Source organism: Marmota marmota, unplaced genomic scaffold, assembly GCF_001458135.2.
Source record: "Marmota marmota marmota unplaced genomic scaffold, marMar, whole genome shotgun sequence".
In the NCBI taxonomy this organism is placed as follows: Eukaryota; Metazoa; Chordata; class Mammalia; order Rodentia; family Sciuridae; genus Marmota; species Marmota marmota.
The window spans coordinates 13,634,566-13,778,744 of NW_026000093.1; the positions used below are offsets into that span (position 1 = coordinate 13,634,566).

Consider the following 144,179-nt stretch of genomic DNA (forward strand, 5'->3'; position numbering starts at 1 on the left):
ATTTTATATCCTGCTACTTTGCTGAATTCATTTACTAGAAGTTTTCTGGTGGAGCTTTTTGGGTCTTCTAGGTATAAATCATATCATCATCAAATAGTGCCAATTTAAGTTCTTCTTTTCCTATCTGTATCCCTTTAATTTCTTTCGTCTAATTGCTCTGGCCAGTGTTTCAAGAACTATGTTGAATAGAAGTGGTGAAAGAGGGCATCCTTGTCTTGTTCCAGTTTTTAGAGGGAATGCCTTTAATTTTTCTTCATTTAGAATGATGTTGGCCTGGGGCTTAGTGTAGATAGCCTTTATGATGTTGAGATATGTTCCTGTTACCTCTGTTTTTTCTAGTGTTTTGAACATGAAAGGGTGCTGTATTTTGTCAAATGCTTTTTCTGCATCTATTGAGATGATCATATGAGTCTTATATTTGAGTCTATTGATGTGATGAATTACATTTATTGATTTCCATATGTTGAACCACCCTTGCATCCCTGGGATGAATCCCTCTTGATCATGGTGCACCATCATTTTGATATGTTTTTGTATTCAATTTGCCAGAATTTTATTGAGAATTTTTGCATCTATGTTCATTAGAGATATTGGCCTGCAGTTTTCTTTTCTTTTTTTTTTTTTTGATGTGTCTTTGCCTGGTTTGGGGATCAGGGTGATATTGGCCTCACAGAATGAATTTGGAAGTGCTGTCTCTTTCTCTATTTGCTGAAATAAATTGTAGAGTATTGGTATTAGTTCTTCTTTAAAGGTGCAGAACTCAGCTGTGTATCCATCCGGTTCTGGGCTTTTCTTGGTTGGTAAGCTTCTGATGGCATCTTCTATTTCATCACTTGATATTGGTCTGTTTAAATTGTCTATATCTTCCTGATTCAATCTGGGCAAATCATATGACTTAAGAAATTTGTGGATGCCTTCAATATCTTCTATTTTATTGGAGTATAAGTTTCCAAAATAATTTCTTTTCAAAAAATATTTTCTTTGTTGTTGATAGACCTTAATTTATTTACTTATATGTGGTGCTGAGAATTGAATGCAGTGCCTCACACATGTCAGGCAAGTGTGCTACCACTGAACCCCAACCCGAGCCCTTAAGATTGCTTTGATTATTCAGAATCCTTTGTGATTCTATATGAATTTATGGATTTCTTTTTCTATTTCTGTAAAAATGTCATAGAATTTTGATAGAGATTACACTGAATCTGTAGATTGCTTTGGACAGTATAAATATTTTAATGAGGTGAATTCTTCCAACATGTGAAAATGGGATATTATTCCACTTATTTGTGTCTTCTTCAATTTCTTTTATCAATGTGCTACAGTTTTCAGTGTACAGCTACTTCATCTTCTCCGTTAAATTTATTCCTAATATTTTACTTTGTTCGAAGCTGTCCTAAATAGAATTATCTTCTTGATTTCTTTTTCAGGTGGTTCATTATAAATGTACAAACTTGCTACTGATTTTTGTATGTTGATTTTATATTCTATATCTTTACTGAATTTGTTTATTAGTTCTAATAATTTTGTAGTTGGCATCTTTAGGGTTTTCTTTATATAAGATCATACCATCTGTGAACAGGGACAATTTAACTTCCTTCATTCCAATTTGGAGGCCTTTTATTTTAGAGTAATTTAAGATGGTCATAATTTTTTGCAAGTAATTTATTAATCTTGTGAATTGTACTAACAAACTTCCTAATAATGAATCCTTGCAATTCTGGGGTAAAGCTTGCTTTTTAAATGTTGTATATTCAATAACTATATTGCTGATTTCATTTTCCCCTATTTCACGTAAGAATGTTTATAATTATGTTCCTTACTGAGAACCTTACTGAGAATGACTTATAGTTGTGAATGAGCATATATATATGTATATGTACATGTGCAATTTTTATCTAATTATGGTGTCAATCATAGGCTAGATTAGCAGGATGGTTGAGAGGTTTCTTGTTTATGCTCTAAAATGATATGAATATCATAAATTAGTCTATTTCTCAAAGAATTTGTAGAACTCATCTCCAATCTATTGGCCTTAAAGCCTTTTTTATTAGGGCATTTTCATTTTACTCAATAGTTACTTATTTGTGTGGGTTTCTACCATTTTTGAATTAATTTTTATAATTTTTTTTACTTAAAAATTATCTCCTTAAGATTTTCAGATTTGTCTCTACAAAATTTTACATAGTAATTTATCTCTAAGAATTTTTTAATTTCCTCCTTGATGTCTTCTATAACCCATTGATCATTCAGTAACCTATTGTTCATTCTCCAATTGATGTATGCTTTTTCCTTCCTTCTTTTATCGTTGATTTTCAGTTTCATTCCATTATGATCAGATAAGATGCATGGTATTATCTCTACTCCTTTATATTGTCTAAGAGTTGCCCTGTGACATAATATATGATCTATTTTTGAGAAGGATCCATGTGCTGCTGAGAAAAAAGTGTAACTGCTTGATGTTGGGTGGTATACTCTATATATGTCAATTAGGTCTAGGTTATTAATAGTGTTATTGAGTTCTATAGTTTCCTTATTCAACTTTTGTTTGGAAGATCTGTCCAGTGGCGAGAGAGGTGTGTTGAAGTCTCCCATGATTATGGTATGGTGGTCTATTAGACTCTTGAACTTGAGAAGAGTTTGTTTGACGAACATAGCTGCACCATTGTTTGGGGCATAAATATTTATGATTGTTATGTCTTGTTGGTGTATGGTTCCCTTAAGCAGTATGTAGTGTCCCTCTTTATCCCTTTTGATTAACTTTGGCTTGAAATCTATTTTATTTGATATGAGTATGGACACTCCTGCTTGTTTCCGAAGTCCATATGAGTGATATGATTTTTCCCAACCTTTCACCTTCAGCCTATGTATGTCTTTTCCTATCAAATGCGTCTCCTGTAGGCAGCATATTGTTGGGTCTTGTTTTGTGATCCATTCTACTAGCCTGTGTCTCTTAATTGGTGAGTTTAAGCCATTAACATTTAGGGTTATTATTGAGATATGGGTTGTTCTTCCAGCCATATTTGTTTATTTCTGTTACTAAACATGGTTTGTTTTCCTCTTTGATTATTTCCCCCCCCTTTACTGTCCTACCTCCCACTGTTGGTTTTCATTGTTATTTTCCATTTCCTCTTCCTGTAATGCTTTGGCGAGGATGTTTTGAAGAGATGGTTTTCTAGCTGCGAATTCTTTAAACTTTTGTTTATCGTGGAAGGTTTTAATTTCATCTTCCATCCTGAAGCTTAATTTCGCTGGATACACAATTCTTGGTTGGAACCCATTTTCTTTCAGTGTTTGAAATATGTTATTCCAGGATCTTCTAGCTTTCAGAGTCTGTGTTGAAAGATCAGCTGTTATCCTGATTGGCTTACCCCTAAATGTAATCTGCTTCCTTTCTCTTGTAGCTTTTAAAATTCTCTCCTTATTCTGTATGTTGGGCATCTTCATTATAATGTGTCTAGGTGTGGATCTCTTATGATTTTGCACATTCGGCGTCCTGTAGGCTTCTAGGATTTGGGATTCTGTCTCATTCTTCAAGTCTGGGAAGTTTTCTCGTATTATTTCATTGAATAGACTGCTCATTCCTTTGGTTTGGAGCTCTGTACCTTCCTGTATCCCAATGACTCTTAAGTTTGGTCTCTTAATGTTATCCCATATTTCTTGGATGTTCTGCTCATGGTTTCTTAACAGTCTTGCTGAGCTGTCTATGTTCTTTTCCAGTTGAAATACTTTGTCTTCATTGTCTGATGTTCTATCTTCTAAGTGTTCTACTCTGCTGGTAGTATTCTCCATTGAGTTTTTAAGTTGGTTTATTGCTTCCTGCATTTCTAGGATTTCTGTTTGTTTGTTTTTTATAACCTCTATCTCCCTGTATAGTTGATCCTTTGCTTCCTGGATTTGTTTGCGTAATTCATTGTCGAAGTGATCTTTCATTGTCTGATTTTGCTGTTTAATGTCTTCCTTGATACTCCAGATCATCTGAAGCATGTATATCCTGAATTCTTTATCTGACATTCCATCTGCTGCAGCTGTTACCTCTTCTAAAGTTGCGTTGACCTGCATTGCTTGTGGTCCTTTCTTTCCTTGTCTTTTCATACTGCTTGCGTATCTTTCCTGCAGGCGCGGGCGGCGGCTCTGCTCTCTCCTTATTCCAATTGGGGTGTCGTGGCTACCACGCCGGCAGGTCACTGGGCCTGTTCTGGGCGCTGGCGGCGGCTCTGTTCTGCCCCTACTCCAATTGGGGTGACGAGTGTACCACGCCGGCAGGCCACCGGGCCTGATCCGCCGGTCGGTTGCAGGTTTGCCTACCCTGCAGGCGCGGGCGGCGGCTCTACTCTGCCCCTACTCCAAATGGGGTGACGTGTCTGTCGTACCGGCAGGCCACTGGGCCTGTCCCGCTGGTCGGTCGCAGATCTGCCCACCTTTCGGGCACGGGTGGAGGCTCTGCTCTGCCCCTACTCCAATTGGGGTGTCGTGACTACCCCGCCTGCAGGACGCTGGGCCTGTTCCTGGCACGGGCGGCGACTCTGCTCTGCCCCTACTCCAATTAGGGTGGTGTGTGTACCACGCCGGCAGGCTCCTGGGCCTGATCCGCCGGTCTGTTGCAGGTCTGCCTACCTTGGAGGCGCGGGCGGCGGATCTGCCCTGCCCCTCCTACCACGCCTGCGGACCCCTGGGCCTGATCTGCAGGTTGGTCACAGGTCTGCTCACCCTGCGGGCACGGGTGGCGGTTCCGCTCCGCCCCCACTCCAATTGGGGTCACGTGACCACCACACCGGCAGGGCCTGATCCGGGCGTGGGAGAAGGATCTGCTCTGCCCCTACTCCAGTTGGGGTGACGTGTGTACCACACTGGCAGGCCACTGGGCCTGACCCGCCAGGCTGTCACAGGTCTGTTTACCTTGCAAGCGCGAACGGCGGCTCTGCCCTGCCCCTCCTACCACGCCCATGTACCACTGGGTCGCGGGTCTGCCCACCTTGCGGGTGCGGGTGGCGGCTCCGCTCCGCCCCCTCTCCAATTGGGGTCACGCGGTCACCACGCTGGCGAGCCGCTGGGCCTGCTCCGGGCGCTGGTGGCGGCCCGGCTCCTCCCCTCTGGCTCGACGACAAATTGAGGAGACTCGGGTGTCTGTGCCTCACCCCCCCTACCAGGAGACCAACTGTTTCTGTCGCCGCTGGTATTGATGAAGTTCTCTCCTCCGCCGCTTTCTGATGACATCAGATCTCTGCCATGTTGGTATCCTATGCGAATGGCAGCATTTCGTTCCCCTTGCCGGGCAACCAAAGCAACGGGTGAGTCCTGACCGGCCCTCAGCAGGACCCGGACCGAGAAGCAGTTTCCGCGGGCTCCTAGCCCCGGGCCAGGGAAGTTCCGGGAGCCGGAACTCGGCCGCTCCGTGCTCGGTGTAAGCTCCTATAAGAGTAGGCTCCAAGAAGCAGTCCCCGCGGGCTCAGTTCCGGGAGCCGGAATTCGGCCGCTTAGTGCTTGGTGTATGCTCTGATAGGAGCAGGGTCCAAGAAGCAGCCTCCGCAGGCTTCCTAGCCCTGGGCCAGGGCGGTTCCGGGAGCCGGAACTCGGCCGCCCCGCGCTCGGTGCTCGCTCCGATAAGCGCAGGCACTAGGAAGCACCCAGGCACTGAGCCCGAGCAATCTGTCTGCAAGCCACAGGCGAATGGCAGCCTGAAATTACCTGTTCTATGGCTGAATGAGCTGCGGTCAGTCGAAAACAGGGATGGTGACGTCAGCTTTCCAACATGGTGGCTGCTGGCCTCCTCTGTGGTCTGACCGGTGTGGAGAACCGAGATGGACCGCTTCCTTCCCCCGTCTGGAACCCAGAATTCAGCCCTGAGTACGGTGCTTGCACGGCTGGCAGAAACTGCAGCGCTGTATCCCTGCGTCGTTATCTCCTCGTTTCCCAGCGCGCACTGCAGACTCTAGCCGCGGGGCGATTTGCTGAATAAGCAGTGTTACCCTCCGTGCGACAAACCTCTCGCGTTTGAGTCCCCGTAGCTGATCCTCGTGCGATGGAAATCCTTCCTCCAGGTTCCGGAGCACCCCACTATTGCTGGAAATTCCTAACAAGATATCCTTTAGCCGTCCTGACTTGTCATACTCCCACACAGTGAAGCAGCACACGGGGGCAATGCACTCCCCTCGCCGCCATCTTCCCCCCATAGTAATTTCTTATAATTCTAACATCTTCCTACATATCTCCGTTTGTTATTGTTATGGTTAGGTACAAAGTGTCCCCTAAAATCTCATGTTTGAGATAATGTAAGAACTTTTATAGGTAAAAATATTAGATCATGAGAGTTATAAACTAATCAATGGATTAATCCCCTGATAGGGATTACCTGAGTGATAAAATTGTCAGTTAGGATATGGCTGGAGGAGGTGGGCCATTGAGGGTATGCCTTTGGGGTTTATATTTTGTCCCTGGGGAGTGGAGCTCACTCTCTGCTTCCTGGTGATAATGTCCTCAGCTGCTTTTCTTCTTCACCCCCTTCTACCATGATATTCTGCTTTGCTTTGGGCTCAATTGGACTTGACTGTCTATGGGCTGAGAACTTTAAAACTGTGAGCACCAAATAAACTTTTCCTCCTCTAAAATTGGTCTTGTAAGAATTTTTGGTCACAATGGTAAAAAAGCTGACTGATAGTTATTATATTCTATTTTAAATTTTAATATTTTAATTTACCACTTTTCTTTTTTTGTCATTGAAACTGACAAAAGTTTATGTATTTCATTTGCCTTTTGAAAGAACAGGCTTTTGGTTTTCTTGATCATGTTTACTCTTCTGTTTTTCATTCCATTATTTTTCCCTGTTATGCTTCTTTATTCCTTCTTTATACTTCTATTGATATTCATCTTGTTGTGTTCCTAGTTAGTGAGTTTTATTTTCTAATATATAATAGTTTTAAAAAGCAAAATGTATTCTCTTTTGTGATGCATAAGGTGATTTTTATTCTTATGTTGATCTTGTTAGTTGTGTTATTCAAGTAGTCTTCAATCATACTTTTGTATGCATGGTTTTACAACTTATGAGAGAGCATTTTAGTTCTCTATGAAAGCACTTTTGTTTTTTGTTTTCTCAAGTATTTCCGTAAATATTTAAGTGTAAAGTTGGCAAGAGTTGTGAGAGAATCTATTTATTAGCCAGATGTTATTAAAAAGTCCATTTGGTGAGATACTTTAAAATATTTTAATTAGTACATTATTGTTACACATAATAATGGGGTTCGTTTTGACATACTTGTATGGAATATAATTTGTTCCATTTCAATCCCCATCACTTCCACTTTCTCTTTTCTCTCTCAGTCCTCTCCTTTACTAGCTTCTATTTATTTGCTGCTTTTTAAAAAAATTGGTGCTTTATGGACATACATAAAGGTAGAATTCACTGTGGTATATTCTTGGTTTTATTTCTTGAGCTTTAGGGGTCTTTTTAAGGAACTTGGTGCCTGTGCCAGTATGTTGGAGTGTTGACCTTATGTTTTTTCTAGTAAGTTGCAAAGTTTCTGGTCTAATTCCTAGGTCTTTGATATGCTTCAAGTTTACTTTTATGCAGGGTAAGAGATAAGGATCTAGTTTCATTCTCCTATATCTGGATATCCAATTTTTCCAGCACTATTTTATTAAAAAATTGATATTTTCTTGAACATATGCTTTTGGTTGAGTATCAGATGACTATATCTCTGTGAGTTTTTCTCTGTGTCTTCTTTTCTATTTCATTGATCTTCATGTATGTTTCAATGTCAATACCATAGTGCTTTTGTTACTGTAGCTCTGTAGTATAATTCAATATCAGTATAATTTTGATTCCTCTAGTATTGCTCTTCTTGCTCAGGCTTGCCTTGGCTATTTGGGGTCTTTTATCCTTCCATATGTATTTTAGGACTGTTTTTTTTTTTAGTTCCGTGAAGAATGTCACTGGTATTTTAAAGAGAATTGGATTAGATCTGTATATTGCTTTTGATAACATGGACATAAACAAGACTGATAAACCCCTTGTTAAACTAGCCAAAAGAAAGTGAGAGAAGACCTAAGTCAACAAAATTAGAGATGAAAAAGGAGATATTATCATAGACATTTCTGAAATACAGAGGATCACTAGGAACTGTTTTGGAAATTCATACTCCAATAAACTGGAAAAATTTAGAAGATATTGACAGATTTCTAGGCACATATAACCTACCCAAATTGAACCAAGAGGCTATAGAAAACAGACAGATTTGTATCAAGGAATAAGATTGAAGCAGCCATTAAAAGTCTTCCAACATAAAAAGCCCAGGACCAGCTATATTGTCAGCTGAGTTCTATCAGACCAGTAAAGAAGGACTAATGTCTATCCTCCGATTATTCCACGAGACAGAAAGGGAGGGAATGCTGTCAAATTTGTTCTATGAAGCCAGTACCAGACTTGGTACCAAATCCAGACAAAGACACATCAAAGAAAGAAAACTACAGACCGATATCCTTAATAAAATGTTAGTTTTTAAAATAAACTATAAATTAATATTAAATAATAAAATATTAATTAATAAATACTAGGAAGCCACATTTAAAAACAAGAATATTGTACAAGTGTATTTCATCCTAGGGATGCAAGTTTGATTCAATGTATGCAAACCAATAAGTATAATTAATACTTAAATAGAATTAAAAACAAGAATTACACGATCATCTCAATAGGTGCAGAAAAAGCCTTTGACCAAATCCGGTACTCTTCCATATTAAAAATGCTGGAGGCACTAACGAACCTACCTCAGCATTATAGAGGCTATATACAACAGTCCCAAAGCCAGCATCATACTGAACAGAGAAAAACCCCAAAGCATATTCTCAAAAATCAGGAAGTAGATAAGGGATATCCATTGTTATCACTCCTATTCAATATAGTTATTGAAACTCTAGCTAAAGCATGCAAGAGAAGAAAATTAAAGGATACAAATAGAAAAAGAAGAAGTCAAATATTTGTTTGCTGATGACATGATCCTATATGTAGAAGATCCAAAATACTATATCAGAAGACTTCTAGAGCTAATAAACAAATAGAGCAAATAGCTGGGTACAAGATCAACACACAAAAATCAATAGCTTTCCTATACTCCAATAATTAATATACTGAGAAAGAAATCAGGAAAAACATTCCATTCATAATAATCTAAACAAATAAACAACAACAAAAATAAATCTAACCAAGGAAGTGAAAGACCTCTATAAAACCAGAACACCGGAGAAAGAAATTAAGATTTCTGAAGATGAAAATACCTCCTTGTATAGGCAGAATTAATATTGTCAAATTGCCATACTACCACATGCAAGATACCATTTTAGTAAATCTATAGACATTGCTATTTTACCTAGGAGTGGTTTCTGCTAAACCTTGCCAATTCTTTCGTTTTAATGAATCATATCAGTGTCGTATTAATAACTTTATCTCTACCTTGGCATCCCACCATGCAGTTATGACAACTTGTAATTTTTGTCTTTTTACCTTTCCTTAATTACATATTTTTGGGGTACAAATTTTTTATTCTTTTAATTATCTGAATCTAAAGACCCAGAGCATTGTGCTAAAAAATATTCTTTCTATTTTCTCTTTACTCTGTCTTATGACCACACCTGAGAGCACTGATGAAAGGTGATTTTCTTTTTCTCCTCTCTCTCTTCCCTTTTCTTCCCTTCATATTTATTTGTTTGTTTTAGTATTATGGGAGCTTAATTATTAAACAATAGTTGCTTTTTCCAATCTTGCAAGATAGATGGTGAAAAGGCTGAGAAGCTGGACACTAAGGAGAAGAAACCTGGAGCCAGGAAGGCTAATGCTGTTGGCATGGTTAGAAAGGGTGACCCTAAGGCTAAGAAACCCCAAGTGGGAAGCCCCACTGCAACCAAAATCCTTTCCTGGTTAGAGAAATTGGCAGATACTCCTGATCCTCTATCTATTCCCCAAAGCCCAAGTATAAGGGGAAGTAATCAGCTGCTAAATCCAAGGTTGGAAAGAAGAAAAATGAGAAGGTTCTTGCTGCTGTCATAAAACTAACCGGTAGTGACAAGAATGGTGGTACCCGATCAAACTAAAAAGTTTCTTCAAAGCAAAAGAAACAATCTGTGAAGTGAACAGAGAGCCTACATCCTGGGAGCAAACTTTTACCCCTCACACATCAGATAGAGCACTAATCTCTAGGGTATGTAAAGAACTCAAAAAGATAAGCACCAAAAAACAAAACAAAACAAAACAAAACAAAAACAACAACAACAACAACAACAACAAAAAACCCACAAATAACACAATCAACAAATGGGCCAAAGATCTGAATAGACACTTCTCAGAAGGGGATATACAATCAGTCAACAAATATATGAAAAAAGGCTCAGCATCTCTAGCAATTAGAGAAGTGCAAATCAAAACTACTCTAAGATATCATATCACTCCAGTCAGAATGGCAGCTATTATAAAGACAAACAACAATAAGTGTTGGTGAGGATTTGGGGGAAAAGGTACACTCTTACACTGCTGATGGGACTGCAAATTGGTGCAGCCAATATGGAAAGCAGTATGGAGATTCCTTGGAAATCTGGGAATGGAACCACCATTTGACCCAGCTATCCTTCTCTTCGGTTTATACCCAAAGGACTTAAAAACAGCATACTACAGGGACACAGCCATATCAATGTTTATAGCAGCACAATTCACGATAGCTAAACTGTGGAGCCAACCTAGATGCCCTTCAATAGATGAATGGATTAAAGAAATGTGGCATATATACACAATGGAATTTTACTCAGCAATAAAAGAGAATAAAATCATGGCATTTGCAGGTAAATGGATGGCGTTGGAGAAGATAATGCTAAGTGAAGTTAGCCAATCCCAAAAAACAAATGCCAAATGTTTACTCTGATATAAGGAGGCTGACTCATAGTGGGGTAGGGACGGGGAGCATGCGAAGAATAGATGAATTCTAGATAGGGCAGAGGGGTGGGAGGGAAAGGGAGGGGGTAGGGGATTAGCAAGGATGGTGGAATGTGATGGACATCATTATCCAAAGTACATGTATGAAGACACAAATTAGGTGTCAACATACTTTATATACAGAGTTATGAAAAATTGTGGTATATATGTGTGATAAGAATCATAATGCATTCTGCTGTCATTTTTTAAAAATCAATAAAAAAAAAGAATGGTGGTACCCAGTGAGTAAACTTTGCAAAATGCCTAGATGCTATCCTATTGAAGATGTGCCATGGAAGCTATTGAGCCATGGCAAAACCCCCCTCAGTCTGCATGTGAGAAAACTGAGAGCCAGCATCACTGCTGGGACTAGCATCACTTCTGGGATCATCCTCAGTGGGCCCACAGAGGCAAGAGGGTGGTTTTCCTGAAGCAGTCTTGCAGGGACTTGCTACTTGTGGCTGGACCTCTTTCCCTCAATCAAGTTCCTCTGTGTAGAACATGAAATTTGTTATCATTACTTCCACAAAGATTGATAACAGCAATGTGAGAATCCCAAACCACCTTACAAATGTTTACTTCACGAAGGAGCTGCAGAAGCCAGACATGAGGAAGGTGAGATCTTTGACCCAGAGAAAGAAATATGAGATTACAGGGCAGTGCAAGGTTGGTCAGAAAGCAGTGGACTCACAAATTTTACCCCAAATCAAGAGCTACTCCTCAGCTCTGGGGCAACATGTGATTGATTTTCTCTAACAAATGGAATTTATCCTCACAAATTCGTGCTCTACATTTCTTACCAAGAACTTAATTAAATAACTAATACATTTAGGTCAACATATCTTATTAACTTTTATTGACTTGAGTGCTATATTTTGAGGCTTTCAGTTTTGTTAATTTTTATGTTTTATTGTTTCCACATAAGAATTCATGATACAATCATAATAGTTCAAATAAAGTATACATACTCACTATTATTTTTAGATAATGAGGAACTACAGTTTGCTACAGCATGTATTATCAGCATTTCCCTAATTAATATTTGGTGACTATTTTATTGAAATTAGTGTGTGACAGGCTCTCCTATTTTATGAAGTTTTTGCATAAAAATTGCTTCATATTTCTCAAATTAATGTAAATTCATATTCTCATGGATATAAAATGAATATTGACTATAAAATAGAAACCTGGATAGGGTTTTAACCTGAAGTTTAACCTGCTTTCCTTACATTCTCTTCTACTTGAAAATTTACAGTCAGGATAGAACTCAGTTTTGAAGGACCAAAATCTTACAATTTTGATATTTATTGTTAAGAAAAAGAATATTAAATGAAAAATACAAAATTAGATACTGAATTATTTAAGAAACCATAGCAAAATATAGATTTTTTTTAAAAAAGGCTGCTAAACCCAACAAATATTGCAAAATTAAATGCTTAATGTTTGTTTTTGTATTTTTCCCTCTACATTTTGGCTATAAATATGCTACCATCTCTTCCTATGTCAATTTTGTAGTATTTTCTACCATAATAATAAAAAGATTAATTCAGCCCTCTCTTTATCATGGTTGATCAAAATGTTAATATTACTAATAGTTTAGAAAAGCTTCTTTCAGCTTCCTGAAAGAATCATTATTGTGATACAACCATGAGCTGTCACAGATGTGCTCTTTCTTCATAGCTCAGCTTTGTGCAATGCACTGTAAACTCAGGCATTTTGTGTGGTTTTAAGGAAATTGGATATGCCTGGGAGAGGGGAATATGTTGTTTGAATCCAGAATTACTACTTACTAGATGTTCTTAACTTTGGGTATTTAACCTGTGTCAGATAAATATTAGACTGTCAAATGCTTCCAAGCCAGTATTTTTTAAATTAACTTAAAGAAAGTTTAAATTTCATAATAGTCTGATCTATAGTTTCAAGAGTTATCTTGTTTAATACCCTTAATATTACGAGATGAGAATGTTGAGATTTAAAGGCATATGAGATCTTACCTAAAGTGACACTGCATGTGGACTGTGGGCTGTGTGCTGAAGGGACATCTGTGTTAACAGTATTTATATCATGAACGTTACTGGAGGCAGTGGCAATAGTTATAAGATCATTATGTAACTCACTGTGGTATTGGGGATTGAACCCAGGACCTTGTGCTTCAATCCCTAGGGACTTGTGCATACCAGGCAAGTGCTCTATCACTAAGCTACATTCCCAACCCCCTGCCTACATTTTTTAAAATTTTATTTTGAAACAGGGCCTAGGCTGGCCTCAAACTCCCAATCCTGCCTCAGTCTTCTGAATATTTAGAGTTATAGGCATGTGCCATCATCCAGCAAAAGCAAATATCTTTTTAAAAACAACCCCCGCCCATTTTGTCAATCCTTTATACTTGGCCCAACTTCTTTTTATGAGTTTAACCAGTTTCCTTGAAAAGTTATTTCTCTGTTTAGACTTTAAAATCCCTAATAAGACCCGCACAGGACAACTATTCCTAGTTCTCTTAGATTGACTCTCTTTGTGCACAACAGAGCACTCAGGGGCTGAGCTGACCTCTCAAAGACCAGTTCCATTAAGGCTACTGAGCACAAGAAAGTACCTTTGTGACTGATCATGATGCAACTATCTTTTAATATAGCAGCATCCTCATAATAGACCTTCCATAACCAATTGTGAAGGAAAATAAGTTTGAAAGTAGGAATACAGTAGAATAAATTATACCCCAAAGCAATGATGAGTGTTCTGTTACCTAAAATAATATTAAATACTAACAGAATAAAAAGTGAGAGGGAAGAAAGAAATAGAAAAGTTGGCAGAACAATATATATATATATATATATTTGGTACCAGGGTGCTTAACCACTGAGTCACATCCTCGGTCCTTTATATTTTTTGAGACAGAGTCTCACTAAGTCACTTAGGGCCTTGCTAAGTTGCTGAAGCTGGCTTTGAACTTGTGACCCTCCTACCTCAGCCTTCCGAGTTGCTTGGGTTATAGGTGTGTGCCACCATGCCCCACTGTTCCAACTTTTTAAAGTTTTCTATCATTTTTCAAAAAATAAGCACACTAAGATATCTTTGCTGTCAGTTGTATATTACAGTAGAATGAGCCAAGACTTTGGAGTAAGATAGAACCGGTTCTGTTCCAACTCACTGTGATATTGGACAAGGTATTATAACTATGAGAAGTCTTAGTTTTCTCATCAGTAAAGAGGGGATAATTGCAAGCTTGGAGGGTTGTTGCTGTTATCATGGAAAATCTGCAAAATGCTGAGTATGCTCTTTGGTACCCTCCTTGTACTCAATGTTAACTATGTTATCATTCACACTAATTGGGAAGGCTTCATTTTTATTAAAAAAATAAACTACAAGACACATACACACACACACACACTCACACACACACAGACCTATTAGTGCATTATTGTAGTTGCAATGTAGAAAGAGAACAAAGAAATCCATTGGTATTTCTGGTAGAATAAAAAGCATATGGGGCTGAGAAGGCAAAGATACAATTAAAATTGTATTGAGCAGGTATTTATGTATAACCTGGTGTGATGGTTAATTTTATATATCAACTTGGCTAGGCCCACAGTTGATTTGGTCAAACATCAATCTGGATATTACTGTGAAAGTACTTTTTGGGTGAAATTAACATTTAAATCGGTAGAATTTAAGTTAAGCAGATCACCCTCCATAATGTGGGTGAGTCTTGTTCAATTAGTTGAAGAATTGAACAATGAAATCCCTAAAGGAAGAGGAGTCCCAGCCTCCAGACTGCCTGTGAACTCTGGCTGCAATATCAGCTCTTCCTTGGATCTGCAGTCTGCTTCCCTGCCTTGCAGATTTTAGACTTGCCAGTCCCCACAATTCTGTGAACCATTCCATAAATAAATGCTTGCCTCTTCTTTCTATCTCTCCATCCTATTGATTCTGTTTCTCTGAAGAACCCTGAATAATAATATTGATTAATACCAGTGAATGATAAATATTAATTTCTAGTGATCCTTCAAGTTTATATAGGACATCCAATTGATTGGGGCCCTGCCTGATTTTGGCTTACTTCTCTTCTTTTTAAGATTTTCAGGGTTTCTTTTTTTTTGCGGGGGGGCAGATTCTTAATATCTTTGTTCAACATTTGCTCTTTACATTATGGATGATCGACAAAAGCCAGAAAATATCAAAGACTGGGCAATTTATAATCATTTAAAAATATGTTTATATATTTTATTATACAAACCATCTGGGATGGTTAAAAGAGTGATAATAAAACAGCACCAAGAGTTTATTGATTTTGTTCTGGGCTAATCGTGTCACAGAGGTTATCTCAGGTAAGCCTCACAGTGACCCATGACATGGGTACTCTAATTACACCTAGTGTACAGAGGTGCACATGAGCAACACACTCAGCAAGTGCTAGGTTAGAACTTGAACCTGGTCAACTAATTCAAAAGAAGGCTGTGTCGGTTTCCTCCCGTAGAGATGTGTCTTTTTCATTTTTTTCCCCAAGGTGGGCAAGACACATCTCAGAGCCATTTATGGCATGGGTCTCTGTGCTGGTGTCATTTTTCTGGAACTGAGCTAGAATTCTGGAACTCAATTAGAACAGAGATCAAATGACTTGGCTGCAGAACCAGTCCCTTGCACCTCCTGAGTTAAAAATTCTCATTTATGACTATTAATATTGAAAGGGTTGAAATGTATCTTTATATCAGTCATCAATTTTCCCTTGCCTTCATGGAGTTGTTGCAGAACAACTCTGGGGAAAGTTCAAGGCAACTGAAGCAGTCAGGAGAAGAAGCAGAGGATCAGGGAACTTAGGAAATGTAGGACTCCTAGAGAGCTTCTTATCCTTTGCCTCGTTTCACAGATAAGGAAACTGAGGCATGATGTTAAATCACCCAAACACAGGACCATACACTGGAACATGTAAAATTTAATGTGCACATAGAATCATTTGGAATCTTGTTAAAGCAGATTCTGATTTTGTGGGATTTGATTTGGGCCCAGAAGTCTAAATGTCTAATAAGCTCCCAAGTAAAGATGCTGCTGCTGATCCAGGGGCTACACTGTGAGTAGGAAGGAGAGAGATGTATTGTGACAGGGAAGCTAATAGAAGAGGAAGGAGCAAATTGCATTTTACTAGGTCCCATAATAAGTGGAAATGACATTTACAGTGTTTATTAATACACAGATGATCTCTTAAAGTACTAATTTATTGATAATGACATGATTTGCTAGTGTTTGAAATCATATCATCATCAATTAAAACTGAGAATGACACTGAAATTTTTTCATGGGGATTAAGAATTTTACAGGCTAAACAATATACTGATTTTTAATGTGTGTAAAGTTAAGCAGAATGAATATGATTCAATGAATATGATTATACTGGTACATAATTGGAAAGCTACAATTTAATAGTTGCCTGTGTGGAAAAGACCTAGAGGCATTAGTTACTAGTAAGTTTATTGAGTCAATAACATAAAATACAGTTTCATTAACAGAAGTATAGGGTATGGGGAAAAGAAAGTTTTAGTTTCCTTCCACATTGCCCAAGTTGTGACATATCTGGAAGCTATGCTCAGTGCAGGGTATGTCACAAAAAGGATATTAGAGACGTGGAATGCCTTGGGTACTTGGTGACAGACATGATAGGATCATGAATTTGAGGAATGGTTAAAAAAATTGTGCATTTAACCTGAAGATTAAAGTGACATACAGAACAATGAAAGGACTGACCCAGATATTTGAAGGTATATCATATGTGTGATAAGATCAGGCTCATTCTATGAGACCCTTGAGTATGATTAGGGTCAGTAGAAGTGGACACCAGAGACAAATTCCTGCATACCCTAAAGGCACTTGTGGAGAGATGAAAGAAGAGAACTGGGAGTTGAATTCCAGCTATATGACCTTGGGTACTCTTAGTCTCAGGCCCCCTCCCCATTTGGAAAATGGAAAAAAAGAATTTTTTCTTTCTGATCATTATACAAAGTTTAAGAGATGAAATGTGAAAACACATAGCCAAGTGTGATAGTGCTGATTCAATCACTTTTTAAAATATCATTAACCAGAGAAGTCTAGCCACAGGTAACCCAGAAAGAAGTAAGTTACCCCTCTCTGGAGGCATACAAGTCAAACACAATTGACCACTTGGGAATTAGGGATGAGAACCTTGCACAGATTTTTCTGCCAGCCAGGAAGTGTTATGCACCTTGAATATGATTGATGGGTTCCTTTCCAATTTTAAGAGTCTGGGCAGATTGGTATCACCACTGTCTTTTCCTGGCTATTAAATATGCAAGTGGAAAAATTGCTTCATTCAATTGTAATGTTATTCACCTCTCAGTCCAAGATAGGGAGGCAGAAATGGACTTTAAGCTTGTCATTGCTGGCTGCCACATAGAACGATCTTCCTTTGAATTATAAAATGGTACCATTTCCATTTTATGATGATATTAAGTACATATTTTCTTCAAAAATGGTGCCATACAGAGTAGTCTCCTATTTAGTATGATTTGAAAAGAGCAAAGGAAGATTTAATTTTTACCTAATCATTTTTCCCATTGGTCCTGATACACATCTTTTAGTTCCTCTATTATTGTCATTTCTTTGTATAGAGCTATCAAAATGTGAATGTGATCTAGGATGACTAACCTCAAGCCATTATCTGTCATTAATATCTTGGCCAGACTTAGTCTGGGCATTGTGTCTTATTGTGATGCTCATGAAAATGCACTTTTCCGTTCTCCTGCTGTAAGAGTGTATTGTTGACACCCCCAGCTGCTAGCCTTCTGGATTCTCTACCAACTGTGTATTCAATTCCATTTTTGTGTGCCATTCTAATCAATGATTAACCATAGTGGACTAATGTAGGTGAATTCATAAATGATGTGGGATTCCTCCAACAGGTGATTTTATTGAGGACTCTCCAATCCGCCTGACCCTTCCTAGACACTTGCAGTAGTCCTGGACTCTTCCTCCCAAGCATTCCACCTGCACTGTGATCTGAAGGCTCTGCCTGCCTCCTCCTGCTCCCTCCTCTTTATTTTTCACAGGCATTTTCCCCAACCAGTCTCTGTACATCTAACTTTTGGGGGACCCAAATTAACATGAGTGGTGCCAGAAGTGGACTGAGAAAGCAAGTGGTAACTTGAGGTTGTGATGTGGGCTTACTCACAGCTCTAAAGCCAAAGGGGAAACCATCCTGAGTGATATTTAGGGATAGGAGGTCCGTGGCACAGGGTGAAGACCCAAATGCTAAACTTTTCACCTATGGAGACCTGAAAAAGTGTTCCTGTGAGGCAGCTCCACTTAAAGGAGCAATGATTAGGTGTTTTATAATTATGGGGCAAGAGAGAGGTATTGATAAGGGCAATAGGGTTGACTGGTTATACTTATTTGTAATAATGTCTCTTGCAGATAATGAGATGGGGGCTTTCTGATAAGAAACTGAGGACCTTGACAAGCAGTTAAAGGCTAAATGTAAAATGTAAGTGAGACACAGCTGAGCAGAATCTAACTATTAGTTAGATAATTATTTAGAAATGCAGAGCATGTCTGTTATGCTAAGGTCAGAACACTGGTGGGAAAACATGGAACCCTGGAATATGGGTGAGAGCCATCTGAATGAATGTCTCTGAAGATGCTCCAAACCCTCTCAGTCTGGCAAGGAGGCCCACTCTTTCTGAGTATGAGCCAGTGGTTAGCCTGATAGAAGATGTTGCTGAAGTCTTGTTCCCACTGCCTCACCTGGCTTCCAGGTGGGTGGATACTAGGTTAAATTCCAGCATTATCTGACTGGGGACCTACTGGGTCTGATTAGGGAGAAGGGATATTGTACACTGAAGGATTTTCAGAATTCACTAGAATGTACCTGCCAATTGAAAGAGTATCCCCTGGAAGTAGATTTTTGAGGGTGCTTCATCAATGGAACTTGAATGTATGATTAGAATTACAAGAATTCGTTTTTATTGGGGACATTTCCTGGGATATGAGGTTAAAAAACCTGGCAAACCCTCCACAGGTTGAGGTGAATTTATTGCTAAGGTAGCACATAGAAACCTGGAAAAAGTGATGGCCCTTGCTGAGGAAAGTAGAGATGTTGTGTTTCTTTGGCAGACAATAGAGGAAGGAATAGAAAGGTGCAGGCAAGTGGGTGTGCCAGAGGGGATATATTATGTGAAGATTGACCAGAGGATTATGTTAGATGAGAGGAACACAGCATTTACCTCTCTGCAAGAGAAACAACAGCATCATTAAGACATTTGTTGGTAGTGCTCCTCTGCAGGTCAGGGATGATGGTAGAGGAGATAATTAAAGAACTAGATCTCACATCTCCTGCACAAGGAATATAGGCTGATAACACCAGATGCTCCCCCTCAGAATTTACCACCACATTCACCATGAGGTCACCTTCCCCCACGAATGGCATGGACAGCCATTCATAGGTACAAAGGGAAAATACTGGCAGATTGAAGACAAGGAGGTCTTGGATGGAGTATTGTGAATGATGTGCAGTAAGGCCTCTGTGTCCTTGTGTTCTGCATCCAGGAGTTCAACTAACTGTGGGTTGAAAATATTCAGAAAAAATTTGCATCTGTGATGAATATGTACAGACATTTTTCTTGTTATTATTCCCTAAATAATACAGTATAAAACCCTTTTATGAGATTTTCACATTGTGTTAGATATTATAAGTAATCTAGAGAGAATTTAAAGTACATGAGAGAAAATGTGTAAATTATATGCAAATACCATGCTATTTTATATAAGGGATTTTATCATCTGCAGATTGGATATTTGCAAGGGTTCCTGGAATCAGTTCTCCTTGATACTCAGAAATAATAGTATTTATGTGGGAAGATCTTTGTATCACATATTAGCTCCTACTAGAAAGCATTCACCACAGAAGAGGAACTGAATAACCAAGCAGACAAGATGGTGCAGCCAGTTGAAGTTAGTGGTCTTTGTCATCAGCTTCCAGACCTGGCAGAAAGAGACATGAATGGAGAGGCCAAGGTGGCAGTGAGGGAGGTTTAGTTTGGGGAGTTACTCCTGCCTGAGTATCCGAACTGCTAGCAACATAGACCAGAACTGAACAGATGGTATGTTAATATTCTTTGAGGGGACTTCATTGCTCTTATGATAGGTTAACCACATTGAGCCTGATCTACCTTGAAGGGCCAGCAGTTTATCACAGGAATGAGCACCTATTTTGGACAAGGGTTTGTCTTTTCCTCGGCAGACCTCTAGCCAACACCATTGCTGAAGGCTCACAGAATGCTTGATCCATAGGCAAAAGATCCCACACAGTACAATGCCCGATCAGAGAGTCACTTGGGTGAGGGGTTTGCCATGATCATGGATCATTCAAATCCAGAAGTCAGCTTCATAAAACACTGGAATGACTTCCTAAAGGCATAGCTGAAACAGCTCAGGTGACATTCAGAAAGAAGTGCCATCCTTCAGGCTGTAGCAGTGTACACATTAAATCAGAGACATATATATGCTGCTGTGTCCCATAAAGGAAGAATACAGGGTCTGGGAACCCCCAGAGAGGAGTGCTTCTACTTATCATCACTCCCAGTGACACCCAAGGGATTCTGTGATTCCCATTATCACAATTCAAAGTGCTAGTCTTCAGTGCAGATGCACTCTTACAAGACGGTCCCAGCAGGTCCCATTGAACTATAAACTGTGATCATCACCAAGACACTTTGGATTCCTCATGTACAAAGATTAGCCATGGGAAAGAAGGGTCCCTATTGTGGTGGAAGTAATTTCCCCTGAGCCACAGGAGGAGGAAGGGCTGCTCTTACATGATGGGGGCAAGGTGGAATACATACAGAATCTGGAACCCTGGAGATCCATTTGGAAGCTTCCTGATACTCCGTTGTCCCATTTTGACTTTGACTGCAATACTACTCTAAGAAGAATATAATCACCAATGCCTCAGATGCCTCAGGAATGAAGGTTTGCATGAAATTGTTGAAGTTGAGGGGACCAGTGCGTGGATGGAGAAAGAGGAGGAAGAGGATGAGAACCAGACAGGATCCCAAGACTACTGTCTGCAGCACTGGCAATGATGACTCCTATTCCTAACCTTTCTCATCCCAATTTCCCCTCAGGAAGAGACCTATGAGATCCATAAAGGACCTGCTTCCTGAATCTGTGTAGAGAAGTAGATTGTGCTATGTGATGGGGTGACCATGGGGGCCAAGAAAATGCAAAACTCAGATCTCACATCTTCTGCACAAGGAATATAGGCTGATAACACCAGATGCTCCCCCTCTGAATTTACCACCACATTCACCATGAGGTCACCTTCCCCCACCTGAGATCTAAGCATGTCCTCCTGAGAGATGTGAAACTCCAACAACAGTAGACTTTGGTTCAGGATTACCCATCAGTCATCAGCAAGCTGAACTTTTCTAGGACCAAGGCTCTTCCTCCCTTTTCCCTCTCCTTCACTGGATTCAGCTGCATGTTCATCTGAAGTCTCTTCCTACTTGTTCCTTTTCTCTCTCCTCTCTGTGAGTTTCCTTGCTAAATTTATCTTGAGTGTGTAATCCTGTCTCAGTATCTGCTTCACAGAGGATCCACACTCAACTCATACCATATGAAATGATTGACTTTTGACTCAGTCCTGGATTCAAATCTTATTTCTTCCCTTTATTAACTATAAGACCTTCTGTCATACAACTTTCTCTTATTTTCCCCACCAAGGAAAATATTTCTTACTCTTAAAATTACAGTGAATATTGAATGAATTCACACTTGAGGAATACCTATCACATGCTTCCTATATCAGCAGGTTCACAATACATCCCCATCTAGCTAGAGTTGGGTCAGAGGCAGCTACAGTGGGTACTGTATCTCTATGTGAGCTCCAGATGCCTTCTCTTAATTGACTGAAATCCAAAATCCATCTTCATCATTGTTCTTTAGCAGGGCAGCAAGGTAGTGGGACACTGTACTATTGAATTTTGGTAAGAGATTGCAAGGAAGTAAAAGAGGAAGAAATCCTAGCCTTTCTTATATGACAAGCTTGTCTCCCTTGCTGAGCCTCCCCTTAAAGACTTGATAACCTGGAAATTAAGATGCTAGGAATCAAGGAAGGGAAGGGTGGGGCACAGAAGTGAGAACAAACTTGATAGTTTTCTTAAGGACAGTCCCCTGTTCTGTGTAATTTTTAGTGTAAAGTTTTTCTTTCTTTCTTTCTTTTTAAAGAACCTTAAAGGCAACAACAAGATAGAAAAGAAGCCCCCACCCATGGTGTGGAAAAGTGGTCCTGTCTGTCTGAGCAGCACTGGCTACGTCTGATTCTTCTCCTCAGCATCCGCTTTTGTCTGAGGGCTCTTGAGTGTCTCACAAAGGAGCTGCACATCTGATTCATGCTCTGAAGAGTATGAATGGCCATGACTAATGGCTGGGGAACTTTCTGAAGAGCCTTGAACGTTTAATCATCAGGAACAATTTAGTCAACTTCAACTGAAGTTTTCTTAAGCTTCACATACATCAAAATTTGCTTGAGAATATGAAGTAAAAGTTTTCTATGCTGCTCACACGGTGACTGACTCCTTGTTGATGTGGGGTCACTATTAGTACCATCTGGGCCAGTCTGCAGAAGAGTCAGTCTTTGTGAACTTTCTTTGTGTGGTTGGGGACAGGGGACAGAGGAGGGAAGGAATTGAATTAGAACTTTAGTTGTTCTCTATGACCTGGGGCCTTTAAAGTTAAGTCCATATGGGGCTTTGAGTCCCTACTCTCACTAGGTCATGTGAGGAATAAACTAAACGTGAGAACATACTTGCAGAGCAGAGAAAGTGCCTGGCATTTAAGTGCTCAATAAATGCTTACTTCATTGATAATAAGAGCAACATCATTTTTTCATATTGCCCCTCCTCCTCCCTGTAACATACTCCCTTCTTCTACCCATCAACTTAACGTTACTTGTCCTTTCACTCCCTCCTCGAAGTTGCTCAGTCCATACCACACTGAGTTGTTCTTTGTTTAGTGCTGTCGGAACTTATCTCTTCACCTTCACTGGGCACAGACAATATTTTGCTTTGTGTTATGCTTTAGGCATCTATCTTATCTTGATTTAGGAGAAAGTTTAAGATAGGGGTAGTGGCTAGATTATAGGATGAGGAGCTGTAATGATTGGATTTCATTATTTATTAGCTATGTGAGCAAGTAATTTAGCCTTTGTAAGCCTCAGTTTCCTCATCTGTAAAGTGGGAAACGGCAACTTAACCTTTAATGTTTGCTGAGGAGTTAGAGATGAATATTATATTAGTTTGTTTTCCATTATACCAAAGTAGCTAAGACTGGATAGTTTATAAAGAAAATGGGTTTGTTTAGCTCATAATTTGGGGGGTTGAAATTAAAGATTGGGTATCCCCATTGATTTGGCTTCTGCTGAGAACCTAATGACAGATGGTATCAGGGTGGAAGTGCATGCAAGAGGGAGAGATGACACTAGATCACACTGTGGGATAGAAAAACCAGAGAGAGTGGGATGGGGAAATTGTTGCTGTTATATAATAAGCTCTCCCGTGGGAACACCTGGGGTCTGCTGAGAACTATGTTAATCCCTTTTGAGGGCAATTTTCCCAATGACCTAATGGCTTCCCCCTGGGCCCCACATCTTAAAAGTCCCACTACCTCTTAACATAGCCACAGTGGGGATAGAGTATCCCCTTGGGATACACACTCAAACCATATCCCAATTATAGCAAATATACAAAACATCTGTACATAGGAAGGAAATTATTCCATTATTAATCTAATGTTTGATTTCCCTTTAAATCTGTCAGAAAATGCAGCAGAAACACACAGTATTCACTTCATACATATTTGAAATAAAATTTAATTGTTTTTGCAACCATTTTTGCAACCATTTTAAAAGTATGTTATGAAACTGGTATTTATCATACTTCCCTGGGCATAAGAATCCCTCGGGAAATCTGATTTGGCAGGTGTGGAGTAGGGCATTTTAACATGCACCTCAGGGAATTCTGATATTCACACCATTTGGGAAAACAGTTATAAAATAAACTTAAATGATGCTTTAAACCTTCAACAATTCTGTGTAAGTATCTGTTTCATAAGAAGAATGAACTTATAGTGGTCTTTAATAATTGGCACACAGCTGCCCAATCAATTTTGATGAAGGTATCACTATGGAGAGGTGGGTGTGATGGATAACTTGCATCCCCCTCTAGCTACAGTTGGGTCAGAGGCAGCTACAGTGGGTACTGTGTCTCTATGTGAGCTCCAGATGCCTTCTCTTAATTGACTGAAATCCAAAATTTCAATTTATTTCAAAGATGCCTAATGTGGTAATTAAAAGCCTAGTTACATCTTATATCCTGAATCAAGATCCCAGGGTTGTATCACAACAGGCAAGAGGTTCAAGGAAATCATTATGTTGCTCTGATAATTGCCAACTTCAACAAAGGAGAGAATGCCCATAGACTCCAGGGCCTTGAAAAGCTAAAACATGGCCCCAATGTCAGGCAGTGTTATTGATGAAGAGTTTGTCTTTTATGATCCTGGGATCCTCAGAATGGAGGTTCTTTCATTTGGCATTGATTTCCTTTTAATTTATCAGTCCATCGTGAAATGGTTTTAATGAGGCATGGGACTGGGCTGAGACCAAGATGAAAAGTAGATCAAGACCAACAGAGGAAGAACTCAGGAGCAGTTTCCATTCTGCAAGGATGACCTTGAAGGATATTTCCAAGTGGAAGCATTTGCAGTTTTAATAGCAGACTCAATCTATTTAGGCTCAATCTATTTCTGAGCAAAAGAAATTATCTTTAATGACATCCAGTATACCTAAATTTTCACATAGATTCAAAACTAGTAGGCAATGCCTGGATTATTTCAGAGAGTATAACTCAAGAGAAGTTCAGAAAAGCAAGTAGTACTCTATCTGCTCAACACTTAAAATCAAGTTCAGAAATCTAACAGGTCAGTTGTCTGACTCTTCGATTAGGAACTGAAACAAAACCCAGAAGAGAAAAAATCTGTGTTTTTGAGTTGCATATATAACCTCATAGTACGCACTACTTGACATCAGTCATTAATGAAAATATTGCCTCATCTCAAGGCTGGGGAGGTAGCTCAGTGGCAGAGTGCTTGCCTAGCATGTGTGAGGCCTGGGTTTGATCCCCATTACTAAAGGGAAAAAACAAAAACAAAAAGCAGTGACAAAAATATTCCTTCATCTCTAAGTCTTAGAATAATTGGTGTTTTCTCCAACAGATGCCTTTATGTTACCTGGAAAAACAACAAGTCTTCCCCCATCCCAGTGAACAAATATTTGAGAACCAAAAAACAACCTCAAATTTGTTCATGGTTTTACTTTTTAAGAAGTGTTTTGAAATATTGATGGCATTGATGTCATTCTTTAGTGGGTGTACATATGAGATTTGATTGTTACTGAAGTGTATGCTAAGAAAGGTCATACAAGTGTGAATGGAGGTGAGTTGAGACATAACGTGGAAGTTAAGACTTTGTGTTGTGGGGACTCAAGTTGGGAGCAAGTTCTATGATGTGTCATATTTCCAGACTGGTATAGAGATTGAGACTCTTGGATAATGAGTTCAACTTGCAGACTGCCCAGTCCTTCACATTTCATGGTAGCATTCATAAAATAAAAGAAATTTATTTTTCTGTAAAAAAATTTTGAAAAGAAATGTAATCCGGTGATACCAATAGAAGTAATGAGAAAGTTGAGGACAAAGAGAGTTATAGTTCTTAATAGAAAATACAAGTTTGGGGTAAATCAAGCAGCAAAATGTGAAATTCGGCAGTGACCTGGTTCTCTGAACATAAACAATTCACCATATACTCTCCACAGAAAGAAGAAAAAAAGGACTTAAAAAGTTTCAGCTGTTGTCTCAGCTAGCATGAAAATTGCTCATCAAGTGAGAGATAAAATTTTAGTGGGAACTGAAAAGACAATTTGTAGTGTAATGATATGCACAAGAAGCCTATGCCTGTACAGAAAATTGATTTGGGTAAAATGCAGAAATTTCCATAATTAAGATCTTGGGGATTTGTGGAAAACTAGATACTTATCTTTCAAATGGATTAGGTTTCTGAAGAAATTTATATCAATTTATCTCTATCATATATGTATGTTCTGTCACGTACGTATCTATGTAACTAGCTACATATCTAGATATCTATTATCTGATTGTTATCCATCTATCATATATATGTATGTATATTTGTATGTATCTATCATCTATTCATCAATTTAATCATTCTTTAAAAAATAAGGGTGATGTGTGTTAGACATTGTTCCAGGAGGAGGGATAGAAATGCCATGGGCTATAGACTCTAATAGAGGAGGTCTAAGATGCATCATCATGCAAAACACTCATGGAATAAGGACAGACCTGGTTCAGAATTGGAAAGAACATAATCCTATTGTTTACCTCTTCGTATCCACTTCCCACTCACTCTGTTTTTCCTCAGTAAGCAATTTGATAGGTAGGCCCATTCATCCACTAAATCTTATCTACTCCTTGATTTATTTTCTGCCCAGTGTTTTTCAAATAATCCATAATTATTGTTCCTACAAATTACACATCACAGGAAAGCTGGTCAATATATGGGAGTAAAAATGATAGTATTTTTCTGTGCCTTCTATGTGTGACTGGTGATTCGAGAATAAGTATTAACAAACAACTGTTTCCAGTTGCTGAATGTGTTTTTCATGTAAATGGGAGAACCAATAATGCATGTTGGCAGCTAAGTGGCTTCGGAAGGAGGACTTGGAATCTGGGACTGGATTAGCTTTTTATCTTACAGTCTGAAAATAAACTTATTGCCTTACCTTCTTTAGCTCCTTTTCCTACACTAGTAATGATAGCAAACACTAATTATGGCACAATTATTAAAGGGCCTTTCCTATATTAATGTATTTATTAGTTTCAACTACCACAGGAGGTAAATGCTATTATTATTCCGACTTTATAGATGAGGAAAGGTGACCCCAAAAGATTAAGTAATTGTTCACAGTCACATATCTAGTAAACTGTAGAACCTGAATTCCAAACCACAAGATCTCCACATTTTCCCCAGTTACTGACCACACTGCCTCTCATACCAAAGGCATCCAGATGAGAGAAATGTCTCTTGGCTGTCAAATTCTTAGTTGCATGGGATAGGAGACTCAGGCCATTTTCCTTCATCAGACTTCCTATTGACTGTCCTTCTTGTTACCTGAATGACTGTTGGGAGAAAGGGAAAATAGTATTAAGCTTTAGAGCACATTTCAGTGGAAAGTTGGAGAATTCTGAAAAACATTTCCAAGATGCTCTAATTATAGACCTGGCTCCATGTCCGTTGGATGCAGTAAAGATAACAGAGTTAATAAAAGGTCCATAAAGGAAGGCATATGTGTTCTATTTAGGAATCTGTCTCCCTCATTCTGCAACCAGTAGGTAATGAATTGCTGCCTGGTGAGTTTGGCTGTTAGGGGTTTCAGTCTCTCCATTCCTCACAGATGGGTACTAGGTACAGAGTATGATGGAGGGGCCAAGAAAGTCCAGGACTGATGCCAGGCCACTCCTTCCCTGACTTGGCATCTTTTTTTTTTTTTTAAAGAAGGCATGATTTTTTAAAATTTATTTTTCGGTTGTAGTTGGACACAATACCTTTATTCATTTATTTATTTTTATGTGGTGTTGAGGAGCGAACCCAGGGCCTCACACGTGCCAGGCGAGCAGTCTACCACTGAGCCACAACCTCAGCCCCTGACTGGGCATCTTGAAGTGCTGTTCACTCTCTCCTTTTGAAGCAGTAATAAAGTATATCAGAAACAAAAAGCAAAGTCCTCATCTTAGCTCACAGAAAGGGTGAGCCAGCTCTGTGTAGTCTTGACCTTTTCTCCTTTGTGCAAAACATTTTTTGAAACTATTTTAAGTTGTTGAAGGAAGAGTCTACATGAAGAAAAGGTTAAAGCAGTCATGAATGGGCTGGGGGCACAAAAGTCAAGGTGAATGAACTAAGGTTCCAGGGGTGTTTCTGACCTATTTCTGCCCATTTTTGCAATGCAACACCCTCACCCTTGTAGTGGATGGATGGCAGTTAGAGACATCCATGAGAGGTGTCCCTTTGAGTCTGGAATTTGTTTCTCTGACATCTGCACAGGTGGCCACACTGGGGAGAGGAGAAAAGGAGCATGCCCTGACATACCATATATGTCTGCTTTGTCATCCTCTTTCTTTTCCTCAGGGACCTCAAATGGTACATTTTCACCGGGGAGAAAATTTAATCCAAAATGTGGTTGTGTTTTTGTCTCAGCTAGGCTGCATCTAGGTGTGTATATAACCACTGAGATTCATAAGGCAGGGTCAATACTGAATTTCACATTCCATTGCTTGACTTACCCCAAACTTCTGCTTTCTGGTTAAGAACAGTAACTGTCTCTGGCTTTATCTTTTTTTCTTTGTTTCTATCAATCAGCAAGGGAGCCTAATTTCTCCTTTTATCTTTGTTTTAATTGCCCTCATTTTTCTAATTAGGAAAGTTTCTTTGGGGATATCTTAATATTGGGCTGAACTAAAATGAAAAAGACATTTGTTTACATGCCTTAATCCTCCATTAGATTCTGCTGTCCCCAAGAGTTCAGTGACACAGATTAGTGCTCAAGAAATGTCCACTAAGTAAGTGAATGAACATTTAGGACACTTTCCTCCACTGAAAACCACACCCATCACATCCATTCTTCTCAATAACTGCAGTAAACTTCTTAATTCTTGGTGCCATCTCCCTAAGCCTGAAGCCCATGTTTTACCACACACAAACTCTGACACTCAGAGCAGGTTTCCTAACCTCTTCATGCCTTAGTGTACTCATTTTTACAAGTGGTCTTAATGAGAGAACATAATGTGGCTGTTGGAAAAGTTAAATGGGACAATCCATGTGAAATCCTTACAGCATTACTTAGCTTATTATAAATGTTCAATACCTGTTATCTTTTGTTTCTGGCTGAATGCTCATGATTTCTATGGATAACCAACTGAGTTTTTCTTTTCTGTTGAAGGACACTCTGATGCTCAGCATACTTTTAGAGCAGAGGTGACTCCTCTGTCACTTGTGTATGTAGACTGAGTCACTTGGTCTTCAGGCTGCTGTGTTTGAAACTGATAGCTCTTGTTCCACTTACTATTGAGGAAATGACAAACCACTCCAAACTCAGAAGCATGAAATCATAACCACTGTATTATGCTCCCACATTCTATGGGACAGGAATTGAGGCGGGGAAAAGCAGGGATGGATTGTCTGTTGTACAATGCCTGGGTCCTCATCTGGGGAGACTTGGTTGGCTGGGACTGGAATTGTACTTTTATTTGGTCCCTGGACTGATGTACACATGTTCCTTAAATTATAATAGAGTTATGTGCCCAATAAACCTATTGTAAGTTGAAAAATACCATAAGTAAAAAATTCATTTAATACATCTAACCTACAAACATCCTAGCTTAGCAAGACAGTATGCTGTGGAATACCATTATTTCCCTCGTGATTGCAGACTGACTGGAATCTGTGACTGGCTGCTACTGTCTGGCATCTCCAGAGGGTACTGTACTACATATCACTACCTTGGGAAAAGATCCAAATTCAAAATTTAAAGCACAGTCTTTACTAATGCATATCACTTTCATACCATCAGGAAGTTGAAGCCTTGTAAGCTGAACCATTGCAATTTGGCAACCATCTGGGTCAGCTTTTTTAGGGCTACTATAACAATGTACTACAGACTGAATGGCTTATACACTAGAGATGTATTCTCTCACAGTTCTAGAGGCCAAATATCCAAAATCAAAGTGTCTGCAGGTCCATGGCCCTCCAAAGCCTCTAAGATAGAAGACTTTCTTGCCTCTTCTAGTTCTTGGTAGACCCAGGCATTCCTTGGTTGGTGGATACTGTCTGTGTCTTCATTTAATATGTTTTTTTTTAATAAGGACACTTAAAGATCCACTTACAGCAATATGACCACATCTTAACTAATTACATTGGCAATGACTATTTCCAAATGAGACTGGAAAAAGATATTTTTGAGGAGAAAAGAATTTTATATGAGCTGAAAATAGACAACATGACTGGAATGATTACAAGTTGCCAGGAGGCAGGAAGCTGCTGTCAGGTGAGAATGCTGGAATCCCACAGCTATGAGAATCAGAGCCATGGCATAAGCTGAGTTGTTGCTGTTTGATTTTAGGGAACAAACTGCCAAAATATTGTGGAGAGATGATGTGAATGTCAAATCATCTCCTCCTCCTCCTCCTCCTCCTCCTCCTCCTCCTCCTTTTTGGTATAGATTCCTATATATNACACCTTTCTAAAGCAGGATTCCCAGGGTTGGCCCCTCTCACAACTGTATTGGTCATGAGGGTAAAACTGGAAACACAGAATTGCCAACTCATTTAATTGTGCCCCAATCTGTGGTGCTGTGAGTGGCACACAGCATTATCTATGACTTTATGCATCTCCATCACTGTCAAATGTAAATCCTGTCTGGCAAAACTCTGAGTATCTATAGTTCAGAATATATGAAAGTCTTCTCTTTGACTCACTGAAGGCATCTTCTGAGAATAAACAATACCAGGAAAGAGAATTTACCTAGGTAAATTCTCTTTCCTGGTATTGTTTATTCTCAGAAGATGCCTTCAGTGAGTCAAAGAGAAGACTTTCATATATTCTGAACTATAGATACTCAGAGTTTTGCCAGACAGGATTTACATTTGACAGTGATGGAGATGCATAAAGTCATAGATAATGCTGTGTGCCACTCACAGCACCACAGATTGGGGCACAATTAAATGAGTTGGCAATTCTGTGTTTCCAGTTTTACCCTCATGACCAATACAGTTGTGAGAGGGGCCAACCCTGGGAATCCTGCTTTAGAAAGGTGTTAGATTTCAGAAAAACAAGATTTTCTATTTGCTTATACATATATTCTCACATATGTCTTCTATTACCTAGTTTATTCAATAAATATTTCTTAAATACTTGCTGGAGACTCTTGGATAAAGCTGATAAATGAGCTTTTTTTTAAAGCTCCTCCTCTATGCTAAGCAATCAATATTATCTCAACTGCACTCAAAATATTGTTGTAGGGTTTTTATTTTCTTTTTTGTGATAATGGTAATTGAACTCAAGGTACTCTACCACTGAGCTACATCCCCAACCCTTTTTATTTTTTATTTTATTTATTACTTAGGGTCTTCCTAAGTTGCCGAGGTGGGCTTAGAACTTGAGATTTTCCTGTTTCTGCCTTCCACATAGCTAGGATTACAGGCATGCACAACTGAGCCTGGCATTAAGTTTCTTTCTTACAGACTGTGAAATCATGGCTTAGAGAAGTTGTTGAGTTGTCCTGCATACACAGTAGATACAGAACTGTGACTCGACCCAGGATCATCTGACTTGGGATTCTGTATAGTTTTGATTTTATCTGCTTACTCTGATAGTTTCCCGTTAAAGATTGAAATTGTTGACAAGAAAAAAATGTGTGGTTATTTTAGTAAAAATAACCCACCAAACCCCAAATCTTTGACATGGTCATGATTCTAATTTAACTGTACTCAATATATAAATAGTGGTAGTTTGATATAATGAATGATAGATTCAAGGCTAAAGTCCACCTAGAAATGCATTACACATCATTTTGACAACAGATTTACCTTAACTGTTGAGTCCAGAATAATTTTCATATTATTTGTTGTTTACTGGGCTCATAGCAGTTTAAACAAGTAGTAGTCTGGATAGCAGAGAAAAGTCTGCCTGGGACCACTGGTGGTCATTACCCTAAGGATTCAAATGTAGGAATGAGAAAACAAGCATAACTGTTGTGGAAAAAAAGCAGAAAGCACATACCAATTATCCCACAGAAAAATTAAGTTCTTTGAGAGTCACATAGTCTTAAGAATGAGATGGAATCATTACCCTAGATAGATGTATGATTGCATGAATGGGGGTCTCTACACCGTGTACAACCAGACAATTGAAATGTCATACTCCATTTGTGTGTGATGAATTGAAATTAATTCTGCTGTCATGTACAACTAAGGAGAGGGGGAAAAAAAGAAAAAAAACATCACAGCTTGAAGGATAAACTTTGGAATCTGAGAAGTTGGTCCAGAACTAGGCTCTGCCTGTCATATACAAACTATATGCTACTGGGAAGTGAGTTAAACCTGAGCTAAACTTAGTTTGCTTCTCTGACAAATAGGAATGTAATAATACTTCCCTCATAGGATCATTGGGCAGGATAAATGCCCCCAGCACAGTATGAGGCACATGGAAAACATATAATAAGTGACAGCTATTGTTATAATTACTAAATGTAATGTATGATGATATGCAAAACAATAACATAGACTCACAACATTTTCACCCAGCAAATTTAATTTATATCCATCAGGCTAAGAACTTTTCTGAATTAAACATCTGATTCAATATATACTGGTTGACTTCTACAGTTCATTTTAATTCTAAGCTCTTTTAGGGGTTGAGTGCTAATTCTAACCAAGATTCAGGTGTCATGTTATTCTCAATTAGGTGGAGCATTTGTGAATAGATTAAAACATAACTAAGAAAGAAGACCATAGATTTAACACACTTAATCTCTGCTCCTGCTCAAAATCTCCAACTAAAGGAATTTAAAATATATGAAGTTATAGAACAAGAGGAAAGGAGAGTTGATGGAAGAGAAAAACAAAATTTTGAAAGCTAGAGGGGTAACAGCATACTTATCAGATGGGGGTCAGTTGAAAGCAGAATTTCTGCATTATAGAAAAACCAATAATAAGGATTGAAAGAAAAGCAAGTTAATTTTGACATGGAACCTTGGAAATACTTACAATAGGAAATGGACACATGAGTCATGACATTGGTTAAAATGTCTGCTTAGCCTTTGCAGTGTTTCTATGGTTTTGATATGGTTAGAGTACATCCCCCAGTGATTTAAGAATATCCCATTTAAGGACTTCTTATGGGGAGCCAAGTTTCTAACAGTTGAATCTTAAGTAGCTCCTGTGGGATCCCTATATTCTTTTAAAAAATATTTATTTATTTATTTAGTTAGTTATTTTTAGGTGTAGATGGACACAACACAATGCCTTTATTTTTATGTGGTGCTAAGGATTGAACCTGGGTCCTGCCCATGCTAGGTGAGCACTCATACTGCTGAGCCACAATCCCAGTCCCGGGATCCCTAAATTCTTAGAAGAGGCTTATTATAAAAAGTGCAAGCCTGGCTCTACCATTCTTTCTGGGTTCCTATTCCACAATGTTATCTTTTCTTCATACATATGCTCCTGCCATGATGTAATGAAGCCAAGAGGGCCCACACCAGAGCCTAGCCAATGTCAGTGTCATGTCCTTGAACCTCCAAAACTGTGAGCTAAATAAGCTACTTTTCTTAGAAGGTTAGCCTGCTTTGGATATTTTCCTATAGTAACAAAAAAAAAATGAAAAAATATAGATGTATACTTTTTCCCCTAAAGATTTTTACTCATAATGGATGTAGCTGGAGAATATCATGCTAAGTGAAATAAGCCAAACCCAAAAAACCAAAGGCCAAATGTTTTCCCTGATAAGCAGATGCTGATTCATAATGTGAGGGGAGGGGTAGGGAAGGATGAAAGAACTTTGGATTGGGCAGAGGGGAGTGAGAGGAGGGGAGGGGGCTTGGGAATGGGAAGGACAGTAGAATGAGACAGACATTATTATCCTATATACATGTATGATTATACTACTGTTGTGACTCTGCACCACCATGTATAGCCAGAGGAATGAGAAGTTGTGCTCCATTTGTGTACAATGTGTCAAAATTCATTCTACTGTCACATATAACAAACTAGAACAAATTAATTTTTCTGTTGTGTTCACAGCCCTTTTTACTTCTCTTTATCTTTACTCCAAGGCATGGACATAGTACCTTCTTTTTTCTCTAATGCTTACTAACACAACAACATGAGGTGATGGTATTTAACAAATTTTACTCTTGAGAAAAGCAAAACCTAAAATAAGACATCACATATTACTATCCCTAGATTCTGTCATCCTGTTCCTTTGAAGGTGACCTCTCCTAGTTCTTTCTCCTCTAGCCCTTGCCTCCTGCCACTGAAACAAGGGCCTGCTGTCCTCCCTGTTTGGAAATCTCTTTTATCTTGTCCTCCCCAAATTAACAGTCAAAATAAGTAAAAACCTGTTGACAACATAAAAATTAACAACAACATTGATGCACCTTGCCCACTATGAAGACAGAACTTGTCCTTGTTGGAGTAATGAACATTCCCCATGGGAAGCATCTACAGTTGGAACACTCCTTCTATTCAGGGCTTCTGCAAGGCGAGTAAGTAGGTGTTTCTAGATATGCATTACTGAAAAAGACTCACCAAAACCAACAGTCAAGAATATGTTGAAGGACCTACCCACAAGGATATATATTCTAAATTCTACCCAAAGAGCAGATGCTTCTAACAACTCCCTAAAATAGGTTTCCTTTTCAACTTCAGATATATATAAAGAATGATACACAATCTCTGAGCAACAGAAATTTTGGAGCCTTATCTCTGAAATATCATTTGGTTTCCCTTTTACACTTCCTTTCTGATTTCCCTAGACAGTATCTGTTGCTCCCTTTTTGGTGTTCCTATTCTTGTATGTTTAAACAAACAGCAATAAGATTATAGCCCTTATCACAGTGTTCTATTGTTGCTCCTTAATGGTATTGTCGATCCGGATGGGCTGTGTGCTATCTGAGGGCAAATAGTATTGTATTCATCTTTATATTCCTGGCACATAGTAGGCATGCAGTAATGCTGCTGTTGAATTGAATCAGCTGTGGCAAAAGAACAAAATGCTTCTCCTCAGCCAGCATTTGTTTTCCAGGATCTAATCCAACACACTTCCAATTCAAAAATATGATTTAAAAGATAAACGGAGAGTGAATATTCACCACAACACCTTGTCTTTAAAGGTGGAAGCAAAATCAACCCACCTTCCCAAGAAGGATACTTTGTTCTGTATCTTCTTGAAGCAATGAAATGTGTGCTATGTTTAGAAGAGACCCTAAGAAAATAAATAAAAATTCAACTCTACTAATTCAGCCACAAGCAAGGAAGGGAATGACGAAAGATATCATTATCATCTGATATTTTTAGAAGTTCTTTGGTGACAGGTCAGGTTTTTGAGAATCGGAAAATGATAAAAATAATCTTGTTATTCCACAAAGGAGGCTCTATATATATCAGGGCGATTTTGAGCACTGGCTGAGAATGTTGAGAAAATATTTTTAAGTGTTAGTGAAAATGATAGGCTTTGGGGGCAGCCTTACTTTATAAAAGATTTAACTTTGTGGCTGTGGAGAGATTTTAGTGAGGTGGGTGTCATAGAGAAGCAGCAATAAGTGGATGTAGGTTTTTGTTTCCCATTTTTCAAAATAAAGGTCCACATGGAAGAATTCTTGTAAGAGAGGTAGAAAACTGAAAGTTACTTTTGAAGCCTTCAGAGGTGCCTAGAGAATCCGCCTTGTCCCTATCAAATGACCATGCCATCCGGATCTTACAGGATCATGGGCTTTTCTTACCCTTAGAATGCAGAATTCTGTAGAACTCTTTTGCATCTTCCATTAGTAGGCATGGTTAAGTGGTCCCTACAGCTATGCGGGGGGCTTTAGATTTCAGTCAAAAATGACCCTCTGTTTATTTGACATGTTTGCTTCTTTATATACTCGGCTGTCTGACTCTCTTAATTGTTTAGGATTAGTCATAAGTTAAATAGGACAGGGAAAATGTTATAAATAGTTTCTTACATATCCATTCAAGAAATTTAGGCTAAATTTATATATCCAATCCACTAAAAGGAGGAAGCCCATGTATTTATTTAAAATATTGCAGTTTCTTTCTCACTTAAAATAGGAGTCTAATCTGAAAATTGATTATAAAAGATCTGTATGAAAGTTGCTATTTTTTAATACTTATTTTGTTATCCTTTTATTTCTTGCTGTAAGTCTGAATTTGAGCCTTTAAAAGTATTCCCTTTATGTCTATGTTTAGTATTTTTTAAAAAACATGAGTTAAAAATATGAGTCTACACATCGAAGAAACTATGCACCTCTGGGTCTTTGGAGTAAGGAGGTGATTTCTGTCAATATTGAGTTTATTTTACTGGATAGTATAATTTTGAACAGGTGGACTTTACTGCAACCAGGGAGTCTTGATTATAAAACTGAAGTGATATTAAAATGTAAAACTGAGAAATATGTAGGTATGTAGGAAAGATTTTTCCACACTTCAACAGAAGAGCACCATTAATCGTAGGACTTCTAGGTGGCCTACATTTCTTGCAGCATGCCATACAGGTCTGGCACTGAATATGAATAGCCTTGGGTGTTTACTTGACTGCCTTCTTGAGGAGATTTGAGGATTTCTGGGTCATTTGCTCCAAAGTGGCCACCACATCAGTCTACCTGCCACAGGGCCCACATGTTCTTCCATCTGCCAAGTGCTTAGATTTTAGCATTGAAGATTTCCTGTAAAATGGAAATGTGTTATTGGGTGAGATAGTACAACAATACATACCAGCTGGTGTTATTTATCATCGAGTTATCTCCTAAGTGTGACTTGGAGAGGAGGAGAAAAGAAGAAGAAACCTGAAGAGGCAATGTCATTCTGGCCCAGCTGGGGGAAGGGCCATGGAGTCTACCATGTCTGAACAGCTAGCACTGGGGAGTGAAAGGATGACACTTAGAAAAAGAAGGATGGAGAACCAGATGGAACCAGAGGGACCAACCAAGGTTTCCATGAGCCTGCAATTTCTAATCTGACAGAGCCACTTTTAATAACTAATATTTTCAAACAGAAATTTATATAACTTTGTCCAGTTTCTCAAGGAGTTTCTGCAAGTTAAGAACTCATTTTATTAATAGGAAACACCTTTAGAAATTCTACAGCCCCCTATAGTACCAAACATGAGTTTGATGTAGGTAACTTGCATAAGCCAGCAATCCCAGGGAGGATTTGGGAAATTTTCTTTGGCAGGCATGAATGGCATCCCATCTAGAATGTTTCCTGAGTTTCCCGCTCCTGATGATCACTTATGCTGGAAACATCTTCTCACTGCAGTATGAATGATAAATGCAGGAGTAAACCATGACTTGGGACTTGCAAAAGATATCAAGAGTGAAGATGGATTCAACATGAGGAAAAGTGTCGCAGCTGGGGGGCCAAATGGTTACACTCTTTGGTTGCTGTACACTACATTGGTACCAATCACATTGAGTCTTTTTAGGTCTTTTGATGAGCTCTCAAAACCTTGGTGAGTGCACTGTCTGACCATTGATATTTGGGAGCCCACATGGAGGAGCCCACAATTTGCCAGCCTGCATCAAATTAAAAGGAGCTAGGCTGTAACCTCAGGGCAATGCATTTACATAGACATCTCACTTGAGGCTTAACTCTTGGGAATGTCATTTTTCTTACTTTTCCCTTTCTTCCCTAAAAGTGGTATAATATGGCAGCAGAGAAAGGACTGATGCACCCATATGTTCAATCACATTGTAGCAATTTAAAGCTCGTGCCATTCAGGACATTAATTTAGTCTCATTGAATCTCATCTTGGAAATGCAGATGATTACATTAATTGCTTCATAGAGCTGTTGAGAAGATAAAATAAGGTCAGGAGTGAAATTTGACATTTATTAAAATAATGTTTGTGAGGTTCCTAGTGACATGGACAGGCTTCTGATCAGATAGCTTGGATATATACCAGACTTTCTGAAGGGAAAAATTACAGGGTTCCTCCAGAGTGGACTAAGCTTCAGGAGAACTTTCTATGGATTTTAGATATGAAGGAAGCCTTAAAAATCATCTTCTCCAGTCACCATATTTTAGAGTGTTTTTTTGTTTGCTTGTGTGTATTCAGAATTTAATTTTTATCAAAGAAATGCTACTATTGTTTGTAGTTTTAAAGTCAAATGTTTATAATGAAAAGCAACTGTCTCTTACCTCATAGCACCTCAAATTTCACTCCCTAGAAGACAGCATCTTGATGAATTCAATTTTATGTATTATGTAGTAATTTCTACTCTGAGTACTTAATTCATTACATCTTCCATTCTTTCTACCCATCTTTCCAGTATAGTCACCACTACTTTTAGTTTCTTCATGGGATAATTTTGTAACTTAAAAAAACTATGATCTTATTTTAAAATTTATCATTAGGTCATAATCCTGATTCCATGCTTTGATAGATAGACCATTACCACTTACCTTTCCCTCCACTCCTCCTCAGCTTCTATCATTTGGATTTTTCTCTCTATGTTGTTAAAGTTGATGACATTTACATTCTATTTTATGATCATAATTGTCTCATGACATATTTGTAGGTTATATGTGAAAGCTTAAAATCAATAATCAGTGTTTACCTAAGAGTTGTTAAGTAAATACAGTTTACTGAGAGCCGAATGAAGGACGATGACTAACTACATTGCCTCTCTTGTACAGCATTTTTTTTCTTCCATGAATTTCTAATTGCTTTTTCTTATTCGTCATAACTTTGCTTTATCATTTTCTCATTTCAAAACTTTAAAATTGTAATAGGAATTCATCTGTGTTTCTTTTTTTCCAAGAACTATCCATTATTCTCTTTTGATCTATATTAATTAACTGATATATTTGTGTTTATTTGTTTGTTCTCCTGGTACTTATTTATTTTGCTTTTCTGTATCAAATATCATGTTTCCTGGATCATAAGGCTTCTGGGTTTTTTTAAAAATTTTTTTTCTCTTTTTTTGATGAGCTGGAGCACATCCTCCAATAATTTCCTGAAAACGGGGTTGCCCCTAGGTATGTGGGGCCTCAGGTAAATAATTTTATAAGGCCTCTTTCTACATAAATAATTTGATTAAAAAAGTATACAAGGGGCTGGGGATGTAGCTCAATGGTAGAGTGCCTGCCTAGCATGGATGAGGCCTTGGGTTTGGTTCCCAATACTGAAAAAAAATTACAAAACTCATAGGTCCATGTTGGGGTATGGTGCTCAGAGTACTGAAAAGAGATGAAGTAATAATATTTATTATTCAGGGAGTGTATGTGTAGATTCTTCATAATGTCCAAGCACCATCTCTTTGTTCTTTTATTATTCAGGGTACCTTTCTTGACTAATTTCATATATTCTATCATGAGAAAAAAGTAATGTATTTTTCCTGTGTGTGATGTGTTTGAGAGTGCTATGGCTTAGGTGTGGTTTGAATGTCCCCAAAGGTCCACTTTGATTAAAAGTTTGGTCCTCAGTGTGTGCTGTTGGGAAGTGGTCATAAGTTTGGGAGGTGGGCCTAGTGAGAGGTCCTTAGGCCACTAGAGATGTGAAGTATTTCTTGTATGACCCCTTTGGAAGTTCTAGTGATAGGTTTGTTATAAAAGGAGAAATCCTGGCTTTGCTCATTCTCTTTTGGAGATATGACTGCTTGTTCCTACACACACTCCTGCTATGATGTTCCCAATCTCAAACTTTAAATCTCCAAAACTGTGAGCCAAATAAATCTTTTCTCTTTATAAGTTAGTTTCATTACTATAAAAAACTGACTAATATAGAGAGCCACATAATATCTCCATGTCAATGCCAATGTGACAGCTCAATCTCACATGATCCTGTGAAAGACATTCAGAATTGGGTAGCAGGAGGAATCCACTTGTTAGAAACCCTCCTGGAACCAGGGCCTGGTCAAAGACCTAAAGACAACCATGTGGCATGAACTCCTGGGGACATTTGGTCAACCTCATGTACAGGGTTGGTCTTCTCCAGCCTAATGGGGCTAATGACGAGGGATCTAATGCTGATTGAAGTTCTTAGCTTTTACAAGTATCTTTCTGATTTCTCTCTTTCTTGCTAAAGCTTCTGAGTATTTTCTCTTTATTTCTGATGTACTAAAATTTTACAATGATGGTCTAGAGGTGTATGCCTATACACGTTGATACACATTTGTAAATTTGTTAACTCATTGCCTTGGTCGCTTAGTTGTCTTCTTAATTTGGAGAGTCATGTCCTTTGACATGTACTTTGTTGATAATAATAACATTTTACTACTTTTTATAGAAATATTTGTGAATTTTTAAAAGTTAAATTGTGTCCGTAAGTTATTTCTGTTCCTTCCAGCGTTACATATTTATCTTGGGTTCTCTCTTTTGCGTTGTAGATTCTCCTCAAAATCTGGGGTCTTTGATTGTTCCAGTATACATAAGGACCAGACAATTAGCTGATCTAAAGGTACGTGTATGGGTATGTGTTTGTGCATGGGGTTGGGTATGAGGGATTGGGAATGGTGGTGCTTGTAGCCTGGCATTTCCTTTTAATGTGACATAGGAGAGTGGGCAACAATTCTGGGGAACCATATTTGCCAGACTTGAAGTTTTTTCCTGCAGTCACTCTATTTCTTTGGAAAATATCCTCTTATTAACTTGTATTGTGGGTGTATATATTAGTTTACTTGACTGTCAAAATAAAATATTACAGACTTGGTGGCTTAAATAACAGAAAATTATTTTCTCACATTTCTGGAGGTTGAAAGTCAAAGATCAAGTTAACAGCAGGGTTTGTTTCTTCTGGGCCTCTCTCCTTGGCTTAGAGATGGCCATCCCATACCCTTGCTATGTCCTCAAATGGTCTTTTCTTAGTATACATGTATCTCTTGTGTCTTTGTACGTCCTACTCTCTACTTGTGGTAAAGATACATGGAATATTGGACTAAAGCCAATTATAATGGCTTCATTTTAACTTAATAACCTCTTTAAAGGCCTTTTATCTCTGAGTAGAGTCTCATTCTGAGGTGCTGGGCTTAAGCCTTCAGCATATGGATTTTAAGAAGACAAATTCAGCCCATAACAGATATATGGATATCTTTCAGTCTGCAAATAGGAGAGGGTCTGAAAGTGGGAGATCACTGATAAAGCTAGAATGAGATCTTTACTTTGATATTATTGACATTTTGAGCTTCATAATGCTTGAAGGGTAGTCCTGTGCATTGTAGGAAGTTTGCAGCAGCCCTGGCTTCTAACCTTCATGTTTTAAGTACATCTTCCCAGCTGTGATAGCCAAAGATATATCCCCTGAGGGTGTAGCAAAATTGCTCCCAGTGGAGAGTCAGTCCGTGGCTTTCTTCAATCCTTTATTATAACTGGTATTCTAGAATCTCAAGTCTTTCCAGGGTTTAATATGCCTGTATTTCTTTCCTTGTTACTAAAGCCAATGGTTTCTTAAAACCTGTTTGATTAGTTACCACCACATCCTGTGTCTTCCATTGCCTAGAAATTTATTGATGTCTTGCATCCACAATGGGTTTTCATGGTTACTTTAACCTTTTTTTTCTTTTGTCTGTGCATTTCTGTGTGGTTGATATACACACGCATGTGTACTGGATGCACTAAAATTTAGTTTTCTCAAAAAAGGAATAAAGAGAAATATACTGGAATAATCTACGAAGTGTTTCCTCTAAGTACAGCGCACATGCATCCACTTTTTCTGATTTCCATCCTTTGTGCCCACAGAGCACTCTGAGGTTTCTTGTAACACCTTGACAATGGGGATTTGACCCCAACCACTCTCATCCTATTTGGGCTGACAGCACTGGCAGCCTGCTGCCTGGAGGACTCCTGCTGCCCATCAAAGATAGCTCTGAGGATGTTTCAAAATCTATATGCATGTCAAGTTAGTAGGAGAGAGTTGCATTTTTTGAAAAATGCAACTCCCATTTCAAACTGTTCTCCTGTTCACTGGTCCCTGTTCACTGTCTCCATTTCTATTCTCAACCCAATGCTAGATGGCATTTCTCAAATCCATTAAATCTAGACTGGCAAGGGTCACTGTGCTGATTATAAAGCTAGTCGGTCAATCTCAAACCACCTTTCTAGCCTGTGCTGTGGGATCCTGGGACCCGGAGTTTCCATGCTGTTTCTCCATTATCACCTGGTTTCCACTGGGTTTTGCTATTAGAAGACACTTCAGAGAAACTGGAAAGAAGCGGGAGGTGAGAAGGGGTTTCTGTGTCTTGTTGGCTTCCCGTTCCTGTTAGCATGACTAACATCAATTCTTACTTCACCGCCAATCCTATGCTTCTACCAGTACCCCAGAACTACCCTCATGCCCCCTTTCTCAGAGCTCCTACTCAGCTGGGCACACCTTCCAAGCTTGAGAGGCATCAGCTCCAGTGGAGAAAGTTTCCATCCCCTGAGCCCCAACTCCTTGAGGCCTCTTCTTTGAGCTCAAAGAATCCTCTTGGAAGCATCCTACCCTAGAGACTGGAGCCCAACTCCATGGGGGCCTTTCCTCTGAGGGTCTGGGTTCAGGTAACTCCAATGTTTTCTCTGTGTTCCCCTGGCCCTAGAGGAGGTGGTTGCTTCCTTGGTGCTTTCTTAATGTTCCCTTTTACTTTTTCAGTCCTCTAATTCTCTGTTAAAATAACGAATGCAGTTTTTTTTTTGTTGTTGTTGTTGTTATTGTTGTTAACTGGATCCTGACAGAGCCACCAAAAGTTACCATGTTGTTAAATTCATTAGCTGTCATCTGTTAATCCTTATATCATGACACTTCTGTGTAGCATTTTGCTTTTCTTATCACTCTCCCATGGCTTCATTCTTTCTCAGTTTTCCTTCTAGTTCCTGAACTACCCCTGCTCATTATCCCCAATAATGACCTTTTTCTCCAGCCACCCCTTAAATACAGGCTTTCCCCAGCCTCCCTCCTTCCCTAGTCCTTCTCTCCTCTAATCTGATACTGCCCAGATCCTTCAGAGCCATGGCTTCAATTGCTTGCTAAGAATTCCAGCTTTCTATCCTTTCCAGACTGATCTCTGGAACCCACATTCCCCCCATACAACTACAGCTTTGATACTACCACACTTCACTCTCAGTATTTTCCAGGTAAATCTTATCATCCTCCCACTTCAAACTGTTCTCCTGCATTCACTATCTGCCTCATCGCCTAAGACAAAGTAATGAATTAGACAGTCTTCTCTGCCTCATTTCCTATCTTTTCTAGTTCTTAATATTTCTTGGAGTGCTGGCTTCTGTCTCCACCCTTTGCTATTGTTCAGATAATGAGAACTAACACAAAGCACTTAACTGTGCTCTGGAAGCCATGCTAAAGGCTTTACAAACATTTATGGCAATAACTATGAGGTAGGTCCTATTCTTTCATTTCATGAAGAAATGGAAACTCGGGGAAGTTACATGACCTGCTCAGTTTCATCCCTAATAACTCATAGATCTGAGATTTGAATCTGGGAAGGCAGGCTGTTAATCCTGCTGTTTAGTAGCTCCTCAAGCACCTTGGGCTGACCCTAGCTTGCCTGAATTGTTTTGAAGATTTCTGACAGGTGTATCTGTTTTATCATCTCCAGCATTGTGCCTCCCACACAGTAGGTACCCAAAAGGGCTTACTGTCAGCATCACTTTTTTTTGGGGGGGGGGAGAAAAAGGAAAAGGAAGGTTTATTACTTTGCTAGAAAAGTAGAAACACAGAGACTCCTGCCCCAAAAGCTGTGGTTCTGCCCATCTGCAGGAACCAGGGGCTTTTAAAGAGATGACTCAAAGGCTACATCCCATGTGTTCTCTGCCTGGAGTTGTAATTTGCTTGTTAATTTGGGAGATAGTCCTCTCTGAGATCTTCTGGTACCATCCCCAAAGTCTGGATTATTTTGTTCCTATGGTGGGTGTGTAGTCAGGGACAGATAACTCTGCCTAGGATGAGGAAGAAAAGTAATCCTGTTTCCCCTGAGATTAGGGAGGAGCAGAAAGAGGAAGAGAAAGAAACATGTCCATTTTAAAAATCAGTTGCAGTCTCTATTTGTGTATAATTGAAATGCATTCTGCTGTTATGTAGAACAAAAAAAAAAATCAGTTGCAGTGGCAGAGTAGCAAGGGTTATATTCAAAGCATATAGTGGACCAGTTACATTTCCCCACTGTCAATTTTTACATTCCATTTTTATTTAAAAATGGGTGATGACATCTCCAAACTGCTTCCTGCTTGAAAGGGGGAAAAATTGGGGGAAATAACCCAAAGTCCTTTTTCTCTATCAGGTGGGGCATGAACAGTTAAGGGCATTCATCATCAGAGCTGTCCAGAGGTCCAATTGTAGGCAGTATTTTCCTTGCTGATAGGTAGACAGATGTGAGCAGTGGGAATGTTTAGTTAAGGGGTAATTCTATAAACTGGGCCTACCATGCTAACCCCGACAGGCTTTCTTTTAAAAAGCCCTGCCTGGCTTAAGTCAATAGGATACCCTACATTCCTCAGCAAATAACATGTTATCTGTAGCATAAATGCAGGCCAGAAGAAAGGCAGTAAGAACACGAGTTATCCTGAAGCTGGACCTTTGGGATCTTAACACAGACAAAATTCCAGAATTCAGGGAGAAATGATAGTTAGAATGGTCAGTGTGAGACAAAGTGACCTAGAGTTGCTCTGGATCTTTACCATACATGATGGGGACTTGAAAGTCTGATGCAATCCTGCAGTCAGTCAAAAGTCAAGAGGTGAGGGGCTGGGGCTGTAGGTCAGCGGTAGAGTGCTCGCCTGGCACATGTGAGGTGCTGGGTTTGATCCTCAGGACCACATAAAAATAAATAAATAAAATAAAGAAATTATGTCCAACTACAACTAAAAAATATGTATTAAAAAAAGTCAAGAGGTGAATCTGGGCAGGACTCTCTCAAAACTCCAAAAATCTGGAGGGCAGGAGGGGCATGCTGTCCTTCTCCTCTTTGAAGATACACATTCTCATTCTTAAGTATCCTCCTTACCCCTTTTCTTATGCCTTCTAATAAATTCATGTCCACCACTCTGAGCAACATGTCTAAAATCTTACCAATGTGATCATAAGAACAAGTAACCAGGGACCACAAGGGCTACCTTGACTCTGTAGCAGGCCCTTACTCTGTGACATTATCTACCTAATAGTCCAACCAGTTTGAATGTGTTTCTAAAATACAAATCTTGCCTTGTTATTTCCCTGCTTAAAGCCTCCCACTGAAACAGAACCTTGTTCTGCATTTCTATTCCATCAGAGCTGTACTGCACCAACCTCTCTAGCTTTACCTCTGAGGATTTTCCTCTTTGCAGATCTTCATATGCTACAGGAAACCAATTAGAGTTCCTGAAATACCAAGCATATTCTCACAGCTTTGCATCTTTCCATCTGAGGCGCCCTCTCTGGAATGACCATCCATCTCCTGCTCTTGCCAACTCCTGTTCTTCCAGTCTTATCTTGGGCATTATCTCCACTGTGGTGCTCTGCTCAAACCCTTGCTCCTTTTCTCTGTCAAAGGTATTCTTCCTTCTCTGTGCCCACATGCAGAATGATTACCCACATACAGAATGATTACCCACATACTGAAAATTTTCCTTTCTGAGCAGTGAATACCTAAGGATCTGCAAGGATTTTTACCTGTTCATTTTTATCTCTTGCTTCTAGAACAGGTCTGGGAAATGATAAATGTTTAGTAAATATTTTGGAAATGAGTAATAATTGTTTTCAGTACTCTCTGGCTTGCTATAGTTCAGTGTTCAGCCTGCATTTGGGGTCTTTTTCTGGGCAGAGGCATGTCAGCTGAAGGACACATCCCAGAGGACAGGAACCCAATAGAATTCACCAGAGAGAATTGCCTGAATGTGGCAGGTTAATCTCAGCTATCTGGCAGATCCTAGAGTAACATAAGAAAACTTGGGCAAATAGTATGACCTGCACTTGGCTTTAAGGATTCTATCAAACAGTGGAGAAACAAGAATCAAATCTTCCAGCAAAGACAGAATACTAATTAGCTCCCTATGTCTTATCTCATGTTGTAAGAAAAAGGAATCATGCAAATGTTGTATAATTGTTTGTCTTCATTATGTGAGTTTGTTCCTCACTTTATTATGCACAGAATTTGCAAGCTGCTTTCTCTTTTCCTCCCATTTCAAACAGCTGATTTGAAATTTCAGCAAAGGTACATGTTAATTAGTGGGTTTCTATATTGCAAATATTAATTTAGAAACTGGTGCAAGGTATAAACATCAATCTACAACACCCATTATAGAATGAGAAACTGCAAATCTTTTCAAGGCCCAGAGATATGGGGAGGTTGGATTCTATTCTGAGATTCTGTAAAAGCACATTTGTTAGTAGAGGGTAACTACTGCTCTTGGGAATGGCTGCTGAGAATGAACAAAATTGGATGCTCAGTATGGTTTATACAGAAGTGGTGTGAGAATTAAAATGAAAGAGGAAACACCAGTAGTGAACAGCAGAATGATATAGGCAGTGCTTGGATTTCCAGAGTTTCTCCTACAAAGCCCAACTGTTTGAGTCTTCTCTTGAACAACAATGAGCACAAACAGGGGGCATTCTTCATTGCCACACCTTGTAGTTAATGCTGAGGAAAAATATATCCTGGAAGCAGAGTGTACATACAGGGCCTGCTACTTCAACACTATGGAACTGCCTCATCCCTCCTCTGCCCCTCTGGGAATCCTGAGTGAGGAGGAGAGAGATTAGAGAAGAAGAGTCCCAGCACCCTCCATATATTAGCTGGGAGACGCCAGACAACTCACCTACCTGTTCTAAGCATCTGCTTCTTCACCTGTGTAATGTGGATAATAATTCCTACTTTTTAGCAGCCATCCAGGGTAGGGGACTAGAGATAAGGAAGTTAAGTTTTTAGAAGAAACATAAGCAAGGGACACTATTATTGTACTTTCCTTGACCCAAAGTGAGGGAGCTGCAGTATTCAAAATTCTCAGCAGAAAAGTCAGTCTCCAGTTCCTGAGAACTGCTCAACCCCTTTAAATTCCCCACAGAAGATTTCTGATAAAACTCCAGCAGAGAAAAATATGGTTGGTATCTTGTATTTCATCAAAACTCCAAACACCAATTTGTCTATTCTTGGTCTTATTCTTGGTTCTCAGTCCAGTCCTTTGCCCAAAGAATGTTCTCAATGTTGGAGAGAGTTAATGTGGTTTCAGGGGGCTCTGACACTGTTCTGGGGATGCGATTGAGATTAGGGTAACATAAGGGTCATGCTTTGAGCCATCGCCTTCTTGGTACCTTCAACCCTGTGTTGACTCATCTCTCCACTCTTGCTCTGCACAGGGGTCAGCTTGTGTGTGCAGAAAGGCACCAGGTTTCATCATCAGAAATTGCCCCAGTAATTAGACACAGAAATAGGAGCAGGAGAGAGATGACAGCCCTTAGAGAAATCCAAATAATCCACCTTCAGGTGGTTTGGTGAAGTCTTCCCTTTTTCTTCTTCTCCACAGAAAAGCCCTATGAAAACTTTGTGGACTCAGGGAGATGGCTTTTAATAAAGTACTCAGTGCTAAAATAAATACATTTGTGCCTTTTCTAAATCAAGACCAGTGGAGTGATGTACTGTTTATAAGTGCTTGAGAAATGTAAATATTAATAAACTAAGGGGGTGGCTGAAGATCTATAGAAGAAACTGTATCTCAGAGTATCTGGTGGAACAGGATGAACATGAAATTATCAATAAAATTAAGTCTAGAAGAAGCCCACTGGTCTGGGAGCTGCTGTCCTGGGAAGACAAAGGCAACTGTTCCACTTCTTCCCTCCAGCTGGAGAAAGGGAGATCCTCCACGTATGGATTCAGGGAGACAGACAAGGTGAGTAAAAGAGGAATTTTAAAATGTATGATGAATGATTATTTTTCATTACTTTGACATTAGAGCTGAGACTAAAAATGGCTTGGTCATAAGGTTGCCTAGCATCAATTAAGCTGTGAATTAAAAATATATATATTACCCAGATTGATGTGAATGGTCATCCATGTCAAATTTGAAGAATCTGACATGTTCATTGCAGATTTGTGGGACAACAGAAGCTCCTACCAGGAAGACTTCGGATTTCTGGAAAAGGTATGTATATATTCTTGCATTTTATTTCCACCTAGCAATGCATTACCAAATGGTATTAGATCACCAAGCATTTTAATCATTGTTTTTAGTCCCTCAAGATGCAAAATTCCCCTTTGAATGTATGTACTTTCAGTTAGGTCAATATATGATTAGGCTGAGAATAGATATTTCAACATGGAAATAGCCCTTAGGTGAGAAGGCATTTATTAAATAGAGAAATTTAGTCAAAAATAGTCAAATGGATAAGTCCCAAGTGAAAATGCCATAATTTATAAGTTTAAAATATATCTTTATTTGAACAGTATGGAGGAATGGAGGAAACTGAAATACTTGCTGTGTATGTGAAAGAAGTTGATCAGAAACAGCTTTGCAGTATATTATCTCAACTATGTATCATTCAGGGGGAAAAAGAACTACAGAAACAGAAAAAGGATTAGAGATTGTCAGGGGCTAGGGCAGGGAGGATTGAATAGGTGGAACATGGGGAAATTTTAGGGCAGTGGAAACTATTCTGTATGATACTGTAATGGTGGGTACATGATATTATGCATTTGTCAAAACTCATAGAATGTACATCACCATGAGTGAACCCTAATGTAAACTATGGACTTCAATGAATAATAATGCATCAGTATTGGCTCACCAGTTGTAACAAATATACCACACCAATGCAACATGCTAATAATAGGGGAAAACTCAAGGCAGGTGTGGTAGTAAGGAGGCCAAGAAAGAGTATATGGGAACTCTGTCCTTTCTGCTCAATTTTTCTGAAAACTTAATACTCCTCCTAAAAAATAAAGTTTATTAATTAAAATATTTAACCAGCTGGGTGGTTGAAATGACTCTGATATTAGAAGGAAAAAAACTTAGCAATTATATTTTTTAAAATTTCATTATTAAACATTTATTAACAATTACAGCACAGAGTGCTAGGATTTGAAGCCCTGATATTAAATAGATTGCCACCTTCAACAGTAACAACAACTACATTATTGCCCAGACAACCACTGGGACCTGAATGTACTGGGACCTGAACTCACTATCCCATTGAATCACACAGCATTAAAAGGAACAAATAAGAAGATTTACATTTTATATTGGTTTGACAAATAAAGAAATAAGTTTATAAAATTTAAATAACTTATTCAAGACCACCCAGCTAGGACGTAATAGAGTGTGACTTGTATTGTGGTAGTCAATAACTGCCATACTCAGAAATTGATGCATCCCCCAGGAAATGGTTACAAAGCTGTTATTGAAGAGTTTTTGACCTTTCTTCAAGTAAAGATATTAGAATGAATTATATTACAAATAAGAATCAGATATACTGTTTGTTTTAGTTGGTTCAGGCTGCTAACAGAACACCATAGACTGGGTGGCTTAAAGAATAAACATTCATTTCTTACCGTTTTGGAGGCTAGGAAGCCCAAGATAAGATGATGGTGGATCCAATGTCTGGAGAGGGCCTTCCTCCTGGTTTGCAGAGACTGTGTATTCAACTGTATCCTCATATTGGATGGGGAGATTTCATGGCATATGTTTCTTCTTATGAGGACACTAATCCAACTAATGGGGTCTCTACCTTCATAACCTAATTATCTTTCAGAGGCCCATTTCCAAACCTTATTACATGGGGTTTAGTCTTCAACATAGGAATTTGGGGGCGAGGGGGACACAAATATTCAGTATGTAGCACTATTCTTCTTCAAAGACTGAATAACACTTTTTACAAAAGAAATCTATCAGGTTATATAATTATATTTCTCTATTCAAATTAAAAAATCCCATTATTGCAATTATTGTTGTTTCGGGGAAGATGAAAGTACATTAGCACATGGCAGAACCTTACAGCTATTAAGAATTAAAGTACAAAGAAAACAAGTTGGAAAATGAGGTGCGGCTCCAATAGGTATCTATATTTAACTTTATATGAATAGGAACATTTATATGCTGCTTCAGGCCATTAAGTCTTTTCTATTATCCTGGGAACATTATTGCTCAGATCACTCCTAAAATTTATGCAAAAGAGAAGAGTGAATGTGGCAAATCAGATCTTTCTAGACATAGGTTTCTTATAACTACCCTTCAAAGTTTTCATTGGCTACCACAGTTATGAGACCACCTAGAATTGAGGTGGTCTTTCTGCTAAATTAGGACACACAACATCAGTCTATAGCAACCAATATTTACCATGAGTGATATGTACATTAACAGCCAAGACTACAAGAAGTGAGAGAAGAAGTACAATCAAGCTAGGAGGTAGGCCAATAAGCACACACACATGAAAATAATTAGCTTCCGTGATGGAGGCTAACATCATATGTCCTACTGGTAGATAACAGAAGCCTTGGAGAAAAAAAGATGTTACAAAGTTCATAAGAGGTCTGAACCCACAACTGGTAACAGCATCTTAGAACCCCACAGATCCTGAATGTTGGCTGCCCATAGTTTCTGTCCACCCCTACAGCCCTCATCACCTATTCCCTCTAGAATAACCAAATTTCCTTTCCAAATTTCTGAAAAGCCCAACTTCACCCATTGTTATGAGTTTTGTCTGGGAAGTTTCTGCCTTTTCACACTCGAAGTAGATCCTTCTTTGCAAGGCAGGTTCATAGATTTCCACTAGGCTAAATTACTATAGAGACTAACTCCATCCCCTGACCAGGAAGTGTGCAGTCTTGACCATTTCATGGATGGTGAACAGCTCCTCAGCAGCTCTTTGCTGTAGGGCAACCCATCCCAGGGCAGGTAATACTCAGAAGTCTGAAAATAGATAGATCTCCATACCCTGAGACCCTCTTTTCAAGGGCAAAAACTGCCATCTTTTATTTTCTTGCAGAAGTGGTAAAATATTTCTTGTAACTCTAATCATGGACATAAATATTGGATGTCAAAGAAAGAAAATCCAGCTGGACTCTTCATAAAAAGCCCTTGCCTTATTATGTTCCTAAGTAGTCCCACTATAAATAGGCTCTGTGGTCATATAAACCTGGGAATTCTGAATACTTTTCTTCATACTACAGAATTCTTTACACTACAGAATAAAAATGTAAAAACACTAAAAACTTCTGCAGTTAAAAACTATGTTTAACTTTTCTTAAACTCTCCCACTTTCCCCTTTGTAACACTAGTAGCATTCCTAGGAGCCTTCTTTGGAATCTTTCTTCGGAGTCAAATATTGTTCATGAATATAAATATCTATTCAGGATGCTTGGTTGATGGATTTCTTTCTCATGACCAACTATTGTAAGATGATTAGTTTCTGCAAATTGCCCTTCATAACAGAAAGTTCACACACATCTTCTTACTGCCTTCCATCTATTATCTAGAGCCCAAAACAGAAAATTCGATGTATTATGATGTAAATAGAAAGGTCAGTCATGTCTATCAAGACCAGAGCTTGTTAGGGAAGCAGAAACGTGCCCCCTTTCCAATGCTCTGAGTCATCTCCCCGAAGTTGATTACTTCTTAACTTTTGGAAAAAATAGAGGGATGGGTAAAAAAGTCCTTGCCATCTTGTGACAACTTCTAGGTGTTGAGAGAATAATTGATTGATGGGGACTGAAAGGAAGGCCTGTCCTAACCCAAAGCTGGACGGTGTTTTGCTTCTCCACAGGTAGACTGTCCTGGACTCTTTGGACCCCTTCTTGCCTTCTGTAGTTCACATCAACCCTGGACATGTGATATCCATTCTATAGGAGTCAAATCCTAATAACTCCAAGACTATAACTCATTTTTTCCGCCTCCATGATCCTCCAATCTGCTCTTGACACTGTATTCAGAGGGGTCTTCCAAAATACTTCCCTCTGAGACCCCATTAAAAAGATGGCATAAATTCCCAGTAATGAACTGGATAAGAACCATAAACAGGTGAGAATGTTTTTGTTTTAAATGAACTTCTGAAGATCAGAAAAGATGAAGTAGTGTCTGAAGAAGCAAGACAGAGGCAGCAGCTATAAAATATCCACAAAGGTGTGGCCAAGAGGAGAGCAGAGGATGGCACGGTTACTGAGAATAAAGGTAGAGGAAGCTGATGTAGAAGGAATGCAAAATGAGCTGGTAGAAGAGGAAGAGGTCCACCCAGAACACAGAAGGGCTCAGGACTTGGAAACTCCAAGTATCACTAAAGGCAGAAATGAGAAAAGAGATAAAAAAAAAAACAAAAAACAAAAAACAGGGGAGATACTTGAAAGTCTATATGGGAGATTCAATGTCTTCACCAAATTTTCCCATCCCATGTGAAGACTACCAGGCATTTGAATGTCTACCTGTTAAGCAAACAGCAAATAAATAAACGTTTGCAAAATATATCTTTATAGACTGACTTTTGTCTCTCCCAAATTCACACGTTGCAGTTCCAACTCCTAGTATCTTAGAATGAACTGTATTTGGAGATAGAACTTTTAAAGAGGCAATTAAGATAAAATGAGGGGGGTGGGATTGTGGATCTAAAGAAGTACTAAAGAATGTACTTCTGACATAAAAGAACAGAGAAAGAAATGTGTCTACTGGGAAAGATAGGGGATCATGATTAGGAAAACATTGGATAATGACCAGCAATAAGGAGTGAATAGAAGTTTTGGTATATCTCCTTGTTGGAATATCATGGATATTTCAAATATAGATGCCATTCAGATACAAGAAAATATTTGAGATATAATTTTAAATGGGAAAAGAAAAGATTATAAAGTTTTAGTTTCAAAATATTATTTCATTGTTATGAGTGATTTTTCTATATCTCATTCATTCAACATATTTCCCATATTTCATTCATCAAACAGGTTTATTGAGTATCCACCATGTTTTGAGCAGGAGAAATGGATATGAAAATTTATGAAGAAAATCACAACCCTGCCACACAGTTACAGTCCATCAAGAAAGAGACATTTGTAATTATAATAAAATGGGAGATTTATAATTGAGGACATTCACAGCATTAGGAAAACATAAAGCACAGGTAATAGAACTAATCTAATCTGAGAAACAATCCCTCAATAAATTACTTTTTAATTAATCAATAAATGTATGTTGACAGATAAAAATTGTATATGTGTTTGGTATGCAAAGTGTTGATACACACACACACACACACACATATTTTGAATGGCTAAATCAAGATAATTAACATTCCAATACCTCACATACATTTTCTGTGATGAGAACATTTTAAATCTACTCCCTTTCTATTTTTAAGTTTTTAAAAAGAGGGTTTGTTGTTGTTGTTAAACAGTGACTCACAATTAAGAACTCAGCATTACCTCAATTACATAAAATATATGAGCTCAGGAAAAATACTCAAGAGAAACAACAAAATATTAAATGTGATTTTACTTAGATTGTGGTTTTTCTGAGAAACTTTGTATTCTTTATACCTTTAGAACTATTTTAAGTTTTCTGTAAGGAGGAGAAGAGACTAATAAAAGTGACAGTATTGTTACTGGGGAAGCAGTTAGATATTGCTACTATTTGAAAGCCTTTTCCTAGCTCTCTTGTGGAAGCAGAATTTAGTTCCTGATCTATCTAAAACACAGTTACAGACAATTACTGTGGTGAGCCGCTTCTGCCGTTTATGCAAATTATGGTCACCATTACATGATGGCGCTGGCTCCGTTGTGGTCTGTGACAAACAACTCCTTGTTTGGGAGAGTTGGCGCATGACTTTTCATCACTCTATGAGAAAGCTCCACGTGGCTGCTTTGCATTGGGGCTTGAGATGCTTTATTAAGGCTGGGAGGGGCATCCGAGGGAATTCGGAGACTAGAAGAAGAACTATCAGGGGCCTGAATAAAAGTTGTTGAAAGAAGATTCTTGGGTTGCGTCTTTCTTGCGGGCAAGAAGTCGCGCGCAACAACGCAACAAATTACTAGACCACCTGTCCATGCAAAGCATTTTGAATTCTGTCATTGGAGATAGAAGATTAATGTCCATGAATGTTTCAGTTAGCAAACTTGGAGACTGTGCTTGTTTGCCTTGAGTTTTGCTAATAGTGCAAGGAGATTTCAGGTGAATATGCCAAATAGTTATCTATTATTTCTGCCATTTTCTTTAATTGAACTATATATCCTGTGTTATCCAACTGTCTTAAATTATGCTGTTATTTAAAAAATATTATTTTAAACAGCAAGTAATCCTTGATTTTTGTGCCCATGTTTCTTATATTGTGTTTCTAGATTCCAAAAACTTAAATCGGTTCTCCAGTAACTCCTTTCAGGAAAGTATTCCTATATATAAGATGGGATCTGCCAGTGGTGATTTTTATGGACTTGGATATGTAGTTTACAGTACATATAAGTTCTCTGTTATGCTGTTTCTCCAATCACATATCCATTATCATAATTTTGAGAATTCACCATCTTATATTTTATTAAAATATCACTTTTTTCCAAAGCTCATCTAAGGTGGAAAAATAAAATTAATGCTTTTTAAAATTGGCAATGTACTTAAAAACCTCATGTCATAATTACAAGATTCAGCTGAAGACTGAATTTTAATGTATGCATACAGAGGTTTAAAATCAAGTGTCAGGGACATCAGCATACTGGAGGGATCTCTGCATTCTCATGCAGAGATTTACCAATATAAAGGAAAGTCTAAGAAAAGGTCTCTCAAGGACTGGTGTGTGAATATACTGCTTTATCTAAATTATTCTTCTCATCTCAACTTGTTCATGTGCCTTTGTTGAAAAAGGAAGTCCAAAGGGTATTGTTTTATTATGTAAGTAATATGGACTGGTAGTCAGTAGAACTGGATTTTAATTCTGACTTTACCAGTAACTGGCTGGGGAACTGTAGGTAAGCTACTTAACCTCTTTAAATTCTCATTTAAGCCAGGGGATCTCTTCAAGTCATGTGAGAAAATTTAACTTTTGAATAAATTGTGGTGCTTCCCAATTTATCTTCACAGAAAACCATACAGCAAGGACTCAACAGTGACAAGGGAGCTACACTAAAATGGTATTACTCAATTGGAGAGAGATCTAAAGGGATATAAAGAGAGCCAGAGCTCAGAACTTGTTGTGTCTTCTTTGGAGGAATGTGCCAGACCTCCCCAACAAAACTCGTGTTCTGATCCCTTACTTAGTTCCTCTTCTATATATGTTTACCTCCAACTTCCCCCTTCAAAGTCTACTTTTCACCCCACCCCCCACCCCCGCCATGGACATCCAAGCTGCAGTCTGTCAATGGGGACAGAGAAGAGACCACAAAGGAACATAGCAAAAATATTGAGTTCCACTTCTACTTTTAAAACGCACACAATTACAAAAACTAAGGTTCTGTATGAAACACTGTCTTCCTCCAGAAGCTCAACTGTTTTCCTAATCATGATCCCTTATTAGCAACCCACATCTTTCCTAGTAGACACATTTCTTTCTCTGATCTTTTATGTCAGAAGTACATTCTTTAGTACAATAATCCAGCTACGAGCTAGTTTTCAGGAAACTGTAGGTATTTCTCTCCCTACTTTTCTTTTGTTTCTCAGAGCATTTGTGGATTAGTATAGGCCCAAAATAGGAGCTGAAAATGTGTTGCATCATTTGTCACATTAGCTACTAAGGAAGCGGCAGAGGTAACCAGAAATGAGGAACAGGAAATTTTTGATAAACAACTCTGGTGGTTTTTTGAAAGCTGAATTGAATCACAGCCACTAGTGTTTGCAATTGCATTTTGAATTGCAGAATTAGAGGTAACTGCCTCCCACTTATATGATAGCATATAACTCAAAATTTGAGTGTGGTTTTATAGGCACAGCATTTCATTCTGTAGTAGTGTCAGAAAGCATTTATCTGTAAGGTTCACAGGAGCACAGTTGAATTTGGAAAAAAAAAAGGAATGATAAAAAATAACAACCTAGGTATCCCTGATATGTATACTATAATGAATACTGGTAGTATTTGGAGGTGAAATGAATAAGATTATCTCTGTACAGAGTCAGTATTCATCAATGAAAAAAAAATGCAACTGATTTTTAGCTTTGTTGTTTAGCAATTAAAGCTTTTTCCAACACAGGGTAGGAAGTTAGTGGATGCCTTTCTCATTAGCTTTGCATTGAGTAGACTAAAAAAAAGATTGTTTAACTCATGCACCTCTCACTGGTCCTCTTTTGCTTTAATTTGAGAAGAGAAAAGTCCATAGTTAATTTTAGACTGTGAAAGGGAAACAAAGGAGGAGCAGTGAGATTCTGTGAGAACCCAAAATCTTTGCTGTAACCCAGCAGCCCCTCATCATTGGAGTAGCTCTTCTCATCATTTAAAAAAAAAATCGTAAAACTGTATTTCAAGAGACTTACTGGTCTTGTCTCTGCAGACTCATAGTTCCTTTATCTGCTCTTGGGAGGAAAAAGCAGATAGAAACTTAAAATCTGAATGTTCCTTCAGTCTTCTCCTGGTTCTTCATTCTTCTCCAGGTAGAAAGAAGGTGGGACTCTTTGTCTCTAGCAAAGAGACATTTTCAGATACCAAGATGTTGCCTGAGACAATTGGTCATAGAAGTTAGGAGAGAGAAGGACCAGAAAGATAGAGAGCCACCCCTTGTAACTGGCAGTTACTTTCCTGGCAGGACTGCATTGGTAGACCTCCCTTCCTTCCCACTTCCTCTTTCTCCCCCTTCCCAATCTTGGTCGCTTTTCTGACCTACAATTTGGCCTTCCATAGTAAGAGGTCAGTTTGTTTTCCACACTTGGGAAATTTCATTCAAGAATTTTTGTCAATGGACAAGTCATAAGAATTCCTTCCATTTTAGGGCTCATTGACGTCACCAAGGAGGCGATAAATATCTGTTGATATAATTGGATGTGAGATTCAGTGTTGAAATAGCAAAACTCTGTCCCTCGCTCCTTGGCAGGGCCCTATGATTTATGCAGGAGCAGAGGCAGCACGCAATCGAGCTGTCAAGAGAGCGTCAGCTTATTAGGCAAATGCTGCGTGCTTTCTGAAGAGGGTCGACGCTATAAAATCCCACTCCAAGCTCTTGTGTGGAGAAAACTCGGAGCCCAAGTACATTGAAGAGAAAGAGAAGAGACAAAGAAAAAAAGAAAGTAGCAATAGAAAGGAGAAGAGAAGAAAACCGCCAGAAAAAGCCCTGAGACGTCCCTCTGCAGAGAGGCAGCAGCGCCGGGCTCACCTGAGAACTCCAGGAAAGGTAGGGAGCGCCTAGACGGAAACGCGCCGCCAACTTTGCGCTGCCCGAGCTGCCGCGGTGTGCCCTGCAGAGCCAGCTGTCCCTGTGCGGGCGAGTGTGTGTGTGTGTGTGTGTGTTGCTGTTGTTGTTGTTGTTGCTGCTGCTGCTGCTGCTGACTGTGCCTTAAGATTCCTAGTAGCTGTGTATAGCAAAAACAAACTTAGACGGCTGCTCATCTTTACCCTAACTGCCGGTTACTCCTCAACGCTGTCTGTATAAAGGACCCCACTGGCCCCACATCCGTCCCGACCCCCAAGAAAGGGAAGGAAGGGCAGGTATGGAGAGACAGGAAGAGGGAGTAGCTCTTAATTTGGAAGAAAATGCTGAAATATCCGGAAGGGGGTGATCAGAGCGGGCGAAAACTTAAATTATGGCTCTTTACCTAGGCTCAGGGGAATCAGGTTTTGGGGATCCTTAGGAAGAAGACTCGGGGATTGTTTCTTCAGGGTCTCAAGAGCAAGGTCACTCCTTCCTGGAGAGGGGATGAGTTTGGGTGCGGAGCCTCTCAAACGTCCCATTTCGTGCTCCCGCTATCACCCCTACTGCAGAAGTCCGAGATCAGTGTCTTAAGCACCACGGACAGCGCACGACGACCCCCACCCCCACCCCAAGGGCATAGCCTCTCACTTCTCCGCGTGTCGGCTAGGAAGACATCCCCCCAAGTGCACCCCTCAGTTGAGCTAAATTCTGACCAACACTTTATCTCTCTTTCTTTCTCTCCTTCCGCCCACTTCTCTTCTGCAGCGAGCGTCCCTAACATGCGGCTGCCGCTGCTCTTGTCTGCGGGCGTCCTGCTGGTGGCTCTCCTGCCCTGCCCACCATGCAGGGCCCTCCTAAATCGTGGGCAGGTCCCGGGAGCCCGGCAAGCAGCGCAATCCCCCCAGTCCCTGGATTTCTTCCAGCCCCCGCCGCAGCCCGAGCAGCCCCAGCAGCCGCAGCCTCGGCCCGTTCTGCTCCGCATGGGAGAGGAATACTTCCTTCGCTTGGGGAACCTCAACAAGAGCCCGGCTGCTCGGCTCTTGCCCGACTCCTTGTCCCTTGCCGGTGACAGTGGCAGCCGCCCCTTGCGGGACCAGGCAGCCACCAACTTTTTCCGCGTGTTGCTGCAGCAGCTGCAGCTGCCTCGGCGCTCTCTTGACAGCCCCGCAGGTCCGGCGGAGCGCAGCTGGGAGAACGCCCTCACCCGCCACCAGGAGGCACTGGAGAGGGAGCGGCGGTCCGAGGAGCCTCCTATCTCCCTGGATCTCACCTTTCACCTTCTCCGGGAAGTCTTGGAAATGGCCAGGGCCGAGCAGTTAGCGCAGCAAGCTCACAGCAACAGGAAACTGATGGAGATTATTGGGAAATGAAATGATGCGTCTGACCAAAAATATTCTGCATTTAGCACAAAAAAAGTTAAAAAAAATTAAGAATACAGTATTCTGTACCACAGTGCTGCTCTGATATCATTTGTTTATTTTTATATAGCTTGCAACATAGATGTACAGGGACAGAGCCTATATCCCTTAATTAGCATGCACAAAGTGTATTCACGTGCAGTAACAACGCAATGTTATTTGTATTGTCCACTTTTAGTTTCCGTGTCCAGTGTCTTTATAGTAGTGTTTCAAAGAAAATGTAAACCCAGGAGGAAGCACTTTGAAAAAGCAGATGGAAGCCACCCAGTTGCTTTTGTAGTGGTCAGAGCCAAAGAGAATTTTGTTCTCTTGAGTGGGTGGGTAAGGTGAAATGTGAATCAATATTTTCTTGTAAACATCTCAGTAATAAAACATCCTTCCAATCCTCGGTCAATTGATTGTGTAAGAGAATGTTTAATATTTATATTTTTAATAAAAGCTGCAATGGTTATTGTGCTTTTATTTTTCCTCTTCTAGCTTCCTCCAAACTGTCTTATGCACAATAAACAAACAGTCAAAAATCCCCCAAACTTCCTGCATTTTTTTTTCTACCAAAGATACAAACATCTGTCAGTGGCTGCACAGGTCCTACAATCACCTTATCTCTGTACCTCAGACGACTCATCTGAGATTGAACTAGATAATTTGGAAAACTGCTTTTAGCTCTAAAACTTGGTTATTTTACAAATGGAGGATCACTCACAGTGGAAAAAGCATTCCTTGATGAATAATGAGATATGAAGTAATTGGGGAGAGTAGGAAAGGATAAAGAGAAGAGCTGAGGTGAACCATACAGTCAAAATGCTGCATTGTTTTTCCATGACAAAGGCTTACTTTATCAATTGGTACCATAAATTTTTTTTTTTTCTGAGCTATTTTCCAATGACTACTTTGAATAGGAGAAACCTGAAAGTATCTCCATTTAAAACAACTATGCTCAGTTGCTGTAAAATGACACTTGGGGAAATATTTTCTTACAAAGAACATTTGGCTTTAATTATGCACAAAAACTCTCCAAGCTAATCACTTTGATTCTTAGGAATATGAACTATCTTTACTCACTTCTAAAACTCAACAGCATAGCTAACTAGTTTTAAAATGCATTTGCCTTCAGTAGTTTAGTTATAACTTAACATTTTCAATCAAATTATTAAATACTTCAAAATATGTATGAAAATGCTTTTCCCCCCTAAGGCCCTTGAAATGCACTTGACTAATAAATTAATACGATGATATGAAATTCTGAATAAATCATTATAAGACTAAATTTTTAAAAACAGTATTTATTTAACAGTTCATACAGAGTAAAGTTACACTTATGTTCTGAAAGAAGTATTATGGTGGGACAAATAAAGCATGATATATATGTATATACACAGACACACACATATATATTTATACATGCAGTTGTTCTACAATTTACCAGATTGGTGCCACAGAGATGTATGAGAAACTGGTTTCTGCTAGAAAGTCTTTTTCAATTAAAGTACCTAGTATATAAGTGTCTAAAACTAAGATTAGAAAAATGTCACAAGAGATGTCCTTGGCCTTCAGCCTTCTGGACTATAAAAGTGCCATCAAATTCAAAGAACATTTCTGGATACACATCCAGTGACATTTATTATGGAAAAGAGGAAAACTTTGCACAACATTTTCATAGCTTTGGTCAATGATTTACCATTTGTCTGTATATTGATAAATCAGGCATTTCTGAATTGACACTGAATTTCACTGACCACCTGCATTGTTAAAGAGAAAAGGAAATAAGAGCCACTATGATCTAATAACAAAAAGCTGGTGCCTATTAGAGACGAGAGTGTAGTGCCCACATTTTTCAACACTTGCTACTTGTAACTGACACACCCACATGTACCACACCTACACACCCCTCATGTTTCCCACACAATAAAAGACTTGCATAAGATCAAGTTTCTTTTCTCCAGTGCTTTCTGCATCTATTTTCTGAAAGCATTTTTTTCTTCAATGTGTTAGATAAGTCATCTGGAATTAAAGTGTTTTTTTTTTTCCTTTCTTTTAAAAATCCTGTCGAGAGGTCCCATTCATCATCTGTATCGTGTTAATTTCATCTAAGTTCCCTGCTGCCTGTGTGCATCTCATTCAGGCAGACAGAGGGGCAGCAGTCGGAATGAACATCATTCATTCAGGGAGTTCAACCAGGAGAAGGAGAAGACATGGCGAGCTGGCTCAGAATCAGCTCCACTCCCACTCCCTGAAGCTGCAGCCTGTCCCTGGAGGGGAGAGGCCTCAAATCCAATCTGCAACAGAAGAATATGTGAATCAGAGGAAGAAGAGGCTAGTCTTTGGGGGATTAGTCAGTCATTTTTCTACTAAGGAGAAACAATAATAATAATTATATTCCATATTTAATACATGCAGTTGTTCTACAATTTACCAGATTGGTGCCACATGGAATAATATGGAATAATTATATTCCATATAATTATTATTAAGAACAGAAAGCAAGCTCAGGTTATCTTGGATATGATCAAGAGCCATGAAAGAATTCACACTCATGATCCAAAAAGGGACAACAGTAACGCATGCAGTGAAAGGGAGTTCTTGGGGAAAAGAGTCCAGGCTGTTCTTTTTTGGGGAAAAAAAAAGTCCACTTGTACGTAATTTACTGAAATGACAGTCTCATTGAAACTTATAGGTATCTGGGTTTAGAAAAATCTGTAGAATTAAAAAAATTAATACCTGCTGGGGTTGTAGCTCAGTGATGGAGTGCTTGCGTAGCATGTGTGAAGCCCTGGGTTGGACTGAAAAAACTTGACTGGCCCAGCAACACAAACACAAATCCTTATTTAATGGATGACATTGCTATACCCAATGTGATGGCAAGACACACTATAATCTTTTCACTGCTAAAGTAGAAAGTTTCTATCAGATGTACACTAATGTGCTGCTTAATGAAATGGGTACTTTTGGAGGAATGTATGGTTAGATATTTTCATCATTGTATGCACATCATAGCAGGTACTAACACCAACTAAGATGGCTGCAACATCACTAGGCAATATTATTTCATGGAACCACCATCATACATGTGGTCCATTATTGGTCAAAATGTTGTATAGATTTTGCAAAACTGCAGGCTTAATTTTAAGCAAATCATGAAGGGACATTTTTCCTCTGAGAAATAAAATCTAAAAACATCATTTCTATAAAATCAAATCCAATATCAATACTTCTAAATACATAATTACATTTTATAAGTGCCTAACAGCTTATTATTTTGAATTAGTTGATCAACTTAAGTGAACTTCATTTATGTTGTTTGGAGTTTTAAAAGTAATAATGGAATGAGGGACAATTACAACAAAAAAGTCTTGCTGAAATGCAATTTGATTTTATTAACTCAAACATTTTACATTTAAAGGTACATGACAAACATGATTATTCCTAGGAGAACGATGGAAAATAAGCAAATATATTCTGATGCTTTACTGGTAAATCTACCCCACAGACTGGAATGCTACTAATTTCAAAGCAATGAAGTAGCACATGCACTTAGCTCAGAAGCTCTTGGTGACTTTGTGAAGCTGTTATATGAATGGAAAGTGCCTGGCACTGGCAAAGCAGAACTTTCTGGGTAAGCATTTTGTTTTATTGCCACTCGAGGTAGTTCTGAGGGAAAAGTGAATGCTTGGCCTATACCTTATCAGATTTTACCCTGAATATATGTTTTGGGAATGATGTTTCAAAAATCAATGAAATTGTCCTAAGTCCTATGGCTTTGGGATTATCCTTTGTGCTGTCAGATTGCTTCCTGATAGGAAGTTAAGAAGGTCCATGAAGTCACATCAACCACTGTAGAATATAACTGAACCAGACAGTTTTCTATAAGGAAACAGCTAGCTGAAACCTCAAGTGAGACTGGGCCTTTGAAAAAAGAATGGCAGCAGATTCTGTTGAAAGTGGGTTAAGAGATCTCAATGCCCTTGAAACAGAGGCAGATCAAATCTGTCCTCAATTTGTACATACATGTCAAACAAACTCTTTCCCACCATGATCACTTCACCATCGCTAATCCTAAAAAAAAAATCAAAACAACACAAATAATCAAAACAGGAGGATCCAAGATGACGGGCTAGAGGGAAAAAGCTGCATTCTGTGTCGCTCTGTGACCATGGATTTAAGTAGTGGGAATACTGTTTCTTTGTGAGTTATTAGAGGTCCCCCAACAGCTGCTCCCTCACAGGAAATCAAGGCTGCTGTCCCCTTCAGATTCCCAAGCCTCAGCATCAGCACACACCTGGTCACTCATCCACACAGGACCTCCAGGTGCCCGAGCAGGACCCACACAGGATGCTGCCCATGAGCAGAACCTCTGGCAGCCACTCCCATGTAGACTCCCATCTACCTACGCGGGGGTCCCTTGGTCGCCTCCAACACTACAACCACTGCCATAGTCTCCTTCACGCAGTAGCCTGCACCTGGGGACACTGCACAGGGTCTGGAGACAGCCACCAGCTACAATACTGCACGACACAGGGCTGCATCTCTGAATATGCCCCAATGCCACCACCCAGCCCCACCCAACCCAACACCCCATCACTGAAAGCAGCTTCCTCCATCTTGGGACACCTTTGTTGCCATCTTTATTTAGGGCAACTCCCAGCTTGGGACACTGGCTGGTGCTTAGAAGCAATATCAAGGGACCTAGAGTCCCCAACTCTTTGCCTCCCTGGCAGCTACTAACCCAGCACAGTTCTTTCGACTATGCAGCTTGTAGCAACACAAAACCTGATTCTAAACTGCCCAATACAAAACAGCTCTCCATGCGCAGCCCCCAAAGTACAGCCCACAAGACCTCTGGAGAGAGGGGTTTCTGACTGAGAAGTAGGGAAAAAGGGGATGATACAGCATAGAGACCAGCAAGACCAGGCACCCACATCACCCAAGCAGGCCCCAAAGGAGATCCTTGGGGTGCAGTCTCTCACTGGGGACCAGCAAGTGCTATACCCCACCTCCAGGAGCCCTGCCTCCAAGACCAGAACCCTCGCACCTTAATAACCTTCATCATCCTGAGGGTGGAGATACCAGCAAACAACAGACAACCCCACCTATTGGATGAGAAGGGAAGCAGGAAAGATACTGATCTCCAATAAAAACAATCCTTGTATCTTCCTTTAAGATTTTTTTTTTGTCTTTTCTCTCCCTCTCTTCTCCTGCCTTCACATACCCAACATTTGTGAAACCAAGTATTTTTCATGAATTAGGCTATTGAGGATGTCTGAACAGTATATCACAGTTGTTTTATATATTCATTTACCTCCTATTTTTATATTTTTATTTTTCTTAATATTTATGTTTAGTTTTTGATCATTTTTTAAACATTTTTTTAGTTATAGGAAGACACAATATCTTTATTTTATTTTTATGTGGTACTGAGGATTGAACCCAGTGCCTCACACATGCTAGGCAAGTGCTCTACATTTGAGCCACAACCCCAGCCCCTGTTTGTTTGTTTTACTCTTTCTATTGTCTTCCCACTTACTTGTCTCTCTGAAATCACTTTCTTTCTCTTCTCCTGCTACTAACCAACTTTAGATTCTTTCATACTTCCTAAGATCTAATAACTCTATATCTTCACTTCCTATCCCCTCAACATCCCATCTTACACCTTACTCCCTGTTCTTTGTTCACCATAAGAAATTGTAGATCCCTTTGCAAACCTACTATTTATATTGTAGATAATAACTGAATTCACCATTTCTGTATATTGTGACAAAACTGTAAATGTCTTCTTAATAGCAGCTATTTGGTTTAAGGCTGTATATTGTTTCTATTGGGATCTGTTAATATTGTTCTACCCCTTAAAGGAGAGGTATTGGGACCCTTCAGGGACCCTATAGCCTCTAGGGTAAAAACTGTAATACTTTGGATCTGCAGTGCTAGAAGGGAAGACACACTAACAACATGAAAAACAAGGGAAGAAAGTGCCCGAAACAAACCAAGATACTACATTATTAGAAACCATGGCCAACATAACAGAAGAAATTACAGAGAAGGAGTTCAGGATGTACATAATTAAAATGTTCTGTGAATTAAAGATGGTGTAAGAGAGCAAATACAGGCAGCAAAAGATCATTCAATAAAGAGCTACATAAGCAAATACAGGAAGCAAAAGATTACTTCAGTAAGGAGATAGACGTTCTGAAAAAACAAACAAACAAACAGAAATCCTTGAGATGAAAGAAATAATAAACCAAATTAAAAACTCAATAGAAAACACCACCAACAGATTAGATTGCTTGGAAGACAGGACCTTGGACAATGAAGACAAAATATATAATCTTGAAAAGAATGTTGACCACACAGTGAAGATGGTAAGAAACCATGAGCAGAACATTCAAGAATTATGAGATAACATAAAGACCAAATTTAGGAATTATTGGTATAGCGGAAGGCATAGAGTTACAAACCAAAGGAATGAACAATTTATTCAATCAAATAATATCAGAAAATTTTCCAAACATGAAGAATGAATTTAAAAATCAAATACAAGAGGCTTATAAGACATTAAATATTCATAATCACAACAGATCCACACCAAAGCACATTATAATGAATATGCCTAACATACAGAAAAAGGATAGAATTTTAAAAGTCCTAAGAGAAAGGAATCAGATTACATATAGGGGGAAACCAATTAGGATATCTGCAGATTTTTTCAACCCAGACCCTGAAAGCTAGAAGATCCTGGAACAACATATACCAAGCTCTGAAAGAAAATGGATGCCAACCAAGAATCTTATATCCAGCAGAATTAAGCTTCAGATTTGATGATGAAATAAAAACCTTCCATGATAAACAAAAGTTAAAAGAATTTACAACTAGAAAGCCTGTACTACAGAACATCCTTGGCAAAATATTCACAAGGAGAAAAAGAAAAAAATTGTTGATGAAAATCAGTGAAGGAGGTATTACCTTAAAGGAAAAACCAATCAAAGAAGAAACCAAATCAAGTTAAATACCAAAAATAAACAAAAATGGCTGGGAATACAAATCATGTCTCAATAATAACCCTAAATGTAAATGGCTTAAACTCACCAATCAAAAGACATAGACTGGCAAATTGGATTTAAAAAAAAAAAAAAAAGACCCAACAATATGCTGTATCCAAGAGAATCATCTCATAGGAAAAGACATCCACAGACTGAAGGTGAAAGGTTGGGAAAAAACATACCACTCCCAGGGACTGTAAAAGCAAGCAGGGATTTCCATCCTCATATCAAATAAAGTAGACTTCAAGCCATAATTAATCAAAAGGGATAAAGAAGGATATTTCATATTGCTTAGGGACCCATACATCAACAAGATATAACAATTATAAATATATATGCCCCAAACAATGGAGCCTCAAACAAACTCTTCTGAAGTTCAAGAATCAAATAGACCACAACACAATAATTCTGGGTGACTTTAACACACCTCTTTTACCACTGGATAGATCTTCCAAACAAAAGCTAAACAAAGAAACTATGGAACTCAATAAACCAATTAATAACTTAGACTTAAAACACATATATAGAATATATCACCCACCAATGGAAGAATACACTTTCTTCTCAGTAGCAGACGAATCCTTCTCTAAAATAGACCATATATTATGCCACAAAGCAACCCTTAGTAAATACAGAAAAAAGTAGAGCTACTACCCTGCATTTTATCAGATCATAATGGAATGAAATTAAAAATCAAAAATAAAATAAAAAATAGAGGCTACTCTAACACCTGGAGACTCAATAATATGCTATTGAATAAATAATGGGTTGCAAAAGACATCAAAGAGGAGATTTAAAAATTCTTAGAGATAAATGAGAACATTGCTACAACATATAAAAACTTCTGGAGTACTATGAAGGCAAATACTAAGAGGAAAGTTCCTTGCATTGAGCTCATTCCTTAAAAGAAGAAAAAGGTAACAAATAAATTACCTAACATTACATCTCAAAGCCCTAGAAAAAGGAGAACAAATCAATACCAAAAGCAGTAGAAGATAGGAAATAATTAAAATCAGAGCTGAAATCAATGAAATTGAAACAAAAGAAACAATTGAAAAAAACTGGCAAAACAAAAAGTTGGTTCTTTGAAAAAAATAAATAAAATTGATAAACTCTTAGCCATGCTAACAAAGAGAAGGAGAGAGAAGACTCAAATTAACATCTGTGTTGAAAAAGGAAATATCATGATGGACACTACAGAAATAAAGAGGATAATCAGAAATTATTTTGAAAATTTGTATTCCAATAAAATAGAAAATACTGAAGGCATTGACAAATTTCTAGAGTCATATGATTTGCCCAAACTGAATCAAGATAAACAGATCAATTTCAAGCAATGAAATAGAAGATGTCATCAGAAGACTACCAACAAGGAAAGCCCAGGACAGCTGAGTTATACAAGACCTTCAAAGAAGAACTAATACCAGTACTCATCAAATTATTTCATGAAACAAAGAGGGAACACTTCCAAGCTCATTCTATGAGGCCAATATCACTCTGATTCCAAAATCAGACAAGACACATCAAAGAAAGAAAACTTCAGACCAATATCTCTAATAAACATAGATACAGAAATTCTCAATAAAATTCTGGCAAATTGAATACAAAAACATATCAAAAAGATAGTGCATTGGGCTGGGGATATAGCTCATGGGCTGGGGATGTGGGTCAAGCGGTAGTGCGCTTGCCTGGCATGCGTGGGGCGCTGGATTCCATCCTCAGCACCACATAAAAATAAAGATGTTGTGTCTACCGAAAACTGAAAAATAAATATTAAAAAATTCTCTCTTTCTCTCTCTCTCTCTCTCTCTCTCTCTCTCTCTCTCTCCCTCTATCTCTTTCTCTCTCTCTCTCTCCTCTCTCTCTCTCTTAAAAAAAAAAGATAGTGCACTATGATCAATTGAGTAGGGTTCATCCAAGGGATGCAAGGTTGGTTCAACATTCAGAAATCAATAAACGTAATTCATCATATCAATAGACTTAAAGATAAGAATCATATGATCATCTTAATAGATTTAGAAAAAAGCATTCAACAAAATACAGCACCCCTTCATGTTCAAAACACTAGAAAAATTAGGAATTACAGGAACATTTCTCAACATTGTAAAAACTATCTATGCTAAGCCCCAGGCCAACATCATTCTAAATGGCAAAAAAAATTGAAAGTATTCCCTCTAAAAACTGGAACAAGATAGGTATGCCCTCTCTTACCATTTTTATTTAACATAGTTGTTGAAACTTTAGTCAGAGAAATTAGACAAAAGAAATTAAAGGGACATGAATAGGAAAAGAAGAACTCAAATTATCACTATTTGCCGACAATATGATTCTATACCTAAAGGATCCAAAAAATTCCACCAGAAAACTTCTAGAACTAATAAATGAATTCAGCAAAGTAGCAGGATATAAAATCAACACCTATAAATCAAAGGCATTTCTGTACATCAGTGACAAATCCTCTGAAAAAAGAAACCAGAAAAACTAACCCATTACAAAAACCAAACAACCAACAATAACAAAAACAAACAAAAAAACCTTAGGACTCAACAAAAGAGTTGAAAGACCTCTACAATGAAAACTACAGAATGCTAAAAAAGAAATTAAGGAAGAGCTTAGAAGATGGAAAGATCTACCCTATTCTTGGATAGGCAGAATTAATATTATCAAAATGACCATACTACCAAAAGCACTATACAGATTTAATGCAAATCAGAATCCCAATGACATTCCTCATAGAAATAGAAAAAGCAGTCATGAAATTCATCTGGAAAAATAGGAGACCCAGAATAGCCAAAGCAATCCTTAGCAAGAAGAGTGGAGCAGGAGGCATCACTATACCAGACCTTAAACTATACTACAGAGCAATAGTACTATTGCACTATACTATTGTTCTGTAGTATAGACCAGTGGTACAGAATAGAGGACACAGAGACAAATCCACATAAATACAGTTATCTCATATTAGACAAAGGCACCAAAAAACATACATTGGAGAAAAGACAAATGGTGCTGGGAAAACTGGAAATCCTATGCAGCAAAATGAAAGCCCCTATCTCTCACCATGCACAAATCTCAAAGTGGACCAAGGACCTAGGAATTAAACAGAGACCCAGTGCCTAATAGAAGAAAAAGTAGGCCGAAATCTCTATCATGTCGGATTAGGCCCTGACTTCCTTATAAGAATCCTGTAGCACAAGAAAGAAAATCAAGAATCAATAAATGGGATGGATTTAAACTAAAAAGCTTCTTCTCAGCAAAAAGTACAATCAGTGAGGTGAATAGAGAGCCTACAGAATGGGAGCAAATCTTTACCACATGTATGTCAGAGCACTAATCTCTAGGATATATAAAGAACTCAAAAATCTTAACACCACAAAAACAAATAATCCAAACAATAAATGGGCCAAGGAACTGAACAGACACTTCTCAGAAGAAAATATACAGTTAATCAACAGATATGTGAAAAAATATTCAACATCACTAGCAATTAGAGAAATGCAAATCAAAACTAAGATTTCATCTCACTCCAGTCAGAATGGCAGCTATTAAGAATACAAAAAACAATAAATGTTGGCAAGCATATGGGGAAAAAGGTACACTACATTGCTGGTGGGACTGAAAGTTGGTGCAACCAATCTGGAAAGCAGTATGGAGATTCCTTGGAAAACTTGGAATGGAACCACCATTTGACCCAGCTATCCCACTCCTACATACTACAGAAACACAGCCACATCAATGTTTATAGCAGCACAATTCACAATATCTAAATTTTGGAACCAACCTAGATGCCCTTCAGTAGATGAATGGATAAAGAAAATGTGGTATATAAACACAATGGAATATTACTCGGCATTAAAAGAGAATAAAATTATGGCAATTGCAGGTAAGTGGATGGAGTTGGAGAAGATAATGCTAAGTGAAGAAAGCCAATCCCCCAAAACCAAATTGCCAAATGTTTTCTTTGATATGTGAATAATGGAGATGGAGGGTGGATCATGAGAGGAATGGAGGAACTTTAGATAGGGAAAGGGGAGGGAGAGGTATGGGGGTAAGAAAGATGGTGGAGTGAGATGGCCATCATTACCCTAAGTACATGTATGAAGACTCGAATGGTGTGACTCTACTTTGTGTACAACCAGAGACATGAAAATTTGTGCTCTATATGTTTACTATGAATTCAAATGCATTCTGCTATCATGTATAACAAATTAGAATAAATAAATAAATTAAAAAAAATAATCAAACCAGCCTAACTGATCTGGGGCTATTGTAAAAGTATGTTTGTAATTGTTCCTTGTGAGTAAATAGTGAATTCTGCCTGGACAAATAGACCATCAGACTCTATTTTGTATTACCTTTTCTTTAAAAGCAGTTTCTACTCTAGAGTAAACTTCCCAAGTGATGTGTTGAAATATCTAAAAGGTGAAACTAGTAGGACAAGGCAATTTTTGCAGAGAATAGAATCTTTGGGAAATGATCATTGGCTAATAAGCCATTTGGAACTGCTTTTGGGATTTGTATGTTTGCACTTTCTTTTCTGTACTAGAGATTAAAATATTCTGCTTAAAATGTGTTAGCCATTGTTGCCCTATAGTTTTCAAAACCTGAGATTAAATCATTTGATTTTGCTGCTCTGACACCCCTACTTTTCCATGAAGTTATTAAAAATTTCTTCCAAAAAATAGGGATTGATGCTATCTCTCAGAGGAGTAAGGTTGGTGCCAGAGTGAGGGCCAAGAGCAAAAATTATCTGGAGTACCTGTAGGCATTTATACCATATCCTTGGTCTTGTTTATATAAACTGAGGACACAGTTCACTTGGTTGCATACTGGTGATGTACCCTTGTTTCATCTTGAGAGTTAATGCCAGCATCCCCTTTACCCTAAATGCATCCTGCCCGACATGATCCACTGACAGAACAAACTAGACAGACACTTTCCTAACATTCACTCTAGTACAAGTCTCTACAGTTATACTTAAATGGGGCCTTTTCTTTTTAAACTTGGCCCAAAGTAGAAGATTGAGCCATTTTCATCAGTAACTAGTGCCCTCCAGCGGCCTCTAAGTTTCTCAGGGCCTCCATTGCCTGCCAGCATCTGTCTTCTCCATATGGCCATTCTCTACACCATCATGACCCTGACCTATTAAAATGTGCCTTTGCTGTGTTCTATTCCCTCAGGCTTATCTAACTGATAGCAATCAATCTGATAAAATGAATTGAAACTAAGACATTAATGGATGATGATGGTTTAATGTACACCCCTGCCAGATATGTCCAGGTCTTACCCTGACAGATGAATGATGGCAGGACGTTGAGAGGAACTAAGAGTCTTGAGGAAGTTTGTGTCCAGCCTCCCTCGATTTCTTGAGTGCCTCAGAGGATGCCAATGAGAAATTCAGCCTGACAGAGTCTGGTTACCACTGCATGTTAAATGCCAGTCTCTCTAGGCCAGTTCAAAAGAACACTTGCCCATCTAAAACAAAAGCCATTTTCCTTAATGGAACGTGGATAGGAATGATAAGGCTAGATTTGAGGCTGCTGAGTGGGCCACCATCCAATGTCCAACCTAAACCTACTAGGCTGGGTCAGAGAATCAAAACCAGAGTAGTGTAAGTAGGAATCCTGAGATCATGTTTAGAATATTTATTCAGAAAGAACCAACCCAAGCTTTGGCTTGCTCCCCTCAATTTGCATTCTTGAACCTTAGGCTCTTGAATAACTTAAGCATTAAGGATTCCTGGCTGGAAAGGAGGATACCATCAAGAATCTGGGCCAGTCACCAGCAGTGGGAAGCAACTAAGGCATGGTTGGTGGCTGCCAACCAAAGACCTAAGCCTTGGAAACTCTGTTAGGCAGTTGTGCCATCATGAGCATCTCTTTCAGAGGAAAGCAGACATTTCTTCTTGGTGTAAGGCCAGCAATATATGTTAGAGATGAAACACAGAGTTGAGAAAATGTAGTACAGTCTTTGTAAGACTAGAGGAAGAAGAAGAAAATGGGGATCCCCCAAGCATCTCTGGAAGGAAAACACTAAAAAAAGTGTTTTTCCTTGGAAGAATTTATGGCCATGCCCTCCTTCATAAGGGGATGGATGAAGAGAATTGATCTGGGGGCTTTATTGCCATTAGTTTCTTCCTTCCTGCTAAAAGAAGATCAGAAGCCAGAATAATTTCCTTAGGCCCATCAAATAACGAGAAATTAAACTACCCCACTTATGCTTTCCTAACCTAGAGGAGGATGGTGGGATGTATTCTGTTTAGTTTTTTTCAAACATGGTATCTATGAAATATGGCGTCAGAGTGGGCAGCAGGTCTTATGGGTGCTGATATCACCTGGCACAGCCAGGCCTTCTTAGATATGGATCTAACAGCTGTGTGTCCTGCTCAGATTCCATGTGTGTTCTCACTCTTTCTGAAAAGAGAACTGAATTGCAAAGAATTAGATCCGTAATCCTTCACAGACAGGAACTTCTTTACTTTGTCTTAGGCAAAGAGGCAAAACAGGTTCTCAGGAACCACACTATCAAGTTTTCATCATGACTCATTTATAGAAGAGGAAACTGAGACCTGGGAAGTTGAGGAACTTGCTCAAAGCATCTCTACAGATGAAGTGCTGAGAGGTATTAATGGTGACCGCATATCCAAAGGGAAAGGGGGCAGCTGGTGTTGGGGAACATATGAGACTCAGTCGGTGGGACTGACCCACCACTGGAAGTCAGACAGGCTTAGTTTGGGATGCAGCTAAAAGATTGGATCTGTCTAATTTGTGATGGACAGTCACATCCTGGAAAGCAGTGGAGGTCTAGAAATGCCTCACCTGTCCTCTGTGAGGTAGTGCCACTCTGTCATTCATGGTAAGTCAAAGCAGAGGTGTCCTAGGTGGCACTGAGTTTTGTTTCAGTGGTATCAACCATGGTGAAGGGGGGATCCACTTACTTTCCTTAGATGCCAGCTCGGCCTCCATAACACTGCATACCACATTCTGGTGGTCACCAAGGATCTGAAGGCAGTAAGCTCTCTGCAACTCTGTGATCTTGAGCAAGTCATGCTCTCACTAGAATCCTCATTTTCCTCCACTATAAAATGGGAGGTTAACAGTTCCTACCATACAGAGTTGATGTGAGGTTTAAACGAGAGAATTTCTAAGACTTTGTAAGTGATAAAGCAACGTACACACTTTAGTCACAGCCACTGTGGTGCCATCAGTGTTTTATATGCATTAACACAATGACAGATTAACTCTTCACTTCGTGGATTGTAGTATATGAAAAAGGCATTTCATAGAAGTCACTGAGATACACAAATGGAGACTGAAAAACCCAACAAGATGCACAGTACTAACAAGGGTCTGAGGTTAAATGAAAATAATAAACAATTTAAAACACAGGAAGCAAAACTCAACTAGCTATGTCATAACAACTCCCTGAGAGAGCTCTCCCCAGTGCCTGTTTTCACGGAATTGTACAGCTGTGGGCACAGGTTGCCAAGGGGAAATGAATTCATTATACTGCCACACACAATTAACAGGATACCTCCCTCTTTGAAATGGATATATCAATTTTAACTTCCTGTTAAAATGACATTTACTCAGAATGCTATTTGATCCTGAGAAATACAGTCTAAAGTTTACTTTTATTTTTTTCTGTAAAACCACAAAACGACAATTATTAGGATGTCACTTTCTCAGCGGGGTGGGGTGGGGTGAGGAGCCCAGAAAAGTAAAATTGTAGTTGCAAGACACAAAAACAAAAGCATTAATACTGTTAATGTAATGATTTCATTAAAACTTACTTGTTAAGAAAAACTTACTCCCACCTACAAATATTTTTTCTGTGTAAAAATGCATGCATTGCTACTATAACTTCTTATAATTTCCAGGATTAAGTCCTGACAATATTATGCATTAGATATAGGCTAGTCCGGCTCACTGGTCTGTTTTCTCTCTACTTTTATCCAGTTGAAATTCCAGCACAGCCAGGGTGCCTGGCAGAGCACAGTTGATTTGTGAGCTCGAATTTCCTAATTTGTAAAACACCAAGCAACCGCTCTCTGTAGGAGATTTCTCTTTGGAAATAATTTGACACCCTGAGTCCCTCAATTAAATTCAGAGAACATAGTTAAATTTTCATTCATTTCAGTTTGCTTTGGAGAATTAAATACATCGTTTCAAAGGACTGAGGACCTATAGTCGCACCCTGGGAAATCATGTTCTTGGTCTCCTGTTTTATTTTATTATTTTTTTTAAATGCTCTGTAATACCTTGTGAAATTAATCTCACACGGAAAAGAAGCTTCCCGGCCCTCTAGCCTCTGGCATCTCTCACCTCTCAATCTCTGGTGGCAGCTGGAGTGGGTGTTTGTGCTGAATGTATGTGGTTTGGTTTCATAGGTCACTTGCATGAAAATGATTTTATCTTTTTCATGTTGCACCTGGTGGAGATGCACTGGCATCTTTGGCCCATTGTACATTCCAGCTTAAGATAGAAGGAATATTTTCAAGAGGACTGAATCTTGGGTGATAAAGAAAATTGATGAAGGTTCAGATCTGGGTACACATAGAAATTAAACCTGGGCTTTGAGAAGGAAAAAGAAACTTTGCTACGTACCCCCTTTCTGCTTGTCTTTTTGACCATTTAAACCAGCGGTTTGACTGTTCTTCCTTCCCCTTTCCTTTCTGTTCCTCTCCTCCACTACTTTTTCCATCCATCTTAAAAAATAAAATGCTTTTACATTTTCCTTTAGGAGCATATTTATAACCTCACAGGACAACGTTTATAGAGCCTGAGTGAGAATTAAGATGGCCATGGGCTGGCTTTCCTTGGCGGCACTTTCCCTACAGCTTCTGTCTATAATTAGCCAGTGACCTTGACATCCACAGGTTCCTTCTACTATGAGCTCGAATTTCCTAATTTGTAACCCTTAAGGGTTAAGGTTGCTAAGGTATGGGGACCCACATTGTTCCACAGGCTCTGTCCTTGAGGTAATGATATGCCAGATAGAAAGGAACTGGGGAAACTGGGGGTAGGGAAAAGCTATTTGCGTCTTTATGTGGGCATTTGGGTCAGGTCTTTTTAGCCAAGAGGACAAGCCATCAGATCTTCTCAGTCAACAGGAAAAGCCTGGTACTGGAAGTCACTAAACCACCAATGGGTGTCCTCTGTAGTTCTATGAAAACATTAAATAGGACAAGGAATGAACTGGGGCATAGGTATGTCATGGAAATGTATAGAGATATTAGCTCATGAAGCAGTTGACATCAAAACTAAAAATAGGGTCCCACAAAACCGTGATGACTAATCACCAGGTTGTAAAATTCAGACCAATCACTTAAGAGTATCTCAATCATCCTGGCCGTGGCTGTGCTTGGCCCTGTGTGTGGGTAAAGAAAGAAGGTAAGACATGCCTGTTGGATTCGGACCATGAAAGCTTCCCTGAGGCCTGCCATTTGAAATAATGCCTTAAAGATGGTCAGCACCATTCTCCTCCAGGACCTCCCCAACAAATACCTTAAAAGCCAGTACCCACCCACGTGAACGAGGACCCTCTTATTCCCCTTTAAGCATGCAAACACAGGGAAATAAGAGGTAGATAATACATTTTGTTTTTAAAAAAACACATATTTTGGGATCAATTCTTCAAACAATATAGCAATGCTAAATATAAATGTACTTAAACACAGTTTTCAAAATATATGAAGCAAAAACTGATAGATCTGCAAGGAAATATTTTTTTAAAAAATTAAAATTATAGCCAGAGATCTCAAAATTCCTCTCTCAGCAACTGATAAAAGAGAAAATCAGTATGAATATGGGTAGAATTAGGACAGCACCATAAACCAACCGACTTCATTGACATGTGTAGAACTCGCTACCCCAAACAGAAAGTACTTGTGTTTTCAAGTGCATGTGAAACATCTACCAAGGTAGATCATCATGTTCTGGGCCATAAAAATATCTTAATAAATATAAAAATATTAGAAACATAAAACATGTTCTCTGGCCACGACAGAATTAAACCAGAAATCATAAAAATATCTAGAAAATCTCTAAATATTTAGAATTTAAATACCATTAATCAAACAACAACGACAACAACAAAATCAGTCCAAGGAAAAACTACAAGGTCAGTTAGAAAATATTTTGAATTAAATGAAAATGAAAACATATCAAAACTTATGGGATGCAGGAGAAGCTGTGACTGGAAGAAAATTATAAGACTAAAGACATTTTTAAAAAATCTAAAATCAATAATCCAAGACTTCACCCCAACAAACTAGAAAGAGAAGAGAAAATTAGATGCATACTAAACATAAGGAAGAAAATAATAAAGAGAAGAAATGAGTAAAATAGAAAAACTGACCAAAAAAGGGTAGGAGGTGAGGGGTACCTAATAAATCCAAAAGCTGGTTCTTTTAAAAGTTCAGTAAAACTAGTAAAGAGTCAAAACAATTTTGAAGCCAGATCAAAGTTGGATGACTATTGTTACCTTATTCTCCTTATTCGGTGACTTCCTTAAAGCTGTAACAATCAGGAGAGTATGATATTGGTGGACAGACAGAGGTCAATGGCACAAAACAGTTCAGATATAGCTCTATGAATATGATCAATACACGATCAATTGAATTTCCAAAGGAAAAGGACAGTCTTTCCAACGAAGAAAATAAAATTTTGTTAGTAGAATACATGAATATCTATATGAAAAACAAACAAGAATAATAATAAACCTTGATTCACATCTCACATATACAAAAATTAACAAAATGATCTTAGATCAAATTTAAGAGCTGAAACTAAAAAGTTCTAGAAGAACACACATAAGGAAACTTTATGATTTTGAGTTTAGGAAAGATTTCTTAAATAGAACATCAAAAAAGCCTAACTATAAGAGAAAAACTGATAAATTGAACTGTTAAACTAAAAGAAAAATTGCTCTTCAATCTACATTGTTAAGAAATGAAAAGGAAAGTCACAGGCTAGAAGAAAATATTTGCAAAACATCTATCTGATAAGGGAGTTTTATCCATTATACATAAAGAACTTCTAAGACAATCCTAATAAAAGGTGGTTAAAAGATATGAACAGATACTTCACCAATGACAATATAAAAATGACTAATCAACACATTATAAGATGATAAACATTATTAATAGGCAGGAAAATGCAAATTAAAGCCATAAGGAGCTATCATAAATATCCATTAGAATAGCAAAAATGTAAAAGATTGACACAATACCATGCTGTCTAGGATAGAAGGGTTAGGAGTTAGGAAACATAACATTGAATAGACACTATGTAAAACATTTTGACAGCTTGTAATGAAGTTACACATTTACCATACAAACCAGCAATTCCATTCCTAAGTATTTACTCAAGAGAAATGAAAACATATATTCCACATATGAATGCTTATAGCAGCTTTATTTATAATAGATGAAGCTGCTAAGAACAAAAACATCTATTAAATAATGAATAGATAAATAAATTCTGGTATAGGCATGCAGAGGAATACTACTCAGGAATAAAAAACATCCAGATAATGATATATGCAATAAAATGAATGAATCTCAAAAGCATTATTCTAAGTGAAAAAAAGCAGTCATAACAGTCCATATACTGTAAAGCTTTATTTTTATATGGCCTTCTAGAACCGGCCAAAAAAATGTAAAAAAAAAAAAAAAAAAACAACTAAAAAAGCTGATTTTAAAATCACGTATCTTTCATTTCTTCATCCATCCAATATTCTGTGACTGCATCTAACAGGTCCATTGCATCTTTGCTCTACCGGACAATGAGGTCTGCAAGGACCTTTAGGTGATGACTTGAGGATGGTGTCATCATGGGTTTTATAAAGTTTATGGCATCTAAAGGAGATAAGAGCAGCAACGTGAACATCAAGCTAAATGGAAATCAGTATGATAAGAAGGGTTTATGTATGACCATCTTGACAGGAAATATATTTTGAGAGATATAATGCATTCTCTATTTCACTAAAAATTATTATTATTATTATTATTGCTACCCAGAATGATGGTGTTTGGCTGGAGTCTATAACCCTTCCCTGAAAACATCCTGAAGCATAGTATAAAGTGGTTAGGACTAGATTCTTTATTGTTCAAGGTTGTATCGATAGATGAATCTACTCACTGAGTAGTCCCTTTATTTTTATGGTGAGGAAATTGAGATTCAAAGAAATTAAATGCCCAGAGTCAAATATAGGCAAGAACTGATAGGCGAGTCCTTTCTCTTAATTTCATTCATCTTTCCACTGCCCCAAACCTCGGAAGAATTTTTACCAGACTCCTGTATCTATATTCAGGCTTGAAGAATAGAATATGAATAGTGATTGTTCCATTCTTGAAATAGCAAATAGCTGTGACACAATAGGTTTCAGTTTCTTACCACCATGACTTCATGCTCAGATGAAATACACAAAACACGATTCTTTAAAGAAGTAGAGATTAGAGAGATGTCAATGCCAAAGTCTCCATCTCCAATGCACTTGGTTCTCACTGGGGTGTGTGTGTGTGTGTGTGTGTGTGCACGCTCCACCAAGTGGGGGCTTCCTCTGACCTTGAGGCATCTACTGTATCCAGCTCATGTATCAATCTCAACAGCTGCTGAATTGATCCATCAAAGATGGAGACATTTCTTTGGAAACCCCTATTGTCTGCACAGCTCCCATTAAATTTGGACAGCTTCTTCCAAATGAGGCCACTAAGCTGCATTGGGAAGGGAGGAAAGAGAACGGGGGCAGGGGGAGGGGAGAAGGGGGGACACTCATTGCTGGTATGCCCGCCCTTGTAAAAATGTAATTGCCACACATATTCCCAATAAAATACTCAACTGTCCACAGGGACAGGGTGGGGATGGAGGGAAATTCCTGTGTTCACATGTAGGTATAATGGGCAGGTAAGTGTTGTACAAAGAGGAAGGGCAACAGATGGCTCAAGCAATGGTCACAACAAAGCATCACCAAGAAATTAGGCCTCACATAACAAGGGTAGTTGTTATGATTTGAATGTGCCCCTCAAAAGTTTGTGTGTTGAAAACTTAATCCCCCAATTTATATATTACTACTATCTGGAGGTGGAAATTTTGTGAGACAATTGGGATTAGATGAGGTTGTGAAGATGGAGCCTCCACAATGGCATTAGTGACTTTGTAAGAAAAGGAAGAGAAATCCGAGCTAGCATACTTGCTTTGGCCAGGTGATGCCCTACACCATGTTAGGATGCAGCATGAGGCCTTCACTAGATCCTGGTGCTGCATGCTCTTGGACTCCCTGGCTTCTGTAACTGTAAGCTAAGTAAACTTCTGTTCTTTTAAAATCACCTAGTCTCTGCCACTTAGTTATAGCAACAAAAAACAGTCTAACACAGCACAACTTGTCACAATTTCCTTCTCCCACCTTGTTATTCCCTTCTTTTCTGAGGTTGACTAGGTCATGGTGTAACTTTTTCAAAACAAATTTAAAAATTGGCCCTTGAAAAAAAAATCTAATGTTATGTCTACAAAATTCTCTTTGTACCAATTGAGCGTACAGCACATGTGGTCCAGGATAAAAACATAGAAAGCAATTTTTGCAGCTAAAGGCCAATTAATATATGGGGTCTTTGCATAGTTTTCTGGCAGGAATGGGCTCAAAGTTCACCCTGTAAAAGGCTGGATGAAAATCAGCACCTTTCCTGAGATTCAGATTTACCATAAGGCTCAATCCAAACCTTGTTAAGATTTTTTTTTTTTCCTTAGAGGATTGAGAAGTCAATAATGCTCATACGCTCTAACACAAAGGAGAAGCCCTGTTCACCATTGATGGAGGAAGGGACAACTGGTTTTTGCATGACCAGTTTCTAAGACATAATTTGCAGGTGTGCTTGGGTGATGGATAGGTGTCACTATGTCAGTAGATATAAAGAAAATACCTGAAAATAGAAAATATTTCAGCAAGGGAGTCTGACATGCCTAAAGCAGCCTCACTCCCAGACATGGGACCATTTAGTGAAGACAAGTGAGACCAGCAGTGGTCAAGGAGAACTCTTATACAACATCCTAAATTTTCATGGTAAGACTAGTGATGCAGTGTGAAATTCCAACAAACTTTTTTTTTATCCTCGCACTAGATAAATATTCATCTGGTAAATTGGATCCTGGAGTGGTGAAGGTGAATTAGGCCTGCAAAAAATTCAAAGTCCTGCAATTTTGCTACTATTGACCTGTCCATATGCCATTTCAGGGATCAAAGAGCGGTATTCCATCCTGAATAGGTTTGCTTCTCTTTGTGTAAGCCCTTTCTCAAATGCTGAGAACTGCATAAGTAAGGTGCTTTGCAATACTAAAGGTCAATCCACTGTGCCCAGCCCCACCTACTTGTCTCACCCTCTCCTGATCACACAGGCATATGAATGAATATCAGTGCACACGACATGGGCTCAGTGGATGGCAGCCATGAAGCATGACACTCCCCCTGCAGCCTCAGAGAATGTTATAAGAATATACACATAGTGACAAAACCCCAAACCTCTATTCTCAGAATATTAAGAGAACTCTTCAGACAATTATTCAGATCCACAATTAGGTCGTGCTTCTAATAAAACATTAGTTTTATTAGAAACTAATTTAAAACAGACTTATTAAAAACAAACATGTTGTTTTCTTTCTGCCCATTTGCACCCCCAAAGTTCATGTGCTACACTTCTACTGTTCTTCACCACAAATAATGTGGGGAGGAGTTGGGCCGCTGAGCAGACTCTAAGGATGCCCAGAACATTTGAGGGTGCAGTTTTCAAGCTAACTATTAGATGGCGGAGTTGATCCTGCTCACACTCAGTTACAGACAAAGCAGGGTCCCATGGAGATCCCATGAGCAGAGAGCTCTTAAGGCAGAAAGGAAGCCTGTGATGGGGGCTTCCAGGAGAGCCAGTGCCAACGGAGGGAAAAGTCAGTGAGCCAGAAATAGCTGATGCCTTTCAGCACGAGAGACCCTGAACTGCTCCTGAGCTAAGGGCACAGGGAGCGAAATCTTGGGCCAGCAGAGTCATTTACTCAAAAGCTAATGAGGTTTGGATCTTTGAATATTATTAATTAAACTGGTAGCCTTCAAAAGACTATCCAAGGAGTAAGATGTCAGTGTCAGAGCAAACCTCATAACAGGAATCAAGTAAAGCCTTGATTATGAGAAACGTGACTCCAAATAATAGGCAGGGACTATTGAATGGTGTTAGGACTTTTCTCTGGTTCTGATTCCTCAGGTCTGGGAAGAACACATTGATCTCCAGTTCTTTATTCCTTCAGATCTCATCTGGCTGCACTCCCCTGCTGCCCCCCATCGTTGCTACACCCATGGTACCTTGTTCTCAGGATTCTCTTCCTCCGCAGGCTGAGGGTTCAAAGAGAACCCATAGTCACCCAGTCCATTTGCTTCCCATGTGGGGACTGCCTAGGACAGTTCCCCTGACAGCATCCCTATCCCCCTCCTGGGCATCTCTAAGTGGGCAGAGGAAATACTCCTCCTTAATCTATGGCACCCTGCACATTCCTGAATGGGACCTTTGTTGCTCCTCCCTCAGCTGAAGAGCTGTGAGTCCTCATAGCACCATGGACACCTTGTGCAACTGGCCTCCTTAATAGCCATCCTGGAGGGGTCTCTCCTACTGGATTACTGAATAATTGCCCACAGAGTCACTGTTCTGAGTTAAGGTTTCCCACCATCCAGGAATAGATCACGTAGCAATTCTCCTCAGGAAAGTGCCTCGAGGTGATTGCATTGTAGACACTTGAGGCCTTGAGTGTTATCTGTGAACAGGGTTCATTTTAGAAGACAGAGCCTCAAGGTTGGGAATCAATTCATCTCTGGGCCTACAGAAGAGGAATATTATGGAAGAATCTACATGAGATGTTAGTCAAGGGAAAAGAAAATATTTCCTACCCATTAAAGCAAAAATCAAGCACTGAATCTGACTCCAGATGTAGTGAAGGATAAGAAAAGCCCAAAGTGCTAGGCAGATTGCTAACTCCTGTGAGAAAACAAGAAGAAAGCTTCACTGATTTTATCACAGTTTTTTTCCAGCATTGTTTAGATGGGCTTTTCATTTTGGAACATATACCTACTATATGCTCCTCATGGGGTAATTGTACTAGTATTTGCAGAAAACAGCTCTTTCTCCTCAACTTACATAAAATATGATAATTCCCACAAACTTTCTAGACATAATCAGTCTACTCCAATTTTATTTCTACCTAAAACTACCTCAAAAGATCTCCTCACACCAAACATTTACTTTTATCATTTTGCATCTGTGAAAATAAATGTCACCAAAGCATGTGGCTTTTAATTTTCCAATAATCATTTCTTTTTATTATCTCATGAAATTGAAGTCCCTTGAGCAGATGCAATCAAGAAAACAAGTCATTTTCTGATGTTTTAAGACATGTTGTTCATAATCCCCTGATGAGGGAGGAGCACAGAGCTAGAGAATGCTACCCTACAGCCTCTTGTTGGGGTAACACTCGCACCCCACAGTCATTTAAGAATGCTCATGAGAATGAGTTACCATGAACATTCTTCTTCATGAAGAAACTGGAAAACATTTCTTCTATGAACTCTTCAGGACATGCAAACATCTAACTAGGCGTTAGGGAGAAGACATGGATTTCAAGCTTTCATTAAAAAAATAAAGAAGAAGAAGAAAGTAATTAAGAGTCTCTTTTCAAAATGTAGGTAAACCTGTGTTGTCCTGCCCCCAGGAGAACAAACTTAGGAAGCACAGGTTTAATCAAGCCAAGACTATCTCTGTTCAGCCATTGCTAGCACACCCCCAGAACCTCAGAATCTGAGGTTATCTTCCAGAGCAGACTTAAAACCAATACAAACATGCTCCTTGGAGGTTGCTGGGAATGATACAGAGGCAGGTGATTAGTCTTTGGAAGTCCAGAGGGGACACAGAAAATGTTGAGCAAAAGCAAGGGGATGCTGCAGAGAAGAACCAGGGACACCAGCCAGTCACTGCAGACAAAGCAGATCTCAACAGCATGCCTAAAGGGCCAGGCTTGCTTGCGCCCTGTCCCCTGTGAGGACAGGTGTGAGGTCACCACGCACAGGCAGAGTGAAATCAAATTGATTTTGTTCTTGGATAGAACGCTTTAAAAAACAAGCCAACATCAGAGGGTGAGGTGTTCCTATATTTTTCTGAGGGCCATGCTTTCTCTCTGCCCTTTGAAAGCCCTTCTTTCTTGCTGCGGCCTATTCCAGCAGGGACGCAGGGGACACAGGAAAGCATTCAGGCACAAGAGCTTGGGCACTAACCTGAGAAGTAGCTGCAGGTGAACTAGTTTCCTTACCACTCACTGCTGCCCTCTCATTGGCTACGGCTTCTGTCACTTCTGCCTTCTGTACATTTGACTCCTCAGAACTTGGAGGCCCTATGTGCCCCAGACTTTCGCTCCCTGGGGTGCAAGGTGGGTTGGTGGTGGCTTTCCGGGTTTGGCCTTTATACCAACTAGGGTAAAACAAGGGATCCGCAGTTTCCGCTGCTGCAGGAACTGGAGTTTCAGACTCTGTGGTCTGCTGAGAGCCAGTGGGCACAACCTCCCCCTTAATAAGGATAGATAAATTCAAAAATAAAAAAAAAGAAAGAAAAAGAAAACGTAGTTGATTTTAGTTCCCTTCCCTTCAGTGTTGAACACTGTGAGTTCTCTGTGCACAATGCCTGGTTTAGAGTCTGTTGTACTTCATCCCCTTCTGGAAGAACTAGAGGCAGAATGCTGACCTCAGGGCTCCTCTGACAGGCCTCTGTGCTTTTATTTCACTAGGTAGTAGCCCAGGAAAATAAGAAACAGAAGCTTCAAGTCAAAATTGCTTATAAAGTATCAGGTATGGGAGAAGGGTCAAAGTATTGATCAGAATTAACTTTTTGGCAATACACATGGGCCCCCAAACTGCTTTTCAAAAACTAACAACCTCATTGATCAAATCTAACCCTCATTTAAGTTACTACCCTTCTTTCAATTTTGGTGCAAGATTTTCAAGATTCTAGGAAGTATAAATACTATAAAAATTTTAAGCCTCATTTGCTATGGAGACAGAGCATAGAATATAATTCCATCGCTGAGTTTCCCCTCTGGGGTTTTATTTCTACAGATGATTTCAATCCATTCTGAAAGCAGGTGCAAAAGCAGGGCTCCTCTTTGATGAGTCTGCATTGCCCACAAACTCAACAGGTTGGATCCTGTCTGCTGAAGTGTCATGAAGTCAGCACAAAAGATTGAAAACTGGTCAGTGACCTCCTAGAAACATAAGGTTAGCTGATCAGGTGCAGCCTCTGGGATGAGCTAACATCCTAAAATGTCTTAAACAGTCCTGTCAACAGAGTCTCATCAAATGACAAACATATAGAAAACCAGGCTTCATTTGGTTGCCCACTGAAGGAAAGATACAATTTCACATTCAGGTGAGCAACATGAACATATAGTAGTGTAGTTTCTCTGTTATGTATAGAAAATTCAAATTTCTGCAAGTATGATCACTTTCACTTCTCACCTTATATTATTTGTCACACTATACCCTATTTGTTAAGCAACAAAAAGTGACCACATCCACATCAAGCAATTCTCTGTGAGTTTACATGCCTCTCTCTCTCTCTCTCTCTCTCTCTCTCTCTCACACACACACACACACACACACACACACACACACATTTTCAAAGACCACCTCACATCTGGGAGTGTCCACTGGTGGAAAGTGGTATTAGGTCTTGCCACCCAGCTATAACAACAGGGAACCTGTTGCATCACTTAAGGGAATTTTCTCCCTAACACTGTGACTGTCCTGAAAAAATTTGTCCGCTGTATACAAACATCTGTCATATAGTTATCTTTTTCTTAAGATGGAATAAATTGTTTTGGGTGTTCAGAAAGGAGGAACACTTGTAGAAAGGAACTCATGAATGGTTACCTGTGTCACTGGGGTATCCACAGCAGGTGGCAGGGTTGGAGGTGGCTCTGAAGAGGAAACTGGAAGTGCCCCGGGGACAGCCTGGAGCTCTGAGGCCAGCTGAGAGGTCTCCGAGGCTTTTGCAGGACTTTCATCTTCTCCTGATGACTCTATTTGAATATTTTCCACCTCTTCCACTTCTACTGCTTCCTCTCCTTCTTCTCCTTCTCCTTCTCCTCCTCCTTCTTCCTCATCTTCATCTTCTGGTAAGGTATTTTTAAGCTTGTTATGACTACCACTTCAGCCATGGAAATAGCTAATGGTCAGTACTTATGGCTCAAGTTAAGGTCAGAGCTAGGGATTCCTCTCCAACACTTGACAGTGGCCATAGTGTGCCATGCTGGGGCCTGTGCTTCAGGTTAAATTTGGACAAGATAAATGTGAAGAAACCATCGCCTTCCTCCTTGCTGTCCTCCCCAAAGCAAAGTCCCATACCCAATGCACCCCCCACTTCACCCCCACCCCAGCAGCCTGCTTATGTTTTTATCATATTGTGCCACCTCTGCAAGCTCCTGGAGGGTTGGGATTGTCGCTTATTCATCTCTGTCAAACTAAGTGCAACCCTCTTCCCTATCTCTGAAAACATACTTGTTTTCATTTCTTACCTCCTTTGTTCAGTTTTTGCAACAATTAACACCATGACTCTTTTCCTAACTCACTTCATATTCTCTCAGGCAACAATAAAGACAGACAATATTAAGTACATTTTTAAAGAAGACCTGTTACAAAGATTTGCCTCTACTATTGCATCCATGGATGCTGGTGCATTATTAGAGGTCTAGCCATGGAGTGTTTGTGGAGAATGGTGATAGAGAAAGGGAGAGCAGTGACTGAGGTTGGGGATCTCTGATGGCTTCATGGCTGTGGTATACCTGTTGCCTGGGAATGATTCTGTAAAGGGTACAGGATTCCCAATTGCTATGGTGACGTCCCGTCCAAAAAGGCTCTGTGCAAGAGTCTTATCGGCTTCGACCTTGATCTTAGTCACATAGCTCCCAGGGATAGAGGAATTCTGAGCATGCAAGACAACCATAATATTTCACCAGCTGCTACTCCTGAGCCTGCCCACTTCACAGTAACTTTAGACAATGGGCTTCTTGAGTGCTGCACAAAGCTCCTAACATTGCACATTGCAACTGTGGAAAAGCTACATAGATGTTTCTAGTCCTGTCACTTTCTTGGGCACAAAGAGTAATGCTTTTATAGTCTTTAACTTGATTATGAGACATATATACATAAAACTTGCTGGAACAGCTCTTTAGACACCGCTTCTCCATCAGAGAGCAGTGCTCCACCTGATCCCAGCCATCTACGTATGTGTGTGGGGGGGTGTGGGTGTGTGTGTGTATTTCTTAATCTCCCATCACCCCTCGATGGTACTGTGAGTTTGGCCATGTTGGTCATGGTAGTGTTATCATCTAGTTGGGCTAGGATGAGTCAAAGTGATCACATTTGGGGTCAACTTCACAGTTATTTTCCTCTTTTTAATTATTTCATCAGGATAAATTTCTAAGAGTTGGATTTCTGAGTCAAAGGTGAGGAGATGTTCATAGCTTCTGAAATCTGTTTGGTCACATACACCTGACCTTATTTCCAGGTTGTGACTTAGTCTATGAGGTGTTCCTATTCTTGTCCTCTAATGAATGGTCAATCTGATGCACTAACATATCTAGCCCAGTGTCTTCTATGTTTTTTATTTTTATCTCATCCTTAATCTTGCTCTTTTTTTCTCCATTTTAGTGGTATTTATTCCAGCAACCACAACATTGCTATAAAGGCATAATTTTAAACAGATATGCTCAGATATTTTAATTAGCAACTTTCACATATATAGATTTATGAGTTGGTTTTGGTGTTCAAGGAGCCCACAGAAGTAAGAGAATCATCATTAGAGAAATGGAGTTAAGTTGAAGCTTGGAGGAGATCACATAAAAATGATCGGACTCCTGCTTAGATCTTCCTAAGCTGACCATAAATAAGCCATCTGCAATAGCAGCCCCTAAGACAAATGACAAAAGAAGACAATCACACATGGTGAATGGTTTTCAGAGGAGTTCGTCTCCAACATAGATACTAAATGGATGGCAGCTCATTCTTTGAGAAAGCAGTATCTGGATACTTAGTAGTAATCCTATTAGCCAAAGGATTATTTCTTTTTCTTTTGGGGCAGGGTGGGGTGGATACCAGGGATTGAACTCAGGGGCACTTGACCACTGAGCCACATCCCCAGCCCTATTTTCTATTTTATTTAGAGACAGGGTCTCACTGAGTTGCTTAGCACCTTGCTTTTGCTGAGGCTGGCTTTGAACTCAAGATCTTCTTGTCTGATCCTCCAGGGCCATTGGGATTATAGGCACGTGCCACCATGCTCGGTCAAAAGGATTATTTCTTGGATCACATCTCTGTATTTTAAGAATTGGAAGAAGAACGTGAGGCTGTAATGTGGGTTCATTCTTCTGCCATGTGTGAGTCATGTTTTGACTCTGCCAGTATTTCTTCTTTGGAATCAGGGCAGGCAGGTAGTGGATCAGCCACGGAAGAAACAATGGGAATTTTCTTAGCTTGGAAGTAATCAGAGGCCTCTCCCCACAGAACAAGAGTGTCTGTTGTGGATTCTCTCCACCACCTTCTCATAGGGTTCATCCAACACATTCACCCCCTTCACTTGGATGATGATGGCCTCATCCTCCAGCCCAGCCACATCAGCAGGGCTACCCTTCTGTACCTCTTTGATGAATGAGACTGGCAGACCTTGAATTGCATTTAAATGAAAACCATAGCCATTTTTATCTTTAATCAGCCTGCAGAGTTTAGGCCTACGATCTGCTACTTCCTTGGTAGTATCTGGACTTGAGACCTCCAGAGGAACAGGATAGAAGCTGGAGCCTCTTTGATAGAACCATTAGGCATTTCTTGACTTTGATAGTAGAAAAATGGAGAAACCGAGCCAGTCTATATATATTATCCATCCTTTGTCTACCACCAACAGTGAAGTCTGATCTCCACCCTTTTAATCCTTTTAACCACGCTGTCATGATCAAGGGTTTCCACAGTCTCACCATTGACAGCAACTACCAGGTCATTGTTCTTCAAGCCAGCTGCCTCTGCTGGGCTTCCAGAATCTATGTCCTTGATGATCTGACCTTTCTGTTCTGAGCATGCCTTCAGACAGAACCCATAGCCATTGCTTCCCTTCATTATCTCCACAACTCAGGGCTGATGAGGCAGGAGTTTCAAACTGGTTGTTTCCCCCTGTATCTTCTGTTCTCTGTGATGCTTGTCAGTTTCTTTGTTCATAAGCAGGATCACGACAGGGCTTCCTGACTTCTTCACTTTCCCCACTACTTCCTCATGGCTGGCCTTCTCCACATTCTCTCCATTTACTTCAATCAGACGATCAGCAGCCAGGACACCGGCTTTCATACCCACACCCTGAGGAGTGATATCAGTCCTGTACATTCCCTTTTTATCTTGGACAGTTTTCAGAGAAATGCCATAGTCATTCCTCTCCTTCACCAGGTAGCAGAGCCGGGGCTGGATCCAAGTCTCCACTGCTCCATTCATCACAGGGGCCATTTCTCATCATTTAAACCCAGATCCTTATGGCTCTGACCCAACTCTTTCAAGTCTACCTGCTTTTTTATGACTTTCTCATAGGAATCTCCACCCAGAACTATTAAAGTCAATGAATTCCCACTCTTCCTGACCAGATCCACCACCTGCATATGCTCTACCTTGTTGACAAAAATATTATTGATCCTAAGAACTCTGTTTCCATCCAGAAGAACAGACTTCTTTGCTGAGCTACCTTCTCAAATCACCCTGACCAGGTGGTCATCAGTTTCCTTCTCAAGTCTCAGGAAGAAGCCATAGCTTTGCCCTTCTTTTTTGGACAGTTGACATTCCCAAGGGGTTGAAGGTAGAGGCCATTTCTTTACCTGGAAGGAAGAGGAGCTGCTCTGTCCCTCAGGGATTCTCTCTTCTGTGAGCACTAGTCTTGGAACCCACTGGACTTTGAACAAAGATCAATATAAAAGCTGATGTATTTAGCAGGATGTGTGGTCTGAGTTCAAGTGACCTCTGCACTCCTTCTGCCAGCCGGCTGGGCCCTGAACTGGAAAACCTGAGAAACCCTCAGTAATCCCAGCTCTCTGGCCCACCTGCCTGGAGGTGCAGGGAGGGGCTTCTTGTCTTCACTCCCAGACAATGAGGAAGGGGGTAGGGGAGAAGAATCAGGAAGTAGGTGGTTCTGCATTCTTTCTTCTCTTCCTTGGGCAGATGCCTTGGACACCCAAACAACCCTCAATTCTGTTAATACTGTCTCTACTGTCTCCTATCCTGGGGCCAGGGCTAGGGATTATTAACAAAACACCCTCCCACACTAGGGCCATCCTGGGGAGTAGTAACCTGTACACTGTGGGGGTTCCCACCTAGAAGAAGGCAGAGTGTGTCAATCAACCCCATAAGTGGGGCAAATCCCCTCAGTTTACCCATCCTTCTTCCTACTGCCCTGGGAATTCTCACTTGCATGCTTCCTGAGCCCAGCAGCAAAGCTTCCTTAATCTTACTGCTCATGACACTTTACATCTCTGTGACTAACACTTTTTGTATGGTCAAGATATCATCATAATCATCAGCTGTTAAGTATTTGACTAACCAAAGTCAAATGCCTGATAATGGGATTAAACAGGCATTATGATGTGCAAAGCTGAATAAACACTGTCAACACACTATGTGATCCTATTATAAAACAGAGCTTTGTCACGTTGGATTATGGTCTTTCTGAAGTTGTCAACATCCATTCTGGAGGTGATTCTGAATCCTCCCTTCCTCCCACCCAACTCTTCTGCAGCTTTCCCACACCTGAAATTTTGGCCAAATGGTCAAAAGAATAACAAACCTCTGTAGAAATCAATCTCACGTATTATTTTTTCTTCTCTATGGAGGTTGATTGTGAAGTGGCTCATGTTCTCATAACCATGTTCTATTTTCTCCATCTGAAATGCCTTTGATGCTTCTGAGATTCTGCAACAAAGACAGGTTGTCATTTCTGTCACTGTTTAAAGTTTGGTAGCCTTGGGTAAAAAAGAAAATATGTATTTTTCCATAAAATAAAAATGACTTACTTTTGTAACAGGGTTTTGGCATTCTGTGAAAGCAAACAAGAGACAGGCTTACTTAGATTCTTTTCATCCAAGATGATGGTGAGACTTAATCCTTTTCTTTGCTGACCCTGAGAATCTTATAGCTTAGTTTCTAAATGCTGTAAATAACTGCTGTATTGTCAGGGGTCCTTTTCTATGTAAGCAGTGCCAAATAGATGATGATTTTAGTTGGTAAAATAGGTTAAAACATGAAATGTACACAAAATAATAAAAATGTGATAACTAATTTCCAGCAAGTACCTTTTGGGTTTATTTCCTTGGTGCCAAGAAGAAGACTTACCTGCAGAAACACCGCCATTTCTGGCTCATCCATGAACTGGATCCCTGACTCGACCAACTTTGATACGTTCTCCAAATGATCGGAATATTTTTTGATCAGAGCTCGGACGTGTTCCAGTTTCTCCTCTTGGGTTCGGGTGATGGCTTGGGTCATTTCATTCTTCCTCTCCTCCAGGATGCCATACAGGTAATCAAATTTCTCACAAAGGTCCTGCTTCTGTTTTCTGCAGCATTCCTGTTAGTTGGGTTAGCTAATGTTAGGAAGTGTTTGTGAGAAAGGCTATTTGGAAAAAAACACCTGGACATTTTGGGAGACAAAAACATTTAGTTACATAGGATATTTTATTTCTTTTCCCCTTTGAACTGTCCCTTGAGGTACAGATATCCACTGTGCTTTGAAAATTCCAGTTTTCACAAATTCAATAATTAGACAATCTAAAAATCAATCACATTGGCTAGGTGGATTGATGATTTTACAATCTTCTGTTCTTCATAAATGGAGAATTTCATAGAAATTAGGACAGGTTTTTTTTTTTAAATATTCTATTTGGGTTACCTGGGCTACAGCTTATATTTTTCTTTGGTGTGTATATGTAAGAAGAAAAAGATGCTATTTCCTGGTTTGTTCCCTTCAGTTTCTCTCTGCTCTATCTATAACACTATTGTCCTAGTTTCAGACCTTCCACATAGATTCTCTAGCTTCTCCGAGTTTATGTTTCTGGGATTCCCTCCTCCAAGGACTCAGGCCACAGACAAATCAATTTGCTATTAGTATAATTCTAATCGTGATGTTTTTCTATTTTGAATCCCCCTTGTATAAAGAATAACATTTAGGCTTCATAACTGGCTTTCAAGAGTATCCATGATCTGGCTCTAACTTTTCTTCATAATAGTCTAGTATTCTCTATCGTAATCCTTGTATTCCAGCACAACCAAACCACTTACCTTCTTTGCTTCTGCTTTCCCCTTTGTCTACAATGTTCTCCCTCAAGTCTAAGCAACCTTCAAGACATTGTTGGAATACCACTTGTTCCATATAGCTTTCCTTGACCTCTATGACTGAATACTAATTTGTAACCTTCTAAAGTCCTATGATAGTTAAAATTTGTGGCAGACACCTGTGTCCAACAGAATTTCTACTTATTCAGTACTGTCTAAGAGAGGGAAATACTAGAGGGAAAAGCTATATTGGAGGATTGACTTGCACACGTACATTGCATGACTAAAGCATCTCTAGTGCCATCCAATTCCCCTGACTATGAATCCATGTTTACATCATGACTAATTTTCCAGTTGACTTAGTCATTAGCCTTTTATTTTTTCAAGCTCCAGAAAGCTTGGTGTGTGTGTGTGTGCCAGTCTCCTCAGACCTGATCATCTCTGGGTCCAGGACCTTTGTGAGCCATAATGATCCAACCTAGCTCTGGAATCCAGTTAATTTATCTTTGACATCTCTGTGCCTGACCTTTTTCACATGTTCTTTCATTTTAGTAAACACTGGTATTTTTGATGTCACATATTGCTTTCTTTGATACGAGTCTCTTAAATATGTAAACTATGGTCTTCCTCAAAGATAGAATCTGGGTCTGCCTTACACATGCCCATCAATTATAAAGACATTCCAAAATGCAGAAGAAATACATTCCTCACTCCACTGCCTTCCCTAAACAGTCAATTCTCATCACTGTTTCTAGCCAAACAATAAAGCATAAGGGAAAGCCAATGGTTCAAGCCATTTTAATAGCATTTCTATCATTTACCCACTCATTGAACAAACAAGACTTAATTTAGCATGTCTTTTGTGTCATGCACTGCGCAAGACTGGAGACCCCCAAATGAATTAAATGTAGTTCCTGATCTTAAGGACTTCACAGTTCACTGAATGAGAATGACTATGGACCTATAATGTAATGCAAACTAGGAGGCTGAATAATGGTAATATGTTAGAGATTTATGCCAGGTTTTACAGAAGCATAGGGGTGGGAACTTAATTTAACTCTTCCCGTAGGTGGGGGTGTTTGAAAGGGGAGTCAGGAGCGTTGGCTCACGAAAACCTTCTTAGGAGAAGTGGTGCCTAAGTTTGGCTTTAAAGGATGAGTAGGAGCAAAGGAGATGGTAGGAGGGGACAAAAATTGGGGAGCTTTGGTAGTTGTCAAAGTAACAGACAAGGGACCATGTAAGACATGGAAATTGCTGGGCTTGCCAAATTTCCATCCATTTCCAGCCCTTTGGACTGTCACAATTAGACCTAGGAACTGAAGTCGGTTAGTAGCCTTCTAATTTGTTTCTTTTATTGTATTACTTTTTTGCTAAGCTTACAGCACCCAATGTGCTCACTGCATAACTAGAATATGTCTCTCTGATACTTAGACTTTAGATATTCCAGCGCTTACTGGAAACATGATGGTTTCTAGCTTGTTCTTCCAATATGTATGGTACACTTTAAACATTTATAATGATTATATTAAGATGTAGTACTGAAAGAATGCCCTATTTTTATAAAAGTTTTCTTCTATATACTTTAGTGTGTGTGAGAATATTCAAGTTGATGAAGGCCAGGTCATTTGTGATGAGATTGATGTGAAATCATCTGTATTCTAGAGCATTGCTCAAATAAGACTAGCTCGTTTATTTTGATTATATAAATGGTAGTGGTTTAAATGGAATAACTATACTTTCATTCCTATCTTATTTTCAGTTCTAAATATTATTTTATTTCTATTTTGCTTTTTAATGATTTGAATGATATTGAATTTGGATAAAATTACTGTCATTTTGATTATTTGCTTATGCTCTCTAGTATAGGAAATGCTACCCCATACATGGTCTATGCTTTAATTATAGTTATTATATCACTTTGAAAAGTACTTTGAAAAGTACTTATAATATTACTAGGTTCAGAGAAGGCATGATATGAGCATTTACTAAATTTAGGTCCAATTCCTTACTTTGAATTTTTAGGTGGGAAATCTTGGAGTTGTATGGAACACTAAAAGTAGCCTGCTCCAGATCAATCAATTCACTCATGTGGAAACTGAAACTCCAAAGAGCTGTCACCTTCTCGAGGCCTTTCTACAATTTATTGTTGGTGCCTGGCCTAGAGTCAAAGGCTCTGAGCTCCTGAGTCATTCTATTTCTACCACACCCAGCTGTGTCTGTCCTTTTAAGTAACTTGGAAAAAAAATTTACATAAAGTGCTTGTGAACTAAATATATGCCATCTAACAGACTACTATGCTGAATCTAGGCTTTTTTTGTGATTAGATCTTTTTAAAAGATTTTATTATGTCAATATTTATTGTAAGAACAAAAGGTCTTCAGTATAAAATATTTGAAAAAAATTTAAAATATGAAAAAGAAGTAAAAAAATAACTAAAATTCTATAGTTATTACCAATGATATTTTAGTATTGTTCCTACCATTCACTTATCAATGTCAATATTAACATGTATAAATTTGTGTGATATAATTAGTAAATATGTAGGATAGTCATATGGCAATATAATCATAACCCTTTTTTAGAAAGGAAAACTTGAAAAAAATCATCTAAGCCACACTTATACAGACTATTAGTGGTAGGGCTAGGCTTGAGTTCCAGAGAAATTCCTGCTGTTTTAAAACTCCAGCAGTGAGACCCAATGGCCATGTGCTGACACCAATAGTAACATACACACCTCTCAGATGTGCCCAAAAGCCAGACAAAAGATGGCATCTAAAGTATAAACTGTAGAAAACCAGTTAAAAAATTGAATAAAATGCAAATAATTAATAAAACATAGTAGAAATTTGCCTTTGCATAGAGATGTAGAAATTGAGCTTCCAAATAAAAATGTTCTTGTCAAAATCATCTAAAACAGAGCTGAGAGGCCATGGGAAATGCTCAGGTCACAAATGTGCATTCCAGGAACTGCCCCATTAGGTCAATGCAGAAAAACAGCCCGTCTTTTTTTGAAGACAATGTATTTTCATTTTACACACTTTCAACATAAATGCTACAACCTTGAGACAGACTCTTCACAGTGACTGCTCGTGTTCACCAATCAGATCTCTCTAACTCACTTGCATACCAGGAAGATCAATCAACTTTCCTTCATAATAAAGTTCCTCCTCTGTCCTAATACAATACTCTGTGCTGTAGGCGTACTAGGGGCGACCTTGATCTGTGCATGTATGTTCTGGATTGCAATCTATGTTTTCGTTTGATTTTGACAAGGAAAACTTCATGCTACATTAAGGAAGCCAGATTAAATATGTGACCTATTTATATGAAAAAGAAATAAAAATGTGACCTATTTATATATATTATATACATAATTCTATGTATATAAGCTTTCCAGAAAAGGCAAAAGCAATGATTTCCAGAGCCTGGGAGTTTGGGGAGGACTGGATTTCAAAGAAACAGAAATTTGAGTCCAAAGAGTAATTTTGTATCTTGACTGTAGTAGAGGTTGCAGACCTTTAAACATTTGTCAAAACTCATGGAATGAGTATTGGAAATCTAGAAATAAAACCTATTCCATATGGAAATACCATACAAGATAATTGTATTACAAATCAGTGGGGGAAAGACAGACAGTTTTGAATAGATGTTGGGGAGAAATTTGTCATATTGAAATAGATAAAATTACATTCATTTCTTGCACTATATTCTAGAATAAATTTCATTATGGGTTAGAGGTTTCAAAACTATGGTAAACCATAAAATAATAGAAGAAAGCATAGGTGCTAGGCACAGTGGTGCATGCCTCTAATCCCAGCAGCTTGGGAGGCTGAGGCAGGAGAATCACAAGTTCAAAGCCAGCCTCAGCAGTTCAAAGCAAGGTTCTAAGTAACCAGGTGAGACCCTGTCTCTAAAAAAAATACAAAATAGGGCTGGGGATGGGCTCAGTGGTAGAGTGTCCTGGGTTCAATCCCCAGTACCAAAACAAACAAACAAACAAAAAGAAGAAAAAGAAAGCAAAGGTGAAATTTTCAGTAACTTGGGATAGAGGAAGACTCTCTAATGTATGATTCAAAATTAAACATTGAAGAGGGAAAATATTGATTTCAATCAATTATGGTGATACATAAACAGAAATCTTCCATATGACAAAAAGTAAGCACAATCAATTGACAAATTATAAATTACATAAATTGAAAAATATGTCATGTGCAAAGGGATAAAATAGAAATGGAAAGTATAACAAATTCATAAAAAATAGGCAAGAAATATGAAAATACAATTTACAGAAAAAAAATGTGAACTACTTCTAGCAAATGGAAAAATGCTCTAGCACATTACAATAGGGCAAATACTACTTAAAATACTTTGAGAAAAATGACATATTACTATTTCTTGTTTATGATTTGCTTAGATTCTGATTAAAAATTTAGAGGCAAATAGGGAAAATATGGAGGCCAATCAATGATTATATAACTAAGCTTTTTTAAAGGGAAGAAATCTCAATATAATTCAGGATTATATTCATTAGTTAATTATTTCAACAAAATTCATTGACTGTTTTTTATGTACAAAGAATTATATGGTCTACAATTGGTCACAATTTTGTATTGTCCAGGAGAATGATAAATACAAAATTAAAAATTATTATATTTTCTGATTTCCAACAGATAAACAGGCCCCCCCATTTTCTCTTGCTTAATTTGCCTTTAATGTAAATATATGCAAAATGTGGTTAAAAGTTAGACAAACTTTTTTCTGAAATAAATCCTGTATCTGTGGAATTATGTAATGGGGACTTACAAACTTCTAGAAATTAAGATGTACAGATTAACCTCATGTCAGATTCAAATGTAAAATACAATTTCATTTCTATGAAATTGAAAGTCTAGGGTTATTCTGAGATAGAATCAACATACGAGAGACTAACATGTGTGCCCTTCAATCTTTTTCAGCTACAGGATCATCAAAGTACTGAGGAATTCAATGAGTAACAAGCACGTCAGGTGTTTTAGTCAGCTTTTTCGCTGCTGTGACTAAAGGACCTGACCAGAACGACTTTAAGGAGGAAAGGTTTATTGGAGGGCTCATGGTTTCAGAGGTCTTAGTCCATAGAGGGCAGGCTCCATTCCTCAGGGCTCCAGGTGAGGAAGAACATCATGGTGGCAGAGGGAAGCAGCTCACATGGTGATCAGAAAGCAGAGAGAGAGAGAGAGAGAGAGAGAGAGAGAGAGACCACTCTCCAGATGCAAAATATATACCAATTAACCACTTCCTGCAGTCACACTCCACCTGCCTCCAGTTACCACTCAGTCCCATCAAGGATTAATTTACTGATTAGGTTAAGACTCTCACAACCCAATCATTTCTCCTCTGAATATTCTTGCATTGTCTCACATTCGAGCTTTTGGGAGCCTTGTCACATCAGAACCATAACATCAATTCGCCTCTCAAGCTAATTGGGGAACAGATACATGCTATCCAAAAGAAAATGTTCTCAGAGGTTATGCTGCTGCCAATGGTGATTATTCTGATCGAGTGCTTTCTGTGCCTTTATAAATGTGAACTGGTAACCCTTTCAATATGACTTTCTAGTAACCTGGCAAATGCAATAGGAAAAAAAAATGCAGATTCTGTGCATTATCCAAATGTCTGCAGATGGTACACCTTAAAGGATGACTGTTACCTGCACAAGCATGATAGTAAGCATGTTCATCTCTTCTCCACAGTTTCCCCTCTTCACAGATTGCTTGCTTTTAGCATTCTTCATTAATTTGAATAAAAGGTTAAGACCAATTTCACATTGTAGACCTACCTCGCCCCCCCCCCCCGCCACTTCTCTGGATAGTAGTTGAATTAAGATATATACTTTTTGGAATATAAAATTTATTTATTTTTTCAAATAGTCTCCGTTTTATTTCTTTTGATGTCTGTAGTACCTATGCTCTCTGTGTATGTATGTGTGTCTGTGTGAGTGTGCTCAGCAAATGAAATAACTCCATCATAAAGACACGTGGTCCTGGCCACCAAGCATCCTTGGATACCAAGGCTCCAGCTGCAGCCTGGCTTTCCTCCCGGGCCTGCCAGACTGTTATATTTATTGAGTTCTTAGAAGAACCAAATTAAAGTTGTCTGTAATACTTTAATAAAAATAAAATCCATCTCATCTCTCAGAGAACCTCTTGTGGATGCAATATACTAAAAAGGGATGATTTTATAAAGGGAAGATTATCCTGTCCATGTTGAAACGGTGAGACGAGGACAAATGGAATAATTTCCAAGACTTCTGAATGAAAAGGAAAAAAATCAAGTGGTTACTTGGTTGTTTCCTTAAAAGTGTGTAGGCAGCCTTTAATATTGATCTAAAATCCATTGTTTGGCTGTGGCTTTCATAGAAATGTTAAAATTGACAGACTCTAAATTTTAGTCACTTTTTCTATTTTAGTAGCAATAGGATAAGATGTGCAATTGCAAAGAAAAGTTTTTCATGGAAAAAAAACAATTAAAGAAAACAATTAAAAAAGAATAGATAAAAGGATAGTTTGCCAAGAAGAACCATCATGCCACCATTTTTAATAACTACATTTTTATTGATTTGCATTTTTCCCAGGTACTTATTACTTCCTGAAATTATCTTGTTATTTGTTTTATTGTCTAATGCCTCTTTTAGAATAAAAGCTGCCTGCCAGCAGGTACTCTTTTCTTTTTTAGCTCATTTCTATTTCCCAGCATTATATGTACAGAATATTTCACAGAATGCACACTTGAAAAATATGGGTTTGAATGAATAAAGAATAAATAAAATATGACATTCATCTAGAATATTCAGCCTTCTCTCAACAGTTTCTATTTTAAAGAAATGGGTATTTAAACAAATACCTCAACCCTCTGTGTCAATCGATGCTCAGAAGACAATACAAAAATATAGTTACGTAACCTTAGAAAAGTCATTTAGCCTCAGCACAGTTTGGAATTTATTTTTAATCAACACAATGCAAGATTAGAATAGATAATTGTTTAGGTCCCTTCTGAATGTATGACTTCAGGTAAATGTGGAGATATTTTTGAGGCTCTTCAGACTAGAACACGCCTCTCTCCATTCCCAGACAGTTGCAGAGTGTCATGTACAGTACTAAGACAGTAATGTCAGTCCCAACATGGGCACGTGCCATGGGCGCAACAGGAAAAGCTTACAGCAATTATGACCACTGCCCTTACCATGTAAGGAGCATAGTTCTGCAACTAAAATAGAGCCTGAGATAACTCTTAGCCCCACCACTTGTCACTGGGCAACTGCGGCTCCACCAGGCCCATTGATATCTCCACCACATTCCTCCAGCATTCATGGAGACACAGTTGTTCAGAGTGACAGCTTCACTTGAAATACAGTACTTCACAAGTTCCTTCATGAAGCCAGACATGGTTTCTTCCCCCACCACATTGTCTCCCCAAAAGAAAGAAAAAACAGACACTAGACTAGTAACACTGAAGGAAGAACTATATTAAAGTGCTGAGGTTGTTGCTCAATGGTTAGCGCTTGCCTAGCAGGTGTGAGGCACTGGGTTTGAGCCTTAGCACCACAGAAAAATAAAATAAAGGTATTTTAAAAAGCCATACAAGAGAACTTTATAAAAAAAGAAAAAAACTACATTAAGATGGGAACTTCTTACCAAGAATTTTAGGCCTTCATCTATAAAGTTCTGACAACCATTTGGAGAACTCCCAGGGGCACAGAATAGAATGTACCTAGAAAAGGGCCTCTAGGTACAGGCCGGGGTTCTGCCCAGTCCCTGCCAGCTCATGCCTTTGTGTGGAACTCAGCTGAACAAATACATTTGGGGGTTGTGGTTCTTAGGTCTCCCAAAGTAATACTCTTTCCTACTGTATTGAGCAGTCTCTCTACATTAGGAGGATAATTATGTCATAATTTGTGGCATTTCTTAAGCTTTCTCTTGAGGCTCTTGGCTTTGGGGCTTTTCTGGGTTATCTCCTGAATCAACCCTATGAGGGATGTGGCCAGGTGGGCTTGTTCTGACGGGAGCCCACTGTGCAGTGGAAGCCACGTGGCAAGTCGAGCAGATGTTGAACTCACCGTGCTCTGTGAATAGGCAGCCTGCTTCCCAGGAGCCGCTCGGTCTACCTTGGTTGACAATATTTCAGGTTGTCACAAAGCCTTTTGGATAAATAATAGAGCTAATATCTAGTTCCATTCATTTTTAATTTTCCCCTCTGAAGGGAGCTGCTCAGCCCTGCTATTACAATTAACCAGGACCTTGATAGTCTTCTGGCACCACTTAAAACAAGTCCCAGTGGTAAGGGGATGGTTTGTTTGCATTGTCAGTAAAAGTATGTGCTTTCCAAGCTGACTCTGAGGGCGACTGAGGCCTTGCCTACAAGCCCCAGGCACATGCTCTTACCCCAAAACCTGATTGTCACAACACTGTGGAGAGTATTATCATCCCCACCGTAAGGCTGAGGAACTGGAGGGTCGGCAAGCTGAAGTAACTTGCCCCACCTCCCATAATTAAGTGATGGAACAAAAATGAATACTCTTAAATCTGTTCTTTTGAAAAAGCATATTATCTTGCATTAAAAACATGGTCTCAAAATTCTGGCATACTTATTAAAATTATATATATATATATATATATATATATATATATATTCCTATTTTGTATTTGTACCTGCATGGACAATGTTTCAGAAATGAGGAAATGCAGTTGGGGGTAAAATTACGGTTTTTACCAGAGATATGAAAAATTGTGCTGTATATGTGTAATAAGAATTGTAATGTATTCCGCTGTCATTTATTTTTTTAAAAATCAATAAAAAAAATCACTGTTTTGGAAATATAATGGATCGGTTCTTACAAAATTACTGGAGGATTTACAAAAGTTGTCATTTTCAGATATAGGGAACAATATTAATTTTTTACAATTCAACTTGTGGCAATTTCCCTTAGACAGATATTCATATGAAACAGTATTATTTCCAAGGTTTGCCTGTTTGCCATTGGGAGGGATACTATTACCAGCCTGCTCCTTGAGCTATCCAGTGACATAGGATAAGTGCCCTTGGTAAATATGACAAGAGAGAGGTTATGTTTTCTAGGGATGAGGAATGAAAGTGAAGCATGCTTTCCCAGAAGTAGAGAGTTCCTCCCAAGGAGAACTTCACCATTGTGAGCAATCCCCTTCCCAGTTCCAGCCCAATTCAGAATATCTGCAGGCCTGGAAAAGCAAGTGAAGTCCAGAGCATTCTAGGCTCATCCAGAACAGCTCAGAAGACCTTGGTCAACCTGCAATCCAAAACTCAGGCAATATCTTAGACTACCCTCATCTGGAATGGCTAAGTCTCAGGGGTCCTTTGCTCCACCATAGCTCACAGCAGAGGGGAAATACCATTCCCTATTCAAGACAGCCCATACTGCCCCTTGACAACTATAGCCACCCTCAAATTTGTTCTCATCATCAATGTAAATACATGTCAACAGCATGCGGTTTTGTTTTTTTTTTTTTTAAGAATAACAAGGAATCCAGATGTGATTTACCCTAAGCTCAGCAATGCTCCAGTGCAGATCCCTGGCCAGGAGCCTCCCCAGGCAAGACATTACATGATCAGGGACAAAATTAGACATGTGCAAGGAACAGGCACCACTACCAGAGGGCAGGTGTCAGTGTCCCCGTGGAGAGATGAAGTAATTATGGAAGGACAGTGCCCACCCCAGGGGCTACTCCATTTCCTATCCCTAAGGAGTCCTTCACCAATCAGAAAAGAGAATTCTTTAACAACAACTCCCCACCCCCAGGAACCACCAATAGCTTCTCAAAAAATGTTTCCAGGCAGGTGGTGAGCAAAGCCAGGAAGAGAAACAACAGTCCCAGACAGAACAGGAGACAGGGGAGCTCTGTTTCCACATCCCTGCTGCAGAAGTCACCTGCTGAGCAAAGTGGAACCATTTCACTCAGAGCCCAAAGACCTGGTTTGCTCTACATTGTCCTGCTTTGCAGGCTGGTGAGAAGCAGAACCTCTGAGGTTTTGCTCACGGATGCAGGTTTGGCTCTACTGGAAACCATAGGTGCATGAAGTGGCCTCTTGTGATGGTGTTCCTGTCTTCAGGGGCCCTTCAAACAGGACTGGAACCAGGAAGTCAGAGACCTCCACTGTGCTCTGAGGCAATCCCTACATCTCCAGATGAGCCACCTACACTGATCTGAAAGAACCATGCTTATCCACACCATATCCATTCATTTGTTTTTTATTTTACTGATTATACAATATGTCAGACTTATTTTATAAAAATGTGAGATAGAGAAATATGTAAAGAAGGCATTGAAAATCACCCTCAGTTCCATTATTTAAAGGTCTTAGCCTTTCTGGTGTTTTTCCTCCCATGGTTGTACAGAAGGTTCGATATAAATATACACATTCTATGTTGTTATATAGGAATGCATACATCCTATACTATTTATATATTTTATATATTATGTATATAGATACATCCTATTATATATATAAAACATATCATATATTTATATATCATTCACATATATATTTATGTATCATTCATATATATAACACTTTCTATGCTTTTTCCCTATTTCCTTAAGATAAAATCCCAAACATAAAAAGATAAAAAGGGATGGTCAAAACAGACTTGCAGGGAGCAATTACACACCCTACTTTAGTAAGCTGTGAAAATAAAAGTGTGACAGGTAATGAATGTCATTATCAGGAAGAATGGGGTAATGATCCTGACCTTTGCTTCTGGAAAGTTCTCCCTGATATCTGCTCTAACTCCCTTCTGCTGAATTAACTTGAAACCTGTTCCTTCTTGTCTTGTTCTCAGCATAATTAGAAACAGCTGCTTCCCACTTTGATTCTGACCAGTCACTGTGAAGAAATCCTGTTGTCAAATCTCTTGCCACCCTTTGATGTTGGCTTAAAGGAGCCGGAATTGAGTTGTTTGCATTTGCTCAAGGCTCCAATGTGACCCACAGGGTTTTTCTCGGTTTCAGACAGAAAGCCAGTTCCACCTCACAGACATCTCTGAAAAAGGCCCAGGGATCTGCATATTATCTCACTCAGAAGCAACAGCCTCCTACTTAAACACTCCAGACTCAATGTGGTCTGTCCTAATCCATGGCTACTGATTAAACTGTATTTGACCTTTACTGTAAATAAGTGCAAAGGAAAAAGTAGATATTGCCCATTTCTGACTATTTTTGAGTTCTTCACCAAGAACAAAACATTTCTTTATAAATGAATCCTAGATTTATCATGGGTCTTTTTAAGGATGTGAGTGTGGAGAAGAAAGGAGATTTAATGATGTGTAGATCTAAAATGAGACAATTGAAGCCATCATCTAGGAAATGGCCCTCAGCTCTTAATAGAACGGGTCTTTCTAATGATAAAATAATAATGAGTTTTCACAGGTCATTCATTACATACAAGGTACTGTGCTAAGCATTCTGCTTTTTAAATTCCTCTCAGCAACTTTATAAAGTGAGTACCATTCGTTTGTTTTTTATTTTACTGGTTATAAAATATTTCAGACTTACTTTATAAAAATGTGAGATAGAGCAATATGTAAAGAAAACCCCCCAATTCTATTATTTAAAGGTATATATATATATAATGCAAAGGTCTAAATATGTAATATATATTTAGATATATAATATACATGCTCATAGTAATATGAACGGATCTTAAGAACATAATTCTTAGGTTAAAAAAAAGAAGCAGAAAGAAAAATGCAACATGCCATTCATAAAATTAACAGACATACATGTAAAACAATAGGCATTTTACTAGTATGACTTAAGACTGTCAGGATTTACCCCAAGAAGGTTTGCAGGAGTAGCAGTAACACTCATTTCCATGAACTGGAAATTGGTTTTTCTCCTTGCTTAATCTTTCAAAAGGAGTTGACCAAGGAAGAGCAACACATACAACAACCACCTGAGTAATTGTGGTAAAATCTGCCTCTTTCATTCATGTGGCAATTTCTCTTATGTGCCAGGAAGTGAGCATTTCAGAGACATATCAGGAAGGAACCCATTCTGTTAGAAAAGAACTAAGGGCAGGATGGGGATTTCTACTGGGGCACTGAGGAAGCTACAAACCCCAGGAGTTGTAGGCTCACCTCCCTGGGAGTCACCTGACTTACCTCAATGGTTTTACAGGTGTCCTCCAGCTGGCTGATCACCCCTTGGACTCGATCATTGCTCCCCACAAGAACAGCGATGCCATCACTGAGCTCTGACTGATGAAGAGAAAAGAGGGACTCAAGATCTTGGGGGCCAGGTTTCCTAGTCACTGGAGAGTGTGGATTAAGTCACAGTATTGTTCTTATAGAGTTCCTAATGGCGGGTCCATGCAATTCCAAAGGAATAACAGTGAGACTTGGGAAACCTGTGAACCTCCTGATCTTGCAAGCCCACCCTCAGATAGGGATGCATTTGTGTGGGAAGGGATTTCATAGTTTTCCTCACATTCTCACTGGAGACTGTGACTCTGTTGAAAACAGGAAGAACATTGAAATTGTAGCTATGGAGAATAACATTTAAGATGAGGAACTCTAAACATTTTACCCTCTTCCCATTTCTGACTATGGAGCTGCAGGGAGCAGTGAATGGTGACATAGGAAATCTACATGCTTGGTCCAACTCTGTAAAAAAGTTGGGCAAAACATGTACTCAACTTGGACCCTAATTTCCTCTTACTTAAGATGGGAGATCTGGATCAAAACAATAGTTGTAAAACATCTGAAAGCTGAAGAATCATATCTTCAAATGGAAGCTAATACACAATCCTATCAGGTAAAAGTGAAGCAGTTTGACCAAATAGCAGCCAGGACAGAGTCCCACCTTCTGTCCCTATCCCCTTCCCACAAGTCACCAGGGCTTTGAGGGAAATAATGTTAAGATGGTGGTGTAGGGCAGGAGGAAAGGAGGAGAAGGGGGAATAAGTCAAAAGTAAATTGAAAAATAAATTTGCAAAATAAATGTGAAAAATCCTCTTTCTTTAGCAGCTAGTGGTTATTGGTGGTAGTTGGTGTTGCCTGACGAGTTCAACTTCCAGATTTGATTTCAGCCCTGATCTTCACAGACCAAGGAGGAGTTGATGATTCTAACTGACAGATACCGAGAGGTGGAGCTGCTCGAATTCTCAGTCCAAGAGTGTCTGCAAGTCTCAGTGCTCCAACCCCACTTTTATCTGCACCAGAGGGATAAGTTCTCACAAGTTCCTGCATGAAACCAGGCTGGCAGGTTAGTGATGAGCTGATGTGGAGACTTTATTTGGTTAGAACGAGGGGGCTGAGGTGGAGGCCTGGGTGGGTGTGGCAGGGAGATGCACCATCCTTGGGATGGCTTTTAGAAGCTGGGCAACCTGAAGCCCAACAGGAGGCAAAGTTTTAAAGCTGTTCAGTAACTTCATGTCACTATTCTGGGATCTACAGAGGGCAAAAGAACTTTCCTTGGTGAATGAAGAAAAGTATTCTGTGACTGGAAGCGGGGAAAGCCACCCTTTTCTTATCTTATGGAGTTCCTAATGGCGGGTCCATGCAATTCTTATTTTATTCTTATTCTTATCTGTAATCTAAACTTCCAATAATTGTAAGCAGGTTGAGCTTGGGCCTGGCCCCTTAACATGCTTGTCTTCAGTAACCTCCAAAAGGCACAAAATCTGGGGTTCTGTTCTTCTGCATCTGTTCCTGAACCTCAGTATCCTTGTTCTCCCTGGTCTTCTCTACGACCCTGCAGGGAATCTGACATGAGGCTCTGTGTGCACCAACTGTCCCATATCTTCCCCTGAGGGGCCCTCTGCACATGCCCTCCAGGGCCCTGTGGCCCTGCATGGCTTGGGTTGACTCCTTCCCCAGCGCAGAGCTGACCACACCAACACTTGAAAAGGACTGAGAAGGAAGAGCCGGAATGGCTCCTTTACCTTCTGCCTCTGGAACACGTGAGTGAGGGGTGCCACCTGGCAATCCTTGTGTGCACCAAACACCTTGCAGAGGGAACAGGTGGGCACTTCACAGTTCAGACAGTAGATGTTGATGCGCTCCTCTTCATGTTCTTCGCACATGGGCTGGTCAGACTTCTTTTCTGGCCTGGGAGGAAGTAAGCGGATAAATGTTCATCAACTTTTATTGGATCAGAGCAGAGACAGGTCCCTGAACCCCAGCCACCCTATTCCAGAAGACTGCTGGGGTTTCTTTCATGTACTCCAAATGCTTGGAGTTCAGTTTCCCTGTAAGTTAGTGGTGGGTGCTGACAAGTCTCTTAACCAGTTTGTCGAGGGGATTGGGGCCTGGAGACACTGATTTGTAGCATTTATCAATTTTCATAGTGTATTTCCATCATGGCTGATTTCAATTCAAGCTTTAAAACTGTCTAGTGAAATTCCTGAAAGTTGAATGCTGGGCCCTTGCCAGCCATCAGAAATGTGCTCCAGCTCTGTGCCCATGAGCTCACAAGTTTCTCATGAGACACTTTCCTATTATGGGTAAGAAGGGGAAGTTGCTGATAAGCTAAATATCAAGTTTGTGTCAGCAGAAGAGCTCACTCCCAGCCCTTCAGCCTCTGGTCTTGGCAAACACCTTTCCCACCTATAAAACTGAAGATGGCTAGGGAGAGCCAAAGTTTTCTTTTATTATTAATCTAGGTGCTGGTTGGAAGTTAGAAGTACATAAGAGGGAAGTGTGGATGTGGCTTCCTTATACAAAATCCAGGAGTTCTGATGTATTCTATCTAAAGACTAAGACTGTTAATAGTTTCTATAAGTATTTGAAAAAAAAAATGAAAATTATTAACTCTAAACCCAAGAGCATTTTTAATAGTCCCAACCACATAGATATTTAGAAGCATTTCAGATTTGGGACTACTTTCTTCTCAGTTGTTATTGAATCACATTCCTTAAAAATTACAGGTTTTAAGGGGCATGAAATCAGTTTACGGGGTTGTGACTAGCATTGCTAAAGTTAAAATAAAATTGAAAAGCAAATACTGTGCATTATATGAAATAAGAATAAGTACTGATATGTAAAATTTTGTTTTAGGCATACACACACACACACAAAAACACATTATATGAAATTATATATATACATACATATCCATATATGTAATTGGTCAATATTAACAATGAAAAGCATACTTCCAACTGTGAGTCATAAATAAAAATGTTTGAAAACAATTAATGCTGATATGTGGCATACTAAACTACAGTGTTAGAACTCAGAAGAAGATGGAGAACTTGCTATATACCTCTATAAGTCACTAGGCAAAAGTCCAGTATTTGGATTGGGGCAACTAAATGTTAGGAAATCTCCATGTCTGGTAGGGAAATTGCATGGACTTCCAGCTTTAAGCTTTTGGAATCTGATGTTTGCAAGAAGAATTTCAGTCTGGTCTTATAGCAGCTTAGCAGCTAGTGGTTATTGGTTGTAACTGGTGTTGCCTGAGTAATCTATGACTTCCTGACTTGGCCATATGCTTGGGAATTAAACAAGAAAAATAACCCTATAACTGGGAAGATTATGCTCCCTTCAAGGCCTATTTCCTCCCCTAGAATGTGAGCTCCTTGGGGGCAGGGGCTATGGTGTGTCTTCTTTTTTGCTGGATTCCCCAGTACCCAGAACAGTAACTTGCATACAGGAGAGGGCTCCTTAAATATTTATTGAATGAATAAGAAAATAAAAGGTAATTTGCCTGACTGGTGGACAGTGTACCCTGAGCTTTACATATCACCACACAGCTTCTAGAAGGCATGGGGAACATGGGCTCCCATTTGGCAAAGGGAAAGACCAGACAACATCCTGAGGAGTCATAAATGACCAAGCCCTCTGCAGATAAGGACTGATAAACTGGTCTCTGTCTGATCAAAGGCATCTCTACCTCCAAAACCTTCCCTCCCATGTATCTCTATCTTGTAATAAATGTGAACTAATCAAGAGTCTGGTACACATCTACTAGAAAACAGCACAGGAAGAGCTACTGCATTCACCTCCCCCAAGCATTTCCTGAGGGCAGCCTGTGTCCCAGGTGCTGTTCTGTTGTCACCAAAGACGGTGTTACAGGCACAGGTATATGTAGGATAGGAGGTACTGAACATGTGGAAATAGTCATCAAGATATGTGCTTATTTTTGTTTGTGATTCAATTTCTTCTTTTTCATGATGCGACAATATACTGAGAGCTGCTTCCCATATTCCTTATTAGGTTTTTCTTGTTTAGGTGTCAATATAGGACTAAGGGTATCACTGGCTTAAAAATGAGCATACAATGAAAACCTCTGGACAACTTACAAGAAATAACAGATTTGGGACAAATATGGCATGCAGAATAAAGATGTGAATGCATTTTTATGAGGTGAGTGGCCAAGTTCACAGTCGTGGTTCAGAGGTCAATGTCAAATGTTGGCAGAGACTCCCAGCCATGCTGTTTAAACTAGATGCAATGAACCTGTACCTGCTCGTGCCCATCTTGGAGGCTGTGGGGACCACACCAGCATTTACTGAAAGGTAGGAGTCTGGTCTTGGTGAAGTGATTCAGGCAGTACGATTGTACTGAACTTAAAGCTTAATCCTACCTCGGCTTCTCCATGTGGCCTTAGGTGAGTTACTCAATCTATTCTGGTCTCAGTTTTTACTTATGTCTAGAAATTGGACCAAGAGTCTTCTAATTAAATATGGCAAAATGAACCCAGGCATGTACTTATGTTTCCTGATGAAATCCCCCTAAAATGAGATAAGGAAATAAAAAGGTATAAATCAATAAAGGACTAAACGTAAGCAAGATGACGGCAAATGAGAGATGTCACCAAATGTTGGAAATTGGGAACAGTGACTTACTTGAGTTACATCTTAGCTCTAAGTGCCTACAGGGGAGAATGCTACAAGAAGCCAGCTGACTTGAGCTGTGGAGTTCTGGAAAGATTCTGAAACTGCAGCCCGAAGCTGCAGTTGAACCTCTACAAGGTGTCCTGAAGACAGGCATTTAAGGGAAGCTAAAAAGAAGAGGACTGTGTATATTTTAAGAGATTGCTTAAGGATGTGCTCCACAAAAACAAAAGAGTAAACTAACAAAGAAGAAGACATGGATTCAAGAAGCAAGGAGCTTTGAGTTGAGTTTTGTGCATGATGAGAGACAGGGATTTATTTTCATTTTGCTACATATGGATTTCCAGTTCCCCCAGCACCATTTGATGAAGAGACTACCTTTTCTCCAATGTATGTTTTTGGCGCCTTTGTCTAGTATGAGATAACTGTATTTATGTGGGTTTGTCTGAGTCCTCCATTCTGTACCATTTATCTACATATCTATTTTGGTGCCAACACCATGCTGTTTTTGTTACTATGGCTTTATAGTATCGTTTAAGGTCTGGTATTCTGATGCCTGTGGCTTCACTCTTCTTGCTAAGGATGGCTTTGACTATTCTGGTCTCTGCACCTAATAGAGGAAAAAGTAGGCCCAAATCTTTATCACTTTGGATTAGGCCCCAACTTCCTTAACAAGACCCCTAAAGCACAAGAAATAAAATCAAGAATTAATAAATGTAATGGACTCAAACTAAAAAGCTTCTTCTCAGCAAAAGAAACAATCAATGAGGTGAAGAGAGAACCTATATTTGGGAAGCAAATTTTTGCCACATGCACATCAGGTAGAGCCCTAATCTCCAGGATATATAAATAACTCAAAAAACTTAACATCAAAAAACCAAACAAGCCAATCATAAATGGGCTATGCAGCTGAACAGACATTTCCAGAAGAAGATATACATTTGGTCAACAAATATATAAAAAAATGTTCGACATCTCTAGTAATTAGAGAAATGCAAATCAAAACTACTCTAAGATTTTATCTCACACCAGTCAGAATGGCAGTTTTCAAGAATATAGACAATAATAAGTGTTGGCGAAGATGTGGAGGAAAAGGCACAATCATTCATTGCTGGTGGGACTGCAAATTGGTGCAACCACTCTGGAAAGCAGTATGGAGATTCCTTAGAAAACTTGGAATGGAACCACCATTTGACCCAACTCTCCCACTCCTCGCTGTATACCCAAAGGACTTAAAATCAGCATACTATAGTAATGCAGCCACATCAATGTTTATAGCAACTCAATTCACAATAGCTAAACTGTGGAAGCACCTAATGCCCTTTAATAGATGAATGGATAAAGAAAATGTGGTATATATACACAATGGAATATTACCCAGCCTTAAGAAGAATGAAACTGGAGAATATCATGTTAAGCAAAATAAACCAATTCCAAAGAACCAAAAGCTGGATGTTTTCTCTGATATGCAAATGCTAATTCACAATAAGTGGGTGGGCCTAGGGAAGAATAGAAGTATTTTGTATTAGACAGAGTGAGAAGACAGTGAACTGAATCAGACATTACTATGCTATGTGCATATAAGACTGCATAACTGGTGTAATTCTATATCATGTACAACCAGGAGAATGAGAAATTATACTCTATTTATATATGATGTGTCAAAATGCATGCTACTGTCATGTATAACTAATTAGAACAAATAAAAAAACAATTATCAAACTTTAAAATAAATAAATAAATAATAAAGACTTTTAATAGGGCAATAATAGTAATCATCATCAGCAGCAGCAGTATCACCTCACAGGATTGTGTAGGAAAGAATCACACAAGATTGACACAAAAAGTACCCTGAACAGTGTCTGACCCATAGCACATAGTAATTTTGCTTTTTATACTTTAAAGTTTATTACTGTTTATTCTTAATATTAACCAAATTACTTCTTTTACCAAACCCCCAAACTGAGACTTGTTTAGCACCATGCCCTGTTCTAGATAAGGCCAGGATTTGTGGAGAATTACAGTCTCTAGGTGTTCTGTAAGAGGCCAGAGTTGCCCAGTACCCATGGTCCATTGTTGATACCTCCTTCCCTTTCCTTTGACGTCCCCAATGGCCACAGCCGGGCTCATTTCACTCTTCTTATCCAAGGTTATTCCAGGGTTGTCTAATGTACCCTGAGGTTCAGAGTTCTGATCTGTCAAGACTTCCAGCCTCCAGAGAACAACTGACTCCATGCCCAGACCTGTGGCCAAGCCTTCTGGGCCACTTGTGGTTTGGCCACCAAGTTAAAATGCCCTAAAGGCAAGTCTCATGTTTAAGAAACAACATAGGAAAAATTTGATAATCAAAAAAAGCAAACTTATTCTTGATCATGAGCTTATTTTTTTAGAAATTTGGTTCATTCCTTTCATGCAATTTGCTTCCCAGTTCCTTGGCACTATTTTTGGTAGCGGCAACAACCTAAGTTCATGGCTCAAGTAAGCAAGTGTTTCTGTGGTTTTACTAATGCCATAAGTTTTAACATCTCCTCTCCTCTGGATTTCGTAACAAGTATTGTTTTATTCATATTTCAAGTTCCCACTATGGCAACCCGTGAGAAAATTAATGTAGTTAATGTAATAATACTAATGTCATTATTAATGTAAGCTTAGAGAGCAACTATCTGGTGTAAGGCGAGAATATCATGCTAAGCAAAATAAGCCAACTCCTGTACTAGGTACTAAAATAGCTATCATAGCAATTCATTTTAATAATTGGTTGATTATTAATTGGTTCATTTTTTAAAAGAACTTTAAGTAACAAAATTCAGTGAGATCAGATCTCTGATGTGATAACAACAATAGTACTTTCTTGTCAGGAGATTTTGGAAGCAAGGAAAACAGGTGGCTGCAATCTCTGCAATAAGTCATCAACCATTCTTCTTCCCCAATCCCATCTATATCCTGGTACTATCTGATTAAGTTTTGAATCTCAAGCAGAAACTAATAGCCATAATAATGACAATAATTATAGGTTAGATTTGTAGAACAGCTTTCCTTCTAAAGCACAAGGCTCTTAAAACCTAACAGATGTTCTATAAATACATGACCCTGAATAAGAATCTCAATGAGGCCATTTCTAGAGGGTCTCCATATTGCTACGGAGCTTTGTGGATTGGACTGAGATGTGCACAGTTGTGAAAAGGCTCTTCACTCTGTGCCTTCTAGGAATATATTTTTGCAGTGTTGTCTCTAGGAAAGAAACTGCATGGCCAATGTGGTTCCATAAATAAGAAGCCTTTAACATTTTTTTAAAGGGATGGATGTATATAACAATCAATCAACAAGTAAATGCTAAAAGTATACAGCAAATATAATATACAGCCTGGACTTAATTTTTCCCCCTGCCATGTCTCTAAATTGTAAGTCTGTAAAGGCCAGGATTGATATCTGCCTTTGAATTTCTCATAGATTCAAACTGGTGACAATGTCAGAGGATTTTGTTTTTCTTATTATTAGCTAGACAATTTTAAGGGCAAGAATGTCTGAACTAGAAACTGGGCTATTTTGGAAGATGCCATTTCTGTTAACTTTATATTTGCACTGGAATTTTTCTGCTATGTAGGGTCTGGAAATACAAAGGATCTGTAATGTGCAAAAAATGTCTAAAATGTATGTACTACAAGGCTTTCAGGGGAGGGCCACTGCATGCCTCTTTCAGCATCACCATCTGGGATGGATTAGTACTAATGAGTCACTTCATTCTTACATGATACCAAAGCTGAACACCAGTTCCCTTCTCTCTTTCCATGAGTGACTCTCAGTCCCATTGGGAAGGACTGACTTGGAAAATCCCTTTACTATAAAACAAGTCAGTCTCTGGTAGACAATCATTCAGCGTGGCAACCCTTTGAAAACATACAAACAAATACAAACAAGCATCAAAAGGATTTGGCACATGGAAGAGTGTTACCTGGTGGACTCCTGCTTGTAGATGTCGATGATGTTTTCTACCAGCAGGTTCCTCTGAAGTCCATAGACCCCGTGTCTGTCCAGAACCACTTCGTGTCTACAGGAGGGGCATCGGAATCGGCCCCCTGATGCCACCGTGGTACCTCCTCTTGTCGGCAAATACGGGTTAGAGGCCTGTTCTTGCCAAGCAAGGAAAGAGGAATTGAGTCACATCACAGGGAGCTTTCCTGAGACTTATTTTCACTCTCTGTGATTACAAACAACATGGACTTCCACTTTAAGCTTGGCATAAGATAATCCCTCAGGGCTTTAGTGCCAGTGGTCCTGGAGCAGAGAGCCAGTCCTCATCCACAGGCACTGCAATGTATAAGTCAGCACGAGGCATTTTTCCACCCAATGTTTTCATAACCAAAAGTTTCAGCCAGAAACACCAACATTTGTGTCTTGGGTAGTAATTCATTTTTGACTTTGAAACAAATTCAATGATTTGGTTTTGTTAAAAACAAATGTGATTCTTAGAATTAAAATACAACTAGATTTGTATTTTAAATTGAAAATAAATGTTGTCCTGTAAAGTTTTCTAAAGGAGTCGACTTCGATATGAAGCACTTGATTTGGAGAGGAGGGGATCTTTTGCACCCCCAAATCCCAAACAAGCCTACCTGGAAAATGTCGCTGGCACACTTCCGGCACAGGTTGTGCTGACAGGGGAGAATGACCACGGGCTTCGTGAACATCTCCAGGCAGATGGGACAGATAAGTTGCTTCTCCAAGTTATCCATGGTCTGTTGCTCTTTGGAAAAAGACTTGTAATTCAGAGATGCACTCATCTCCTGGCCGTCCCTGAGTGCACTGCCAGGGAAAGGGTGCTCCGAATGGCCTCGGCGAGTGTGTTTCCTGGAAATAATTCCAAGGACTGTATGATCAAGTGTCCTTTATGTTTCTCTTGGTGGAGGACATTGTTTCAGGCCCTCGTTCAGAGTGGAGCCAGAGCTGTTTTTAGCAGCCCAATGTCACGTGACAGTGGGCCGACTTGTCCATATAAGCCAGTGACAGGAGGATGGATTCTGACAGGTGACAGAGAGCAGGAGTCAACATTCTTGCCCCTGGGAGTGAAGAGAGTGGGTGGGAAGGAGGATTACAAACCCCATTTAGACAGGGGTGGTGAGGGGAAGGAGGTAGAAGCTGACAGTTGTCAACAACAAATGCAAATGTTCATGCCTGGCCCCTGAGACATGCCTCAGCCAGCACTGGGGAGGAACTTGGTGACAGGCTTCTTCAGGAAGGGCAGAATGCGGCCCAAGAGTCCAGCTGTACAGTGAACACCATTTCTGTCTTGAGAAATCAGAAACTGAGTCAAGGAAAGTAGCCTGACAGTACCTGCTTAAGAACAAATAATAATAATAATAATAAATAATAATAAAAAAACTCATCTTGAACATCATTATCATGGCTTCCCAAAGGTAGCCATCTAAAATGACTTATTGAATATTAAATCATTCATATTTGCCAGGGTTGTAGTCAGGGGGAAATTCCAATTGAAAAGCTGAATTCAAATCCTTTTACAATAAAGATGTCTACAAAATTGAAACAAAACAAAACAAAAACACCCAGTTGATGATCCGATTAAAAAAAAACAACTAATAATTCTTTTACACGTTGCTTTCCTTCCTCCCTAACCCTCTTTCATCCTATTCCCTTACCCCTATACACATCCAAAAACACAAAGAAAATTTGATATTCTTTAAAAATTTAAATTTAGTTCATGACAATAATTTGTAATGGTATAGTAGTAGCTGGCCTGTGGCTAGCAGAAACATGATTTCCTTTGGCCACATGTCAGGGGACAGATATCAGTGCCATCTACAACTGAAATGAAAACATAGTTCTTCCATATCTCTGTCTGATCTACTTCTGAAATAGTTGTGCATCTGCTCTTTCCTCCAAGGTGATATTTAAAATTTAGAGCTTTCCTGGACATTTCTGATATTCTTAGTCTACTCTTAAGAAATGAAAATTCTTTAAGATTTTTCTATTTGTAGTTATAAATCTTAAGTTATAAATATAGATTCTGATATTTGCCAGGATTTTGTGAAACAACTGTTTAACTGTATTGTATTTAAAATTTTTTGAATGAGATTAAAAACTGAAAGAAAAAATCATGACTGTTTTTACACGATGAATTTGTATCCTGTTTTTCCTTGATTTTAAAAACCTTAAATAAAGATTACATTTTGTTCACAATCCCCAATGTACTTAATTATCAGTAAAGGGTAGATCAGGGTGACTGGTTATGTGTGGACTTAGTGCTGTGTGCACTGAGAGCTTATTGATGATCTAATAATAAGCTCCGTTACCTAATAATAAGTTACATGTATTCATAAACACTTCAGGGATCTTGGGATGATTCTGCTAATATTTTTCAATATTTATTTAGCAACTTATTTAGTGAAAAGAAACTGATGAAATTTTTCTTACTGATTTACATCTGGTCACCTAGACTAGGCAGTTAATTCTGTTTATCATTACTTTGACTATGGAGGTCTGAGCACAATATATGAGATAATTTTTAGGGAAGAAGAAGTTTCTACTGTAAAAGTGTAAGACCTTGCAAACTAAGGAATAACACTTGTATTAACCAGGGTTCTCCAGAGGAATAGAACCAATAAAATGTATATATAATTAAAAGAGCGTTCTATTAGATTGGATTATAGGGTCAGGGGTGGAAGGGCTTCACAATGCCCATCTGCAGGATGGAGAGCTCAATACAAGAAGTTGGGAGCCTCAGAACATGAGAAACAAATGATGCAGTCTGAGGCTGAAGGCCTGGAAGCTCCCTGGAGACTTGCTGGTACAAATCCATGTTCAAAGGCTGAAGAGTCTGATGTCCTGGGATGATAGCAATGGAGAAAACCACACCTGCTCAAGGAGAGTCAAGAGCTTGCACACATGTAGTTTTTGTTCTATCCAGGCCCCCAGCCTATTGGACTGGGCTTCCCATATTCAGGATAGGTCTTCCCTACTCAGTTCACTTATCCACCTCAATTGCCTCTGACAGTTCCCTCACAGACACACCCAGCAGTCTGCTTTATTCAATTTCCAGAACTCTCTCGATCTAGTTGACAATCAAAATTAACCATCTCAGCAACTTAAACTAATGGTATAGTCATAAGTTGATTAACAACAGGGATGGATTCTGAGAAATTCGTTGCTAGGCAATTCTGTCATTATGCGAACATCCCAGAGTACTTAGAGAAAATTAGATGGTCTAGCCTACTGCATACTGAGGCTATATGGTGCAGATTATCACTCCTACCAACAGCACAGTGTTGTACTGAATACTCTAAGCAATTGTAGCACAATAATAATTACACATACATGTATATGCATATCTGAGTATAGAAAAGGTTCAGTGAAAATATGATATAAAAGATAAGAAATGGTATACGTGGATGGCACTTACCATGAATGGAGCTCACAGGACTGAAAATTGCTCTGGATGAGTGGTGAGTGAATGTGAAGGCTGAGGACATGACTGGACGCCCCTGTAGACCTTATAAATATCACACACTTAGGCTGCACTAAATGTATTAAAAATTTTCTTTTCTTCAATAATAAATTGAACTGAACTTACTATAACTTTTTATTTTATGCACTTTTAAATTTTTTAACTTTTTGACTCTTTTGTAATAATATTTATTAAACTCAAACACATTGTGTAGATACACAAGAATACTTTCGTAAGCTTTCTAAAAAAGAAATGAAAATTCTTTAAGATTTTTCTATTTGTAGTTTTCATTTTTAAATGCTTTTGTTAAAAATTAAGACAAAAAAACACACAGAGAATAGCCTAGACTTCCTTACATAGCATCATTATTAACGTGTGCGTAATGTGTTGTGCAGAACATTATGACAGCTAAGACATCATTAGGCAAAACAGTCTCATGGGACCACTGCTGGGCATGCACTTGGTCCATCATTGACTGAAAAGTTGTAATGCTGCACACGACTGTACATTGTAGCAGAGCTTATTCATATAGAAAGAAGTCATTGCCTCAAAAAACATTCATTGAGTATGGGTAAAGAAACTGTAGTATATATTATACACAATGGAATATTACTCAGCATTAAAAGAGAATAAAATTATGGCATTTGCAGGTAAATGGATGGAGTTGGAGAATATTATGCTAAGCGAAGCAAGCCAATCCCAAAAAACCAAAGGCTGAATGTTTTCTCTGATTAGTGGATGCTGATCTATCATGGGTGGGGCGGGGGGGGGGAGTATGGGAAGAATGGAGGAACAGCATGGATTGGGCAAAGGGGAGGGTGAGGAGGGGTTATGAGGGTAGGAAAGATGGTGGAATGAGATGGACATCTTTACCCTAGGTACATATATGATTGCAAGAATGGTGCGTCTCTACACCATGTACAACCAGAGAATTGAAATGTTGCGCTCCATTTGTGTATGATGAATTGAAATGCATTCTGCTGTCATGTACAAGTAGAACAAATAAAAAATAATTTAAAAAAATTCATCATATGTTTATCTGGTATCTCCATTGTGCAAGGCTCTGGGGAACAAAAGATAAACAAGACACAAGCCATGTCCTCAAGGAGCTGAGCCTAATAGAGATAAGATATGCACATATAGAACCATAGTTCAAAAGAAAGTGTGATAAGGACTACAGACTTTTAGGGTGGGAGGACTGAGGGAAGTTTCATGGGTGGGGGTAGCTTTTGAACAGAGCCACTGAGGAACTTAAACATAAAAATATGTGGCTAGGTGAGTCACAGGTGGGGCTTTTCATGTGAGATAGAAGAAGCAAGGCAGGGAGGTGGGTGAGCAGGAGTCTAGGAGGATATGGTGGTTTAGGCTGGAGTGCAGAGCATGCTACTGATGCATTGGCAGGCTGTGAACACTGGACTGAAGAGTTTCTGACACTTAATAAATTAGACATCAGGAAGTCATTAAGAGCTTCTCTCAGGGACACTTCTATGAGAGTGTGTGTTGGCTAGGTTAATCCTGCAGTGGTGAAAGGGACAGATGAAGAGTGCCCGTAACCTGGCTAAAGACCAGATTGGAAGGTGAGTCCAGGTGAGAGGTCATAAAGGCCTGGCATGGGGTGATGGCACCAGGGAGGGAAAGGAGGAAGTGGACTCTGAGGTTGTTATGAAAGTCGAATCCACAGAGATGACTCAGACGCCTTGAGTGTGAGCAATAAGTGACACTGCAGAGAGGGCTACAGAGTGAGTCAGGAGACAGGCTCCTCTCTGGCCTCTGTGTCCACCTCACCTTGTAGTCTTGGAAAAGTGACTTCGTCTTGCTGGATTTCAGTTCTCTCATCTGTAAGTGAGTGGGGTTCATAACCATCTTAGCAGCATCTTTAGGGGAAAAATCTGAAACAGTATTTCTTTTGATGCTGAACATCCCCAATTCTGTCATTTGATGATCCTTCTTTCCCTCTGCCTTCCACTTTTTCCTAGAACTGTCCCTGGAGGCCATACCCAAAGCAAGCAAAACCCCCATAGGATTGTGAGCCAAGTCAGTGGATAATACCCACTTTCCCCTCCTCATTCTCTTTTTCCCAACTCTTGCTCCTCTCTCCTTCAGAAACCAGTGATCTATGGGGTGGGTGTAAGGTTGGGAGTGGAACACCCTTAGCCTTGAGCGATGGAGGTGTGAGACTGGTTTCAACCTCGTGGGGAAACAGGTGGATCTCACCTCCACCGGCAATGAACCTCTGGGAGTGGGCGTCACCCAATGAGACTGGGCTACACATTCCTGAAGCCCAATCCTTTGCCTCATGTGTCTTCCCCTCAATAAATAGGGCTTCAGGTGTGTTCCCTCTCTCTCTTTTGTCTGTCTCTCTTGCTTCCCTTGTGGGAGCTGGGGACGAGGAGCTGTGGCTGGACCCCAAGAAAAAGATATTTTCTCTGTCTCCCTCTGATCATTCAGTGCCAATCCAATTCACCTGGAGTGACCCTGACTGATTTAGTCACATGTTGTGGCAGTGCTCCGATCTAGGGCGGAGGAGCCAGAAAATTTTAGTCGACTCCGAAATCCTTCAAAGTCCAGGAGATAGAGACCATTCTGTAACTGAATTGGATTGAAGACATCTTCAGGGTTCTGGGATTTTTAGAGTGGACTTGAGCCTCCTCAGAGTCATGAAAACCAGCAAAGTTTCCTGGAGGTATCCTGGACTGTGAAGAAGGGGTGCACTACTCCCTCCCCTTCTCTCACCTTGGCACTCACCATGTACATTAGGACAAGGCTTGAAGCCATTGGGAGCAATTCCAGAGTCCACCGACCTGGGGCAGGAGCATGTTTAGACACTGGGAAACTGAAGCAAGATCATCACTGCCCTGCTCCAACAGCTTCCCATTCCTCCAGAGAAGTGGGGGGGGGGAATAACATGGTTCCCCAAGAAACTGAGCAGGCACTCAAGAGTGGACTTGGTATTAAGAGATGACAACAGGGATTTTGACATTTTTCAACCTCTAGCCTCCAGACCAAATGGAAGCAGGTTTCAGGGGTCAGGGACAGGAATGATGTGGATGCCTGTGATCCTTCTGACCCTACTTATCTGGAGGTAGGCACCACAGGACTGCCCTCACTTCAAACTCCACCTGAAAACAGGGGTTCCCAGGTCCCTGGCACTTTTGAACCAAGAGTGACACAGAACTCAGGAAAGCATTAAAGTTATGATTACAATTTTATGGGGAGGAGACAGATACAAATTAAGACCGGGTCAAAGAAGAAAAACATAAGGATAAGGGTCTGAATGGGGGTTCCCAAATATGAACTTCTGTGTCCCCCACCCTCATGCCCCATTGGAGTCAGCATGAATCACTCTCTGGCACAAGACGTGTAACAAAACAATAGGTCCTGTTAACCAGGGAAGCTCCTCCAGGCTCCTGTGTCCAGAACTTTTATCTGGGTTTTATTATGTGGGAATTACTGATTGAATCATTGGCCATGTGACTAAACTCAGTCTTCAGCCCTCCTTCCCTTCCTGGAGGCTGGGCTGAGACTACATAGCTCAAAACCCCAATAGTCTAATCACAAGGTTGCTCTTTCTGTCCTGATTGGCCCTCTCCTGAGTCATCTTATCAGTCTCAATTATTGGGGCCCACAATGAATAACACAGAGACATGCCTACCACTTAGGAAATTCTAAGAATCCAGAGGCTCCCTCCCAGGAACTCAGGATAAAGGCCACCCAAATTCTTTATTATGTAATAAAATGTTAGTGCATTTTTTTTTTTTACCTCAGGGAGAAAGGGGGATTCTAAAATTACTTTTACTTTTATATCAGCACAACAAATAAAATAAACATATACTGAGTACCAATTGCTTTGAATAATAGCTCCGCGTAATAGGTATTATTACTGCCATGGAGCCAATGATAGCTGAACAAAGTAGTTGTCCAGAGTCATATGATTGCTAAGTTTGTGACTCACACTTGAAGTCTCATCTTTTGATTACAGGGCCCATGGTCTCCTCCTGCAAGCTGTGCTACTCCCATGAACTAGAGTAGTGCTGTCCATTAGAATGGTTTGCAATGAGTCGGGCATGGTGGTGCATAGCTGTAATCCCAGTGACTATGGAGGCTGAGAAAGGAGAATCCCAAGTTCAAGGCCAGCCCCAGCAACTTAGCAAAACCCTGTCTCAAAATAAAAAATAAAAAAAGAACTGGGCATGTAGCTCAGTGGTAAAGTGACCCTGGGCTTAGTCCCCAGTACCTCAAAAAAGAAAAAAAAAAAAAAGTCTGCAATGATGGAAATGTTCTGTATCTGTGGTGTTCAACCTCTAGCCACAAGTGACTACTCAGTACTTAGAATGTGTACAGTGCAACTCTGGAACTGAATTTAAAGCTTTATTTAATTTAAATTTATATTTGAATGGCCTCATATGGTTAATGGGTACCACATTGAACAATCAGCTCTGGAACATGAAATATAAAAAAAAATTAGGGAGAAAATTAAAATGCATTTGAAAGATTCACCAACAGGAACTGGATCACCCACTTTTGGTGGATTCTGTACTCTGGCTAGGGTGATATGAACCCCCACTGGCCACAGAATGCTAGAAGACCAAAGTGGACTTTTCATCCCAACTTTCAAAATAGTTCTGAGTATTCTGAAGATATAAGGCATTAGAAAAGGAATTAATGTCAGGAGTGCTATTTTCTTGAAGATTCTAGAACAACCTTGGCATTTAATTTACTCATGTTCTCTTTTGTCTCTTTAGCACAGGTAATTGAAAGTCCAGATACTAGAAAATAGTAGAGCTTAGCTCAACAAATATGTTGATCAAACAAAACAGGATTTATAGTCAGATGGAGGATAGAACTAAAAGGAATTAAAAAGATACTGTTTATAGGAAGTGGTAAGGCAGATAGAGGTCAAACCTAGTGGGAGAGAAGACAATGGGAATTAGAAAATTGAACTTGCTTCTGGCTCAACCTCTAATGTAGAGAAGAAGGAGAATTCTTGATTTCTTGTAGCTCACATAAGAGATTTGGTGGCTGACTAAGTCAGTAAAACATGGAAAGGACACCACATGATGTGGCTGTGCAGGTAAAGAATTGAGAACTGCAGAAGAAGGAGGGTTGAAAAGGTTGAAACACTAAGGTATTAGTAGCCTAAAACTTTCAGCTCAACTCCAACATAAGTTAAATCTCTTGAAAAATATTTTAACCCCATGCCAAAACAAAGAGCCAACTCTTAATCTTGTGTAAGCCAAGTCCTCTTAAAGATGCAAGATTATTAATTCTTCTTTGCAATATCCATCCATCCATACAACTACTCATCCGTCCATCCATCCATCCATCCATCCATCCATAATTTAATTAGGGAGAGCACCATATAAGGTCAGTGGTGAAATGTAGGTGAGCTAGTTGGTGTTCTAGGCAGCAGGTTCTATTTATTGGTCCTGCCAGATAGAGTGTATCTGGTAAGAGACAGGTAGATATATAATGTTATTTATTTGGTATCCTAGAGTTCAAGGTATGCTTCAGAAAAGCACTATTTAATCATTAGTTATCTTAAGAATTTGCCTCCATGTAACTTTTAAAGTTATTGGGGGGAAAACAAAACAAAACAAAACACTTTTCCAGTAAAAAGGATTCATGTCATCTCCTTAGGCCATTTCATCTATACAATACTTAATACTTTCCTTCTGTCTACCTTGTAATCTTTTCAATTTAATTGTTTCTGGAAATAGGCAGCATGCATATATGATTCTAACATTTTTAATGAAAAACAAATAATTCATAAAATTGAAAACCACAGAGAAATGAACTAACTTGATAAGCACTTAGCAGAAGCTAACACTATGTGACACTTCTTTCATTAGATTGCAGACTTCTGGTTCAAAGCTTTTTTTGTTTCATCTTGATAATTGCTTCTGTTTCAAATCTGTTGTTTATAAATTGTACTTCATCATAAAGATCTCTAAGGAAATGTTAGAAAACTAACATATTGTACTTTCCTCTGAACATTTACTGGCATAATTCAAGTGACAGAAAGAAACAGCAACAGTTGTTCCAAAAAGTAGCAAATACTTTATAGCCCAAGATCCTTCCATTGTCGCCTGTCTGAAGTCCTCACCTGGGTTCCAGGGCCTCCTGAGCTCCACCCCTACCACCACCCACCTCCCGCTTCCCTTACACCCCAATTTCCTAACTGATTTATCTGAATTCACTCTTGCCTTCTGCAATTCATTTCTTACACATCACTCCTTATTTGAATCCTAGGAACTGTCGCATCATCCCTTGAAAAAGACATCAATCACTGTGAGTCCTAAGGCCTGACGTGAACTGTCCCATCTCCAACCTGCACTATCCATAGAAATAAGATGTGACAAATATGAGTCATGTATATGATTTTTAAATTTTCTAGCAGCTACATTGAAAAAGCTAAGAAGAAACAAATGAAACTAATTCTATTAATATATAGCCAAAATATTACCATCCCAACATATAATCAATGTTTTTAAAAATGACTACTTTTTATTTTCAGTTTTGAAAGAAGGGATAAAACCCAGAGTGGCTTTAGCACTGAGCCACATGCCTCGCCCATTTTATTTTTTATTTTGAGACAGGGTCTTAAGCTAAATTGCTGAGGGCCTTGCCAAATTGCTGAGGCTAGCCTTGAACTTGCAATCCTCCTGCCTGAGTATCCTGAGTTGCTGGGATTACAGGTGTGTACCACCATACCTATCTTAGTCTTTTCTGTTAAATATAATGTTACTCTATGTTTTTCATGGATGCCTATATTAGATTGATGAAATTCCCCTCCCTTCCAAGTTTGCTGTCAGTTTTTAAAATGAGGAATGGAAGTCGAATTTGGTCAAATGTTTCTTTAGTCTGTTTAATATGATGAATTACATTAATTTTTGAAAGTTGAACCAGTCTTGTATTCCTGAAATAAATTCCCTTGGTCATAATATATTTTTATTTTTATGTATTGTTGGATTTAATCAGCTAAATTTTGTTGAGAATATTTACATCTCTGTTCATTAAGGATATTGTCCTACAGTTTTATTTTCTTGTAATGTCTTTGCCTGGTTTTGTTATTAGGCTAAAGTTGACTTCATAGAAATGAGTTGGAAAGTATTCCTCCTTCAATTTTCTAGAAGAGTTTACGTATAATTGATATTATTTCTTCCTTAAATGCTCAGTAGAATTCACTACAGAAGCCTTCTGGGCCTGGTGTTTTCTTTATGAGAAAAATAAATGCATCAATACATGTAAAGTTCCTAGAACTGTCTTTGGATTGTAGGAAGTGCTGAATAAATATTAGCTGTTAATTACCTAATTATTATCATCTGCATTTTACAAATGAGGAAACTGAAGCAACCAGGATTTCAAATATGAGCTATTACTATATTCATTTATATTTCCAGTTAAAATAGTAAATGGGTATTTTGGAAAAATTAGAAAATATTTTAAAATTTTTAGTGAAGAAAAAAGATCACCACTATTAACATTTGTATGCATTTTCCAATCTTTTCTATAGATAATTTATGCTTGTTTATATTGTTATTATTATTTGTATTACTCTGTTATACTTTGTTTAGCAATTCAATTATTAACATTTTCCATGTCCATACAAATTCTTAATAAATATAATTTAAATAATCATACATTTTTATTATATGATCATATTACAATGTATTTAACCACCATTTTGTATTTTTATGATTTTTTTTCCTATTGTCTTTGCACACAGGAGCCAAGCACCTCTTTCTTGCACTTCCACACGTAGTTATATAAACGTCAATAAAAACTCTCAAAATAATTCCTCCAGGCCTTCACTGTAAGTATGGTTTGCTTCCACACCCCGTGAATATGACACTTCATGATTATGCTTCTCCCTTCCTCCTTCCCCCCCAGTCCCTTCCCTCCCTTCTTCCCCTTCCCCTCCCTTTTTTCTTTCTTCCACACTGATAACAGCTAATGCTTATTGTGTACTTACTATGGGCCAGACACTGTACTAACAGCTTTATAAATGATATCTTAATAAAAATAAGTATCCTTATCATCATCCCTATTTTACAAATGAGGAAACTGAAGCAACCAGTATGCCAAGCAGCTTGCCCAAGGTCTTGCAGTAAGGAACTGCAAAGTCAAGACAGGTCATCAGGTTTCACAGCCCATAGGACTAACCACTATGCTTATTGTCTCCTGACTTGTATCTTTGAACTTTTTACTGATTTCCATTCCCCACCTGGGCTGCTGACCCTGAGAGGTTTCAGTTCTGTCCCATATCACCTGTTATACGTGTGTGTCCTCCACAGAGATCCTGTTACTATTTTTTCCTATTCCTTTGACTTATTACCCATTTATTGTTCTTTTAGGCAATTACAGTTAAAAGGATTCTCTTTCTTACTTTGTAAATGTGTTTTCATGAACCTGGTATATTTTAAGTGATCCATACATTCAATTAAAAAATTATTGAAAGATGAGATAAAAAAAGGGAAAATAGAAAATTAAAGATAAAGCAACAAACCACAGCAGGTTATATACACTGGTAGCAAAAGCATACAAATTGTCCAGGACTCTAAAATGTACAAGAGTGAAGAATGACCATTTCTTTATTACCACTATTAGCCTCAAAAAGAATAATAATTCTTTTTTGTTAGGAAATTTATGTTTTGTGTTGTGACTTCAACAGCTCTTTACTGACTCTATTCTAGAAAATAATATGTAAGAATTATTACCAGAAAGATCTTCTTAAGTATTCTGTTCAGTCTCTGAATCTTTCAGCAAGTTGTGTGTTGCTTTAGCTATTTTTCAACAAAATTGTACTCAAGGGGAGCCCTAAACAGAACTTTTATTCCAGTTACTTCTTTCTCAGTGCTGATAACTAACTTTCCACAATTACTTCCCAAGAGGACACCGGCACTAGAACCCCCTTCCAAAAGCAAACCGTCACTCCCTGACTTCTCCACGTTCCACCCTTGCCTTAGCCTGCCCTGCCCCCTCTGCCTAACAGAGGAGTCAAGCAGTCAGCGTCCCTTTCCAAGTTCTCTATTTCCTGCTAGTTTCCCCCTAAATCCCGGCAGTGCAGACATCAAATCCAAATCACACAGGATCCGAAGCAGCAATAGATATACAAAGGCAATTTGTTACCATTTGTGAAAGAAAGACAGCCAACTTCGTTAATTTCCCAAAGAAAATGGATCTGATTTTTTAAGAAACTTCCAACACCCATCGACCCTCGATGGGGTGTTTTAGCGAGCCGTAACCTCAAGCTCTACTTTACCTTTCTCTTGCCTAAGGTCTGACTTTCTGCTTAGGTTCAGATTGAGAGCGAACTGAACGAAAAACTACCAAGTGAAGCCAGGAAGAAAACTGGAGGATGCGGGCATCGATCCCGCTACCTCTCGCATGCTAAGCGAGCGCTCTACCATTTGAGCTAATCCCCCACCGCTGGGCACGGCTGGTTATCTGTTCCTCTAGAGGAGGGACAGAGCAGGGAGAAGTGAAGATAATTTTTTTTTTTTTTTTTAAAACCACTTTTGATCTTGTCTAGTAACTGAAACCAAAGTGACAAAAGTAAACCGCCCTTCCTTCGAGCCGGAGTCGAACCAGCGACCTAAGGATGGCTACGGAAATGCAACCTACAGTCCTCCGCTCTACCAGCTGAGCTATCGAAGGGGGCGGGCGGCTCTCCTCCCGTCTTGTTCCCATAACGTCGCCTCACTTTCTAGACTCCGTGTGGTGTGCCCTGCTCTCCTGGTTCCCAGGGCCCGGGAGTACGAGACGGCTCTTCCCACCTCAGGGCAGCCGGAGCAGACGCTGCCCCGGGTTTAGGAAGAGGCACTTCTGCCTGGGACCGGCTTGGCCGCGTTCTCTCCCGGTTTTTTTTTGTTTTGCTTTGTTTTTAATAACTCGGGAAACGCCAGAGAAGCTTAAGGAACAAACACAAACAGCCGCACTTTGGAACTAACTGGCCCGAGCATGTCCTCGCTCTGGGATCGCAAAAGGTTTCACACGTGGGATGTCACAGACCCACGATGGTGCCAAAGTGCAGAGCCGCCAAACTGTTCTTTGGGATGCTATGATTGACTGAGGGGCACATCCTGAAAAGAAAGGGCTTGTAAGTCATAGGAAGCCAGGGAGGAAAAAACAAAAAGGACCCGTCTCCTTCGAGCCGGAATCGAACCAGCGACCTAAGGATCTCTCTTGCTAGGGAACCAGCTACAGTCCTCCGCTCTACCAGCTGAGCTATCGAAGGGACTGGAGGATAGTGCGCGCCCCCTGAGATTCAACACTTAGGAGTCAGAACGCTCTCGTGGTTGGCTGAGGGTTTGAGCATGCGCATTTCGAAGAGCAAGGAACGAAGTACAAGCCGGTGTGAGGTTATACGCATGCGCAAGAAGACAGTCTCGCATGGTTTCTCTCCGTCCCGCTCTCTACCTCGCAAGCCCGTGACCCTGGGAAGGACCCTAACCCGAGTCCTGGTCCGCTGTGCCTAGACTCTGCGACTCCGCTGCCTGTCTGTTGCAGCCTTCCTTTGCTAGCCTATGTTTCCCCTCTGGTGGAGTCAGGTCCCGCCTTACTACGGTGTCAATCTGAAGGCCCCCCTGGGGCTTTGTGTGGAGGGCCAGTGGCGCAATGGATAACGCGTCTGACTACGGATCAGAAGATTGTAGGTTCGACTCCTACCTGGCTTGTGCCTTTTGATACTTCCACTTTTAAAACCAAAAGTCGGTACTTCCCCCTGAGTTTCCCAAACCAAGTAGTTAGATCACTGCAATAATGTAAGCCACACTTGGAGGCCAGAGAGCCGTGGCTCACTGTGGCCGCCGCTGCTCTGGTGGTTTCCAGTGCCCCGGGGAGGCTGGCTGGGTGCGCTCGGGCGTCTGGAAACCGACTGCCCCATTCAGAGCTGGTTGAAGTCCCAGCGCTGCATGGGACGCAGCTCAGATCCTCGGCTTTTGTAAATTATTTTAAGACATCACAATCACAGAGCCACCAAAGAAGGCCTCGCTCCCCTGACTCTGCAGGAAGAGGAAGGGCGGGAAAGTTAAGGGTACTTAAAATGTCTTTCTGATCCTGTTCTTACATTTAATTTTCACAAAGATATTCCCTCCCAGATAGGCCTGAGATCCCGTTACATTGGCCTGGTTTTGTAGTCATAGTCAAAGAGGGTTAGTAAATTGTTAGTGGCTCGTGGCTATTCTGTGATATTCTGCGGTCTCTACCTGTTAGCCCTACGTAAAAACCTTCCAGTGATGGTTCTTTTAACTAAGGAAGCTTGATGTTGGTTTGAGCAAATTGAGTTTCTGTATTGAAATTCTTATTTTAATCTTATTTGTAAAAGAGGGTCTGCAACTGTTTGGTTAAGTCTCCTGATAAGATATCGGTTCCCCCAAAATAAAAGTATGTGAAGTATGCGAAGAATAATATGAAGTTAGGAAAAAGAAAGCAATTAATTTTATAAAGTGGGAATGTAATTTCCCTAAGGTTGCTTAAACTTGGTCCAAAGAAGCTAAAATTGAAGGGAGAACGACAAGCATAGACAATTTGGGTAAAATGATGGTGGTTTTAATTTTTGTTTCCTACTGAACGTAATTTCTATTTTTGCATGTAACAAGCTGATGTATCTTTAAAGTTACATTGTGTTTCTAGAGTTTAAAAAAATTACTTCTGTGGGATTTGGGGGACATACATTGTACTCCTCCCTTAACGTTCATGGACAGAAGCAAATAAATTAGGTAAAGAGGAAAAAGCCTCTGTCTTATTCCTACCTTTTCCCATTTTATTATGGTGGCAAGCAAAGCATTTATTATCTGCAGAGGTCATAGTCATGGCCATCATTGCAGGATGGCAGATACCATCACCCTTGGTATGTCCCCTTTTACTACAGCCAGCCTAAGTAACAGATTTCAAGACATGCATGATTTCTGGCTCTTTTACTTGTAGCAAAAATTCACACAGAGCTAGTGTAAGCAAGAGAAGCATTTATTATAATGATTCAAGGGTATTTCTCCAGGAAACCTAGAATGAAATATACCTTGGCCTTCTTAAAGGCTTCTCTCGGTGTCCCTCAGCTCTTGTCTATGTTGCTCTAATATCATGTTGAAAAAAGTTCCCTTAAAAGTTCCTGAGCTTTTCTTAGTCTATAACCCTGAGACTCCCTTCTTTTTTTTAGGCTTCACTGCAAAAATTTCCATTGTTCTGGCCTCATTTAGATCTTCATTCCCTGTATTCAAGGGGCAGAATAGCATGTCTTGTTTGGCATATTTGAGGAGGAAGGCATTTGAAAGCAAATGAGACTATATGGATATAGCTTGGAATAGAGATAGAGAAAACTATAGTTCAAAATGCACATTTTGTAAGCTAACAGAAACAAAAGCATTCTTTCAGTAGAGTTCCCAAGAGACTTCAGGCACAGAACAGTGAAGAGGTCAGTTGTCCACAACTTTGTACAGCTGTTGCTGAATTTGTCCTTTGGTGGAGCAGCCTGAAGAGCTGCTTAAGCAGAGTAGATTTTCTTGGAGAGATCATGGATGGGTATAGGTTGGGAAGAGAGGCAGAGCAAATCCTAATAATATACATGGAAAGAAAAGAATGCCACCCCATCCCACTCTTAGAATGAGTCTCTTCTTGAGTTGGTAGTTTGGGGTATCTTGGTTCAGATGACTGTTCTCCCACAATGCACCATAAATGAAAAAGCCTGCATGTCCCCCAAGACCCAGCCATTCTATGATATGAATCATTGTAGTTGTTCATTCATAAATATGAAAATATGTTTACCAGACAATTGAGAGGAAACAACAGCTTAAAAAAAGAAAGTTCAAGATGAACAAATTAAGTAAATGACCCAGGAGGAAACAGATAATGTGAGGAATAGAACAGAACTATGTTTTTTAATGCTAATGGATATCCTCAGAGACAGCCAAAGGGTATTGCAACAATGAAAACCAGAACACGGTGATATTAAAAGGAGCCACTAGAGAATAATAGAGTTCTTGAAAACTTAAAGTGCAATGGCTAAGGTGAAAAATAACATATCAGAAATGGCTAAAGACCAAATATGAAGATAGGGAAGATAAAATGGAAAATATCTCATAAGACACCAGACCATAGAAGGCAAAAATATATATATATATATAAAAATAGGAACATAAAAGACCCAAAAGACACAATAGCTACATATTAAGTTCCAGGAAGAGAAGGAAACAATGCAGGGGAAAGGAATGGAAGAAAGACATTGTTCATCTATTCAAAAGGGCCACCCAAACAGGATGGATAAAAAACAAATGTGCCTTGATACAGCCTTGTAAAATTTAAAACCTTGAAGAATGAAGGTGAAACCCTAAGTTTTCATAGATGGAGGCACAATAGAACAACGGAAAAACCAGACTAGCTACAAAGAATAAGAACTAGATTATGATCAGACTTCTTGGATTTAGAGGACAGTAGAGTTCTGTGGGGAAATAATTTAGAACCTTGAATTGCCTACCCAGTAGGTAGCAATCACATTTTAGAACAGATACTTAATACTCGCAAGGTCTCTAAAATTTAAATTATATGATTCTTTCTGAAATAAATAATAATTTAAACAACACATTATTTGAGGATGTCATGCTGAATGGGTTCTTCAAGATGATGAAGCTGAGGCAGAATTAGCAATTTTTTTCCTGGGGAGTAACATGTGTGAGTGGAAAAGGAAAGGATACAAGTTGAGTAGGAGTACCCATAGGACACTGATGCTGACCTGACAGTTTCTACTAGCCCCGTTGATAGCTCCAAAGCAAAGATTTCTCTTTAAAGGAGTTCTGAGTTGGGCAGAAATGATTGGGCCCTTGTATCACTGCCTTGCTCAGGCATTGACCAGAGACAGATTACCACCGGGGGATCCTGTAGACTGTCACTTAGCTGTGCTCCTTGCAGCTGGGCAGTTAGTCCTTTCCTGAAAGGTGGTCTAGCAGTGCACTTCTGTATCTTCCACAGATGTACTTTTGCAAAACAAAGGAAAATCCAAGAAAGAATAGTACACATGACTTAAGACAAAAGGAAACCAACTCAGGGTCTCAGGTTGACAGTGCTACAGTTTGAATGTTTTTGTCCCCCTAAAGATTCATGCGTTTGAGGTTTGGTCATCAGGCAGGGTGGTAGGTGGTGCTGGGAGATAGGAGTGAGACCTGTAAGTGGTGGTGCCTAGTGGGAGGTCCTTAGGTCCTGAGGCATGCCCTTGGAAGGAATCATAGGACACCTTTCTTTCTCTGACTTCTTGTTGAGGGATGTGATCCTTCCTCCAAAATCACAATTATTGTGTCATTTGCCATGGTTGCCATTGCCAGAGACTATATCATGCTGTTTGGACTGTCAGCCTCCAAAACTGTGCTTAATCTTTATCAACTTTTCTGCCTGAGGAGTTTCATTATAGTAGCGAATTCTCATGAGTATAACAAGGATGTTAAGGAAATAATCAAGACGTGTGTGTGTGAGTGTGTGTGTGTGTGTGTGTACATGTGCATGCATACATAGATCAGAGAGCTCCAGGAAGATATCTTTTAAGAAGAAATGAATTCTTTTACAATAGCAAATGTGATTTTAAAAGATCATAAGTTACTTTTCTCGGAAAGATTCTTGGGAACTTCTAATACAAAAAAAATTTTTTTAAATATTGCCTAAATGTAAAATAAATTGCAATGTGGTACACTTCTGAGAAATTACGGGCACATGTTATGAAATATGTCAGTTCCTTTTACACACACACACACAAATTCATCGCAAATTCATTTACCATAGATTTAACCTCTGGTACCTCGGATTGTGACTGTGTTTGGAGACAGAGCATTTAAAGAGGTACTTAAGTTAAAATAGGGTCATTAGGTGGCTTTAACAGGTCCCCATTTGGACACTTAGGTTAGGAAAACTGGACCAATGACTTTGGGAGGAATGATGTTGAGAGGCAGCTTCTGATGCCAGGTCAGATAATACCCAAGACATTCTGGAATTAGCAAAGTGTTCCTTTTATTTACAGGTATGCTGTTTATCACCTCTAAAACCCAAAAGTCAAATCCATACAATTTTTTAGCAACAGTTCTCCATGATATCTGAAGATACAAAATGGTGTTCCACTTGAAAAAGTATCTTACACATATGCACACTAAAGAGCTTGATAGTTCTTCCTATCAGTGGAGGAAACCATTCTACAGATCAGGAAACTCTACCCAGAAAGGTTAAATAATTTGTTAAGAATTATCACAAATGTTGGGGAAGTAGGACTGAGCTCATATTTGTATATTGCACATCCATGGCTTTCTCTATATATGTACTGTCCCCAAAAAGGAGACATTCAGAGAATGTTTCCAAGATCAGAAAGGGAACCATTCTGTGGAGTTCTAGGGTAAATCAACTGCTTCCAGTTACTCACAGAGTTAGGTTCTATACAGTCACTGCAAACAGTGATTTAGTGGGTGCTAACTCATTGCTTCCAGGAGAAATACAGGGTTAGTTTTCTTTAAGCCTCTGGTTACATTTTCATCAATCAGTCAATGTATAACTTTGTTTTCTGTGTGTTTCTGTTTGAGGACGCCTAATTTAATATATACATTGCTAATTTGTTAATCTTGAGCTCCTTGCCAACAGCACTGCCTGAAGGAAGCTAATCTGACTGATGTACATGTTTCTTCATAAGGCCTCTTGCATCACAACCTCCAGTGCATAGGAGCATTTGACCGACATTACTTCAGCACAATGCTTGGTGCCATTTTTAAAAACAAAATCAACAAAACACACAAAAATGCAAAACACAAGGCACTACATAGACCATGTAAAGAATTTACAATAAGAGATCTGAAGCAAGAAGGCAAAGGATTGCCTTGTTCAAACTCAACTGGGGACATGTACACTGGGTGGCTCACAGATCATGTCATGAAGAAGAAAGTGCCATATTGGTTATAGATCTACAAATAAATTTTAGTGGGAAGGTAAAGGAGTTCAGAATACACCACACCAAAGAATGCGACTTTGACATAGTGTCTACTTTGAGCTGAAGCACCTGAGAAACAACAGAAACACTTTCTACCTAAAGTCAGGTCATAAAATTTCACATAAGAAAGATGCCCTCACTGTACCAGGAAGGAAAGAACATTCTCATCATTGGAGTCTGCGAGTTGTACCAAAGTGGATCTGAATCTACGAAACTAAGCCTCATTTTCCAATAGTTTCCCCCATATATTTTCTAGTCACCCTCCACAATTACTGACCCTAGCCCACACCTTTTTGTCTTGTCACCTCTCCATAATTTATCATTCTTTATTTACAAATGCATGTAAGCTTTTGACACTAATATCTTCTTTTTAAAATTTTTTTGTAGTTATAGATGGATAAAAATGCCTTTATTTTATATGTTTATGCTTATGTGGTGCTAAGGATTGAACCCAGTGAAGACACATGCTAGGCAAGTGCTCTGCCACTGAGCTACAGCCCCAGCCCTTGGGCCTAATGTCTTTTTTAAGTCTTCATCTTTCTTATGAATATGCCCATGTACATGAAAATATTAAATAAAACTTGTATGCAATTCTCTTGTTACTGTTTTATGTTAATTTAATTCTCAGGCCCAGACATAGAACCTGAGAATAGAAGGAAGTTATTCTTCCCCCAGAGAAGGAAGTTTGTTTTCTCTTACATAAGCACATCCACAAACATGAAATCTGAATGATGAGCGTTGAGTGTATTATTAGCCAAACTAAATCCTGAATTCTATACCAGATTACCATATCAAAATATTTTAATGAAACCAATCCCCATCCCCCTCCCTCTTTAAGAAGATTAATAGGAGACACTTGTATTACAGGGAGACGGTGAGACCCATCCATCCAATTCCTAGGGCCCCAAAAGACCCTGCAATCTCACTTACAGTCTTTCACTCAGGTAAAGTGAGACTAACATTTTTGCTTATTACATTTTCCCCAAATGTCTGATTAGGGATGGGAGGAGAATTTTGAAGGGAGATTTTCTTCAGAAGCATTTATTCCTTTAACAAATATTAATTTAACACTTGATGTGTGCTAGGCATCAGTGTTTCTTCTAGAGCTTGGGATATAGCAATAATCAAGGCAGACATACAAGCCTGTCCTGATGGAGCATACATTCTGGAGAGGCAGACAGACAATAAATAACAATAATTAATGTATATGTTAGGTTCCAAAGAGGTAAGGGCCAAAGAAAAAAGAAAGCATAATAGATTCAGTATGTGGAGGGGATCATGCTTCTCACAATGGCAAACTGATACCAGAAGCAAAATAAATTGCTATGGAATATATACATATGTGTACACACACACAGGAAACACATGCACACAAATACAAACACATACACACATGCACACATTCTTTAAAGGGCAGCAAATAGTATTTCGTTCCTTAGGAAAATGTTGAAATTTGCCAAGTTCTATTTCCTTTGTACTATGAAGAAATAATAAAAGAATGCTAATTTAGTAATATGAGAGATGAATGCTATATTTTTACTAATGGAAGCTTCACAATTTGTACCTTATTTTGTACAATGGAGAAATTAGATATAATTTCGCTTTTATTATGAACAGATAACATTTAAATCATGAAAAGATTTTATATCTTATTGTTGAGAGGTACTGAAAAACCTTATTTTTATATATAATAGCAATGTTGTCATCCCAATTTTGTGGACTCTGAATAATAGATTATATTAACTTGGATTTATAGACCTATGGTATTCACTTCAAGTGGGGGGAGGTACTAGTTATAATATATTGAATGTGAATATTATTTTCACATTAAATAAGCAGTTGTGTCTGACTTCACAGAATTCAAGTGTGACTTAGGGCACCAGGGTGGCATAGTAATTAAGCAGATAGACTTTGGAGCCTAACTACAGAAGTTCAAATGCTGGCTTTCCTATTATTAACATATGGGTTAATTAATGGCTCTGTGCTCCCCAATTTTTCTCATCTATAAAATGGGAAATGGTGATAGTATTGATCTCAGAGGGTTGCTATGAAGATCACATGAGACTGTTAAAGTAGGGCCTGGCTCATAGTAAGTACCATGTGTTGCCTCTTTTAAAATATGTTTAAAGGCTTTCTTAGCACCATCTAAACATCCTAGAAAATTATGGTCAGAACTCTGTTTAATAGAATTTTAAAAATCATAATTATGTATTTTATTTCATGTTACCTATCTATTTACTTTTGTTCTGGGCATGGAACCCAGGGCCTTGGACATCTGGAGCCATGTGCTCTAGAGCTGAGCCACACCTCTATCCCATAATTATTTATGAATATCAACCACTCTAAAATCACTTGCAAAACTAAACAATCCAAATTTTCACCCACTTGATTGTTGTTGCAGCTATAGGTTGGTCAGACAAGAGAAAGTGGCAAAGACCTTTCTATAAAGACAGCAAAGACTTTCCAAGTAAGGAGGTGCTTCAGAGAGTGAGGAAGGAGGACGAGGTGAAGAAAAGGAAGAGGAAGACATCTGCTGATTTGCTCTTGAGGAAGTCATTGGAAATAAAGTAACGGAAATTCCCTAGTCTTCACGCTCCTTGAACTACAAAGGGCAGTCAATGAAATGGGCCAAGTAACTTAATTTCTGTTTTAGTTTCTTAGTCTGAAATATAGGAACTGAAGATGGTGAGAGTACTTGTCTTTTATAGATTTTTAGGAGTATTACGTTAATCAATACAAAGCCGTTAGACTCAGGTATTAAACACTATGCCTATTGGCTATTGTTCATTCAGAATATTTGTTTTAAACTTATGAATGAGTGAGTCATCTTTTTAAAATACAAATAAATGCATCTATGATCCTAAGCCAACACTCTCATATCCTTTATTTTGAAGGATAGAATGCCGTAGAAAGAGGTAAGCGAGCGAGCAAGCTAAGAAAGGCAGGAGATAAACAGTAAAAAGAATAATTTTATTTACCATTAAAACTTTATCCTCTAACTCAAAATAACATGTATGTTTTTTGGATTTTGAAAGCTAAAAATTTTATTGCCTATCACGCTACACATTAATTAAAAAGAATAATTTCCATGTTGTTTTAGTCAGATTTTTTATTGTTGTGACAAAAAAAAAAAAAAAACTGAGAAAACAACTTAGAGGAGGAAGGATTTATTTTGGTTCACAGTTTTAGAGATTTTAGTCCCTGGTTGATTTGTTCCATTACTTTGGGTCTGAGGCCAAACAAAGCATTATGACAGAAGGGCATGGTGGGAGAAAACTGCTCACTACTTCACAGCAGCCAAAAAGTAGGGGGGGGGTGAAGGGGCTGGGGGCAACATATACCCACTCAGGGCATGCCTATAGTGATCTACTTCTTTCAAGTAGGTCCCATCTCCTACAGTTTCCACCACCTCCCAGTAGTCCTTTTAATAATGACCTCATCAATAAATTAGTCCATTGATGTGATCAGTGCCCTCATGAAAAGTACCCAAAAGCTCCTAGGTTATCTTCCCCAAAGCTCCTAGGTTATCTCTAAAATATTTTTTTTCTAAAATTATAATATTCCTGAAAATGCCAGTTTGAAAACTAGCTAATATTATGCATGACCAAATAGACCATTTGTAGATACAAACTTTGAGAAGATGAATATCTTCTCAAGAAATCAGAAGTGAAGATATTTAGGTATCAGAACATATCAAAAGTAAAAGAAAAATTCACGATGAGTAGGACCTCTTTTCCTGACCCTGGAAATGAGGGTGTGCCTAGTAACACATCATTGCAGAAGCCCATGATCTGATTTTCAGCAATCAGAAAGCTCAGTTGGCAGCCCAGCAGTGAGCAGGATGTGTTAACAGATGTCCTATAACCCTGATTTGATTCTAGGAATTTAATTTGGCTTCTTGGGGACAGCCCTGGAACAGCATGACAATTCTAGAAAGTGGTGTCACACTTACCCATTCATTTGGCACTAAGCAGGTTTAGATCTCCTTTTGGAGAAAGGCATTTCTCAGAAGTAGCATATGTTGAGAATTAATCAATTAACCAACAGGTAGGTGTTTATTAGTTTCCTAGTTTGTTTTTAGTGCTGTGGGAAAGATAAACTCTGACTCTAAAATGTAGTTCTGGAAAATACTACTAATTTGTCATCTATAATGTGACAATAACTGTTCTTCAGAGTGTGGTTACATAGGATTTGATCTCAATTTCTGGGCATTTGCAGTTGACAACCTCTCAGGAAGTGAATATAGATGAATATAGTTATTCAGGTGCTCAGGAGGCAAAGAATAACAACTGCAGGCTGGAAAAAAAAAGTAGTTTTGGAAAAGAGGACTTGTGTTTCTCAAACAAAATTTTTCTGTTTGGAGAAGGGTGGTGTTCTGGAAATGGACATTTGCCTTAATTTAGATGAGGGTTGAGGATGCTGAAATATCTGAAAAAGGTAACTTTAATTAAGTAATTGAAGTGAAGTGACAATGAGACTCTCCTCCATCTTCCTATTCTTCATTTCAGAGTATTTCATATAAAATATTAATATGCAAAAAAAATCAGTAAGCTAAGCCTCTGTAAAAATGACAGATGCTAGCAGCTTTTGCATTTCTAGCAGGTAGGAGTTTCTTTTTTTCTATAGTATAGGTTAAATGCTTATTTATTTAACAAATATTCTCTGACCATCTACCATGTGACCGGCACAAAAATCAGGCAAAAATCCTCGCCCTCCAGGTGTGGGAATCAGACAATGATCAAAATAGAGAAGTATTTTAGTAAAAGGTGCTAAGGAGAAAAAGTAGAGAGGAAGAACAGGAAACGAGGGCGGTCACAATTCTAAACATGGGAAGGTCTTAGAGAAATTTGAGGAAAGAGATATTTCACTTTGAAATCTAAAAACATTGAATTCATAGAAATAGAATGGTCTCTTTATGCTCTAAATAATTATATGTTCTAAATTAATCTCTGACTCAGAGCGGCAGTTTAACAGGGGAGCAAGAAATTTTCTCAATTAGGCTCTAAGTGCCCCCTATTTCTAGGGCTGTGAGAATCTACAGGGGTGCATATATTGATTCTCCAGTGAGTTTCTAGGGCTCATTTTGCTCCAGCCTGGTGGCTGCTGAGGAGTGTCTAATCTCATGTGATTTTTGAGGAGCCAGCTCTTTATTAGGGCTATGAAACCACAGCTTAATTTTGTCACTTGGGCAACCAAGTGCCACCCCATGGTAGAAGTTCTCCCCTGTGGGGACACAAATCTAGGCTACTCCAGGAACTCCTCCAGAATTCTCAAACCCACCTCAGTTTGGAGGACCCTCACAATGGGATCACTTCTCCTCAAATTTCATTAACACTTTCTAACAGCCTTTCTAATGGCCTGGCTTCCCAGACAGAAGCTTGAGTGGGAGAGGCCATTGTGCTAAGTGAAATAAACTAGGCACAGAAGATCAAATACCACATGATCTACTTGTATGTGGAATCTTGAAATGTTGAACTCATAGAAGCAGAGAGTTGAATGGTGGTTATCAGAGCTGGGGAGTTGGGGAGATGTTGGTTAAAGGGTTAAAAAAATAAGTCTGGTGGTTGTTTTCAGGTCTCTGGCTACCCTTGGTTTGAAACCAAAAGGGTGCCTGTAGCAAAGAACAACCTTTTAATATGATACTCAAAATAAGAGGCTTAATTCCTTTTGGTCTCCAAAGAACTAACGACAAAACAAAATGAATGTCTCAATCCATTCAAATAACCTTGCCAATACATTCAAATAACAAATGTGGTCCCTTTAAATTATTTGTCAATATACTCAGAGAATTGTGAGAATAATATATTTGCCCCCCACTTTGCTTATTAGCATTGTGATTCTGTATGTGGAGTTGGGTGGGGAGATATTCATCTGAGGGTGTTTTGTTAGTTTCACATCTCTCCCTTCACCATCAGACCAGTTCAGATAAGAGACAGTAAGCAAGGTATAGAGGTGACCAAGGGGAGCAAGAGACCAGGAGACAGAAACAGAAATGAGGGTCCGATGGAGGAAAGGTAGACGTGGGAAAGGGGAGGACAGGGAAGAAAATGTACTGAGAAGAAATAAGGGAGAAAGGACAAAGGAGAAGATGAAGTTAAATAGACTTAGAACGAGGGTTGGAAAATGAAATAGTGAAGATGGACAATGAAGAAACAAGTTAGTTGAAGAAATTATGTTAAAATTATACAGAAGGTCAGAAATTATGTTAAAATTATACAGAAGACCAGAAGCCTGACACAGGATTCCTGGAGGCTCCATGGGGAACCTGCTTCCTTGAGCATGCTTGCTTCAAGAGCTGCCTGTTTCTTGGTTCATGTTCCCTTTCTCCTCCATCTTCAAAGCGCCTCTCAGATCATTCTCTGAGGTTCAAATTTCATCTCTCTATTCTTCTGCACCACCTCCCTGCCATCATCTCCTTCCTCCATGAATCAAGAGAAGTTCTCCACTTTTAAGGATTCATGGGATTACATTGGACCTGCCTGGATAATGCAGGATAATCTCCCCATCTCATGGTCCATAAAATCATAGCTGCCCAGCCTCTTTTGCTATAAATGATGTTATATTCACAGATGCTGGGAATCAGAACACTGATTACATCCTTGGGGCCATTGCTGTGTCTCTCAGAGATTTGCAGGCTTCATTGGAACCCTCTCTGTTAATCAAAGTATCAGGCAGTGCAGTTTTGGGGAGCCCAATTCCAATCTAGACCATGTTGAATGCGTCTTAGCCTACATACCATTTGAAATGTAGAAATAGATGTAGTTCCTAAAAAGTCAAGATATTCATTTTGATAAAAATAAATGCATATGCCTTTTTATTATATTCTAATGTATAATGGCAGGAAAATCAATGGATGACTTTGAAACCTTAAATAAAATCTCCTACTCTGGTAGCACGGTGCCCAGGATTAGATAAGAGCCACTGAAGTGGTGTCTTTGTCTGACTCTGTGCGGCCATTGCTGAGGCTCGTGGTCAGCATATCCCTTCTATCCTTGACACTTCTCTGATAAGATGCTTGTAGATTCAGAATGACTACAGGTGATTCCAGATGGCAGCTTCTGCTGACTCCCAAAAATTGCTTAAGCAGGCCCACCTCAGATGAAGAACCCATCCTAGTTTCTCTGTGGCAGAGGGGAATTCTGTGGAATTCACTTCCTCCTTCACAGGTGTGTTCATGTGCTTGTGTTTGCACACATCATTGTAACAAGAAACTGACCTTCTGTGGAGAATATTGGCCGGAACCCTCTGGAATTTGATTCCATAATCTGATTCTGATTCTGGTTCATGCCCTGTTCTCTTCTTAACAACATTTGGATCAGCTTCCTGAGCAAGTTGAAAGTGAAAGTTAAAAAATTCCATGTGAGGATGAAAAAGGAAGTCTGGAAGGAAATGAGAAGGTGAGCTTTGTAATTGGCTATTCAAAAATAAGGTCAGATCTTTACTTAGAAGAAGAAAGGAAGGAAATGTAGTGACTCAAATTATCTACAATTTGGGCTATTTTGCCTATTGTTTCCTCCAAACACAAAGTAGCATTTGTTGAATTCCAAGCACTTGCTGGTTATTGGGGCTACTAATACTGAGTATTTTCATAGGTCTTATTGTGTGAGAGAGTTTGTATGCATTATGTTTGTCTGTATCAACATATTCAAATTCATGTAAAATTTTATGTTTGTTAAATTGCTGCCTGACTTTTTAGAAGTTCTTTCACATCAGCTACTTTATCTGATCTCATAGCAATTCAGAAAGTGGCCAGTACAGATATGAAATCAGAGTCATAAAGAAATTAATCATCTTATTCTCACCTTACTTGGTCCTAGGGCTAAGGAGTGTTAGGTTACAATCAAGTTTCTTAACTTTAAAATCAATACTCTTTCTATTTAATTCTGTATGAAAAAAAAATTCCATAACTCAAGAGTTTGGGCAGATTTAATGATTTCAGAACTATCAGAGCTATAACACTAATTTTCATTTACAACATATATTTAACAGCAATTGACCATAATTTGGTGCTGAGGGGAGTATTAAACAATGAAAAAAGATAGCGTTTCATGCAATATTATATAAAAATATAACAAGATCTTGAAAATGTAATATTATATAAAGAACTAAGAGACTCAGAAAAAAGGTTTGTTGCTGAACTATTTTAAAATAGTACACAGTTTCTATCACATGATGAATGTAAGAATCAAACAAGAAAATACAGAGACAACTTCTGAGTTCAAATTGCCCAACATGCACAAAGCTAAGCATTTTCTGCACAGTATAATTAATTCCACCAAAAAAGAGGAAGATATACCTTTAAATTGATTAAACTATAAATTTAGAATTCTACCCCATTACCTCATGTGTTTCTTTTCCTTAGTGTAACTAATCTGAGCCAGTTATACAAAAATTATTTTACTGAAAAATGGTCAACACACTGGTACTGGTTCAGACTCAGAAAAATTTTCTGGATTATTTATAAGATTCAAACAGATCGAATTTTTTGTTTTGTTTTTAAAGTCAACCTAAAGGTACACACAAAATCTGTTTCTTCCTGATTTTACTTGATGGTTTTCAATAAATGTTCATTTTTAACCTTCCAAAAAATGTATTCTAAAACAATGTGATTTGTCTTTTAGAATTTAATCATCTCTTCCTGACTCTTGAAATATTTCTCTAGCCATGTCAAATATTAACAAAGAGCTCCACATACAAAAAAATTCCCCTTAATTCTTCTGTCTTTTGCTGATATTTGTGGCAGATATGAACATTGCATTTGATTAAGTAGATGGAATCTACTTAATCCTACTTTTGTCTGTGAATATGAGGTCTAGCTCAGTTAAGGGACAGGCTCATATAGACTGTCTAATACCACTGTCTTACTGCATTTAAGGAGCATAATATGAGTCTTCAGATCTTTATTCATCAAAATTGAATGTGTTTCATTAGGAATTCTACTCAAAGAGAAAGTCTGCCTACTGAGAAAACTATGTAGCAACCATTTTCCCTTAGCCTAAAAACAAAATACAAGTGTCTAAAAGTTCACAGCATTTCATGTCTCAACCTCCCCCAACCATGTGGAGATATGGCTGAACCAAGAGGAGGTGTTTTGGACTCTCAGGCTCAACATCAGGAGTCTGTGCAATAACTTCGAGATCCTTCTCGGATCAGCTGTGTTTTCTCATTTGCATTTGTAGGCTGGAGAACAACAGGAAAGTCCACATCTAAAAATAAACAGAGAAAAGCAACAAATATGCTTATCAAATTATAGTTCCTTTAATGGGGGGCAAGAGGTAGGTATTTTTCTTGAAATGATAATGAGCAAACTAATTGAATTCATGAAATATTATTACTATTAAAATGCCTATCCCTTTAAGCACTACAAAAGGGAGGAGACAACTGTACATTCCTTGCTCAAGTTCTGTTAATTTCAGAATTATAAAACTGAAGCTGTAAGCCCAACTTTCCCTTGAAAGAGAGAGGCTTGCTGAACCTACTGAACTTGAACTTAAGTTTTCACTACCTTGTGAAGATGGACCCCGAGCCACCAATATGGTTGTGCAGGTTGGACACTCTAAAGCACTGTGGGCACCTTCATAAATGTGTATCTGTATGAAAAGTCTAGTTTATGTGGCACATGACCCCTAAAATTTACAGTGCATAATTTCATGCAGATTCCCCTCTGAGATAGGAGTCAAAACCCAGAGCTTGTTTAGGTGGAGAGTCTAATAGGAAGTTCTCCACATAAAGGTAGTGCCCCAAATGGTTATGTCTTCTCTAAATCACGATACCCTTAAATCTGCAGGGAGACTTGTTAGACTTGAGTTTTGGCATTGAGTTGAAGGAACTTCTCTTAAAATGTTTAATGGCAGGCCAAGGAGTACTCAGGTTGACAGATCAAGTTTTCATCACCTGTGTGTTCTAAGCAAGATGACAATTTCATTTAAAGTGGTCCAGTGCAAGACTACTCCCAGGCACCTAGCAGAAGTGAATGACTTCACATTCAACATAGTTCTAAAGAATCCCTATAACATTGCAAGAAATGTAATTTCATAGTAAAAACAAAGAGATAAGAGGGAAGGGAAAATTACACACAGAATGCACATTGAGTGACAATTTTTCTTTATATTGGTATATTAAAATTATACATAATAGTGTCATTCATTGTTACATATTCATATATGCATAAAATGTAACACTATGATTTGGTCAGTTTCATTCCCTAGCACCTCTTTTCCTCCCTCCCCTGGTCCCCCCCTTCCTTTACTCTACCATTCTTCTGAAGAGAATATTAATGTAGTACAATACAGATATAAGGAGATTATCTGGGAAAACATGAAAGATGGCAAAAGAAATGAATAGGGTGATAAAATCTAACATATCTAATGCAACTTCCAAAGGGAGGAAAAAAGAGGAAAGGCTGTATTTGAGGATTTTATGACTGAGAATTTTCTAGAACTGATGAGACACCAATCCACAGATTCAACAGAAATTAAAGAGAAGCCCATATTTAGAACATCTTAGTTCTAATGAAGATCATCAGAGACAGTGGTTTCAAAATCAGTCTCAATAGGAAGTATGATACTATGTAATTACATCTACAGTATGTCAAAAGAAGAACTCTGTCAACTTTATTTTGTTGATTAACTCTCTAAGTTTTTTTTTTATTAAAGCATGAAATAAATGTATATCCAGACAATAAAAACAGAAAATTTGCCACCAGAAGACCAAATTTAAACATATAACAGGCAGAAAGGAAATGTTATCTGATGGAAGATTTCTGCTGTAAAAAGGAATGATTAGCAAAAAACCACACACACACACACACACACACAATAGGGTGATACTCCAACATACTGGCACAAGCACTGATTACTTAATAAGACTCCTAAAGCTCAAGAAATAAAACTAAATATCAATAAGTGAAATGACTTCAAATTAAAAAGCTTTTGCAAGGCTGGGGTTGTGGATCAGCAGCAGAACATTTGCCTGGCATGTGTGAGGCCCTGGGTTCAAATCTCAGCACCACATATAAATAAATAAAATAAAGGTCCATCAACAACTTAAAAAACAATTCTTTAAAAAAAAAAAAAAGCTTTTGCACCACCAAGGAAACAATGAAGAATGTGAAGAGAGAGCCTATTGAGAGATTATTACTAGCCATTCTTCCTATAGGAAATTAGTATCCAGAATATATGAAGAAAACAAACAAACAAAAACCTAAAAAACTCCCCCAAATAACCCATGGGCAAATGAACTAAATAGACATTTCTCAAAAAAGACAAATACAAATGGCCAAGAAATATATGAAAAAGTGTTCAACACCCTTAGCAATCAAGGAGATGCAAAAATCCAGACTACACTAAAATTTCATCTTACTCAAGTCACAATGGCAATCACCAATAAATGCTGATGAGGATGTGGGGGAAAAGGTACACTCATTCATTGTTGGTAGGAATACAAACTAGGACAACAACTTTGAAAAAGAGTGTGGACATTCCTCAAAAATGAGGAGTGGAACCACCATATGACCCAGCTATCCTACTCCTTTGTATTTATCCAAAAGATCTAAAATCATCACACTACAGTGCCATGTGCATACCAATGTTTATAGTAGCACAATTCACAATAGCCAAGTTATGGAATCAGCCTAGGTGCCTGTCAATTGAGAAATAGATAAAGAAAAGTGGTATATCGAGGCAACAGAATTCTATTAAGCTGTAAAGAAGAATGGCATTATGTCATTTGCTGGTAAATGGATGGAACTGGAGAATATCAAGCTAAGTGAAATAAGCCAGACTGAGAAAGTTAAGGGTCAAATGTCTTTTCTGATATGTGGAAGCTTAAAGAAAATAGGAATTTTAAATGGGGATCTTATGAAAATAGAAGGGAGATCAGTAGTGTAGAAGCAGGGGACCTAAGAGGAGGGGAGGGAAAAAGGAAGAACCAGGGAATTAAGTTGACAAAATTATTTCATGTGCATCTATGAGTATATCTCAATGCATTCCAATTTTATACATAACAATAATGCATAAATTTAAAAAATAAATAGAGGTAAGACCAGCAGGGTAGAAAAAGGGAATCAGAAGAGGGAGGAAGAGAGGGAAAGGAAATGTACTGGGAATTGAAATGGAGAAACTATGCTATATCAAAATGAACCCTGAAATTATGTAAAACTATAATGTACTAATACAAAAATAAAAAAGATAATAGTAAATATGTGAGTAGAACCAAAGTATTATTGCTAGATTGTAAGATTAAAGGTAATAGGAACCAAGTCTTTCTTTTTCCTAGCCCCTAACATACTGTCAAGAAAATGTTAAGTTCTCAAAATTTTTGCTGTTGAAAGTTTATCTCTATAAACCAGGCTGGTAAATTACTCAACTTTGGCAGCCAAAAATCAAGAAAGCTTAGGTCCGCTTTGCTTTGTTGGGGACCATTTTGATGAGCTGATTCACTGTCTTACTGCTCTCGCCTGGGGCCTTGATGCTTGCTTAACATTTTCATGTGAAGATGCACAAATTTCTGGCATTATTTTTCATGCATTATTTTCGAAATTGTTCTTCTTGATTGTGGGAAGGAAGCTGAGTGGAGGAAGGGGGCAAAAAGAGGAAGGGTGAATTTATTTCTTCCTTGGTACCCTTTTCCTCAGCAGTCAGATGTGCTGAATACTGAACAGCCAGTATAATAAATGAATCAATATCTTGGCCAAGAGCAAGAGCCATATGGCTTCATCTTCACAGTGGTTGTGAATTTATTTGGGTTTTATCCAGGTGAGTGGCAAGAACAGTTAAGCAACCAACATATTTTTCTGTGCACTGAATCATACATTTTTAGATCCAAGGTCAATACCATAAGATCTACTTCTTTTTTAGATACTTTATTCCCTTTCCTCTCCTTAAAAAAGGAAAGAAAAGAAAGAAGAAAAATCATGACTCCACAAGAACTTTTTTTGGGATTTAGCTGGAAGTTTTGGTTGGATATAATTTAATTGGCTTCAGCTTAGAAGAAACAAAATCAATTTAGCTCCTGTATTTTTTATTTGCTTTTCCAGGATGTTCAGAAATGACTGGTGTAC

The 144,179-nt window shown here is 39.0% G+C and overlaps 3 protein-coding genes, 4 non-coding genes and 2 pseudogenes across 22 annotated transcripts in view; 3 read left to right on the plus strand and 6 right to left on the minus strand.

Annotated features, from left to right (window-relative positions):
- Positions 1-7,976: 7,976 nt before the first annotated feature.
- Positions 7,977-11,707, plus strand: LOC107142262 (annotated as a pseudogene).
- A 44,538-nt stretch (positions 11,708-56,245) lies between these two features.
- Positions 56,246-58,916, plus strand: Crh (corticotropin releasing hormone). The gene is made up of 2 exons (XM_015485749.2): positions 56,246-57,029; positions 57,813-58,916. Exon 2 carries the CDS (start codon positions 57,827-57,829, stop codon positions 58,415-58,417), a length of 591 nt encoding a protein of 196 aa, XP_015341235.1. The 5' UTR covers positions 56,246-57,029; positions 57,813-57,826; the 3' UTR covers positions 58,418-58,916.
- An 812-nt stretch (positions 58,917-59,728) lies between these two features.
- On the minus strand, positions 59,729-112,863 carry Trim55 (tripartite motif containing 55). Of its 11 annotated transcripts, none has more exons than XM_048782988.1 (11): positions 112,325-112,715; positions 111,664-111,836; positions 104,817-104,982; positions 103,036-103,131; positions 89,929-90,162; positions 89,610-89,632; positions 89,384-89,508; positions 84,445-84,686; positions 82,798-83,085; positions 81,421-81,508; positions 59,729-60,741 (listed from the first exon to the last, which is right to left on the minus strand). In XM_048782988.1, the coding sequence occupies exons 1-11, from the start codon at positions 112,490-112,492 to the stop codon at positions 60,731-60,733; spliced, it is 1,614 nt and encodes a 537-aa protein (XP_048638945.1). In that variant the 5' UTR covers positions 112,493-112,715; the 3' UTR covers positions 59,729-60,730. The 11 variants fall into 11 exon arrangements, with proteins under 11 accessions (XP_048638945.1, XP_048638950.1, XP_048638947.1 ...); XM_048782987.1 differs by lacking the exon at positions 59,729-60,741 and adding an exon at positions 76,382-77,356 and having other exon boundaries at positions 84,445-84,683; XM_048782986.1 differs by lacking the exon at positions 59,729-60,741 and adding an exon at positions 76,383-77,356.
- LOC107142420 lies at positions 86,863-89,363 on the minus strand (annotated as a pseudogene).
- Positions 112,864-124,522: 11,659 nt separating the features above from the next.
- On the minus strand, positions 124,523-124,595 carry Trnaa-agc. Its single transcript has one exon. It is a non-coding gene; the product is annotated as a tRNA-Ala (tRNA).
- A 142-nt stretch (positions 124,596-124,737) lies between these two features.
- Trnay-gua lies at positions 124,738-124,827 on the minus strand. Its single transcript is given in 2 exon segments — positions 124,738-124,773; positions 124,791-124,827. It is a non-coding gene; the product is annotated as a tRNA-Tyr (tRNA).
- A 487-nt stretch (positions 124,828-125,314) lies between these two features.
- Trnay-gua lies at positions 125,315-125,407 on the minus strand. Its single transcript has 2 exons — positions 125,371-125,407; positions 125,315-125,350 (listed from the first exon to the last, which is right to left on the minus strand). It is a non-coding gene; the product is annotated as a tRNA-Tyr (tRNA).
- Positions 125,408-125,773: 366 nt separating this feature from the next.
- Trnar-acg lies at positions 125,774-125,846 on the plus strand. Its single transcript has one exon. It is a non-coding gene; the product is annotated as a tRNA-Arg (tRNA).
- Positions 125,847-140,008: 14,162 nt separating this feature from the next.
- Dnajc5b (DnaJ heat shock protein family (Hsp40) member C5 beta) overlaps positions 140,009-144,179 on the minus strand; it is a 224,018-nt gene continuing 219,847 nt past the window's right edge. For all 6 annotated transcript variants that reach the window (XM_048782999.1, XM_048783003.1, XM_048783002.1 and 3 more), the window contains one exon: positions 140,009-140,325. In XM_048782999.1, coding sequence (XP_048638956.1) covers positions 140,231-140,325 — 95 coding nt within the window. In that variant the 3' untranslated portion in view covers positions 140,009-140,230. The remainder of the gene's footprint in view (positions 140,326-144,179) is intronic.

What these genes read in the sequence shown, in the direction of transcription:
- Crh (XM_015485749.2), top strand. Translation starts at nt 57,827, where the DNA reads ATGCGGCTGCCGCTGCTCTTGTCTGCGGGCGTCCTGCTGGTGGCTCTC.
- Trim55 (XM_048782986.1), bottom strand. Translation starts at nt 112,492, where the DNA reads ATGAGTGCATCTCTGAATTACAAGTCTTTTTCCAAAGAGCAACAGACC. An exon ending in ACGTGTTCCAGAGGCAGAAG is followed by an intron (nt 103,132 to 104,816) that starts GTAAAGGAGCCA and finishes TCTCTTCATCAG; the next exon opens with TCAGAGCTCAGTGATGGCAT. An exon ending in CTTGATTTTTGCTTTAATGG is followed by an intron (nt 77,357 to 81,420) that starts GTAGGAAATATT and finishes TATCTCCTTTAG; the next exon opens with ATGCCATAAACTTTATAAAA.